The sequence below is a fragment of the Juglans regia genome, chromosome 14, assembly GCF_001411555.2.
Source record: "Juglans regia cultivar Chandler chromosome 14, Walnut 2.0, whole genome shotgun sequence".
Lineage (NCBI taxonomy): Eukaryota > Viridiplantae > Streptophyta > Magnoliopsida > Fagales > Juglandaceae > Juglans > Juglans regia.
The window spans coordinates 15,430,632-15,574,810 of record NC_049914.1 but is presented as its reverse complement, the minus strand read 5'-3'; the positions used below and the strand labels follow the sequence as shown (position 1 = coordinate 15,574,810).

The 144,179-nt window shown below is 37.8% G+C and overlaps 1 protein-coding gene and 1 pseudogene across 1 annotated transcript; one reads left to right on the top strand and one right to left on the bottom strand.

Annotated features, from left to right (window-relative positions):
- Positions 1-36,420: 36,420 nt before the first annotated feature.
- On the bottom strand, positions 36,421-117,695 carry LOC118344568 (annotated as a pseudogene).
- A 20,235-nt stretch (positions 117,696-137,930) lies between these two features.
- LOC109020583 (ETHYLENE INSENSITIVE 3-like 1 protein) lies at positions 137,931-141,205 on the top strand. The gene is given in 3 exon segments (XM_035685075.1): positions 137,931-138,043; positions 139,055-140,875; positions 140,877-141,205. Coding segments are annotated over 2 exon segments (1,866 nt in total). The 5' UTR covers positions 137,931-138,043; positions 139,055-139,061; the 3' UTR covers positions 140,929-141,205.
- The last annotated feature ends 2,974 nt before the right edge of the window (positions 141,206-144,179 follow it).

The window sequence follows — 144,179 nt, the reverse complement described above, 5'->3', positions numbered from 1 at the left end:
AATCCTTTTGAGGATAGGGGGAATGATGGAAGCCATTGTGGGTCTCTTAAAAATATGTTGCAAGTTCCAAATAGGCCAAATACAAGTTCAAAGGCTTAAATGATGAAGATTCAGCTCTGATTCATTTGATAAGCCATGGAAAGGAAAACAAGATAACTTAAAGGCTTTTTGGACTCTTGAAGGGTTTCAACTTATTTAATTCATTTAAAGAACTTATTTTAATAGTTTAGAATAATTGAGTTTATTATGGGAAGCACTTAAGGGGGCCTATGCAAGGGTATGCTGGGAAAATTATTATTTTATTGAACTAGGGTTAGGGTTACTGTAGTCGAGTTACTGTAGCGCCGCACTGTAGCCATGACACTGTTCATCCATGGGCACCTTTGGAAGATGGAGATTTATTTTGTCTAGGGTTTCATTAGATTTTGCTATACATACTCTATGTAGCCTCATTTTGATCAGTTTATGAAATTTGATAAATATATTCATGGTGAGTTGAGTTTTACTCTTGTGCTTGCTTGAACTTTTGAACTTATCAAAGGTAAATCACAACTTTTGTGGCGTTCCTCATTTGTAATCTGGGTTCCTGAGATGGGTTCTTCAACGGGTCTAGAGTTTAATCTAATCTAGGTTCTTGAAACGAGCTCTCATCGGGTCTAGGTTCTCCTTCCATTGACTTGATTTTAGCTTTCTTGGAGAGTTTTCAAATTGATTGTAGGTTCAAGGTATTCCTTTCCCACGGGTTCATATCAGTATGCCTGCCCAAACATGAGGCGAATAGAAGCTACTCTTATTTTTACCAATTTACCCTCGCTTAGTTGGAAACCAATTGAGAGCAAAGTGGCAAAAATAAGAAGTTGGAGTTTTTTCTAGGTGGCTACTTTTGGTTGTAACACAACCTTAGGGTCTGTATGCCCCAACACGGGGCGAATCGCTGCAACTTTTACTTTTAACACTTTGATAGGAACCAACGTGGGCTTACTCTTAAAGATCCTTTGCAAGTTCCAGATGAGCCAATTACAAGATCAAGGGCCAAGAACATCAAGGAAGCAATGCAAGGATTGGTGCAATCCACTTGGGATGAAGCCAGCAAGAGCCCAACACTGAAAATGGGTCTGAAAGAAGAAGAACCAGCTTTGATCCACTTTATTCAAGCTGTGGAAGACATGACTTAGAGATATGGCCTATTGTTATTGGAGGCTTCTAATTTGGTTAAATGATTTATTTTATTAGTTTAGAATAAGTGGGCTTGAAGATGCTTGGCTCACATGTCTTATTTCTTATGAACTATGTTTTTGGGAAGGCCTTGTATTTTGGCCAAGGGCTTATTTGGAAAGTTACATTTTAGGAGCTAGGGTTTCATCAATTTATTGTAGGGGTTACTGTAGCCGGTACTGTTCATCAAGGATAATTTTGGGTAAAAGGGGCTTTATTTTAGCTAGGGTTTTGATTAGGTTTGGGTTTAAAAACTCTTTGTAGCCTCATTTGAGACATCAGACAATATTGAATTTTATTTGTGAGTTGAGTTTTCTCCTCTTGTTCGTGATTGAACTCTTGAACTTATCAAAGGTAAATCACAACCTTTGTGTCGTTCCTCCTTTGTAATCTGGGTTCTTTAGACAGGTTCTTCAACGGGTCTTGATTTTAATATAATCTAGGTTCTTGAATCGAGTTCTCATCGGGTCTTGATTCTCCATCTATTTGACTTGATTTTGGCTTTCTTAGAGAGTTTTCAAATTGATTGTGGGTTCAAGGGAATTCATTCCCACGGGTTCATATCACACTTTGCCCTTGTTTGGTTGGAAACCAATTGAGGGCAAAGTGGTGAAAATAAGAGGTTGGAGTTTTTTGTTCTCGGGCTTCCTTTGGTAGTACCACGACCTTAGGGTATTGTATGCACCAACATTGGGCGAATTGGAACAACTTTTATTTTTACCACTTTGCCCAAGCATTGTAGGAAACCAATTGAGGGCAAAGTGGAAAAAATAACAGGTTGGAGTATCTTGCTTGTAGTCATCCTGTGGTACAACCATGACTGTATGGGAAGTACGCCCCAACTTGGGGCAAATCGAAGCAACTCTTATTTTACCACTTTGCCCTTGCTTATTTGGAAACCAATTGAGGGCAAAGTGGTAAAAATAAGAGGTTGGAGTTTTTCGCTCGCGGGCAACCTTTGTTACTACCACGACCTTAGGGTATGTATGCTCCAACACGGGGCGAATAGGAGCTACTCTTATTTTTACCACTTTGCCCTTGCTTAGTTGGAAACTAATTGAGAGAAAAGTGGTAAAAATAAGAGGTTGGAGTTTTTGCTCGGTGGCTACCTTTTGTTCTAACACAACCATAGGGTATGAATGCCCCAACACAGGTTGAATTGCTGTAACGTTTACTTTTACCACTTTGCTCTTGCTTGGTTAGAAACCAATTGAGGGCAAAGTAGTGAAAATAAGAGGTTGGAGTTTTTTGCTCGCGGGCTACTTTTGGTACTACCACGACCTTAGGGTATGTATGCCCATACATGGGGCGAATCGGAGCAACTGTTAATTTTATCACTTTCCCCAAGCTTTGTGGGAAACCAATTGAAGGCAAAGTGGCAAAAATAAGACATTAGAGTTTGTTGCTCGCGGTCATCCTATGGTACAACCATGACCGTATGGGAAGTTTACCCGTTGGGCGAATTCAAGCAACTCTTATTTTTACCACTTTGCCCAAACTTTGTTGGAAACCAATTGAGGGCAAAGTGGCAAAAATAAGAGGTTGATGTTTTTCCCTCGAGGGCTACGTTTCGTAATACTACGACCTTAGGGTATGTATGCCCAAACGTGAGATGAATCAGAGCAACTCTTATTTTTACCACATTTGCCAATGCTTTGTAGGAATCAAATTGGGGGCAAAGTAGAACAAATAAGAGGTTGGAGTTTCTTCCTCGCGGTCATCCTATGGTACAACCATGACCTTATGCGAAGAATGCCCCAACTTGGGGAGAATCGAAGCAACACTAATTTTTACCACTTAGCTCATGCTTAGTTGGAAAGCAATTGAGAGCAAAGTGGCAAAAATAAGAGGTTGGTGTTTTACACTCGCGGGCTACCTTTGGTAATACCAGGACCTTAGGGTAAGTATGCCCCAATACGGGGCGAATAGGAGCTACTCTTATTTCTACGAATTTGCCCTTGCTTAGTTGGAAAGCAATTGAGACCAAAGTGGCAGAAATAAGAGGCTGGAGTTTTTGCTCGGTGGCTACCTTTGGTTCTAACACAACCTTAAGGTATGTATGCCGCAACACGGGGCAAATCACTGCAACTTTTACTTTTACCACTTTGCCCTTGCTTGGTTGGAAACCAATTGAGGGGAAAGTGGTGAAAATAAGAGGATGTATTTTTTGCTCCCGGGGTTCATTAGGTATTACCACAACTTTAGGGTACGTATGCCCCAACATGGGGCGAATCGGAGCAGCTTTTATTTTACCACTCTGCCCTTGCTGAGTTGAAAACCAATTGAGGGCGAAGTAGCACAAATAAGAGGTTGGAGTTTTTGCTCGGTGGCTACCTTTGTTTCTACCACAACGTTTGGGTAAGTATGCCCCAACACAAGTCGAATCGGAGTAACTTCTATTTTTCCCACGTTGCCCTTGCTTAGTTGGAAACCAATTGAGAGCAAAGTGCAAAAATAAGAGGTTGGAGTTTTTGCTCGGTGGCTACCTTCGGTTCTAACACGACCTTAAGGTATGTATGTCCCAACATGGGGCAAATTGCTGTAACTTTTACTTTTACCACTTTGCCCTTGCTTGGTTGGAAACCAATTGAGGGCAAAGTTGATATGAACCCACGGGAACTGAATCCCTTGAACCCTCAATCAATTTGAAAACTCTCCAAGAAAGCTAAAATCAAGCCAATGGATGGAGAACCTAGACGTGATGAGAACCCGTTTCAAGAACCTAGATTATATTAAAATCTAGACCCGTTGAAGAACCCGTCTCAAGAACCCAGATTACAAAAGAGGAACGCCACAAAAGTTGTGATTTACTTTTGATAGGTTCAAAAGTTCAATTAAGAACAAGATGAGTAAAACTCAACTCACAATAAATAAATTCATCAAATTTTAGAAAACTTCATAAACTTATTAGAATGAGGCTACATAGAATATTTAAAGCAAAACCTAATGAAACCCTAGCCAAAATAAACCCCCCTCTTACAAAAGTGCCCCTGGATGAACAGTACCACAGCTATAGTGTCGCACTACAGTAACTCGACTACAGTAACCCTAACCCTAGTTCAATAAAATAATAATTTTCCCAACATGCCCTTGCATAGGCCCCCATAAGTGTTTCCCATAATAAACTCAATTATTCTAAACTAATAAAATAAGTTCTTTAAATGAATTAAATAAGTTAAAACCCTTCAAGAGCCCAAAGCCTTTAAGTCTTGTCGTTGCCCTCTTCCGTAGCTGATCAAATGAATTAAAACTGGATCTTCATCCTTCAAGCCCCATCTTGAATGTTGGGCTCTTGCTAAACTTTTCCCAAGTGGATTGCATCAATCCTTGCATTGTCTCCTTGATCTTGTAATTGGCCCATCTGGAACTTGCAAATGATCTTTAAGAGTAGGCCCACCTTGGTTCCTATCATTCCCCCTCTCCTCAAAAGGATTCGACCTCGAATCTTCACCTACATCAAAAGGAGAAAGATCAGAAACATTGAAAGTTGCAGAAACTTTATACTCACCAGGAATGCTCAATGCCTCTAATGGGTGGCAACTCCAACCTAGTTTAATTCTAGGGTTTCCTGCATCTCTAAGTTTGTCAGTTGCTTGGAGTGTCGTTCCATTGATTCTCTTCTACTTCATTGTCCATGCTTGTGTGTTTGAATTCCATTGTTTGGTTTTCACAATTAAATATTGCTGTTTGTGGTTGAATTAGAGAAAAGAAAAAGAAAGGAAGGGAAAGGAAAGGAAAAGAAAAGAAAAGAAAATTCGAAAAAAAAAATAGAAAGAAGAAGAAGAAGAAAAGAGAAGGTGGCGTATTCAAAGTTGCTACATAGCTACAACAAAGAGAAAGAAAGTGTTTGTTGATTGAGCTTTTATCATCATAGGAGCTGAATACATCTTTCTAGTTGGTATCTTGTTTTATAATTACTCTTTCTCTCGTATAAATTCCTTGAGTCTCATGTCATTTTTTTCCTTCATGGTTTCTTGAATCTATATTACTGGTTGGAATAATACAAGGTTGTATTGTCTTGATTTAGTTCAACTAGTTCTTAAAGAACTTGAGCGAGAAAACTATTGAGGTAAAAGGCAAGAGAGTGTGAAACTATTATCTGGAAAAAGCCAATTAAGAGTGAAACACGAGTGGAGTGCCATTCTTCGAGTGTAAACACGTAAGGGAGTGTGTGAGGTTTTCCACTAACATTCTTTTTGTGCAGCACATTATGATGTCTCATAGGAGTGACTCATCACCAAAGGGGATGGTACATAACTCATCCCTTCTCTTGCAAGCCATGCAACAACAGTTTAAGAAGTTGAACTTGGAGTTGGGTGAAGTGAGGGATACGATGGATCATCAAGATGCAGTAATTAGAAATCTCCATGGCAAGAGAGATAGGAGGCATCATGAGTTTAGTGTTGAAAATGGGTATGAGAATGAAGACTATGGTGATTCTCTTGTTACCAGGCATGCACTCAACACAAAAGTTAAGATGGATGATATAGAGCAGCAGAGTATGTAGTATGATCGTTGATTTGAGGAGTTGTATTAATTTGGCTAGCACTACTTTAGTTGAGAAATTAAATTTACCTATTTTGAAACACCCGAGGCCATACATGTTGCTGTGTTTGAGTGATTGTGGGGAGGCTAGGGTAAATAAGCAAGTGCTAGTTTCTTTTTCGAGTGCTAGGGTTACTGTAGCTGAGTTACTGTAACATCATACTGTAGCCGCGGCACTGTTCACTCAGGGGTATTTTTGGAAGATGGGGTTTTATTTTATCTAGGGTTTTAATTAGGTTTTAGTTTAAATACTCTTTGTAGCCTCATTTTTCAGAAGTTTATGAAGTTTATGAAATTTGATGAATTTATTCATTGTGAGTTGAGTTTCACTCCTCTTATTCTTAATTGAACTTTTGAACTTATTAAAAGTAAATCACAACCTTTGTGGCGTTCCTCCTTTGTAATCTGGGTTCTTGAGACGGGTTCTTCAACGAGTCTATATTTTAATATAATCTAAGTTTTTGAAACGAGTTCTCATCGGGTCTAGGTTCTCCATCCATTAACTTGATTTTGGCTTTCTTGGGGAGATTTCAAATTGACTATGGGTTCAAGGGATTTCATTCCCACGGGTTCATATCACTGGTATAAAAAATAAGAGCTTGGTGTTTTTCACTCGCGGGCTTCCTTTTCTTCTACCATGACATTAGCGTAAGTATGCCCCAACCAGGGGCGAATCAGAGCAACTCTTATTTTTACCACTTTGCCAAGCTTAGTTGGAAACCAATTGAGGGAAAAGTGGCAAAAATGAGAGGTTGGAGTTTTTTGCTCCCGGGCTACCTTTGGTACTACCACGACCTTAGGGTGTATGTATGCCCCAACACGTGGTGAATCGGAGCAACTCTTATTTTTACCACTTTTGCACATGCTTAATTGGAAACATATTGAGGGCTAGGTATAAAAAATAAGAGGTTGGTATTTTTTGCTCGAGGGCTACCTTTGCTACTACCACAACCTTAGGGTGTATGTATGCACTAACACGTGGTGAATCGGAACAACTCTTATTTTTACACCTTTTGCACATGCTTAATTGGAAACCAATTGGAAACCAATTGGGGCAAAAATGAGAGGTTGGAGTTTTTTGCTCCCAGCCTACCTTTGGTACTACCACGACCTTAGGGTGTATGTATGCTCCAACACGGGGCGAATCGGAGCAACTCATATTTTTACCAATTTTGCACATGTTTAATTCGAAACCTATTGAGGGCTAGGTATAAAAAATAAGAGGTTCGTGTTTTTCGCTCGCGGCTACCAATGTTTCTACCACGAGATTAGCGTAAGTATGCCCCAACCCGGGGCGAATTGGAGCAAATCTCATTTTTACCACTTTGTCCATGCTTAGTTGGAAACCAATTGAGGGCAAAAATGAGAGGTTGGAATTTTTTGCTCCCAGGCTACGTTTGGTACTAGCACGACCTTAGGGTGTATGTATGCCCCAACACCGGGCGAATCGAAGCAACTCTTACTTTTACCGGTTTTGTACATGCTTAATTGGAAACCTATTGGGGGCTAGGTGTAAAAAATAAGAGGTTGGTGTTTTTTTGTTGCGGGCTACCTTTGTTTCTACCACGACATTAGCGTAAGTATGCCCCAACTCAGGGCGAATCGGAGCAACTCTAATTTTTAATACTTTGCCCATGCTTAGTTGCGAACCAATTGAGGGAAAAGTGGTAAAAATAAGAGAATGGGGTTTTCTTTTCGCGGGCTACCTTTGGTACTACAACAATCTTAGGGTATGTCTGCCCCAACCTGGGGCGAATCGGAGCAACTGTTATTTTTACTACTTTGCCCATGCTTAGTTGGAAACTAATTTAGGGCAAAGTGGCATAACTGAAAGGTTGGAGTTTTTTGCTCCCGGGCTACCTTTGGTACTACCACGACCTTAGGGTCTATGTATGTCCCAACACGGGGCGAATCGGAGCAACTCTTACTTTTACCACTTTTGCACATGTTTAATTCGAAACCTATTTAGGGCTAGGTATAAAAAATAAGAGGTTGTTGTTTTTTCCTTGCAGGCTACCTTTGTTTCTACCACAATATTAGCGTAAGTATGCCCCAACCCGGGGCGAATGGGAGCAACTCTAATTTTTATCACTTTGCCCATGCTTAGTTGGGAACCAATTGAGGGAAAAGTGGCAAAAATAAGAGATTGGGGTTTTCTTTTCGCGGGCTACCCTTGGTACTACCATGATCTTAGGGTATGTATGCCCCAAAACGGGGCGAATTGGAACAACTCTTATTTTTAGCACTTTTGCACATACTTAGTTGGAAACCTATTGAGGCCTAGGTATAAAAAATAAGAGGACGTGTTTTTTTCTTGCGGGCAACCTTTGTTTCTACCTCGACATTAGCGTAAGTATGCCCTAACCCGGGGCGAATTGGAGGAACTTTTATCTTTTACCACTTTGCATATGCTTAGTTAAAAACCAATTGTGGGCAGAGTGGCAAAAATGAGAGGTTGGAGTTTTTTGCTCCCAGGCAACCTTTGCTACTACCACGACCTTAGGGTTTATGTATGCCCCAACACGGGGCGAATCGGAGCAACTCTTATTTTTACCATTTTGCACATGCTTAGTTGGAATCCTATTGCGGGCTAGGTATAAAAAATAAGAGGTTGGTGGTTTTCGCTCGTGGGCTACCTTTGGTTCTACCACGACATTAGCGTAAGTATGCCCCAACCCGGGGCAAATCGTAGCAACTCTTATTTTTATCATTTTGCCCATGCTTAGTTGGAAACCAATTGAGGGCAAAGTGGCAAAAATAAGAGATTGGGGTTTTCTTTTCGCGGGCTACCGTTGGTACTACCACGATCTTAGGGTATGTATGCCCCAAAACGGGGCGAATTGGAACAACCCTTATTTTTACCACTTTTGCACATACTTAGTTGGAAACATATTGAGGGCTAGGTATAAAAAAATAAGAGGTTGGTGCTTTTCGCTCGCGAGCTACCTTTGTTTCTACCTCGACATTAGCATAAGTATGCCCCAACCCGGGGCAAATTGGAGGAACACTTATTTTTACCACTTTGCCCATGCTTAGTTAAAAACCAATTGAGGGCAGAGTGGCAAAAATGAGAGGTTGGAGTTTTTTGGTCCCAGGCAACCTTTGGTACTACCACGATCTTAGGCTATGTATGCCCCAAAACGGGGCGAATCGGAGAAACTCTTATTGTGCCCTCTTTTGCACATGCTTTGGCCGTATCTCCAAGTCATGTCTTCCACAGGTTGAATAAAGTGGATAAAAGCTGGTTCTTCTTCTTTCAGACCCAACTTCAGTGTTGGGCTCTTGCTGGCTTCATCCCAAGTGGATTGCACTAATCCTAGCATTGCTTCCTTGATCTTCTTGGCCCTTGATCTTGTAATTGGCCCATCTGGAACTTGCAAAGGATCTTTAAGAGTGGGCCCAACTTGGTTCCTATCAGTTTTCAAATGGAATTTATTCCCACGGGTTCATAACATTTGGTATTCAGAGCAAAGTTTCCAATCAGGTCTGATTCTATCTTTTAGTTCTAGCATCCTTAAATTTAATTCTAGGGCATCATTGTTCTAGGCCAAACAAAAAAAAAATAGAAAAAAAAGTAGGCGGCCGAAATTCTTAGGGTTTGGCTGAAATTTGCATCACCTAGGGTTTCAAAATTCTAGGGTTTCCTGCATTTCTAAGTTTGTCAATTGCTTGGAGTGTCGTTCCATTGATTCTCTTCTACTTTAATGTCCCTGCTTGTGTGTTTGAATTCAATTGTTTGGTTTTCACAATTGAATATTGCTGTTTGTGGTTGAATTAGAGAAAAGAAAAAGAAAGGAAATGAATGGAAAGGAAAAGAAAAGAAAAAAAAAGAAAATTCGAAAAAAAAAAAACAGAAAGAAGAAGAAGAAGAAAAGAGAAGGTAGGATATTCAAAATTGCTACATAGTTACAACAAAGAGAATGAAAGTATTTGTTAATTGAGTTACTATCATCATAGGAGTTGAATACAACTGGTTTCATTCCTTGTTTCTTTGATCTATATTACTGGTTGGAATAATACAAAGTTGTATTATCTTGATTTAGTTCAATTAGTTCTGAAAGAACTTGAGTGAGAAAACTTTTGAGGTATAAGGCAAGAGAGTGTGAGACTATTATCGGGAAAAAGTCAATTAAGAGTGAAACACGAGTGGAGTGTCATTATTCGAGTGTAAATACGTAAGGAAGTGTGTAAGGTTTTCCACTAACATTCTTTTGGGCAGCATATTACAATATGTCATAGGAGTGACTCATCACCAAAAGGGAAGGCAGATAACTCATCCCTTGTGTTGGAAGTCATGCAACAATGATTTGAGCGGTTGAACTTGGTGTTGGGTTCAGTGAGAGATAGTATGGATAATCAAGAAGCAGTGATTAGAAATCTAAAAGGTGAGAAAGATATGAGGCGACGTGAGCCTAGTATTGACAATGGGTATCAAAATGGTGAGGATGGGGAAGGCCTAACATCTGAAGTTGGATTGGATAGACATAGAGGAGTTAGGCGTGGAAGATGACTTGGGGCAAACCCAGGGGGTCGAGATAGAGTAGATAAGAACCTTGGGAGCATCAAAATGAAAATACCATCATTCTAAGGTAGAACTGACCCTGAAGTTTATTTAGAGTGGGAGAAAAGAATAGAGTTGGTGTTTGATTGTCATAATTACTCTTAGGAGAAGAAGGTGAAGTTGGCTGCAATTGAGTTCACTGATTATGCTACTATTTGGTGGGATCAATTAGTGACCATTAGGAGGAGGAATCTTGAGAGGCCTGTAGAAACATGGAGAGAGTTGAAAGCTATCATGAGGCGGAGATTTGTACCTAGCGACTACTATAGAGACCTCTACCAAAAATTACAAAATCTTATACAAGGGTATAGGAGTGTAGAGGATTACCATAAGGAGATGGAGGTGGCTATGATTCAGGCTAATGTAATGGAGGATCAGGATGCCACGATGACAAGATTTTTGAGCGGGTTGAATAGGGAGATAGCCAATGTAGTTGAGTTGCAACATTATGTGGAGGTAGAAGATAAGGTGCACATGGCTATGAAGGTGGAGAGGCGGCTAAAAGGAAAGGGAACATCAAGGTATACTTTGGTTTCTAGTACTCCTTGGAAATCAAAGTGGGACAAAAATGATCAAGTTGTAGCAAAGGAGAAGACTGAACCACCAAAGGGAAAAGATTTGGGTGAGGCTGAAACAATTGTGAGGCCTAGAGTTCAAAAAAAGAGGAGAGTGAAAGGAACAAAGAATTGAGAGGAAAAAATAGAATGAGGCCGAAACATCAAAAGAAAGAGAGAGAGAAAAAGAAAATATAGAGGTGGTTAAGAGTCAAGAAAAAATAGTGGAGCCACAAGCGGAAAAAGAAAGAGAGGTTGTAGAGAGAAACAGAAAGACAAAAGTGAGTTTTTATGCTAAGACAAGCTTTTATACTAATGAATTTAACGACTCTTTGTCTAGTGTTTTTGTTTCTTTGTTGTAGGGATTTAAGGTCATGATTCCTAGCGGTGTGTTTAGTGGATTGCCACCTATTAGGGATATAGAGTACTACATTGATTTTGTGCCAGGTGCGACAATTCCTAACCAACCTTTATTTGAAGAACATGAGTCCTTGATATACTTGAAGCGACAAGGTAAGTTGTTGACTAGAATGCATGCTAAGTGGGAGGACTGTATTGAGACTTTTTCTCATGTGTTCAAATACACATAAGGTATGAAAAATTTTGTTGTTGACGCTTTAGCAAGAAGGTATGTCCTTGTCTTCATTTTAGATGCAGAATTGTTGAGACTTGAATATGATAAGGAATTGCATGCTAATGATGATGACTTTGATAGTGTGTATGGAACATGTTAGAAAGCAACATTTGGTAAGCTCTATAAACTAAATTGGTACTTGTTTAGAGAGAATAGATTTTGTGCCTACTAGTTTTATGCGTAAGTTGCTTGTGTGTGATGGACATGGTGGTTTGTTGGGTGACCTTGGTGTAAGGAAGACTTTTGTTGTGTTGCATGAACATTTTTGGGATTATCATTTGCCATTCAATGACTTGTTGCATGGACGTTTCTGGAAGTATCATTTTTCATTCATTGATGTGTTGCACGAACGTTTGTGGGAGTATCATTTGCCATACATTGACGTGTTGCATGAACGTTTGCGGGAGTATCATTTGCGTGTCATTGAGTTTGCATATAATTGGAGTGGTCATTTTGGTGAAAATACGATTTTCAGACGTGTTGCATGAACGTTTGTTGGAGTATCATTTGCCATTCATTGACTTGTTGCATGAACGTTTGCGAAAGTTTCATTTGCCATTCATTGAGATTGCATATTGGGGCGGTCATTTTGGTTCGATGAAGACTTTAGATGTGCTTCATGAACATTTGTGGGAGTATTGTTTGCCATTCATTGAGTTTACATATAATTAGAGTGTTCATGCTCTTACTAAATTTTCACCAATTGAAATTGTTATAGACTTAATCCATTTCCTGCTTTAGATTTAAAGTCTTTACCAGTTGATGATACGAGTAGCTTGGATGGACTATTACAAATTCTTGAACAAATTAATGAAAATGCATATCTAATGGATCTTCCAGGTAAGTATCATGTTTCTACTATTTTCAATGTTACTAACCAATTTCCATTTGATCCATGTGGAGATTCGAGATCGAATCCTTTTGAGGAGAAGGGTAATGATAGGAACCAAGATGGGCCTAGTCTTAAAGATCATGGAGACAATGCAATGATTGATGCAATCCACTTGGGACGAGTTTAGCAAGAGCCCAACATTCAAGATGCGGCTCGAAGGATGAAGATCCAGTTTTGATTCATTTGATCACCTATGGAAGATGGCAATGATAAGACTTAAAGGTTTTGGGCTCTTGAAGGGTTTCAACTTATTTAATTCATTTAAAGAATTTATTTTATTAGTTTAGAATAATTGGGTTTATTACGGGATACACTTAAGGGGGCCTATGCAAGGGCATGTTGGGAAAGTTATTATTTTATTGAACGAGGGTTAGGGTTACTATAGCCGAGTTACTGTAGTGCCACATTGTAGCCGCGGCACTGTTCATCCAGGGGCACTTTTGGAAGATGGGGGTTTATTTTCGCTAGGGTTTCGTTAGGTTTTGCTTTAAATACACTATGTTGCCTCATTTTAATCAGTTTTATGAAATTTGATGAATTTGTTCATTGTGAGTTGAGTTTGTCTCCACTTGTTGTTAATTGAACTTTTGAACTTATCAAAGGTAAATCATAACCTTTGTGGCGTTCCTCCTTTGTAATCTGAGTTCGTGAGACGGGTTCTTCAATTCGTCTAGATTTTAATATAATCTAGGTTCTTGAAACGAGTTCTCATCGGGTCTAGATTTTCCATCCATTGACTTGATTTTGGCTTTCTTGGGGAATTTTCAAATTGATTGAGTTTTCCAATATGCAAACTCAATGAATGGCAAATGATACTCCCGCAAACGTTCATGCAACAAGTCAATGAATGGCAAATGATACTCCCATAAACGTTCATGCAACATGTCTGAAATCTTATTTTCACCAGAATGACCACGCCAATTATATGCAAACTCAATGAAACGCAAATAATACTCCCGCAAATATTCATGCAACACGTCAATGCATGGGAAATGATACTCCGACAAATGTTCATACAATACATCAATGAATAATAAATGATACTTCCATAAACATTCGTGCAACACGTCTTTGAATGGCAAATGATATTCCCACAAACAGTCATGCAACACAACAAAAGTCTTCCTTACACCAAGGTTACCCAACAAACCAGCATGTCTATCACACACAAGCAACTTACACATAAAACTAGTAGGCACACAAAATCTACTCTTTCTAAACAAGTACCAATCTAGTTTATAGAACTTACCAAAAGATGCTTTCTCACATGTCCCATACACACTAGCAAAGTAATCATCATTAGCATGCAATTCCTTATCATATTCAAATCTCAACAATTTTGCATCTAAAATGAAGACAATGACATACCTTCTTGCCAAAGCATCAACCGCAAAATTTTTCATATCATGTGTGTATTTGAATACATGAGGAAAAGTCTCAATACAATCCTCCCGCTTAGCATGCATTCTAGTCAACAACTTACCTTGTCCTTTTAAGTGTGTCAATGACTCATGTTTTTCAAAGAAAGGTCAGTTAGGAATTGTCGCACCTGGCACAAAATCAATGCAGTGCTCTATCTTCTTAATAGGTGGCAATCTACTAAATACACCACTTGGAAACACGACCTCATATCCCTGCAACAAAGAGACAACTATACTAGGCAAACATACGTCAAGTTCGTTAGGATTAAGACTCGCCTTAGCATAAAAACTCACTTTTCTCTTTGTTTTTCCCTCACTTTCTTCACACTCTCTTTTCTTTCCACTCTCTTTTTCCCTTTCACACTCTTTTTTCTTTTCAGTCTCTTTTTTTCTGTCACTCTTTTTTTCTTCATCTTTTTTTGTACTCTCGACCTCACAATTATTTTTCAACTCATTCTCTCTTTTGCTTGAGGTCTTAGTCTCACCCTCTTCTTTTTTCTCTCTTTCTCCATTTCGGTCTCACTATTTCTTTTCTTCTCAATCTCATCTTCACTCTCGCTTTTCAGCTCAATCTCTCACTTTCACTTTCACTCTCACATTCACTCTTGCTTTTCAGCTCATTCTCACTTTCACTCTTGCTTGTTTGCTCAATCTCCTTTTCACTTTTTCTTTTTTGCACTCTCACTTTTACTCTTTCTTTTTTTATCACTCTCATTTTCACTCTTTCTGTTTTGAGCAACCTCACATTTCAGCTTCAATTGATCCCCATGGGACCTGTGTTGGAGTTAAAGGAGCAAGTTTGATTGTTTTTCCATCATTTTCAAAACTGATAGGAACTAAGGTGAGCCTACTCTTAAAGATCCTTTGCAAGTTCCAGATGGACCAATTACAAGATCAAGGGCCAAGAAGATCAAGGAAGCAATGCAAGGATTGGTGCAATCCACTTGGGATGAAGCCAGCAAGAGCCCAACACTGAAGATGGGTCTGAAAGAAGAAGAACCAGCTTTGATCCACTGTATTCAAGCTATGGAAGACATGACGTAGAGATACGGCCTATTGTTATTGGAGGCTTCCAATTTGGTTAAATGATTTATTTTATTAGTTTAGAATAAGTGGGCTTGAAGATGCTTGGCTCACATGTCTTATTTCTTTTGAATTATGTTTTTGGGAAGGCCTTGTATTTTGGCCAATGGCTTATTTGGAAAGTTACATTTTAGGAACTAGGGTTTCATCAATTTATTGAAGGGTTACTGTAGCCATGCGTACTGTAGCCAGTACTGTTCATCAAGGGTAATTTTGGGTAAAAGGGGCATTATTTTGGCTAGGGTTTTGATTGAACTCTTGAACTTATCAAAGGTAAATCACAACCTTTGTGGTGTTCCTCCCTTGTAATCTGGGTTCTTGAGACAGATTCTTCAACGGGTCTAGATTTTAATATAATCTAGGTTCTTGAAACAGGTTCTCAAATTGAATGTGAGTTCAAGGGAATTCATTCCCACGGGTTCATATCATTTGGTATTCAGAGCAAGGTTTCCAATCAGGTCTTATTCTATCTTTTATTTCTTGCATATTTAATTCTAGGGCGTCATTGTTCTAGGATTGAGTACAAAAAAAAAAAAAATGGTGGTGGTTAGTAGGGTTGCTGAAATTCATTGTTCTAGAGTTTGTGTTGGCTGAAATCTCTTGTTTTAGGGGCTGCCGTATATCACTTGCCCAAGGGTTTTTCAGTTATTGTTAGGGTTTTTCTCAACTGCTTATTCTTGATTGTGGTCAAATCAGTTGGTGAAAGGAAAAGAAAAAAAAAATCGTGAAAAAAAAAAAGAAAAAAAAAATCGAGATTTTTTTTTCTTGAGCCTTATCATCAAAGGGGGTGATTCTAGTTGGTATCTTGTCTTATTGTTACTGTTTCATTCGTATAATTTCCTTGATTCACATGCCATTTTTTTTTCATTCCTTCCGTGTTTCTCTTGTTCTTGTTTCTTGGACCTAATTACTAGTTGGGATAAAACAAGGTTGCTTTGTCTTGATTGAGTCAATTAGTTCTTAAAGAACTTGAGTGGGAAAACTCTTGAGGTAAAAGGCAAAGAGAGTGTGAGACTATTATCGGAAAAAGCCAATTAAGAGTGAAACACGAGTGGAGTGTCATTATTCGAGTGTAAACACGTGAGGGAGAGTGTGTGAGGTTTACTTTTTTTTTTTTGCCACTAACATTCTTTTGTGTAGCGCCTGATAATGTCTCATCGGAGTAGCGCATCACCAAGGGGGAGAGCAGATAACTCATCCTTTGTGTTGCAAGCCATGCAACAACAGTTTGAGCGGTTGAACTTGGTGTTGGGTGAAGTGAGGGATAGGATGGATCATCAAGGAGCAACGATTCGAAATCTACAAGGTAGGAGGGAGAGGAGGCGACGTGAGCATAGAGTTGAAAATCAGTATGAGAATGAAGAGATGGTGAGGAAGAGGAAGATTTAGCATCTGACGTTGGGTCGGGTAGAAATAGAGGAGTTAGGCATGAAAGAGGACTTGAGGGAAATCTAAGGGGTCGGGATGGTGTAGATAGAGACCTTAGTAGCATCAAAATGAAAATACCATCTTTTCAAGGTAGAACTGACTCTGAGGTTTATCTAGAGTGGGAGAAAAAAATAGAGTTGGTGTTTGATTGCCATAATTACTCTGAGGAGAATAAAGTGAAGTTGGCGGTAATTGAGTTCACTGATTATGCTATTATTTGGTGGGATCAATTTGTGACCAATAGGAGAAGGAATTATGAGAGGCCTATAGAGACATGGGGAGAGTTGAAAGCTCTCATGAGGCGGAGATTTGTTCCTAGCCATTACTATAGACATTTTCCAGAAATTACAAAATCTTACACAGGGTTCTAGGAGTGTGGAGGATTACCATAAAGAGATGGAGGTGGCGATGATTCGGGCTAATGTAGAGGAGGACCGAGAGGCCACCATGGCTAGATTTTTGAGTGGGTTGAATAGGGATATAGCCAATGTAATTGAATTGCAGCATTATGTGGAGATAGAGGACATGGTGCACATGGCTATGAAGGTGGAGAGGCAATTAAAGAGAAAATGGACAGCAAGGTACACTTCGATTTCTAGCAGAACTTGGAAATCAAAATGGGAGAGGAATGATCCAGCTGAAGCAAAGAGAAAGACCGAACCACCTAAGGGAAAAGATGAGGGAACTAGCAACAAATCCAAGGTAGAATCCCAACCTTCACTAAATAGAGATATCAAATGTTTTAAGTGTTTGGGTTCAGGGCACATTGCTTCTCAATGTCCAAATAGGAGGGTGATGATTATGCGTGACAATGGGGAGGTGATGACTGAGAGTGAGGATGATAGTGATGAGGTGCCCGAGTTGGATGATGCTAGTGATGATGATGGAGTGGTATACCCTGTGACAGGTGAGTCTCTTGTTGCCAGGCGTGCTCTTAATGCACACATTAAGGTGGATGATGCAGAGCAACAGAGAGAGAACATTTTCCATACTAGATGCCATGTCAACAATAAGGTATGTAGTATGATCATTGATGGAGGGAGTTGTACTAATGTGGCTAGCACTACTTTGGTTGAGAAATTGAATTTACCAACCTTAAAACACTCTAGACCATACAAATTGCAGTGGTTGAATGAGTGTGGAGAGGTTAGGGTGGATAAACAAGTGTTAGTTACTTTTTCTATTGGGAAGTATCATGATGAGGTGTTTTGTGATGTTGTGCCTATCCATGCGGGCCATATTTTGTTGGGGAGGCCGTGGCAGTATGATAGGAGAGTGACACATGATGGGTTCAAGAATATGTACAGCTTTGAAAAGGAGGGCAAAACAATTAAACTTGCTCCTTTAACTCCAAGCCAGGTCTATGAGGACCAACTGAAATTGAAAAGTGAGGTTGCTCAAAAAAGAAAGAGTGAAAATGAGAGTGATCAGAAGAGAAAGAGTGAAAATGAGAGTAATAAAAAAAGGAACAGTGAAAAAGAGATTGAGCAAAAAAGAAAGAGTGAGAGTGAATATGAGCATAAAAGAAAGAGTGAAAAAGAAAGTAGAGAGGTGGCTGAGAGTAAAGAAAAAAGAGTGGAGCCACGAGAGAAAAAAGAAAGAGAGTCTTCTGAGAGAAAAGGAAAGGCAAAAGTGAGTTTCTATGCAAGAGAGAGTGAGGTTAAGAGGGCTTTCTTCGCAGATCGCCCTATGATTTTTCTTGTCTATAAAGAGTCTTATCTTACTCTTGATGAAACTAACCAGTCTCTTCCTAGTTTGGCTGTTTCTTTGTTGCAGGAGTTTGAGGATGTATTCTCGGAGGAGATGCCAAATGAGTTGCCACCCATTAGAGGCATTGAGCACCAAATTGATTTTGTGCCTGGGTGATAGGAACGGGGCTGCTATTCCAAACCGACCAGCCTATAGGAGTAATCCAGAGGAGACAAAGGAGCTTCAGAGGCAAGTTGAGGATTTGATGAGCAAGGGGTACGTGAGGGAGAGCATGAGCCCTTGTGCAGTACCAGTGCTACTAGTGCCAAAGAAGGATGGGACGTGGAGGATGTGCATTGATTGCAGGGCGGTCAACAATATCACGGTAAAGTATCGCCATCCCATTCCTAGATTGGATGATATGCTTGATGAATTGCATGGCTCATGTATTTTCAGAAAAATGGATCTTAAAAGTGGGTACCATCAAATTAGAAAGAAAGAGGGTGATGAATGGAAAACTGTTTTTAAAACTAAGTATGGGCTTTATGAATGGTTGGTTATGCCATTTGGACTTACAAATGCGGCCAGTACTTTCATGAGATTAATGAACCATGTCCTACGTGCATTCATAGGCAAGTTTGTGGTTGTGTACTTTGATGATATCTTAGTGTACAGCAAGAACTTAAATGAACATATTGAGCATTTGAGATATGTGTTTGATGTGTTGAGATGTGAAAAGTTGTATGCTAATTTTAAGAAATGTGCCTTTTGCATGGAAAAAGTTATTTTTCTTGGTTACGTTGTTAGTACAAAGGGTATTGAGGTGGATGAAGAGAAAGTCAAGGCCATCAAGGAGTGGCCAACGCCAAAAAGCATCACTGAGGTAAGAAGCTTTCTTGGGTTAGCTAGCTTTTATCGGCGTTTTGTTAAAGACTTCAGCACCATTGCTGCACCACTCACTGAGGTAATTAAAAAGAATGTTGGGTTTCATTGGCGGGCTAATCAAGAGAATGCTTTTGCCACTATTAAAGAAAGGTTGTGCTCTGCACCTGTGTTAGCATTACCAGATTTTAACAAAGCTTTTGAGATTGAATGTGATGCCTCATGAATAGGGATTGGAGCCGTTTTGATGCAGGATAGGCGGCCCATAGCCTTCTTCAGTGAAAAGTTAAGTGGGGCATCCCTGAAATACCCTACTTATGACAAAGAACTTTATCCTCTTGTTCGTGCATTAGAGACTTGGCAGCACTACCTATGGCCCAGGGAATTTGTGATCCATACCGATCATGAATCATTGAAGCATCTCAAGGGTCAAGGTAAGTTGAATAAAAGGCATGCTAGATGGATGGAATACATTGAGATCTTTCCCTATGTCATCCGTTACAAGCAACGTAAGGAGAACATTGTTGCTGATGCTCTTTCCCGGAGGTATGTACTTCTTACTTCTATGAGTACCAAAATGCTTGGGTTTGAATACGTGAAAGACATGTATGCCGATGATGCTGATTTTTCAAATGTGTATGTGGCATGTGATAAGGCGGCATTTGGTAAGTTTTACAAGCATGATGGTTATTTGTTTAAAGAAAGCAAACTTTGTCTACCAAATTGTTCTATGCATGAGTTATTGGTGCGTGAGGCACATGGTGGGGGATTAATGGGACACTTTGGTGTCAAGAAAACTTTAGACATTTTGCATGAACATTTCTTTTGGCCTAAGATGAAGAGAGATGTTAACCGTATTTGTGGAAGGTGCATTACATGTAGAAAGGCCAAATCTAAGGTCTTGCCACATGGGTTGTATACACTGTTACCCGTTCCTAGTGAGCCATGGGTAGACATATCTATGGACTTTGTTTGGGGGCTGCCTAGGACCAAAAGGGGGCAGTGATTCTATTTTTGTTGTTGTGGATAGATTCAGTAAGATGGCACATTTCATTCCATGCCATAAAACAGATGATGCAACAAACATAGCTGACTTGTTTTTCCGGGAGATAGTGCGACTCCATGGTGTACCTAGGAGTATTGTTTTTGATAGGGATGTTAAGTTCCTTAGCTACTTTTGGAAGGTGTTTTGGGGGAAATTGGGTACTAAACTCCTATATTCCACTACTTGTCATCCACAGACTGATGGTCAGACTGAAGTAGTTAATAGGACTTTAACTCAGCTTTTATGCACTGTAGTTCATAAGAATTTAAAAACTTGGGAGGATTGTTTGCCATTTATAGACTTTGCATATAATAGGACGATGCATACTACTACTTCATACTCTCCTTTTGAAATTGTTTATGGATTTAATCCACTTACTCCTTTGGATTTGATGCCTTTACCTGTTGATGACAGGAGTAGTTTGGATGGACAAAGGAAGGCGGAGTTGGTGAAGTCACTTCATGAGAGGGTACGACTTCAAATTGCCCAAAAGAATGAAATGGTTGCTTCCCAAGCCAATGAAGGACGAAGGCGTGTCATCTTTAAACCAGGAGATTGGGTTTGGGTTCACATGCGCAAAGAAAGATTCCCAGCCCATAGAAGGACTAAGTTGCATCCTCGAGGAGATGGACCTTTTCAAATTCTTGAGAAAATTAATGACAATGCATATAAAAAGTGGATGTTCCAGGTGAGTATAAAGTTTCTGCAACTTTCAATGCTTCTGATCTTTCTCCTTTTGATGTAGGTGAAGATTCGAGGTCGAATCCTTTTGAGGAGAGGGGGAATGATAGGAACCAAGGTGGGCCTACTCTTAAAGATCCTTTGCAAGTTCCAGATGGGCCAATTACAAGATCAAGGGCCAAGAAGATCAAGGAAGCAATGCAAGGATTGGTGCAATCTACTTGGGATGAAGCCAGCGAGAGCCCAACACTGAAGATGGGTCTGAAAGAAGAAGAACCAGCTTTGATCCACTTTATTCAAGCTGTGGAAAACATGACTTAGAGATACGGCCTATTGTTATTGGAGGCTTCTAATTTGGTTAAATGATTTATTTTATTAGTTTAGAATAAGTGGGCTTGAAGATGCTTGGCTCACATGTCTTATTTCTTTTGAACTATGTTTTTGGAAAGGCCATGTATTTTGGCTAAAGGCTTATTTGGAAAGTTACATTTTAGGAACTAGGGTTTCATCAATTTATTCTAGGGGTTACTGTAGCCGCGCATACTGTAGCCGGTACTATTCATCAAGGGTAATTTTGGGTAAAAGGGGCATTATTTTGGCTAGGGTTTTGATTAGATTTGGTTTTAAAAACTCTTTGTGGCCTCATTTGAGAGTTAGACAATATTGAATTTTATTTGTGAGTTGAGTTTTCTCCTCTTGTTCTTGATTGAACTCTTGAACTTATCAAAGGTAAATCACAACCTTTGTGGCGTTCCTCCTTTGTAATCTGGGTTCTTGAGACGGGTTCTTCAACGGGTCTAGATTTTAATATAATCTAGGTTCTTGAAACTGGTTCTCATCGGGTCTAGATTCTCCATCCATGACTTGATTTTTGGCTTTCTTGGAGAGTTATCAAATTGATTGTGGGTTCAAGAGAATTCATTCCCACGGGTTCATATCAACACTAGTATGAATAGAAATACTCCTAATGAAAAATGTTACTCGTACCACCTGGTAACAATTCAAAGTACGAACTGAACTCTCGTGCAATACCACAATCACTAAAAATAGGGCCTCGCTTGAATCAAACTGCGTACAAGTTATAAACCTCAATGATTTAACTTACCCAAAGTATCAATAATGCAATAGTACCATCAATTGCAATCTAATCAACCTTAAATAAGCTTAACAATATAGAGGTCTTAGAAAAATACCAGTGACGGCGGCAACTCCTTCAGTTCCTGGGGCGTCAGTATCTGCGTCTCTAGAAGTACCTGCATACACTTAAGCTAGTACTGGAGGTCATGGTTTTGGTTTGGAATCTCCAATGGGAACAGTTTCATTTCTCCGGCCTCTTTTGGGACAATTTCTGATCAAGTGGTCAGGTTAGCCACATCTGAAACAAAGTCCTAAGTGATATGAACCCGCGGGAAAGGAATCCCTTGAACCCACAGTCAATTTGAAAACTTCCCAAGAAAGCCAAAATCAAGTCAAAGGCTGGAGAACCTAGACCCGATGAGAACTTGTTTCAAGAACCTAGATTATATTAAAATCTAGACCCGTTGAAGAACCCGTCTCAAGAACCCAGATTACAAAGGAGGAACGCCACAAAGGTTGTGATTTACCTTTGATAAGTTCAAAAGTTCAATTTAGAACAAGAGGAGATAAAACTCAACTCACAATGAGTAACTTCATCAAATTTCATAAACTTCATAATTTGATTAGAATGAGGCTACATAGAGTATTTAAAGCAAAATCTAATGAAACCCTAGCCAAAATAAACCCCCATCTTCCAAAAGTGCCCCTGGATGAACAGTGCCGTGCTACAGTAACCCTAACCCTAGTTCAATAAAATAATAACTTTCCCAACATGCCCTTGCATAGGCTCCCTTAAGTCCTTCTCATAATAAACTCAATTATTCTAAACTAATAAAATAAGTTCTTTAAATGAATTAAATAAGTTGAAACCCTTCAAGAGTCCAAAGCCTTTAAGTCTTGTTGTTGCTGATATGAACCCGTGGGAATGAATTCCCTTGAACCCACAATCAATTTGAAAACTCCCCAAGAAAGCCAAAATCAAGTCAAGGATGGAGAATCTAGACCCGATGAGAACTCGTTTCAAGAACCTAGATTATATTAAAATCTAGACCCGTTGAAGAACCCATCTCAAGAACCCAGATTACAAAGGAGGAACGCCACAAAGGTTGTGATTTACTTTTGATAAGTTCAAGAGTTCAATCAAGAACAAGAGGAGAAAACTCAACTCACAAATAAAATTAAATATTGTCTTCGTGATCTTTAAGACTAGGCCCATCATGGTTCCCATCAAAATATGGCCCGCATGCATAGTGAGTTGAGTTTTACTCCTCTTGTTCTTAATTGAACTTTTGAACTTATCAAAGGTAAATCACAACCTTTGTGGCGTTCCTCTTTTGTAATCTGGGTTCTTGAGACGGGTTCTTCAACGGGTCTAGATTTTAATATAATCTAGGTTCTTGAAACGAGTTCTCATCGGGTCTAGGTTCTCCATCCATTGACTTGATTTTGGCTTTCTTGGGGTATTTTCAAATTGACTGTGTGATGGGAACCAAGGTGGGCCTAGTCTTAAAGATATGTTGCAAGTTCAAGGGCTTAAACGATAAAGATTATGCTTTGATTCATTTCATAAGCTATGGAAAGGGCAACAACATGACTTATAGGCTTTGGACACTTGAAGGCTTTCAACTTATTTAATTAATTTCACTGACCTATTTTATTTGCTTAGAATAATTGGGTTTATGCCTATGTAAGGGTATGTTGGGAAAATTATTATTTTATTGAACTAGGGTTAGGGTTACTGTAGCCTGTAGTGCGGTACTGTAGCCGCGGTACTGTTCACTCAGGGGTATTTTTGGAAGATGGGGTTTTATTTTATCTAGGGTTTCATTAGGTTTTGCTTTAAATACTCTATATAGCCTCATTCTAATCAGTTATGAAGTTTATGAAATTTGATGAATTTATTCATTGTGAGTTGAGTTTTACTCCTCTTGTTCTTAATTGAACTTTTGAACTTATCAAAGGTAAATCACAACCTTTGTGGCGTTCCTCCTTTGTAATTTGGGTTCTTGAGACGGGTTCTTCAATGGGTCTAGATTTTAATATAATCTAGGTTCTTGAAACGAGTTCTCATCGGGTCTAGATTCTCCATCCATTGACTTGATTTTGGCTTTCTTGGGAGTTTTCAAATTGATTGTGGGTTCAAGGGATTTCATTCCCGCGGGTTCATATCATTTGGTATCAGAGCAGGTTTCCAATCAGGTCTGATTCTATCTTTTAATTTTAGCATCCTTAAATTTAATTCTAGGGCTTCATTGTTCTAGGGTTGCCAAAAAAAAAAATTGAAACAAAAAGTAGGCTGCCAAAATTCTTAGGGTTTTGGGTTTGGCTGAAATTTGCATCACCTAGGGTTTCAAAATTCTAGGGTTTCCTGCATCTCTAAGTTTGTCAATTGCTTGGAGTGTCATTCCATTGATTCTCTTCTATTTCATTGTCCATGTTTGTGTGTTTGAATTCAATTGGTTGGTTTTCACAATTGAATATTGTTGTTTGTGGATGAATTAGAGAAAAGAAAAGAAAAGAAAGGAAAGGAAAAGAAAAGAAAATTCCAAAAAAAAAAAAAAGAAGAAGAAGATGACGAAAAGAGAAGGTAGCATATTCAAAGTTGCTACATAGTTACATCAAAGGGAAAGAAAGAAATTTGTTGATTTAAACCTTATGATCAAAGGGGCTGCTGCATACATCACTCAAGTTGGTATCTTGTCTTATTCTTACTCTTTCATTAGTATAACTTCATTGATTCTCGTGTCATTTTTATTCCTTCATGTTTCTCTTGTTCTTGTTTCCTGGATCTAATTACTAGTTGGGATAATACAAGGTTGTATTGTCTTGATTTAGTTCAACTAGTTCTTAATGAACTTGAGTGGGAAAACTCTTGAGGTAAAAGGCAAGAGAGTGTGAGATTATTATCGAGTAAAAAGCCAATTCAGAGTTACACACGAGTGGAGTGTCATTATTTGAGTGTAAACACGTAAGGGAGTGTGTGAGGTTTTTCACTAACATTCTTTTTGTGCAGCACATTATGATGTCTCATAGGAGTGACTCATCACCAAAGGAGATGGTAGATAACACATCCTTTGTGTTGCAAGTCATGCAACAACAGTTTGAGAAGTTGAACTTAGTGTTGGGTGAAGTGAGGGATAGGATGGATCATCAAGATGTGGTAATTAGAAATCTTCATGGCAGGAGAGATAGGAGGCGTCCCGAGTTTAGTGTTGAAAATAGGTATGAGAATGAAGAGTATGGTGATTCTCTTGTTACTAGGCATGCACTCAATACAAAAATTAAGATGGATGATATAGAGCAGAAGAGTGAGAATATTTTTCATACTAGATGCCACATCAACAACAAGGTATGTAGTATGATCATTGATTTGAGGAGTTGTATTAATTTAGCTAGCACTACTTTAGTTGAGAAATTGAATTTACGTACCTTGAAACACCCTAGACCATACATGTTGCACTGGTTGAGTGATTGTGGGGAGGTTAGGGTAAATAAGCAAGTGCTAGTTTCTTTTTCAATTGGGAAATACCAAGATATGGTGCTTTGTGATGTAGTGTCTATGCATGCTAGTCATATTTTGTTAGGAAAGCCATGGCAGTATGATAGGAAGGTGATCCATGATGGGTTAAGGAACATGTACAGTTTTGAAAAAGATGGAAAAACAATCAAACTTGCTCATTTAACTCCAAAACAGGTCCATGGGGATCAATTGAAGCTGAAATGTAAGGTTGCTCAAAACAGAAAGAGTAAAAGTGAGAGTGATCAAAAAAGAAAAAGTGAAAAGGAGATTGAGCAAACAAGGAAGAGTGAAAGTGAGAATGAGCTGAAAAGCAAGAGTGAATGTGAGAGTGAAAGTGAAAGTGAGATTGAGCTGAAAAGCAAGAGTGAATGTGAGATTGAGAAGAAAAGAAATAGTGAGACCGAAATGGAGAAAGAGAGAAAAATGAGAGAGAAAAAAGAAGAGGGTGAGACTAAGACCTCAAGCAAAAGAGAGAATGAGTTGTTGAAAAGTAATAGAAAAAGAGAGTGAAAAGAAAAAAGAGTGTGAAAGGGAAAAAGAGAGTGAAAAAGAAAAAGAGAGTGGAAAGAAAAGAGAGTGAAGAAAGTGAGAGAAAAACAAAGAGAAAAGTGAGTTTTTATGCTAAGGCAAGTCTTAATCCTAACGAACTTGACGTATGTTTGCCTAGTATTGTTGTCTCTTTGTTGCAGGGATATGAGGTCGTGTTTCCAAGTGGTGTATTTAGTGGATTGCCACCCATTAGGGAGATAGAGCACTACATTGATTTTGTGCCAGGTGCAACAATTCCTAACCGACCTTTCTTGGAAGAACATGAGTCATTGACACACTTAAAGGGAGAAGGTAAGTTGTTGACCATAATGCGTGCTAAGCGGGAGGATTCTATTGAGACTTTTGCTCATGTATTCAAATACACACAAGGTATGGAAACTTTTGTGGTTGATGCTTTAGCAAGAAGGTATGTACTTATCTTCATTTTAGATGCAAAATTGTTGAAACTTGAATATGATAAGGAATTGCATGCTAATGATGATGACTTTGCTATTGTATATGGAACATGTGAGAAAGCATCGTTTGGTAAGTTCTATAAACTAGATTGGTACTTGTTTATAAAGAATAGATTTTATGTACCTACTAGTTTTATATGTAAGTTGCTTGTGTGCGATGGACATGGTGGTTTGTTGGGTAACCATGGTGTAAGGAAGACTTTTGTTGTGTTGCATGAACGTTTGTGGGAATATCATTTGCCTTTCAATGACGTGTTGCATGAACATTTGTGGAAGTATCAATTGCCATTCATTGATGTGTTGCATGAACGTTTGTGGGACTATCATTTGCCCTTCATTGAGTTTGCATATATTTGGAGTAGTCATTCTGGTGTCAAGAAAATATTAGACATTTTGTATGAACATTTATGTTGGTCTAAGATGAAGAGAGATGTCAATTGTATTTGTGGCAGGTGCATTACATGCAGAAAGGCCAAATTTATACTTTTGCCACATGGGTTGCATACGCCCTTACCTATTCCTAGTGAGTCATGTGTAGACATATCTATGGACTTTGTTTTGGGGCTGCCTAGGAAAGAAAGGAGTAGAAATTCTATTTTTATGGTTATGGATGGATTTATAGAGTTTGCATATAACAGGACCATGCATACTACCACTTTATATTCTCCTTTTGAAATTGTTTATAGACTTAATCTATTTACTCCTTTAGATTTAATGTCTTTATCTGTTGACAACAGGAGTAGTTTGGATGGATGTTCTCAAATTCTTGAACAAATTAATGACAATGCATATGAAATCAATGATAATGTTACTAACATTTTTCCCTTTGATCCAGGTGGAGATTCGAGGTCGAATCCTTTTGAGGAGAGGGGGAATGATGGGAACCAAGGTGGGCCTAGTCTTAAAGATATGTTGCAAGTTGCAAGTTCAAGGGCTTAAACGATAAAGATTATGCTTTGATTCATTTCATAAGCTATGGAAAGGGCAACAACATGACTTATAGGCTTTGGACACTTGAAGGCTTTCAACTTATTTAATTAATTTCACTGACCTATTTTATTTGCTTAGAATAATTGGGTTTATGCCTATGTAAGGGTATGTTGGGAAAATTATTATTTTATTGAACTAGGGTTAGGGTTACTGTAGCCGAGTTACTGTAGCCGCGGTACTGTTCACTCAGGGGTATTTTTGGAAGATGGGGTTTTATTTTATCTAGGGTTTTATTAAGTTTTGCTTTAAATACTCTATATAGCCTCATTCTAATCAGTTGATGAAGTTTATGAAATTTGATGAATTTATTCATTGTGAGTTGAGTTTTACTCCTCTTGTTCTTAATTGAACTTTTGAACTTATCAAAGGTAAATCACAACCTCTGTGGCGTTCCTCCTTTGTAATTTGGGTTCTTGAGACGGGTTCTTCAATGGGTCTAGATTTTAATATAATCTAGGTTCTTGAAACGAGTTCTCATCGGGTCTAGGTTCTCCATCCATTGACTTGATTTTGGCTTTCTTGGGGAGTTTTCAAATTGATTGTGCGTTCAAGGGATTTCATTCCCGCGGGTTCATATCACTGTGGGTTCAAGGGATTCATTCCCACGGGTTCATATCACGTTACGTCTTGTCGTTGCCCTCTTTCGTAGCTGATCAAATGAATTAAAACTGAATGTTCATCCTTCAAGCCCCATCTTGAATGTTGGGATCTTGCTAAACTTGTCCCATGTGGATTGCATCAATCCTTGCATTGTCTCCTTGATCTTCTTGGCCCATCTGGAAGTTGTAAATGATCTTTAAGACTAGGCCCATCTTGGTTCCCATCAGAAAATTTTGGATAACGATGGATCAATAACTTCTCACACAGACAATCCCTGACTTCAGGTCTGGGTACATGTGCTTGTTGATGTTGTTGTTGTCTAAGCATGTCAGTCAGCAAACGTACAGCTTCAGCTAATCCTCCATCCATCGGGGGATTCTATTTATCCTAATTTGTGACTCCCTCAGGGTTTTGAGGTATTCTACCTCGAGTCATGTCACTTCCTAAATCACACGAGTACACGTGTTACAACCAAATATTATCTCTTATAGTTCAACAAATTCAAGCCTAATGAAGACTAAAATTTCAAGCCTAATTTTTGGGTGCATTTTCTAAGAACTTGTGGATTTAAACCTAGAGACGGATTGCTCTGATACCACCTTGTGACGCCTCCAAATTCCACTTGGGATCGGACGGACATTTGAAGTGTCGAGACATGCAGCACAAGGTTACCTGCCCCCGTTCATGACATATAAGATGCAATATTCCTAACATGCATCTAGCATTATGCAAAATTCACAGCGGATAATTTTTTTCTTTAGCTATACTACACACCAAACCGAAATATCCCAAATACATAAAACATACTTCATACATAATGACGTACTAAACAACTGAGATCACAACCCTAGTCCAAAATGGTTGTGATCAAAAGAGTGTTGGAGATTCAACACCACAAATACAAGTAGTAATGAGGTAACTACTGTACTACCATCTACGTCACACTATTGTTTAGTCGATCATTTCCAGTTGGTTGATTCTCGATTCTCCTTCAGATCCTGTAACAAAATCTACCATTCTGGGGGAATGGTAGTTGGGACTACCACAGAGAGATTTGATTACAAATCTCAGCAAGTTAGCAGGAAACTTCCACACAGGTTAATGATGCATGCATGGCAGTAAAAGCATGAATGCATAATCAAATCAATAGAAAACATGAACCCGCGGGAATGAAATCCCTTGAAGCCACAGTCAATTTGAAAACTCCCCAAGAAAGCCAAAATCAAGTCAATGGATGGAGAACCTAGACCCGATGAGAACTCGTTTCAAGAACCTAAATTATATTAAAATCTAGACCCGTTGAAGAACCCGTCTCAAGAATCCAGATTATAAAAGAAGGAACGCCACAAAGGTTGTGACTTACTTTTGATAGGTTCAAAAGTTCAATTAAGAACAAGAGGAGATAAACTCAACTCACAATGAATAAATAGATCAAATTTCATAAACTTGTTAGCATGAGGCAACAAAGAGTATTTAAACTAAAACCTAATTAAACCCTAGCCAAAATATTGCCCTATCTTCCAAAAATACCCCTGAGTGAACAGTGCCGCGTCTACAGTATGACGCTACAGTAATTCGGCTACAGTAACCTCTTGAAACCCTAGTTCCTAAAAAGTAACTTTTCAAATATGCCATTGGCCAAAATACAAGGCCTTCCCAAAAACCCTAGTTCAAAAGAAATAATAACTTTCCCCAACTTGCCCCCTTAAGTCTTTCTCATAATAAATATAATTATTCTAAACAAATAAAATTTGTCCTTTAAATGAAGTAAACAAGTTGGGCTCTTGCTTGAGTCGTCCCAAGTGGATTGTATCGCCTCATTGATCCTCTTGGCTCTTGATCTTGTGATTGACCCATCTGGAACTTGTAAAAGATCTTTAATACTAGACTCACTTTGGATCCCATCATTCCCCTCCTCTCCTCAGAAGGATTCGACCTCGAATCTCCACCTGGATCAAAGGGAAAGGTGTTAGTAACATTTAACATAGCAGAAACATGATACATACCAGAAAAATCCATTTTATATGCATTTTCATTAATTTTCTCAAGAATTTGAAAATGTTGATTCAATTTACGCCTATCATTAACAAGCAAAAGCATCAAAGTTAAAGGAGTAAGTGGATTAAAACCATAAACAATTTCAAACGGAGAATAAGAAACAGTAGTATGGATGATTTTATATGCACACTCAAATAAGGGTAAATGATACTCCCGGAAACGTCCATGCAACAATTCAATGAATGGCAAATGATATATTCCCACAAACGTTCATGAAACAAATCTAAATCCTTCCTTACACCAAAATTACCACTCCAATTATATTCAAACTCAATCAATGGCAAGTAATACTTCAACAAATGTTCATGCAACACGTTAACGAATGACAAATGATGCTTTCACAAACGTTCATGCGATACGTCAACGAATGGCAAATGGTACTCCCACAAACGTTCATGCAACACATCAATGAATGAAAAATGATACTTTCACAAATGTTCATGCAATACGTTAATGAATGACAAATTATGCTTCCACAAACGTTCATGCGATACGTCAATGAATGGCAAGCAATAGTTCCACAAACGTTCATGCAACATGTTAATGAATGACAAATGATACTTTCACAAACGTTCATGTAACACTTCAATGAAAGGCAAATGATACTCCCACAAAACGTTCATGCAACACATTAATGAATGAAAAATGATACTTCCACAAACGTTCATGTAACCCGTCATTGAATGGCAAATGATATTTCCAAAAACGTTCATGGAATACAACAAAAGTCTTCCTTACACCAAGGTTACCCAATAAACCACCATGTCCATGACACATAAGCAACTTACGCATAAAACTTGTAGGCACACAAAATCTATTTGTTCTAAATATGTACCAATCTAGTTTATAAAACATACCAAATGACGCTTTCTCACATGTTCCATACACACTAGCAAAGTCATCATCATTAGCATACAATTCTTTATCATATTCAAGTCTTAACAATTTTGCATCTAAAATGAAGACAAGGACATACCTTCTTGCTAAAGCATCAACCACAAAATATTTCATACCTTGTGTGTACTTCAATACATGAGGAAAAGTCTCAATGCAATCCACTCGCTTAGCACGCATTCTAATCAACAACTTACCTTGTCCCTTTAAGTGTGTCAAGGACTCATGTTCTTCAAAGAAAGGTCGGGTAGGGATTGTCACACCTGACACAAAATCAATGTAGTGCTCTATCTTCCTAATAGGTGGCAATCCACTAAACACACCGCTAGAAATCACGACCTAATATCTCTATATCATCCATCTTCATTTGTGTATTGAGCGCACGTCTAGTAACTAGAGCATCACCTTACTTTTCTTTCTCATACCCATTTTTAACACTAGACTCACGTCGCCTCCTATCTCTCCCACCTTGCAGATTTCTAATCACCGCTTCTTGATTATCCATATTATCCTTCACTTCACCCAATACTAAATTCAACCGCTCAAACTGTTGTTGCATGGTTTGCAACAAAAAGGATGAGTTATCTGTCACACCCTTTGGTGATGAGTCACTTCTATGAGACATCATAATATGCTGCACAAAAACAATGTTAGTGGAAAACCTCAAACACTTCCTTACGTGTATACACTCGATAATGGCACTCCACTCGTATGTCACTCTTAATGGCTTTTTCCCGATAATAGTCTCGCACTCTCTTGCCTTTTACCTCAATAGTTTTCCCGCTCAAGTTCTTTAAAAACTAGTTGAACTAAATCAAGACAATACAACCTTGTATTATTCCAACCAGTAATATAGATCAAAGAAACAAGGAATGAATAAAATGACACGAGACTCAAGGAATTTATACAAGGGAAAGAGTAATTATAAAACAAGATACCAACTAGAAGGATGTAATCAGCTCCTATGATGATAAACGCTCAATCAACAAATACTTTCTTTCTCTTTGTTGTAACTATGTAGCAACTTTGAACAGTGCCACGTCTACAGTGTCGCGGCTACAGTAACGCTATAGTAAGAAAACCAATTCCCAACATGCCCTTGCATCGGCCCCCTTAAGTCATTCCCATAAGAAAACCAATTATTCTAAACTGATTTAAATAAGTTGAAAGCCTTCAAATGCCCAAAGCCTTTAAGTCATGTTGTTGCCCTTTCCATAGCTTATCAAATGAATCAAAGCTGAATCTTCACCATTTAAGCCCATGAACTTGTATTTGGCCCATCTGGAACTTGCAACATATCTTTGAGACCAGGCCCATCTTGGTTCCCATCATGGCTTTTTCCAGATAATAGTCTCACACTCTCTTACCTTTTACCTCAATAGTTTGCCCGCTCAAGTTCTTTAAGAACTAATTGAACTAAATCAAGACAATACAATCTTGTATTATTCCAACCAGTAATATAGATCCAAGAAACAAGGAATAAATAAAATGAAACGAGACTCAAGGAATTTATACGAGGGAAATAATAATTATAAAACAAGATACCAACTAGAAAGATGTATTCAGCTCCTATGATGATAAAAGCTCAATCAACAAATACTTTCCTTCTCTTTGTTGTTAGTGGAAAACTTTACACACTCCCATACTTTTAGCCATAAGTCCATCACAGTGACACTTGTCAACTCAGATTACAGGCTATGCCATAACTACTTCGAGACACTGTTCCACAGTTCCCGACAATATCCATCACGTTCCACACCCATCAAACACATAACCATCCTTATCTCTATGACACGCCATACGGAGTGTTGCTGCCACGTGGAGTACATTCCACGTATACTCCCCTCATACATACTACATCACCACTATGGCATACCTGCCATATGATACATCACTCCATCACATGGAGCACGTTCCACTCGTACTCCCTTTACATACGCTCCATCACCACTATGGCATACACGTCATATGGTGCATCACCCATCATATAGAGTACATTCCACATGTACTCCATCCATACACACCAGATAACCATTATGACATACCCGCCATATGGTACAATACTATATCACATGGAGTACACTCCCTTCATACACACTACGACACATCACCATTATGGCATCCCTGCCATATGGTGCATCACTCCGCCACATAGAGTACATTCCACATGTACTCCTCACATACATATCACATCTCCACTACGGCATACCTGCCATATGATGCATCACCATATCACATGGAGTACACTCCTCGTATACTCCCTTCATACACACTACGACACATCACTATTATGGCATACTCGCCATATGGTACGTCACTCCACTACATAGAATACACTCTGCATATACTCCATGCATGTTACGCCGCATCACCACTATGGCATACACGCGATATGGTGTATCTCACCATCTCATGGTGATATGAACCCGCGGGAATGAAATCCCTTGAACCCACAGTCAATTTGAAAACTTCCCAAGAAAGCCAAAATCAAGTCAATGGATGGAGAACCTAGACCCGATGAGAACTTGTTTCAAGAACCTAGATTATATTAAAATCTAGACCCGTTGAAGAACCCGTCTCAAGAACCCAGATTACAAAGGAGGAACGCCACAAAGGTTGTGATTTACCTTTGATAAGTTCAAAAGTTCAATTAAGAACAAGAGGAGTAAAACTCAACTCACAATGAATAAATTCATCAAATTTCATAAACTTCATAATCTGATTAGAATGAGGCTACATAGAGTATTTAAAGCAAAACCTAATGAAACCCTAGCCAAAATAAACCCCCATCTTCCAAAAGTGCCCCTGGATGAACAGTGCCGCGGCTACAGTGCCGTGCTACAGTACTCGGCTACAGTAACCCTAACCCTAGTTCAATAAAATAATAACTTTCCCAACATGCCCTTGCATAGAGGCTCCCTTAAGTCCTTCTCATAATAAACTCAATTATTCTAAACTAATAAAATAAGTTCTTTAAATGAATTAAATAAGTTGAAACCCTTCAAGAGTCCAAAGCCTTTAAGTCTTGTCGTTGCCCTCTTCCGTAGCTGATCAAATGAATTAAAATTAGATCTTCATCCTTCAAGCCCCATCTTGAATGTTGGGCTCTTGCTAAACTTGTCCCAAATGGATTACATCAATCCTTGCATTTTCTCATTGATCTTCTTGACCCATCTGGAAGTTGCAAATGATCTTTAAGACTAGACACATCTTGGTTCCCATCATTCCCCCTCTCCTCAAAATGATTCGACCTCGAATCTCCACCTGGATCAAAGGGAAAATTGTTAGTAACATCGAAAATAGTAGAAACATGATACTTACCTGGAAGATCTATTACATATGCATTTTCATTAATTTGTTTAAGAATTTGGAATAGTCCATCCAAGCTACTCATGTCATCAACTAGTAAAGACTTTAAATCTGAAGGAGGAAATTGATTAAGTAAACAAACAATTTCAATTGGTGAAAATTTAGTAGTAGCATGAACACTCCAATTATATGTAAACTCAATGAATGGCAAACAATACTCCCACAAATGTTCATGAAGTACATCTAAAGTTTTCCTCGAACCAAAATGACCACTCCAATATGCATGCTCAATGAATGGCAAATGATACTCCCGCAAACATTCATGCAACAAGTCAATGAATGGCAAATGATACTCCCGCAAACGTTCATGCAACAAGTCAATGAATGACAAATGATACTCCCATAAACGTTTATGCAACATGTCTGAAATCTTATTTTCACGAGAATGACCACTCCAATTATATGCAAACTCAATGAAAAGCAAATGATACTCCCGCAAACGTTCATGCAACACGTCAATGTATGGCAAATGATACTCCCACAAATGTTCATGCAATACATCAATGAATGACAAATGATACTTCCACAAACGTTCGTGCAACAAGTCTTTGAATGGCAAATGGTATTCCCACAAACAGTCATGCAACGCAACAAAAGTTTTTCTTACACCATGGTAACCCAACAAACCAGCATGTCCATCACACACAAGCAACTTACGCATAAAACTAGTAGGCACACAAAATCTATTCATTCTAAACAAGTACCAATCTAGTTTATAGAACTTACCAAAAGATGCATTCTCACATGTTCCATACACACTAGCAAAGTCATCATTATTAGCATGCAATTCCTTATCATATTCAAATCTCAACAATTTCGCATCTAAAATGAAGACAGGGACATACCTTCTTGCTAAAGCATCAACCACAAAATTTTTCATATCTTGTGTGTATTTGAATACATGAGGAAAAGTCCCAATACAATCCTCCCTCTTAGGATGCATTCTAGTCAACAACTTATCTTGTCCCTGTAAGTGTGTCAATGATTCTTGTTTTTCCAAGAAAGGTCGATTAAGAATTGCCGCACCTGGCATAAAATTAATGTAGTGCTCTATCTCCCTAATAGGTGGCAATCCACTAAACACACCACTTGGAAACACGACCTCATATCCCTGCAACAAAGAGACAACAATACTAGGCAAACATATGTCAAGTTCGTTAGGATTAAGACTTGCCTTAGCATAAAAACTCACTTTTCTCTTTGTTTTTCTCTCACTTTCTTCACACTCTCTTTTCTTTCCACTCTCTTTTTCTTTTTCACTCTCTTTTTTCCTTTCACACTCTTTTTTCTTTTTACTCTCTTGTTTTCTGTCACTCTCTTTTTCTTCATTTTTTTTTGTACTCTCGACCTCACAATTATTTTTCAACTCATTCTCTCTTGTGCTTGAGGTCTTATTCTCACCCTCTTCTTTTTTCTCTCTCATTTTTCTCTCTTTCTCCATTTCGGTCTCACTATTTCTTTTCTTCTCAATCTCATCTTCACTCTTGCTTTTCAGCTCAATCTCACTTTCACTTTCACTCTCACCTTCACTCTTGCTTTTCAGCTCATTCTCACTTTCACTCTTGCTTGTATGCTCAATCTCCTTTTCACTTTTTCTTTTTTGATCACTCTCAGTTTTACTCATTCTTTTTTTATCACTCTCATTTTCACTCTTTCTGTTTTGAGCAACCTCACATTTCAGCTTCAATTGATCCCCATGGACCTGTGTTGGAGTTAAAGGAGCAAGTTTGATTGTTTTTCCATCTTTTTCAAAACTGTACATGTTCCTTAACCCATCGTGGATCACCTTCCTATCATACTGCCATGGCTTCCCCAACAAAATATGACTAGCATGCATAGGCACTACATCACAAAGCACCATATCCTGGTATTTCCCAATTGAAAAAGATATATTCTAACAATATTTCTATTGTAAGCAAATTCAACATGTGGCAAACAATCTTCCCATGCTTTCAAGTTCTTTTTAATGATAGCACGCAACAAAGACGACAATGTTCTATTTACTACTTCAGTTTGGCCATCTGTTTGTGGATGACAAGTAGTAGAAAACAACAACTTAGTTCCCAGCTTTCCCCACAAAGTCTTCCAAAAGTAACTCAAAAACTTTGCATCCCTATCAGAAACAATGGTCTTAGGCATACCATGTAATCTAACAATTTCTTTGAAGAACAAATCAGCTATATGTGATGCATCATCAGTTTTATGACATGCAATAAAGTGTGCCATCTTGGAAAATCTATCTACCACCACAAAAACTGAATCTCTCCCCCTCTTAGTCCTAGGTAAACCTAAAACAAAATCCATAGAAATATCAGTCCAAGGTTCACTAGGTATTGGCAAAGGGGTGTACAAACCATGGGGTTTCAACTTAGACTTAGCCTGTTTACACGTGATACACTTCTCACAAATTCTTTCCACATCACGTTTCATATGAGGCCAAAAAAAATGTTCATGCAAAATTCCTAAAGTCTTAGCTACACCAAAATGACCCATCAAACCACCACCATGAGCTTCTCTCACAAGCAATTCGCGCAAAGAACATATTGGCAAACACAGTTTATTTTCCCGAAACAAAAATCCATCATACCTATAAAACTTACCAAACACCATTTTTTCACATGCATTGAACACATCACCAAAATCAGAATCTTGAGCATACAATTCCTTAATGTATTCAAAGCCAAGCATTTTTGTATCTAAAATGGAAAGTAAGGCATACCTTCGGGACAATGCATCAGCCACCACATTTTCCTTACCTTGCTTATATCTGATCACATACGGAAATGTTTCAATGAATTCCACCCACTTGGCATGGCGTTTGTTCAACCTTTGCTGTCCTTTCAAATGCTTCAAAGACTCATGATCTGTGTGAATCACAAACTCCTTTGGCCATAGATAGTGTTGCCAATTTTCCAAAGCTCTCACCAAGGCATACATCTCCTTATCATAAGTAGGGTAATTTAGGGCTGCCCCACTAAACTTTTCACTGAAATAAGCAATTGGACGGCCTTCTTGCATCAAAACAGTTCCAATACCTATGCCTGAAGCATCACACTCAATTTCAAAAGTTTTAGCAAAGTTAGGTAAAACAAGCAAAGGTGCATTAGTTAACTTTTCTTTGATCAAACTAAATGCCTTTTCTTGTTCTTTTCCCCACTTAAACGGCACATTTTTCTTGATGACTTCAGTAAGAGGGGCGGCTAAGCTACTAAAATCACGCACAAACCGTCTATAGAAGCTAGCTAAGCCGTGGAAACTCCTCACTTGGCCGACTGTTGTAGGCGTTGACCACTCTTGGATTGCCTTCACCTTTTCCTCATCCACCTCAATTCCTCTCTTACTAACAACAAAACCAAGAAACACATGCTTATCCGTGCAAAAGGTGCACTTTTTGAGGTTAGCAAACAACCTTTCTTTCCTTAGAATTTCCAAAACAGATTTCAAATGCATTACATGTTCTTCCAAATTTTTGCTATAGATCAGGATATCATCAAAATACACAACTACAAATTTGCCAATAAATGCTTGCAAAACATGGTTCATCAAACACATAAATGTGCTCGGAGCATTAGTTAAACCGAAAGGCATCACTAACCACTCATACAAACCATATTTAGTCTTAAAAGCAGTTTTCCATTCATCACCTTCTTTCATCCTAATCTGATGATATCCACTCTTAAGATCAATTTTTGTAAAGACACAAGAACCATGCAATTCATCCAGCATATCATCTAGTCTAGGAATCGGATGACGATATTTTACCGTTATGTTGTTGATGGCTCGGCAGTCAACACACATCCTCCATGTTCCATCCTTCTTGGGAACTAACTGATGGGAACCATGATGGGCCTAGTCTTAAAGATCACGGAGACAATGCAAGGATTGATGCAATCCACTTGGGACGAGTTTAGCAAGAGCCCAACATTCAAGACGAGGCTTGAAGGATGAAGATCCAATTTTGATTCATTTGATCAGCTATGGAAGATGGCAACAACAAGACTTAAAGGCTTTGGGCTCTTGAAGGGTTACAACTTATTTAATTCATTCAAAAAAACTTATTTTATTAGTTTAGAATAAATGAGTTTATTATGGGAAGCACTTAAGGGGGCCTATGCAAGGGTATGTTGGGAAAGTTATTATTTTATTGAACTAGGGTTAGGGTTACTGTAGCCGAGTTACTGTAGCACCATACTGTAGCCGCGGCACTGTTCACTCAGGGGTATTTTTGGAAGATGGGATTTTATTTTATCTAGGGTTTCATTAGGTTTTGTTTTAAATATTCTATGTAGCCTCATTCTAATCAGATTATGAAATTTATAAAATTTGATGAATTTATTCATTGTGAGTTGAGTTTTACTCTTGTTCTTAATTGAACTTTTGAACTTATCAAAGGTAAATCACAACCTTTGTGGCGTTCCTCCTTTGTAATCTGGGTTCTTGAGACGGGTTCTTCAACGGGTCTAGATTTTAATATAATCTAGGTTCTTGAAACGAGTTCTCATCGGGTCTAGGTTCTCCATCCATTGACTTGATTTTGGCTTTCTTGGGGAGTTTTCAAATTGACTGTAGGTTCAAGGGATTCATTTCCCGCGGGTTCATATCATTTGGTATTCAGAGCAAGGTTTCCAATCAGGTCTAATTCTATCTTTTAATTCTAGCATCCTCAAAGTTAATTCTAGGGCTTCATTGTTCTAGGCTTGCCAAAAAAAAAAAAAAAAATAGAAACAAAAAGTAGGCTGCCGAAATTGTTAGGATTTTGGGTTTGGCTGAAATTTGCATCACCTAGGATTTCAATATTCTAGGGTTTCCTATATCTCTAAGTCTGTCAATTGCTTGGAGTGTCGTTTCATTGATTCTCTTCTACTTCATTGTCCATGCTTGTGTGTTTGAATTCAATTGGTTGGTTTTCACAACTGACTATTGTTGTTTGTGGATGAATTAGAGAAAAGAAAAGAAAGGAAAAGAAAAGAAAAGAAAAGAAAGGAAAGGAAAAGAAAAGAAAAGAAAGGAAAGGAAAAGAAAAGAAAAGAAAATTCGAAAAAAAAAAAAACGAAAAAAAAAAGAAGGGGATGAAGAAAAGAGAAGGTAGCATATTCAAAGTTGCTACATAGTTACAACAAAGAGAAAGAAAGAAATTTGTTGATTAAACCTTATGATCAAAGGGGCTACTGCATACATCACTCAAGTTGGTATATTGTCTTATTGTTAGTCTTTCATTCGTATAACTTCATTGATTCTCGTGTCATTTTTATTCCTTCATGTTTCTCTTGTTCCTCCTAGCCATAGGCAGTCCCCTCCTAGCCACAATCCCTTTCGTTTGAATTGTTCCTCCACCTTTATGGCTTGATGCACCATATATGTCAACTCAACATAGTGCTGCATCTCGACTATATCCGCATTTGGCGGTTTGGAACTGGAGGTTGTCGAAATTCTTCGGTTGTGTCTTCTTCTTGATTATTAGACATGTTTTAAAATCTGCAAACAAAGTTAGAATCCTCACAAGCACTCCCTCACGTGTTTCACTCAAGAATTGATACATTTGCACTAGTGTTTTCACTCTAAACGGCTTTTACCCTCATATGGTCTCGCACTCTTGCCTTTTTCCACTCTTCTGTGTCTTCCTTAGTTCTTAATCGAACTTCAAGAAACTCATTCAAAATAATCCAGCAGCAATTCAGAAAATAAACAACCAAAACTCATCAAAAGTTCAAGTACTTGAATAAGGTGAGATACAAGATTGAAAGGAAGAAGTTTTCTTACTGGAATCGTGTACCTTTTTTTTTTTTTTTCTATAATATATTTTTTTTTTTTTTTTTACAGCAAAGAACAGGAAATAGAACGAAAATAAAAGATAGACAAACTTATCTTAGAACCAAAGCTCTGATACCAAAATGATATGAACTCCACCAACAATTGTGATGAAACCCGATAACAACGATGGCTTGGAACCCCAAGATCGTATTGACAAGATTTGTTGAGCCTTGACCAGTCACCGAACTAGATGAAAAACCAAGACTACGAAGGATTGAAAACGCCACACCAAGAAATCAGAATCAAGGTGATAAGTTTGGAGCTTGAACGCCACAAGATTAACTTGATAAGTTCAAAGAGTTCTTTGAAGAACCAAGAGGAACACAAGACCTCACAAAGACAAATAAGCTTCTGAAATTTCAAATCTGATATTAAAACTCGAAATAACCCCTTTATATACTTGGAACAACCCTCCAAGAATAGGAAAAGTCATAACTACAGCTTTAAAAGCAACACAAATATTAACATAATTTAGGCCTCTTGGACTTCTAGAGGCAGCCAGTAATGACAAAATGACTAATATTCAATGTGTTTCACGTACCCAGGCAAGACCAAGTTCATTCACCTATTTAATATTCTTGAAACTTAACAAATTCACGTCCTTTAATGGTCAGACCATTCATCATATTTCTATGTGCTAATTAGCCTCTTCAATTGCCTTGATGACATGGACTAAGTCTTGAATATTATTTGAGCCCATCTTGGTCTTTTTAGAATCAGCCCAATTCTCTTGGATTAGCCCATTTAGTGCTTCCTTGAATCGTTTGGCTCTAAGTCTTGTAATTGGGCCACTAGGAAGTGACAAAGGGCCTTTTGCAAATTCAGCTCCATTCCCACTTGTATGATCAGCATGTCCAGCTCCTTGGTTTCCAGACTTGGTTTCCAATAAGGTCTGATTCTATCTTTTAATTTTAGCATCATTTAATTTAATTTTAGGGTTTCATTGTTCTAGGGTTGCCAAAAAAAATAGAAACAAAATGTAGGCTGCCGAAACTCTTAGGATTTTGGGTTTGGCTGAAATTTGCATCACCTAGGATTTCAAAATTCTAGGGTTTCCCTGCATCTCTAAGTTTATCTATTTGCTTGGAGTGCCGTTCCATTGATTATCTTCTACTTCGTTGTCGTGCTTGAATTCAATTGCTTGATTTTCACAATTGAATATTGCTGTTTATGGTTGAATTAAAGAAAAGAAAGGAAAGGAAAAGAAAATAAAAGAAAATTCGAAAAAAAAAAAAAAAAAAACAAGAAGAGAAGAAGAAGAAAAGAGAAGGTAGCATATTCAAAGTTGCTACTTAGTTAGAACAAAGAGAAAGAAAATATTTGTTGATTGAGTTTTTATCATCATAGGAGCTGAATACATCTTTCTAGTTGGTATCTTGTTTTATAATTACTCTTTCCCTCGTGTAAATTCCTTGAGTCTCGTGTCATTTTATTCATTGCTTGTTTCATTGATCTATATTACTGGTTGGAATAATACAAGGTTGTATTGTCTTGATTTAGTTCAACTAGTTCTGAAAGAACTTGAGTGGAAAAACTCTTGAGGTAAAAGGCAAGAGAGTGTGACACAATTATCGGGAAAAAGCCAATTAAGAGTGAAACACGAGTGGAGTGTCATTGTTCGAGTGTAAACACGTAAGGGAGTGTGTGAGGTTTTCCACTAACATTCATTTTGTGCAGCATATTATGAAGTCTCATAGAAGTGACTCATCACCAAAAGGTGTGGCAGATAACTCATCATTTGTGTTGCAAGCCATGCAACAACAGTTTGAGCAGTTGAACTTGTGGTGTTGGGTGAAGTGAGGGATAGTATGGATAATCAAGAAGCAGTGATTAGAAATCTGCATGGTGAGAGAGATAGGAGGTGACGTGAGCCTAGTATTGAGAATGGGTATGAAAATGGAGAGTATGGTGAGGATGAGGATGGCCTAACATCTGAAGTTGGATTGGATAGACATAGAGGAGTTAGGCATGGAAGAAGACTTAGGGCAAACCCAGGGGGTCGAGATAGAGTAGATAAGAACCTTGGGAGCATCAAAATGAAAATACCATCATTCCAAGATAGAACTGACCCTGAAGTTTATTTAGAGTGGGAGAAAAGAATAGAGTTGGTGTTTGATTGTCATAATTACTCTGAGGAGAAGAAGGTGATGTTGGCTGTAATTGAGTTCACTGATTATGCGACTATTTGGTGAGATCAATTATTGACCAATAGGAGGAGGAATCTTGAAAGGCCTATAGAAACATGGAGAGAGTTGAAAGCTATCTTGAGGCGGAGATTTGTACCTAACAACTATAGAGACCTCTACCAAAAACTACAAAATCTTACACAGGGGTCTAGGGGTGTAGAAGATTACTATAAGGAGATGGAGGTGGCTATGATTCTGGCTAATGTAGTGGAGGATCAGGAGGCCACGATGACAAGATTTTTGAGGGGGTTGAATAGGGAGATATCCAATATAGTTAAGTTGCAACATTATGAGGAGGTGGAGGGTACATCATGGAATACTTTGGTTTCTAGTACTTCTTAAAAACCAAAATGGGACAAAAATGATCAAGTTGTAACAAAGGGGAAGACCGAACCACGTAAGGGAAAAGATGAGGGTGAGGTTGAAACCTCAAGAGAAAGAGGATTGAGTTGAAAAACAATTGTGAAGTCGAGAGTTCAAAAAAAGAGGAGAGTGAAAGAAAAAAAGAGGAGAGTGACAGAAAAAAAGAGAGACAAAAGGAAAAAGAATGTGAAAGGAAACAAGAGAGTGAAAAAGAAAAATAGAGTGGAAAGAAAAAAGAGAGTGAAGAAAGTGAGAGAAAAACGAAGAGAAAAGTGAGTTTTTATACTAAGCCGAGTATTAATACTAACGAACTTGACGTATGTTTGCCTACTATTATTGTCTCTTTGTTGCAGGGATATGAGGACATGATTCCTAGGGTTGTGTTTAGTGGATTGCCACCTATTAGGGAGATAGAGTACTACATTGATTTTGTGCCAGGTGCGACAATTCCTACTCGACCTTTCTTTGAAGAACATGAGTCATTGACACACATAGGGAGACAAGGTAAGTTATTGAGTAGAATGCATGCACAGTGGGAGGACTGTATTGAGACTTTTTCTCATCTATTCAAATACACACAAGGTATGAAAAATTTTGGGGTTGACGCTTTAGCAAGAAGGTATATCATTTCTTCATTTTAGATGCAAAATTGTTGAGACTTGAATATTATAAGGAATTGCCTGCTAATCATGATGACTTTGTTAGTGTGTATGGAACATGTGAGAAAGCAACTTTTGGTAAGTTCTATAAACTAGATTGGTACTTGTTTAGAAAGAATAGATTTTGTGTGACTACTAGTTTTATGCATAAGTTGCTTGTGTGTGATGAATTTCAGCAACCCTACTAACCACCACTATTTTTTTTCTTTTTTTTTTTTGTAATCAATCCTAGAACAATGACGCCCTAGAATTAAATATACAAGAAATAAAAGATAGAATAAGACCTGATTGGAAACCTTGCTCTGAATACCAAATGATATGAACCCGTGGGAATGAATTCCCTTGAACCCACAATCAATTTGAAAACTCCCCAAGAAAGCCAAAAATCAAGTCAATGATGGAGAATCTAGACCCGATGAGAACCCGTTTCAAGAACCTAGATTATATTAAAATCTAGACCCGTTGAAGAACCCATCTCAAGAACCCAGATTACAAAGGAGGACCACCACAAAGGTTGTGATTTACCTTTGATAAGTTCAAGAGTTCAATCAAGAACAAGAGGAGAAAACACAACTCACAAATAAAATTCAATATTGTCTAACTCTCAAATGAGGCCACAAAGAGTTTTTAAAGCCAAACCTAATCAAAACCCTAGCCAAAATAATGCCCCTTTTACCCAAAATTACCCTTGATGAACAGTACCAGCTACAGTACGTGCGGCTACAGTAACCCCTACAATAAATTGATGAAACCCTAGTTCCTAAAATATAAATTTCCAAATAAGCCCGTGGCCAAAATACAAGGCCTTCCCAAAAACATTGTTCAAAAGAAATAAGACATGTGAGCCAAGCATCTTCAAGCCCACTTATTCTAAACTAATAAAATAAATCATTTAACCAAATTAGAAGCCTCCAATAACAATAGGCCGTATCTCTAAGTCATGTCTTTCACAGCTTGGATAAAGTGGATCAAAGCTGGTTCTTCTTCTTTCAGACCCATCTTCAGGGTTGGGCTCTTGCTGGCTTCATCCCAAGTGGATTGCACCAATCCTTGCATTGCTTCCTTGATCTTCTTGGCCCTTGATCTTGTAATTGATCCATCTGGAACTTGCAAAGGATCTTTAAGAGTAGGCTCACCTTGGTTCCTATCAATCTTTATCGTTTAAGCCCTTGTACTTGTATTTGGCCCATCTGGAACTTGCAACATATCTTTAAGACTAGGCTCACCTTGGTTCCCATCATTCCCCCTCTCTTCAGAAGGATTCGACCTCGAATCTCCACCTGTATCAAAGGAAAACATGTTAGTAACATTATCATTGATTTCATATGCATTGTCGTTAATTTGTTCAAGAATTTGAGAACATCCATTCAAGCTACTCTTGTTGTCAACAGATAAAGACATTAAATCTAAAGGAGTAAATAGATTAAGTCTATAAACAATTTTAAAAAGAGAATATAAAGTGGTAGTATGCATGGTCCTGTTATATGCAAAATCTATAAATCCGTCCATAACCACAAAAATAGAATTTCTACTCCTTTCTTTCCTAGGCAGCTCTAAAACAAAGTCCATAGATATGTCTACACATGACTTGCTAGGAATAGGTAAGGGCGTATGCAACCCATGTGGCAAAACCTTAGATTTGGCATTTCTACATGTAATGCACCTTCCACAAATACAATTGACATCTCTCTTCATCTTAGACCAATATAAATGTTCATGCAAAATGTCTAATATTTTCTTGACACCAGGATGACTACCCCAAATATATGCAAACTCAATGAAGGGCAAATGATAGTCTCACAAACGTTCATTCAACAGGTCAATGTATGGCAAATGATACTCACACATACGTTCCTGAAACACACCTAAAGCTTTTTTTACAACACAATGACCACTCCAATTATATGAAAACTCGATGAATGGCAAGCAATATTCCCACAAACGTTCATGAAACATGTTAATGAATAACAAATGTTCATGTAACACTTCAATGAAAGGCAAATGATATTCCCACAAACATTCATGCAACACATCAATGAATGACAATTGATACTTCCACAAACGTTCATGCAACACGTCATTGAAAGGCAAATGATATTCCCACAAACGTTCATGCAACACAACAAAGGTCTTCCTTACACCATGATTACCCAACAAACCACCATGTCCATCACACACAAGCAACTTACGCATAAAACTAGTAGGTACACAAAATCTATTCTTTCTAAACAAGTACCAATCTAGTTTATAGAACTTACCAAACAATACTTTCTCACATGTTCCATACACACTAGCAAAGTCATCATCATTAGCATGCAATTCTTTATCATATTCAAGTTTCAACAATTTTGCATCTAAAATGAAGATAAGTACATACCTTCTTGCTAAAGCATCAACCACAAAAGTTTCCATACCTTGCGTGTATTTGAATACACGAGGAAAAGTCTCAATACAATCCTCCCTCTGAGCGCGCATTCTAGTCAACAACTTCCAAGAAAGGTCGGTTAGGAATTGTTGCACCCAGCACAAAATCAATGTAGTGCTCTATCTTCCTAATAGGTGGCAATCCACTAAACACACAGCAAGAAATCATGACCTTATCTCCTTGCAACAAAAAGACAACAATACTAGGCAAACATACGTCAAGTTCGTTAGTATTAAGACTCGCCTTAGCATAAAAACACACTTTTCTCTTTGTTTTTCTATCACTTTCTTCACTCTTGCTTTTCAGCTCAATCTCACTTTCTCTCTCACCATCACTCCTGCTTTTCAGCTCATTCTCACTTTGACTCTTGCTTTTTTGCTCAATCTCCTTTTCACTTTTTATTTTTTGATCACTCTCATTTTTACTTATTTTTTTTATCACTCTCATTTTCACTCTTTCTTTTTTGAGTAACCTCACTTTTCAGCTTCAATTGGTCCCCCCATGTGCTGGAGTTAAAGGAGCAAGTTTGATTATTTTTCCATCATTTTCAAAACTGTACATGTTCCTTAACCTATCATGGATCACCTTCCTATCATATTGCTACGGCTTCCTCAACAAAATATGACCAGCATGCATAGGCACCACATCACAAAGGACGATATCCTGATATTTTCCAATTGAAAAAGAAACTAGCACTTGCATATTTACCCTAATCTCCCCACAATCACTCAACCACTGCAACTTGTATGGTCTAGGGTGTTTCAAGGTAGATAAGTTCAATTTCTCCACTAAAGTAGTGCTAGCCAAATTAATACAACTCCTCAAATCAATAATCATATTACATACCTTGTTGTTGATGTGGCATCTAGTATGAAAAATGTTCTCACTTTCTATATCATCCATCCTAATTTTTGTATTCAGTGCATGCCTGGTAACAAGAGAATCACCATAGTCTTCATTCTCATACCCATTTTCAACACTAAACTCAGGATGCCTCCTATCTCTCCTGCATGGCTTGCAACACAAATGATGAGTTATCTGCCATACCCTTTGGTGATGAGTCACTTCTATGAGACATCATAATATGCTGCACAAAAACAATGTTAGTGGAAAACCTCACACACTCTCTTACGTGTTTACACTCGAATAATGGCACTCCACTCGTGTGTCACTCTTAATGGCTTTTTTCAGATAATAGTCTCGCACTCTCTTACCTTTTTTACCTCAATAGTTTTCTCGCTCAAGTTCTTTAAGAACTAGTTGAACTAAATCAGGACAATACAACCTTGTATTATTCCAACCAGTAATATAGATCCAAGAAACAATGAAGGAATAAAATGACATGAGACTCAAGGAATTTATACGCGAGAAAGAGTAATTATAAAACAAGATACCAACTAGAAAGATGTATTCAGCCCCTTTGATGATAAAGTTCAATCAACAAATGTTTTCCTTTCTCTTAGCAACTTATCTTCTTCTTCTTTTTTCTCTTTTTTTTTTCAATTTGTTTTTTCTTTTCCTTTCTTTTCTTTTCTTTTCTTTTCTTTTACTTTCCTTTCCTTTCTTTTTTCTCTAATTCAACCACAAACAGCAATATTCAATTGTGAAAACCAAACAATTGAATTCAAACACACAGGCATGGACAATGAAATAGAAGAGAATTAATGGAACGACACTCTAAGCATTTGACAAAGTTAGAGATGCAGCAAACCCTAGAATCTTGAAACCCTAGGTGATGCAAATTTCAGCCAAATCCAAAACCCTAAGAATTTCGGCAGCCTACTTTTTGTTTCTATTTTTTTTTTTTTGGTAACCCTAGAACAATGAAACCCTAGAATTAAATTTAAGGATGCTAGAATTAAAAGATAGAATCAAATTTGATTGGAAACCATGCTCTGAATACCAAATGATCTGAACCCGCGGGAATGAAATCCCTTGAACCCACAGTCAATTTGAAAACTTCCGAAGAAAGCCAAAATCAAGTCAATGGATGGAGAACCTAGACCCAATGAGAACTCGTTTCAAGAACCTAGATTATATTAAAATCTAGACCCGTTGAAGAACCCGTCTCAAGAACCCAGATTACAAAGGATGAACGCCACAAAGGTTGTGATTTACCTTTGATAAGTTCAAAAGTTCAATTAAGAACAAGAGAAGTAAAACTCAACTCACAATGAATAAATTCATTAAATTTCATAAACTTCATAAACTTCTGAAAACGAGGCTACAAAGAGTATTTAAACCAAAACCTAATTAAAACCCTAGATAAAATAAAACTCCATCTTCCAAAAATACCCCTGAGTGAACAGTACCACGGCTACAGTATGGCGCTACAGTAACTCGGCTACAATAACCCTAACCCTAGTTCAATAAAATAATAACTTTCCCAACATACCCTTACATAGGCATAAACCCAATTATTCTAAATAAATAAAATAGGTCCTTGAAATTAATTAAATAAGTTGAAAGTCTTCAAGTGTCCAAAGCCTATAAGTCATGTTGTTGCCCTTTCCATAGCTTATGAAATGAATCAAAGCATAATCTTTATTGTTTAAGCCCTTGAACTTGTATTTGGCCCATCTGGAACTTGCAACATATCTTTAAGACTAGGCCCACCTTGGTTCCCCTCATCTCCCTTTTCTTTTTTTTTTCGAATTTTCTTTTCTTTTCTTTTCTTTTCTTCCCTTTTCGTTTCTTATTTTTACCACTTTTGTCCATGCTTAGTTGCAAACCAATCGAGGGCAACGTATAAAAAATAAGAGTTGGTGTTTTTCGCTCGCGGGCGACCTTTGGTTCTACCATGACCCTAGCATAAGTATGCTCCAACCCGAGGCTAATTAGAGCAACTCTTATTTTTATCACTTTGCCCATGCTTAGTTGCGAATCAAATGAGGGCAAACTGGCAAAAATAAGAGATTGGGGTTTTTTGCTCGCAGGCTACCTTTGGTACTACCACGACCTTAACGTTTGTATGCCCCAACATGGTGCGAATCGGAGCAACTCTCATTTTTACCACTTTGCCCATGCTTAGTTGGAAACCAGTTGAGGGCAAAGTGCCAAAAATGAGAGGTTAGAGTTTTTTGCTCGCGGGCTATCTTGGGTACTACCACGACTTCAGGGCATGTATGCCCCAACTATTGGTTTTACCACTTCGCCCCTACTTTGTCGAAAACCAATTGAGGGCTATGTGGCAAATACAAGAGATTGGATTTTTTTGCTCTCGGGCTACTTTCGGTGCTACTACGACCTTAGGGTATGTATGCCCCAACCCGGGGCGAATCGAAGCAACTCTTATTTTTACCACTTTGCCCTTGCTTTGTAGGAAATCAATTGAGGGCAAAGTAGCAAAAATAAGAGGGTGAAGTTTTTAATTGGTACTACCATGAACTTAGGGTAAGTATGCCCTAACCCGGGGCGAATTGGAGCAACTCTTATTTTTACCAGTTTACGCTTGCTTAGTTGGAAACCAATTGAGGGTAAAGTGGCAAAAATAAAAGGTTGGAGTTTCTTGCCCGCAGTCTTCCTATGGTACTACCATGACCTTAGGGTCAGTGTGCCCTAACTCGGGGAAAATCGGAGCTACTGTTATTTTTACCACTTGGCCCTTACTTAGTTAGAAACCAATTGAGGGCAAAGTGGGAAGAATAGGGGAATGGGATTTTCTACTCGCAGACTACCTTTGGTACTATCAAGACCTTAGGGTATGTATGCCCAACCATTGGGTGAATCGGAGCAATTCTTATTTTTTCCACTTTGCCCATGCTTTGTAAGAAACCAATTGACGGCAAAGTAGAAAAAATAAAAGGGTGGAGTTTTTAATTGTGGGCATCCTATGGTACTACAATGAATTTAGGGTAAGTATGCCCCAACATGGGGCGAATCGGAGCAACTCTTATTTTTACCAATTTGCCCTTGCTTAGTTGGAAACCAATTGAGGGCAAAGTGGCGAAAATAAGAGATCAGAGCTTTTTGCTCGGGGGCTACCTTTGGTACTACCATGACTTTAGGGTAAGTATGCCCCAACCCGGGGTGAATCGTAGCGACTCTTATTTTTACCACTTTGCCGATACTCTGTAGGAAACCAATTGAGGGTAAAGTGGCAAAAATAAGAGGTTGGAGTTTCTTTCCCGCAGGCATTGTATTGTACTACGATGACCTTAGGGTAAGTATGCCCCAACCCTGGGCGAATCGGAGCAACTCTTATTTTTATCACTTTGTCCATACTTAGTTGGAAACCAATTGAGGGCAAACTGGCAAAAATAAGATAATGGGGTTTTCTGCTCGCGGGCTACCTTTGGTACTATGATATGAACCCGCGGGAATGAATTCCCTTGAACCCACAGACAATTTGAAAACTCCCCAAGAAAGCCAAAAATCATGTCAAGGATGGAAAATCTAGACCCGATGAGAACTCGTTTCAAGAACCTAGATTATATTAAAATCTAGACCCGTTGAAGAACTCGTTTCACAATCTGATTTGAATGAGGCTACATAGAGTATTTAAAGGAAAACCTAATGAAACTCTAGCCAAAATAAACCCCCATCTTCCAAAAGTGCCCCTGGATGAACAGTGCCGCGCTACAGTAACTCGGCTACAGTAACCCTAATCCTAGTTCAATAAAATAATAACTTTCCCAACATGCCCTTGCATAGGCCCCCCTAAGTGTTTCCCAAAATAAACCCAATTATTCGAAACTTATAAAATAAGTGTTTTAAATGAATTAAATAAGTTGAAAGCCTTCAAGTGCCCAAAGCCTTTAAGTCTTGTTGTTGCCCTTTCCATAGTTCATCAAATGAATCAAAGCTGAATCTTCATCATTTAAACTCTTGAACTTGTATTTGGCCAATCTAGAACATGCAACATATCTTTAAAACTAGGCCCACCTTGGTTCCCATCATTCCCCCTCTCCTCAAAAGGATTCGACCTCGAATCTCCACCTGGATCAAAGGGAAAAATGTTAGTAACATTATCATTAATTTCATAAGCATTATCATTAATTTGTTCAAGAATTTGGAATAGTCCATCCAAGCTACTCGTATCATCAACTGGTGAAGACTTTAAATCTAAAATAGGAAATGGATTAAGTCTATAAACAATTTCAATTGTTGAAAATTTAGAGTAGCATGAACACTCCAATTATATGTAAACTCAATGAATGACAAACAATACTCCAACAAATGTTCATGAAACACATCTAAAGTCTCCCTCACCCCAAAATGACCACTCAAATTATATGCAAACTCAATGAAAGACAAATGATGCTTACGTAAACGTTTATGCAACAAGTCAATGAATGGCAAATGATACTCCCACAAACGTTCATGCAACACATTTAAAATCTTATTTACACCAAAATGACTACTCCAATTATATGAAGACTCAATGAATGGCAAGCAATACTCCCACAAATGTTCACGCAACACATCAATGAATGAAAAATGATACTTCCACAAACGTCCATGCAACACGTCATCAAATGGCAATTGATATTCCCAAAAACGTTCATGCAACACAACAAAAGTCTTCCTTACTCCAAGGTTACCCAACAAACAACCATGTCCATCACACACAAGCAACTTAGGCATAAAACTAGTAGGCACACAAAATCTATTCTTTCTAAACAAGTACCAATCTAGTTTATAGAACTTACCAAATGATGCTTTCTCACATGTTCCATACACACTAGCAAAGTCATCATCATAAGCATGTAATTCCTTATCATATTCAAGTCTCAACAATTTTGCATCTAAAAAGAAGACAATGACATACCTGCATGCAAAAGCATCAACCACAAAATTTTCCATACCTTGTGTGTATTTGAATACATGAGGAAAAGTTTCAATACAATCTTCCCGCTTAGCACGCATTTTAGTCGACAACTTACCTTGTCCCTTTAAGTGTGTCAAGAACTCATGTTCTTCCAAGAAAGGTTGGTTAGGAATTGTCGCACTTGGCACAAAATCAATGTAGTGCTCTATCTCCCTAATAGGTGGCAATCCACTAAACACACCACTAGTAATCACGACCTCATATCCCTGCAAGAAAGAAACAACAACACTAGGCAAAGAGTCGTTAAATTCGTTTTTATAAAAGTTTGCCTTAGCATAAAAACTCACTTTTGTCTTTCTATTTCTCTCTGCAATCTTTCTTTCTTTTTCCTCTTGTGGCTCATCTCTTTTTTCTTGACTCTCAACCTCCTCTCTATTTTCTTTTTCACTCTCTCTTTCTTTTGATGTTTTGGCCTCATTCTCTTTGTTTTTTTCACTCTCTCTTTTTCTTTCACTCTTCTCTTGTTTTGAACTCTCGGCCTCACAATTGTTTTTCAACTCATTCTCTTTTTTTCTTGAGGTTTCAGCCTCACCCAAATCTTTTCTCTTAGGTGGTTCGTTCTTTCCCATTGTAACAACTTGATCATTTTTGTCCCACTTTGGTTTCCAATGAGTACTAAAAACCGAAGTATACCTTGATGTACCCTTTCCTTTTAACCGCCTCTCCACCTTCATAGCCATATGCACTATATCCTCTACCTCCACATAATGTTGCAACTTAACTCCATTGGCTATCTCCCTATTTAACCCACTCAAAAATCTTTTAATTGTGGTCTCCCGATCCTCCACTACATTAGCCCGAATCATAACCAACTCCATCTCCTTATGGTAATCCTCTACACTCCTAGACCCCTGTGAAAGATTTTGTAGTTTTTGGTTGAGGTCTCTATAGTAATGGCTAGGTACAAATCTCCGCCTCATGATAGCTTTCAACTCTCTCCATGTTTCTATAGGCCTTTCAAAATTCCTCCTCCTATTGGATACTAATTGATCCGACCAAATAATCGCATAATCAGTGAACTCAATTACAGCCAACTTCACCTTCTTTTCCTCAGAGTAATTATGACAATCAAACACCAACTCTATTCTTTTCTCCCACTCTAAATAAAATTCAGGGTCAGTTCTACCACGGAATGATGGTATTTTCATTTTGATGCTCTCAAGGTTCTTATCTACTCCATCTCGACCCCCAGAGTTTGCCTTAAGGCCTCTTCCATGCCTAACTCCTCTATGTCCACCCAATCTAACTTCAGATGTTAAGCCTTCTTCATCCTCACCAAACTCTCCATTCTTATACCCCATTCTCAATTCTAGGCTCACGTCGCCTCCTATCTCTCTCACCTTGTAAATTTCTAATCACTGCTTATTGATTATCCATACTATCCCTCACTTCACCCAACACCAAGTTCAACTGCTCAAACTGTTGTTGCATGGCTTGCAACACAATGGATGAGTTATATTCTCTCCCCCTTAGTGATGAGCTACTCCGATGAGACATTATAATGTGCTGCACAAAAAGAAAGTTAGTGGAAAACCTCACACACTCCTTTACGTGTTTGCACTCGAATACTGGCACTCCACTCGTGTTTCACTCTTAATTGGCATTTTCCCAATAATAGTCTCACACTCTCTTGCCTTTTACCTTAAGAGATTTCCCACTCAAGTTCTTTCAGAACTAAATGAACTCAATCAAGACAAGGCAACCTTGTTTTATCCCAACTAGTAATTAGATCCAGGAAACAAGAACAAGAGAAACATGAAGGAATAAAAATGACACGAGAATCAATGAAGTTATACGAATGAAAGAGTGATGTATGCAGCAGCCCCTTTGATCATAAGGTTTAAATCAACAAATTTCTTTCTTTCTTTCTCTTTGTTGTAACTATGTAGCAACTTTGAATATGCTACCTTCTCTTTTCTTCATCTTCTTCTTTTTTTTTTTTTTGGAATTTTCTTTTCTTTTCTTTTGCTTTCCTTTCTTTTCTTTTCTTTTCTTTTTCCTTTCCTTTATTTTCTTTTCTTTTCTTTTCTTTTCTTTTCCTTTCTTTTCTTTTCTCTAATTCATCCACAAACAACAATATTCAATTGTGAAAACCAACCAATTGAATTCAAACACACAAACATGGACAATGAAATAGAAGAGAATCAATGGAACGACACTCCAAGCAATTGACAAACCTAGAGATGCAGGAAACCCTAGAATTTTGAAACCCTAGGTGATGCAAATTTCAGCCAAATCCAAAACCCTAAGAATTTTGGCAGCCTACTTTTTGTTTCAATTTTTTTTTTTTTTTTTGGCAACCCTAGAACAATGACGCCCTAGAATTAAATTTAAGGATGCTAAAATTAAAAGATAGAATCAGACCTGATTGGAAACCTTGCTCTGAATACCAAATGATATGAACCCGCGGGAATGAATTCCCTTGAACCCACAGACAATTTGAAAACTCCCCAAGAAAGCCAAAAATCAAGTCAAGGATGGAAAATCTAGACCCGATGAGAACTCGTTTCAAGAACCTAGATTATATTAAAATCTAGACCCGTTGAAGAACCCGTCTCAAGAACCCAGATTACAAAGGAGGAACGCCACAAAGGTTGTGATTTACCTTTGATAAGTTCAAAAGTTCAATTAAGAACAAGAGGAGTAAAACTCAACTCACAATGAATAAATTCATCAAATTTCATAAACTTCATAATCTGATTAGAATGAGGCTACATAGAGTATTTAAAGGAAAACCTAATGAAACCCTAGCCAAAATAAACCCCCATCTTCCAAAAGAGCCCCTGGATGAACAGTGCCGCGCTACAGTAACTCGGCTACAGTAACCCTAACCCTAGTTCAATAAAATAATAACTTTCCCAACATGCCCTTGCATAGGCCCCCCTAAGTGTTTCCCATAATAAACCCAATTATTCGAAACTAATAAAATAAGTGTTTTAAATGAATTAAATAAGTTGAAAGCCTTCAAGTGCCCAAAGCCTTTAAGTCTTGTTGTTGCCCTTTCCATAGTTCATCAAATGAATCAAAGCTGAATCTTCATCATTTAAGCTCTTGAAATTGTATTTGGCCAATCTAGAATATGCAACATATCTTTAAAACTAGGCCCACCTTGGTTCCCATCATTCTATCATGACCTTAGGGTATGTACGCCCCAACATGTGACGAATCGGAGCAACGCTTATTTTTAACACTTTGTCCATGCTTTGTAGGAAACCAATTGAGGGCAAAGTGGCAAAAACAAGACATTGGAGTTTTTTGCTCGCTGGCATCCTGTCACGGGCTACCTTTGGTGCTACCACGACCTTAGTGTAATTATGCCCCAACCCAGGTCGAATCGGAGCGACTCTTATTTTTACCACTTTGCCCATTCTATGTAGGATACCAACTGAGGGCAAAGTGGCAGAATAAGAGGTTGGAGTTTCTTGCCCCCGGGCATCGTATGGTAGTACCATGACCCTTGGGTAAGTGTGCCCGAACCCGGGGCGAATCGGAGCAACACTTATTTTTATCACTTTGTGATGGGAAATAAGATGGGCCTAGTCTTAAAGATCATGGAGACAATGCAAGGATTGATGCAATGCACTTGAGACGAGTTTAGCAAGAGCCCAACATTCAAGATGGGGGGCTTGAAGGATGAAGATCCAGTTTTGATTCATTTGATCAGCTATGGAAGAGGGCAACGTCAAGACTTAAAAGCTTTGGGCTCTTGAAGGGTTTCAACTTATTTAATTCAATTAGAGAACTTATTTTATTAGTTTAAAATAATTGAGTTTATTATGGAAAGCACTAAAACGGGGCCTATGCAAGGGCATGTTGGGAAATTTATTATTTTATTGAACTAGGATTAGGGTTACTGTAGCCGAGTTACTGTAGCACGGCACTGTTCATCCAGGGGCACTTTTGAAAAATGGGGGTTTATTTTGGCTAGGGTTTCATTATGTTTTGCTTTAAATACTCTATGTAGCCTCATTTTAATGTCAAAGTGCCCCTGGATAAGGGGCAAAGTGGCAAAAATATGAGGTTTGAGTTTTTTGTTCACGGGCTTCCTATGGTACTGGCATGACCTTAGGGTAAGTATGCCCCATTGTAATACCCGAATCCTACTACATAGGTCTTTATGTTATCTATCAATATTTTTAAGTTAAATATTTTGGAACAAAGAGTTTCATTATGTTATTAAATTATTTTTAAGATGGGTTGTGTCTTAAATTTTAAAGTAGGTTATTTCCTTTGAATCTTTTACTTTTTATCAAATTAAAATATGACCCCAAACCTTCTGAACCATAGGATGGGTAGGTGGGAAAATATCCTCCTATGTTTGAATCTCCACCGTCCATTTCTTGGCTTGTAAGGCAAGCTTTGACTAATTTACTTTTCCTCTAAGTGAAACTGTCGGCTTCCTCCATAAGCAATCCAAGTTCTTCTCCTTCTTCTATACATTGAAACAAATCCTCTGTGACGCCCCCAGATTCTGCTTGGAATCGGATGAACATTTGAAGCGTCGAGACATGCAACACAAGGTTACCTGCCTCCGTTCATGACATATAAGATGCAATATTTCTAACATGCATCTAGCATTATGCAATATTCGCAGCGGATAATTTTTTTCTTTAGCAATACTATGCAGTAAACTAAAATATCCCAAATACTTAAAACATACTCCATACTTAACGACATACTAAACAACGAAGATCACAATAATAGTCCATAAGGTTGTGATCAAAAGAGTGCTGGAGATTGAACTCCACAAATACAAGTAGTAATCTGAGGTAACTACTGTACTACCATCTACGTCGCACCGTCGCTTAGTCAACCGGTTCCAGTTGGTCGATTCTCGGTTCTCCTTCAGATCCTATAACAAAATCTACCATTCGGGGGGAATGGTAGTTGGGACTACCACAGTGAGATTTGATTACAAATCTCAGCAAGTTAACAGAAAACTTCCACACAAGTTAATGATGCATGCATGGCAGTAAAAGCATGAATGCATAATCAAATCATAAGTAATCATAGCATAACTTGACATACAACGCAACATAACTGGCATAACTTAAACTGAAACTGAAGCTTAGCATAAACGTGACTTGAAACATAACATGGACTTGAAACATAGCATGAACGTGAACTTGAAATATAACATGGAGTTGAAACATAACATGAACGTGAACATGCATAATTTGAACATGAACTTGAGCATGACATAACATAAATGTGAACTTGGAACATAATGTAAACGTGAACATAACATAACATGAACTTGAAACATATTCTTCTCTCATGGGATTACCATAATTGCGTGAACGTAAACTCGAACATAACATAACGTGAAACATGACTTGAATGTGAAATGCATGAACTTGGAATCTTATTCAATAGACTTAATCATAAAGTGACCATATGGGTGTTACACAGGTCCCCTTGAGCCGTGTGTCCCTACTGATTACCGCATCACATCACAGGTTTCTATACCAACTGTGAGTGCGTTCATACGTACTCCACAGTTGTTGTGGCCCCACGTATTCTACGTGTCACAATTGCTGTGTCTCACGTAGTGTATGCTCCACAGTTGTTGTGGCCCCATGACTTATTTGTTTGTGCCACACTTGCTGTGGACACACGTAACATAATGTGTGGCACCATCGGTGTTTGTGCTTGGCGCGCTCCGGTGACCAGCTAATTAGACACTCCAGCGTGAACAAAGGAGTTCCACTAGGATATTACCCTATCCTTGACATGAATGAATTAACTAGCATACATGACAATTCGTAACGTGACGTAACATGAACGTGACATAAAAGACAAAAGTCCTGACGTAGCATAACGTGACACGAACGTAGGATGACATACTTCAAGACATAAATTTAACAGAGTACATTTCATAACATGGCATATATGTAACATGCAACATTTCGTGACATGGCATACCATATAACAGACAATATTTCTTAACATGTTGTAACATGTGACAGTGAATATTACGTGACATGAAATACATGTAACAGATGACATACTTAACTTAACATGACATACTTGCAATGTATAGGAATACGTGACAGAATATCTTGTGTAACAGATGAATAATTCATGACAAAATAAATTCTGTGTAACATATAAATATGTAATGACTTGGCATGGCACATATGATAACATGCATACATACACTTTAGTTCCCTTACTTTTCACTCATACACAATAAACTGATAGTAAGTTAAAAAGTTAACTTACCTCGATCGTCGCGTTCTACTAGAATAAAGCGCGAAAGACGACGAACTGTAAGAGGGTATTCTAAATGTTAGAAATTAATTACTAACAATTAAAAATGTGAAAAGAGACAACTTAGAGTAAAATTACCATTTTACCCTCTACATGTGGGCAAATGACCATTTTACCCCTAACTTAAGGATTTCACATCCTAACTCCAAAAATTACCAAAATTTACTTTCCTCATGTAAATCTTGTCCTAGACTCAAATAACAACTCAGAAAAATTTAAAACCAATCACAACTATGGAAACTCACAATGACCGAAACATTCATAGACCATTTCTCTTGATTTTGGTTGCAATTTCATCCATATTCAAAATCCATGATTAAACCAAAATTTTATAACAAGGATCTTCCTATCCTAAGTTTAAAAATACACTTAAAATATCCATTAAGAAAAGCTAACCATCAACACCAAACTTTTTGTAAAAAGACCTAAACATTTTAACAAAAAGTAGACCTTAAATCACAAGTTTTGACCTTAATAAAAACATCTCCAAGAATTCCAAAAAATCAAATCTTACCTCTAACATATTCATAACATCATCCTAACATCAAACATGCTTTAAATCATCAAACCAAACTCACCAAAAATCACAAAACAACACTTGGAGTTTTTGCTTTTAAACTTAGTCCAAAACAGAAACTGTTTTTCCCAACTAACTTTAGTCAATCTCTTGATTCATGGCTTAAAGACATGTGATCTTCAAACTAACACATCACATGGTTTAAAAATGTGTCCTAAAGAACATCCAACCATCAAACTTAAAATCACATGGCTAAAATTTAATAAAACGTGGATCTAACTCAAAAACATCAAAGTTTAGGCCTAACCGAAATCCTCTTGCATAGAAAATTATATCTTTAAAACTAATACTAAATATCTTCGAAATAACATCCTAACATGTATATAAGAGACTTAGGATTATCATATAAAAATATCAAAGCCTATTGGAATAAGATTAAACCACGAAATATTCAAACTTTCACAAAACAGAAACTGTTTTTCCATTTCCAGTTTTCAAGTTTCTAACTCTAAGAAAATCTATCATCAAAAGCTTTATTCAAGCAACAAAACCTCAATGAACATTCATAAACACATGTTAACAACACTCCATAAAATTTTTGGACCAAGATATGTCCATTAGCTTGGTCAAAACTTCCAAAACATAACATACTCTCCAGTTTCATGCCCAGAATGACCTTTCCATGGTAAAAAATACTTTTGACCGATCAAATGAGGATGGAATGAGACTAATAAGATATCCACGGAAACTAGACTCAAAGACGAACAACTTATGTGAAGGACTCATTGTGCAAAAATACCTACAAAGGGTCGTAAATGGCAACGCAAAATGTTCCAGAAATCTGCCTGAGGGAGCTCTTTTGGGTTTCTCTCTAAGAACGGGGGAAAGGAAGTGATAAAATGGAATAAAAAGTGCCTTGCACGACTATAGACTCCTGGAGGGGGAAGTTGTGGGCTGGAATGACCCTTGATTGGAGGTGGCTATGTGACATAAAGTGGAGAATAGTGAGGTGCAAAGACTGCCTGCAGCAGCTGTGAAAGATGGAGGTTGATGGAGTGGATTTCTCCTTCACATCGGCACTATTGGATGCAGCCAATGGCAGTGGATGGTCTGCCATGTGGGAGAGGAAACTTCTCCAAGAAGCTTTGCCAAGGTGGCCAATTTCGTGGGCCTTGGTGGGCCCCACCAAGTGGGCTTCAATTTGGGGTTTAAAGGGGGTTTGGTTATAGTTTGAGATGCAATCAAGCCCAAAACTAATTTTTTCTTGGTCCAATCAAATTTTCAAGGTTTAAAATGTTGGATAATGATGTCATAACAAGGATTTGATTAATTAATAGCATGTGGAAGTAATTTAATCAAGTGATTAAACACAATGCTATAAATCGGATTAAAAAGGGTTTGGAAGCCAACTTTAGGGTTAGAGAAAACCGTTTAGGGTTTTGGTTTCAACCAAGCTTTTGGGGTTTCAATTGGATTCCAACCATTTAGGTTTTGCTAGGGTTGGAACCCTCTTTGGCTTGGCACAATTTAGTTGATCAGATGAAATAGATCTTTGCTTAGGTGGCATGATCACACACCTTGACTTCCTTCACAAATCCATCTAATTGTTCCTCATGGTGCCAAGTGTCTAATACTATTCATTATATGTGGCTAAGATCTTGCCAAGTGTCCAAATAAACTCTTCCAACCTAATTTGGACATTTCAGACTGTGATTTTGAAAATACTGCACTGGGTGCGGTTATCGAGGTTACTATTCTAAATATTCATATTAACCTATAGTGAAAATCGTTCACCGAAATTCAACCCCGAAGTGCCCCTAAAAATAATTTCACAATTTTTAACATACGTTTCGTCCTGAATTATGAAAATAGGCTATTGTGCCATAAAATCCTAAATAATCCATTGAGTCTAACGGTGTAGACCATAACGCATTCTGATACTTCTAACTACCTCAAATAATTAAACTCATATTTCTAGCACCATAGTGAGTGATGTTGACAGACTAAAACCTGTGCGATTGGTCGATTCGTAAAAACTTATGGGGTTTTCACGAGATTCCTAAAGTCAATAGAAATTTCGCCAATAAATTTCTAGCGGGCTGTTACACCCTCTTCCTCTCCTCTACCCCAGCGACGGCTTCTAAGGAAATAGACGAGTAAACTCTTTCTTATTTCCCTTCACCGATCCTAAGGTGCCCGCGGGAACGGAATCCCTTGAACCCACAATCAATTTGAAAACTCCCCAAGAAAGCCAAAATCAATTCAATGGATGGAGAACCTAGACCCAATGAGAACTCGTTTTAAGAACCTAGATTATATTACAATCTAGACCCGTTGAATAACCCGTTACAAGAACCCAGATTACAAAGGAGGAACGCCACAAAGGTTGTGATTTACCTTTGATAAGTTCAAAAGTTCAATTAAGAACAAGAGGAGTAAAACACAACTCACAATGAATAAATTCATGAAATTTCATAAACTTCATAAACTGATTAAAATGAGGTACATAGAGTATTTAAAGCAAAACCTAATGAAGCCCTAGCCAAAATAAAACCTCATCTTCCAAAAATACCCCTGGATGAACAGTACCGCATCTACTGTATGGCGCTAGAGTACTCGGCTACAGTAACCCAAACCCTAGTTCAATAAAATAATAACTTTCCCAACATGCCCTTACATCCCCTTAAGTGCTTCCCATAATAAACTCAATTATTCTAAACTAATAAAATAAGTTCTTTAAATGAATTAAATAAGTTGAAACCCTTCAAGTGCCCAAACCTTTCCATAGTTTATCAAATGAATCAAAGCTGAATCTTCATCATTTAAGCTCTTGAACTTGTATTTGGCCAATCTGGAACATGCAACATATTTTTAAAACTAGGCCCACCTTGGTTCCCATCATTCCCCCTCTCCTCAAAAGGATTCGACCTCGAATCTCCACCTGGATCAAAGGGAAAAATGTTAGTAACATTATCATTAATTTCATAAGCATTATGATTAATTTGTTCAAGAATATGAAAAAATCTATCCAAACTACTACTGTTGTCAACAGATAATGGTATTAAATCTAAAGGAGTAAATGCATTAACTCTATAAACAATTTCAAAAGGTGAAAATATAGTAGTAGCATGAACACTCCAATTATATGTAAACTCAATAAATGTCAAACAATACTGCAACAAATGTTCATGAAATACATCTAAAGTCCACCTCACCCCAAAATGACCACTCAAATTATATGCAAACTCAATGAAAGATAAATGATGCTCCCGTAAACGTTTATGCAACAAGTCAATGAATGGCAAATGATACTCCCACAAACGTTCATGCAACACATTTAAAATCTTATTTACACCAAAATGACTACTCCAATTATATGAAAACTCAATGAATGGTAAGCAATACTCCCACAAACGTTCATGCAACACATCAATGAATGAAAAATGATACTTCCACAAACGTCCATGCAACACGTTATTGAATGGCAATTGATATTCCAAAAAACGTTCAGGCAACACAACAAAAATCTTCCTTACACCAAGGTTACCAACAAACCACCTTGTCCATCACACACAAGCAACTTACGCATAAAACTAGTTGGCATACAAAATCTATTCTTTCTAAACAAGTACCAATCTAGTTTATAGAACTTACCAAATGATGCTTTCTCACATGTTCCACACACACTAGCAATTTCATCATCATTAGCATGCAATTCCTTATTATATTCAAGTCTCAACAATTTTGCATCTAAAATGAAGACAAGGACATACCTTCTTGCTAAAGCATCAACAATAAAATTTTTCATACCTTGTGTGTATTTGAATACATGAGGAAAAGTCTCAATACAATCCTCCCGCTTAGCACACATTCTAGTCAACAACTTATCTTGTCCCTTTAAGTGTGTTAAGGACTCATGTTCTTCAAAGAAAAGTCGGGTAGGGATTGTCGCACCTGACACAAAATCAATGTAGTGCTCTATCTCCCTAATAGGTGGCAATCCACTAAACACACCGTTAGGAATTACGACCTCATTAAATTCATTAGTATAAAAGCTTGCCTTAGCATAAAAACTCACTTTTGCCTTTTCGTTTCTCTCTGTAATCTCTTTTTCTTTTTCCTCTTGTGCAACTCTTTTTTCTTGACTCTCAGCCACCACTCTCTTTTCTTTTTCACTCTTTCTTTCTCTAGATGTTTCGGCCTCCTCTTTTTTTCTCTCACTCATTTTTCTGTTTCACGCTCTCTTTTTCTTCCACTCTCATCTTTTTTTGAACTCTTGGCCTCACAATATTTTTGCAACTCATTCTCTTTTTTTCTTGAGGTTTCAGCCTCACCCCCATATTTTTTCTCCAACATTTTTCTCTCTCTCTCTTTTTCAGTCTCATTATTTCTTTTCTTCTCAATCTCATCTTCACTCTTGCTTTTCAGCTCAATCTCACTTTCACTCTCACCTTCACTCTTGCTTTTCAACTCATTCTCACTTTCACTCTTGCCTGTTTGCTCAATCTCCTTTTCACTTTTTCTTTTTTTATCACTCTCATTTTCACTCTTTCTTTTTTGATCAACCCCACTTTTCAGCTTCAATTGATCCCCATGGACCTGTGTTGGAGTTAAAGGAGCAAGTTTGATTGTTTTTCCATCATTTTCAAAACAGTACATGTTCCTTAACCTATCATAGATCACCTTCCTATCATACTGCCATGGCTTCCCCAACAAAATATGACCAGCATGGATAGGCACTACATCACAAAGGACCATATCTTGGTATTTTCCAATTGAAAAAGAAACTAGCACTTGCTTATTTACCCTAACCTCCCCACAATCACTCAACCACTGCAACATGTATGGCCTAGGGTGCTTCAAGGTACGTAAATTCAATTTCTCAACTAAAGTAGTGCTAGCCAAATTAATACAACTCCTCAAATCAATGACCATACTACATACCTTGTTGTTGATGTGGCATCTAGTATGAAAAACGTTCTCACTCTGCTGCTTTGTATCATTCATCTTAATTTGTGTATTGAGTGCATGCCTAGCAACAAGAGACTCACCATACTCTTCTTTCTCATACCCATTCTCAATACTTGGCTCATGTTGCCTCCTACCTCTCTCACCTTGCAGATTTCTAATCACTGCTTCTTGATTATCCATCCTATAACTCACTTCACCCAACAGCAAGTTCAACCGCTCAAACTGTTGTTGCATGGCTTGCAACACAAAAGATGAGTTATCTGCCACACCTTTTGGTGATGAGTCACTTCTATAAGATATCATAATATGCTGTACAAAAAGAATGTTAGTGAAAAACCCCACACTCTCTTACGTGTTTACACTCGAATAATGGCACTCCACTCGTGTTTCACTCTTAATGGCTTTTGCCCTATAATAGTCTCACACCCTCTTGCCTTTTACCTCAAGAGCTTTGCCACTCAAGTTCTTTCAGAACTAAATGAACTCAATCAAGACAAGCCAACCTTGTTTTATCCCAACTAGTAATTAGATCCAGGAAACAAGAACAAGAGAAACATGAAGGAATAAAAATGACACGAGAATCAATGAAGTTATACGAATGAAAGAGTAACAATAAGACAAGATACCAACTTGAGTAATTTATGCAGCAGCAGCCCCTTTGATCATAAGGTTTAATCAACAAATTTCTTTCTTTTTCTTTGTTGTAACTATGTAGCAACTTTGAATATGCTACCATCTCTTTTCTTCATCTTTTTTTTCTTTTTTTTTTCGAATTTACTTTTCTTTTCTTTTCTTTTCCTTTCCTTTCCTTTCTTTTGTCTAATTCAACCTCAAACAGCAATATTCAATTGTGAAAACCAAGCAATTGAATTCAAACACACAAGCATGGACAATGAAGTAGAAGAGAATCAATGGAACGACACTCCAAGCAATTGACAAACTTAGAGATGCAGGAAATCCTAGAAATTTGAAATCCTAGGTGATGCAAATTTCAGCCAAACACAAAACCCTAAGAATTTCGGCAGCCTACTTTTTGTTTCTATTTTTTTTTTTTGGCAACCCTAGAACAATGAAGCCCTAGAATTAAAATAAAGGATGCTAGAATTAAAAGATAGAATCAGACCAGATTGGAAGCTCTGAATACCAAATGATATGAACCCGCGGGAACGGAATCCCTTGAACCCACAATCAATTTGAAAACTCCCCAAAAAAGCCAAAATCAAGTCAATGGATGGAGAACCTAGACCCAATGTGATGGGAACCAAGATGAGCCTAGTCTTAAAGATCATTTACAACTTCCAGATGGGCCAAGAAGATCAAGGAGACAATGCAATGATTGATGCAATCCACTTGGGACAAGTTTAGCAAGAGCCCAACATTCAAGATGGGGCTTGAAGGATGAAGATCCAGTTTTAATTCATTTGATCAGCTATGGAAGATGGCAACCACAAGACTTAAAGGCTTGGGCTCTTGAAGGGTTTCAACTTATTTAATTCATTTAAAGAACTTATTTTATTTGTTTAGAATCATTGTGATGGGAACCATGATGGGCCTAGTCTTAAAGATCACGGAGACAATGCAAGGATTGATGCAATCCACTTGGGACGAGTTTAGCAAGAGCTCAACATTCAAGATGAGGCTTGAAGGATGAAGATCCAATTTTGATTCATTTGATCAGCTATGGAAGATGGCAACAACAAGACTTAAAGGCTTTGGGCTCTTGAAGAGTTTCAACTTATTTAATTCATTTAAAGTACTTATTTTATTTGTTTAGAATAATTGAGTTTATTATGGGAAGCACTTAAGGGAGCTTATGCAAGGGCATGTTGGGAAAGTTATTATTTTATTGAACTAGGGTTAGGGTTACTGTAGCCGAGTTACTGTAGCTCGGCACTGTAGCCGCGGCACTGTTCATCCAGGGGTACTTTTGGAAGATGGGGGTTTATTTTGGCTAGGGTTTCATTAGGTTTTCCTTTAAATACTCTATGTAGCCTCATTTTAATCAGATTATGAAGTTTATGAAATTTGATGAATTTATTCATTGTGAGTTGAGTTTTACTCCTCTTGTTCTTAATTGAACTTTTGAACTTATCAAAGGTAAATCACAACCTTTGTGGCGTTCCTCCTTTGTAATCTGGGTTCTTGAGACGGGTTCTTCAACGGGTCTAGATTTTAATATAATCTAGGTTCTTGAAACGAGTTCTCATCGGGTCTAGATTCTCCATCCTTGACTTGATTTTGGCTTTCTTGGGAAGTTTTCAAATTGACTGTGGGTTCAAGGGATTTCTTTCCCGCGGGTTCATATCATTTGGTATTCAGAGCAAGGTTTCCAATCAGGTCTGATTCTATCTTTTAATTCTAGCATCCTTGAATTTAATTCTAGGGCTTCATTGTTCTAGAGTTGCTAAAAAAAAAAAAAAATAGAAACAAAAAGTAGGCTGCCAAAATTCTTAGGGTTTTGGGTTTGGCTGAAATTTGCATCACCTAGGGTTTCAAAATTCTAGGGTTTCCTGCATCTCTAAGTTTGTCAATTGCTTGGAGTGTCGTTCCATTGATTCTCTTCTACTTCATTGTCCATGCTTGTGTGTTTGAATTCAATTGGTTGGTTTTCACAATTGAATATTGCTGTTTGTGGATGAATTAGAGAAAAGAAAAGAAAGAAAAGAAAAGAAAAGAAAAGAAAAAAGAAAAGAAAAGAAAATTCCAAAAAAAAAAAAAAGAAGTTGAAGAGAAGAGAAGGTAGCATATTCAAAGTTGCTACATAGTTACAACAATGAGAAAGAAAGAAATTTGTTGATTGAACCTTATCATCAAAGGGGCTGCTGCATACATCACTCAAGTTGGTATCTTGTCTTATTGCTACTCTTTCATTCGTATAACTTCATTGATTCTCGTGTCATTTTTATTCCTTCATGTTTCTCTTGTTCTTGTTTCCTGAATCTAATTACTAGTTGGGATAAAACAAGGTTGCCTTGTCTTGATTGAGTTCATTTAGTTCTGAAAGAACTTGAGTGGAAAAACTATTGAGGTAAAAGGCAAGAGAGTGTGAGACTATTATCGGGAAAAAGCCATTAAGAGTGAAACACGAGTAGAGTGTCATTATTCGAGTTGAAACACGTAAGGGAGTGTGTGAGGTTTTCTTTTTTACCACTAACATTCTTCTTTGCAGCACCTTGTAATGTCTCATCGGAGTAGCTCATCACCAAGGGGGCGAGTAGATAACTCATCCTTTGTGTTGCATACCATGCAACATGAGTTTGAGCGGTTGAACTTGGTGTTAGGTGAAGTGAGGAATAGCATGGATAATCAAGAAGCAATGGTTAGAAATCTGCAAGCAGAGAAAGATAGGAGGCGACATGAGCCTAATATTAAGAATGGGTATGAGAATGGAGAGTATGAGGAAGTGCTAACATCTGAAGTTGGATTGGGTAGACATAGAAGAGTTAGGCATGGAAGAGGCCTTAGGGCAAACTCAGGGGGTCGAGATAGAGTAGATAAGAACCTTGGAAGCATCAAAATGAAAATACCATCATTCCAAGGTAGAACTGACCCTGAAGTTTATTTAGAGTGGGAGAAAAGAATAGAGTTGGTGTTTGATTGTCATAATTACTCTGAGCAGAAAAAGATGAAGTTGGCTGTAATTGAGTTCACTGATTATGCGATTATTTGGTGGGATCAATTAGTATCCAATAGGAGGAGGAATTTTGAGAGGCCTGTAGAAACATGGAGAGAGTTGAAAGCTATCATGAGGCGGAGATTTGTACCTAGCCACTACTATAGAGACCTCTACAAAAAATTACAAAATCTTATACAGGGGTCTAGGAGTGTAGAGGACTACCATAAGGAGATGGAGGTGGCTATGATTCGGGCTAATATAGTGGAGGATCGGGAGGCCATAATGAAAAGATTTTTGAGGGGGTTGAATAGGGAGATAGCCAATGTAGTTGAGTTGCAACATTATGAGGAGGTAGAGGACATAGTGCACATGGCTATGAAGGTGGAGAGACGGCTAAAAGGAAAGGGTACATCAAGGTATACTTCGGTTTCTAGTACTTCTTGGAAACCAAAGTGGGACAAAAATGATCAAGTTGTAGCAAAGGAGAAGACCGAACCACCAAAGGGAAAAGATTTGGGTGAGGCTGAAACCTCAAGAAAAAGTGAGAATGAGCTTAATAGTAAGAGTGAAGGTGACAGTGAAAGTGAGATTGTGCTGAAAAGCAAGAGTGAAGATGAGAGTGAAAGTGAAAGTGAAAGTGAGATTGAGCTGAAAAGCAAGAGTGAATGTGAGATTGAGAAGAAAAGAAATAGTGAGACCGAAATGGAGAAAGAGAGAAAAATGAGAGAGAAAAAAGAAGAGGGTGAGACTAAGACCTCAAGCAAAAGAGAGAATGAGTTGAAAAATAATTATGAGGTCGAGAGTACAAAAAAAGATGAAGAAAAAGAGAGTGACAGAAAAAAAGAGAGTGAAAATAAAAAAGAGTGTGAAAGGGAAAAAGAGAGTGAAAAAGAAAAAGAGAGTGGAAAGAAAAGAGAGTGTGAAGAAAGTGAGAGAAAAACAAAGAGAAAAGCGAGTTTTTATGCTAAGGCGAGTCTTAATCCTAACGTACTTGACGTATGTTTGCCTAGTATTGTTGTCTCTTTGTTGCAGGGATATGAGGTCGTGTTTCCAAGTGGTGTATTTAGTGGATTGCCACCTAATAGGGAGATAGAGCACTACATTGATTTTGTGCCAAGTGCGACAATTCCTAACCGACCTTTCTTGGAAAAACATGAGTCATTGACACATTTAAAGGGACAAGGTAAGTTGTTGACTAGAATGCATGCTAAGCGGGAGGATTGTGTTCAGACTTTTCCTCATGTATTCAAATACACACAAGGTATGAAAAATTTTGTGGTTGATACTTTAGCAAGAAGGTATGTCCTTGTCTTCATTTTTGATGCAAAATTGTTGAGATTTGAATATGATAAGGGATTGCATGCTAATGATGATGACTTTGCTAGTGTGTATGGGACATGTGAGAAAGCATCTTTTGGTAAGTTCTATAAACTAGATTGGTACTTGTTTAGAAATATTAGATTTTGTGTACCTACTAGTTTTATGCATAAGTTGTTTGTGTGTGATAGACATGCTGGTTTGTTGGGTAACTTTGGTGTAAGGAAGACTTTTGTTGTGTTGCATGAACATTTGTGGGAATATCATTTGCCTTTCAATGACGTGTTGCATGAACATTTGTGGAATATCATTTGCCTTTCAATGGCGTGTTGCATGAACGTTTGTGGAAGTATCAATTGTCATTCATCGATGTGTTACATGAATGTTTGTGGGAGTATCATTTGCCTTTCATTGACGTGTTACATGAACGTTTGTGGAAGTATTATTTGTCATTCATTAACATGTTGCATGAACGTTTGTCGGAGTATCATTTGCCATACATTGACTTGTTGCATGAACGTTTACAGGAGTATCGTTTGCGTTTCAATGAGTTTGCATATATGGACTCTGTTTTGGGGCTGCCAAGGAAAGAAATAAGTAGAGATTCTATTTATATGGTTGTGGATAGATTTATAGAGTTTGCATATAATAGGACCATGCATACTACCACTTTATATTTTCCTTTCGCAATTGTTTATAGCCTTAATCCATTTACTCCTTTTGATTTAATACCTTTACCTGTTGACGACATGAGTAGCTTGGATGGATCTTTTCAAATTCTTGAACAAATTAATGATATTGCATATGAAATTAATGATAATATTACTAACGTTTTTCCCTTTGATCCAGGTGGAGATTCAAGGTTGAATCCTTTTGAGGAGAGGGGGATTGATGGGAACCAAGGTGGAGATTCGAGGTCAAATCCTTTTGAGGAGAGGGGGAATGATGGGAACCATGATGGGCCTAGTCTTAAAGATCACGGAGACAATGCAAGGATTGATGCAATCCACTTGGGACGAGTTTAGCAAGAGCTCAACATTCAAGATGAGGCTTGAAGGATGAAGATCCAATTTTGATTCATTTGATCAGCTATGGAAGATGGCAACAACAAGACTTAAAGGCTTTGGGCTCTTGAAGGGTTTCAACTTATTTAATTCATTTAAAGTACTTATTTTATTTGTTTAGAATAATTGAGTTTATTATGGGAAGCACTTAAGGGAGCTTATGCAAGGGCATGTTGGGAAAGTTATTATTTTATTGAACTAGGGTTAGGGTTACTGTAGCCGAGTTACTGTAGCTCGGCACTGTAGCCGCGGCACTGTTCATCCAGGGGTACTTTTGGAAGATGGGGGTTTATTTTGGCTAGGGTTTCATTAGGTTTTCCTTTAAATACTCTATGTAGCCTCATTTTAATCAGATTATGAAGTTTATGAAATTTGATGAATTTATTCATTGTGAGTTGAGTTTTACTCCTCTTGTTCTTAATTGAACTTTTGAACTTATCAAAGGTAAATCACAACCTTTGTGGCGTTCTTCCTTTGTAATCTGGGTTCTTGAGACGGGTTCTTCAACGGGTCTAGATTTTAATATAATCTAGGTTCTTGAAACGAGTTCTCATCGGGTCTAGATTCTCCATCCTTGACTTGATTTTGGCTTTCTTGGGAAGTTTTCAAATTGACTGTGGGTTCAAGGGATTTCTTTCCCGCGGGTTCATATCACATTGAGTTTATTATGGGAAGCACTTAAGGGGGCTTATGCAAGGGCATGTTGGGAAAGTTATTATTTTATTGAACTAAGGTTAGGGTTACTATAGCCGAGTTACTGTAGCTCGGCACTGTAGCCGCGGCACTGTTCATCCAGGGGTACTTTTGGAAGATGGGGGTTTATTTTGGCTAGGGTTTCATTAGGTTTTCCTTTAAATACTCTATGTAGCCTCATTTTAATCAGATTATGAAGTTTATGAAATTTGATGAATTTATTCATTGTGAGTTGAGTTTTACTCCTCTTGTTCTTAATTGAACTTTTAAACTTATCAAAGGTAAATCACAACCTTTGTGGCGTTCCTCCTTTGTAACGCCACAAAGTTCAATTTATCACATATTTATCAAATATGATAAATATTGGGAGAATATGATAAATATTCTCCCAATATTTATCATATTTGATCTTCATCCTCTAGCCATAGCAGATAACAATCCAGTAGAGTCAGTACAACTATTTTCCAACTGGAAGTGAAGCTCCGAGAGCTCACTGAAAAATGAGTTCGCAGTCGTATATTTGGATCCAGATAGTCGCATGGTTATCTCATAAAAAGTTCTTAAAAATTCAACAAAATAACTCACACTGGTCCAATCATGTGTGTCTGGCGCACCGAGCCCCTGTCCTGCTGGCTCCAACAAAGCATACCTCAGGCCCCCATCCTCGACCTCCATCCGCTCGAATGCTTTTTGGTACTTCTGTGCCACATCCAACATCATGTATGTAGAATTCCATCGAGTCGGAACGTCCAAGCACAGCATACTAGAACATTCAATCCTCAAATCTTCTGCTATTGCCTTAAACTTGAGGGGAACCCCTCACATATCGTACAATGTTGCGGACTCGGGTTATGGAATCATGAACCTCTTTTTATCCCTCAACAACTATGAGGTTAATGATATGAGCATAGCATCGAACGTGAATAAACTCATGGGCCCGAATGACATCATCTCTCACCGTCGTGTTCCGCTTAAACCAATCAATTGCTGTTTCATTCGCACTGGCATTGTCAACTGTAATACATAGCATTTTTCGAATTCCCCAGTCCTTTAAACAATCATCCATCTTCGCCCCAATGGATGCACCTTTATGATCCACAATTTCTTTAAAACCAATAATTTTTTTATGCAAAATCCACTCACTGTCAATGTAGTGTGCTGTGATACACATGTAGCAGACGTTCTGTATGGAAGTCCATGTATCAGCCGTAAAAGACACTCTCTGGCCAGTGGTAATAAATATCTTCCTCATCTCCTCCTTGTCCTTCGCATGCCTCTTCATACAATCTCGCATCACTGTATACCGTGATGGAATGGGAAATCGTGGCTCAACAAAATTTAGAAACTTTCGAAAGCCTCTTTTCTTGACTGTGGTAAATGGCATCTCATCAGTAATTATCATCTCTGCAAGCATGTCCCTCAACATCTTCTCACTGTATTGAGGGATGACCAATTTCTTAGTCTTTGTACCATCAGTGGCTTGCAATCCCTTCGCTATCTTATATCGTTGGCAACCATTTAGATGTGCTATTAAAACACTGGTACCTTGCTTCTTCGAATGGCATCCACAAAGTGATCCACAGTAATGGTATCTTGCCACTGGGTTCGCAATTTCACCAGGAATTTTGGTGAAATGCTCCCATGTCCACGACCTCTTTTTAGAAGGTCGTGGTGGTTGATCTTACTCAATGGGCATCTCCTCCTCCTCGTTGAACATATCTTCATCCTCTATATCAACTGGGAGTGGGAGTCGACTACTCGCACAAGATGTAGCTGCTTTAGATCTAGCTGCCCTAGATGTGGCTCTAGGGTGGAAGTACCCACCGGTCTAGGAGATGTGGCTCTAGGGTGGAAGTCCCCTTGTGGACGATCATCTCCACTATGTCTAGGATCCATATCACAATCAATGAAGCTGAAAAAATTAAATTAGAAGCAAAACATTAGTTTAAAAATAAACTAGGCTATTGTATTATACAATAGGACATGTATTATTGTATCATAATATATTATTGTATCGATGTATTATTACATTGAGGTTCGGTTGACCGTTGATGTGCGCTTGACTCAGACGAACCCATCCAGATGGGTTCGCTCGACGTGCGCTTGAGCATAAGCCATACAGAGAGGTTCGCTCGATGTGCGCTCGAAGTGGCGCTCGAGCAGAACCCATACAGAGAGGTTCGCTCGATGTGCGCTCGACGTGGAGCTCGAGCAGAATCCATCCAGAGAAGTTCACTCGACGTGCGCTCGACGTGGCGCTAGAGCAGAATCCATACAGAGAGGTTCGCTCGACTTGCGCTCGACGTCGCGCTCGAGCAGAATCCATACAGAGAGTTTCGCTACGTGCGCTCGACATATCGCTCGAGCAGAACTCTTCTAGAGAGGTTCGCTTGACTTCCGCTCGACATATCGCTCGAGCCAATGTTCAATACAACGTGCGCTCGACTTGCGCTCGACACCTCGGTCGAGCGCAAGTCTTCAAAACAATGTAAAATTCATGTTTTGAGCGCCGTGTTGGGGACTATATTGAATATTCAATACACAAGAATCAAAACTGCTGGCTCCAATTCATAAGAGACGTGCTTGAATTAAATTTAGGGCTCATAAATTTAGGGCTCACCGTAGGTGGAAGCTGAACAGAGGAGCAACGAGGGACGGCGGCAGGGAGGAGCAACGACAAACGGCGGCACGCAAGCAAGAAAGACACAAGACGTGAGGACGGCTTCACAGTTCACTGGTTCAGTCACTGGGACGGGAGACGCGAAAGAGAAGTGAAGGAGGAAGACGAAGTGAAGAAGGAAGAAGAAGAAGTGAAGAAGGAACGACCGTATGAAGAAGCTCCTTCAAGAAGGAACTTCCGAAACGACGCCGTTCCATATTAAGTGGAACGGTGTCGTTCAATAATTTTTTTTTAAACCCAGCTCCAAAACGACGTCGTTTTACAGCTGGGTTTAAAAAAAATTCGGAGTCGGAGTCGGAGCTCCGACTCCGAATAATTATTCGGAGCTACTCCGAATTCTGACAACTCCGACTCCGTCGGAGTCGGCATCGGAGCGGAGGTCGGACGGAGTCGGAATTCTTGAAATTTTGCACACCCCTAATCGGGAGGCCACGATGACGAGATTTTTGAGGGGGTTGAATAGGGAGATGGCCAATGTAGTTTAGTTGCAACATTATGAGGAGGTAGAGGACATGGTGCACATGGCTATGAAGGTGGAGAGAAGGCTAAAAGGAAAGGGTACATCAAGGTATACTTCGGTTTCTAATACTCCTTGGAAACCAAAGTGGGACAAAAATGATCAAGTTGTAGCAAAGGGGGAAGACCGAAACCTCAAGAAAAAGAGAGAATGAGTTGAAAAACAATTGTGAGGCCGAGAGTTCAAAAAAGAGGAGACTGAAAGAAAAACAGAGAGTGAAAAGAACAGTGAGAGGAAAAAAGAGAATGAGGCCGAAACATCAAAAGAAAGAAAGAGAAAAAGAAAATAGAGAGGTGGTTGAGAGTCAAGAAAAAAAATAGTGGAGCCACAAGAGGAAAAAGAAAGAGAGATTGTAGAGAGAAATAAAAAGACAAAAGTGAGTTTTTATGCTAAGGCCAGCTTTTATGCTAACGAATTTAACGACTCTTTGCCTAGTGCTGTTGTTTCTTTATTGCAGGAATATGAGGTCGTGATTCCTAGAGGTGTGTTTAGGGCATTGTCACCTATTAGGGAGATAGAGCACTACGTTGATCTTGTGCCAGGTGTGACAACTCCTAACCGACTTTTATTTGAAGAACATGAGTCATTGACACACTTAAAGGGACAAGATAAGTTGTTGAATAGAATGCATGCTAAGTGGGAGGACTGTATTGAGACTTTTCCTCATGTATTCAAATACACACAAGGTATGGAAAATTTTGTGATTGATGCTTTAGCAGGAAAGTATGTTCTTGTTTTCATTTTAGATGTAAGATTGTTGGGACTCGAATATGATAAGGAATTGCATACTGATGATGATGACTTTGCTAGTGTGTATGGAACAAGTGACAAAGCATCGTTCGGTAAGTTCTATAAACTAGATTGGTACTTGTTTAGAGGGAATAGATTTTGTGTGCCTACTAGTTTTTTGCGTAAGTTGCTTGGGTGTGATAGACATGCTGGTTTGTTGGATAACCTTGGATGTGAACATTTGTGGGAATATCATTTGCCTTTCAATGACGTGTTGCATGAACGTTTGTGGAAGTATCAATTGACGTTGATATGCAAGAAATATGCAAGAAATAAAAGATAAAATAAGACCTGATTGGAAACCTTACTCTAAATACCAAAAGATATGAACCCGCGGGAAATGGATCCCTTGAACCCACAGTCAATTTGAAAACTTCCCAAGAAAGCCAAAATCAAGTCTATGGATGGAGAATCTAGACCCGATGAGAACTCGTTTGAAGAACCTAGATTATATTAAAATCTAGACCCATTGAAGAACCCGTCTCAAGAACCCAAATTACAAAAGAGGAACGCCACAAAGGTTGTGATTTACCTTTGATAAGTTCAAAAGTTCAATTAAGAACAAGAGGAGTAAAACTCAACTCACAATGAATAAATTCATCAAATTTCATAAACTGATTAGAATGAGGCTACATAGAGTATTTAAAGCAAAACTTAATGAAACCCTAGCCAAAATAAACCCCCATCTTCCGAAAGTGCGCCTGGATGAACAGTGCCGCGGCTACAGTACCGTGCTACAGTAACTCGGCTACAGTAACCCTAACCCTAGTTCAATAAAATAATAACTTTCCCAACATGTCCTTGCATAGGCCCCCTTAAGTACTTCCCATAATAAACTCAATTATTGTAAACTAATAAAATAAGTTCTTTAAATGAATTAAATAAGTTGAAACCCTTCAAGAGCCCAAAGCCTTTAAGTCTTGTCGTTGCACTCTTCCGTAGGTGATCAAATGAATTAAAACTGGATCTTCATCCTTTAAGCCCCATCTTGAATGTTGGGCTCTTGCTGAACTCTTTCCAAGTGGATTGCATCAATCTTTGTATTGTCATATTGATCTTCTTGGCCCATCTGGAAGTTGCAAATGATCTTTAAGACTAGGCCCGTCTTGGTTCCCATCACCCCAAGAAAGCCAAATTCAAGTCAACGGATGGAGAACCTAGACCCGATGAGAACTTGTTTCAAGAACCTAGATTATATAAAAATCTAGACCCGATGAAGAACCCGTCTCAAGAACCTAGATTACGAAGGAGGAACGCCACAAAGGTTGTGATTTACCTTTGATAATTTCAAGAGTTCAATCAAGAACATGAGGAGAAAACTCAACTCACAAATAAAATTTAATATTGTCTAATCTGTCAAATGAGGCTACAAAGAGTTTTTAAACCCAAACCTAATCAAAACCCTAGCCAAAATAAAGCGCCTTTTGCCCAAAATTACCCTTGATGAACAGTACCAGCTACAGTACGCGCGGCTACAGTAACCCCTACAATAAATTGATGAAACCCTAGTTCCTAAAAAGTAACTTTCCAAATAAGCCCTTGGCCAAAATACAAGGCCTTCCCAAAAACATAGTTCATAAGAAATAAGACATGTGAGCCAAGCATCTTCAAACCCACTTATTCTAAACTAATAAAATAAATCATTTAACCAAATTGGAAGCCTCCAATAACAATAGGCCGTATCTCTAAGTCATGTCTTCCACAGCTTGAATCAAGTGGATCAAAACTGGTTTTTCTTCTTTCAAACCCATCTTGAGTGTTGGGCTCTTGCTGGCTTCATCCCAAATGGATTGTACCAATCCTTGCATTGCTTTCTTGATCCTCTTAGCCCATGATCTTGTAATTGGTCCATCTGGAACTTGCAAAGGATCTTTAAGTGTAGGCCCACCTTGGTTCCTATCAGTGGAGGATTACCATAAGGAGATGAAGGTGGCGATGATTGGGCTAATGTAGAGGAGGACCGAGAGGCCACCATGGCTAGATTTTTGAGCTGTTTGAAGAAGGACATAGCCAATGTAATTGAATTGCAGCATTATGTGGAGATAGAGGACATGGTGCACATGGCTATGAAGGTGGAGAGGCAATTAAAGAGAAAAGGGACAGCAAGGTACACTTCGGTTTCTAGCACTACTTGGAAATCAAAATGGGATAGGAATGATCCAGCTGAAGCAAAGAGAAAAACCGAACCACCTAAGGGAAAAGATGAGGGAACTAGCAACAAACCCATGGTAGAATCCCAACCTTCACGGAATAGAGATATTAAATGTTTTAAGTGTTTGGGTTCAGGGCACATTGCTTCTCAATGTCCAAATAGGAGGGTGATGATTATGCGTGATCATGGGGAGGTGATGACTGAGAGTGAGGATGATAGTGATGAGGTGCCCGAGTTGGTTGATGTTAGTGATGATGATGGAGTGGTATACCCAGTGACAGGTGAGTCTCTTGTTGCTAGGCGTGCTCTCAATGCACACATTAAGGTGAATGATGCAGAGCAATAGCGAGAGAACATTTTCTATACTAGATGCCAAGTCAACAATAAGGTATGTAGTATGATCACTGATGGGGGGAGTTGTACTAATGTGGCTAGCACTACTTTGGTTGAGAAATTGAATTTACCAACCTTAAAACACTCTAGACCATACAAATTGCAGTGGTTGAATGATTGTTGAGAGGTTAGGGTGGATAAACAAGTGTTAGTTACTTTTTCTATTGGGAAGTATCAGGATGGGTTCAACATGTACAGCTTTGAAGAGGAGTGCAAAACAATTAAGCATGCTTCTTTAACTCTAAGCCAGGTCTATGAGGACCAACTGAAATTGAAAAGTGAGGTTGCTCAAAAGAGAAATAGTGAAAATGAGAGTGATCAAAAAAGAAAGAGTGAAAAAGAGATTGAGCATAAAAAGAAAGAGTGAAAAAGAAAGTAGAGAGGTGGCTGAGAGTAAAGAAAAAAGAGTGGAGCCACGAGAGAAAAAAGAAAGAGAGTTTGCCGAGAGAAAAGGCAAAAGTGAGTTTCTATGCAAGAGAGAGTGAGGTTAAGTGGGCTTTCTTCGCAGATCTCCCGATGATTTTTCTTGTCTTTAAAGAGTCTTATCTTATTCTTGATGAAACTAACTAGTCTCTTCCTAGTTTGGCTATTTCTTTGTTGCAGGAGTTTGAGGATGTATTCCCGGAGGAGATGCCGAATGAGTTGCCACCCATTAGAGGCATTGAGCACCAGATTGATTTTGTGCCCGGGGCTGCTATTCCAAACCGACTAGCCTATAGGAGTAATCCAGAGGAGACAAAGGAGCTTCAAAGGCAAGTTGAGGATTTGATGAGCAAGGGGTACGTGAGGGAGAGCATGAGCCCTTGTGCAGTACTAGTGCTACTAGTGCCAAAGAAGGATGGGACGTGGAGGATGTGCATTGATTGCACGGCGGTCAACAATATCACGGTAAAGTATCGCCATCCCATTCCTAGATTGGATGATATGCTTGATGAATTGCATGGCTCATGTATTTTTAGTAAAATTAATCTTAAAAGTGGGTACCATCAAATTAGAATGAAAGAGGTGATGAATAGAAAACTGCTTTTAAGACTAAGTATGGACTTTATGAATGGTTGGCAAAGTATAAAATATAAGAGGTTGGTGTTTTTCGCTCGCGGGCTCCCTTTGGTTCTACCACAACCTAAGCGTAAGTATGCCCCGACCCGGGGCGAATCGGTCGAGTTGAATCGGAGCAACTCTTATTTTTGCCACTTTGCCGATACTTTGTAGAAAACCAATTGAGGGCAAAGTGGCAAAAATAAGTGGTTGGAGTTTCTTGCCTGCAAGCATTGTATGGTACTACGATGACCTTAGGATAAGTATGCCCCATGGGCGAATCGGAGCAACTCTTAGTTTTATCACTTTGTCCATATTTAGTTGGAAACTAATTGAGGACAAAGTGGCAAAAATAAGAGATTGGGGTTTCCTGCTCGCGGGCTACCTTTGGTACTATCACAACTTTAGGGGTATGTATGCCCCAACATGTGGCGAATCGGAGCAACGCTTATTTTTACCACTTTTGATCATGCTTAGTTGCAAACTAATCGAGGGCAGAGTATAAAAAATAAGAGGTTGCTTTTTTCGCTCGCGGGGCGACCTTTGGTTCTACCACAACCTTAGCATAAGTATGCCCTTACCCAGGGCGAATTGGAGCAAATCTTATTTTTACCACTTTGCCCATTCTTTGTAGGAAATCAATTGAGGGCAAAGTTGCCAAAATAAGAGGTTGGAGTTTCTTGCCCACAGCCAATGTATGGTACTACGATGACCTTAGGGTAAGTATACCCCAAACCGGGGCGAATCGCGGCAACTCTTATTTTTATCACTTGGCCCTTGCTTAGTTGGAAACCGAGTGAGGGCAAAGTGGCAAAAATAAGAGATTGGGGTTTTCTGCTCGCGGGCTACCGTTGGTACTACCACGACCTTAGGGTTTGTATGCCCCAACACGGTGCGAATCGGATCAACTCTCATTTTTACCACTTTGCCCATGCTTAGTTGGAAACCAGTTGAGTGCAAAGTGCCATAAATGAGAGGTTAGAGTTTTTTTGCTCGCGGACTATCTTGGGTACTACCACGACTTTAGGGCATGTATGCCCCAACAGGGACCGAATCGGAGCAACTTTTATTTTTACCACTTCGCCTTAGCTTTGTCGGAAACCAATTGAGGGCAAAGTGGCAAATACAGGAGATCGGAGTTTTTTCCTCGCAGATTACTTTGGGTACTTAGATTCAGGAAACAAGAACAAGAGAAACATGAAGGAATAAAAATGACACGAGAATCAATGAAGTTATACGAATGAAAGACTAACAATAAGACAATATACCAACTTGAGTGATGTATGCAGCAGCCCCTTTGATCATAAGGTTTAATCAACAAATTTCTTTCTTTCTCTTTGTTGTAACTATGTAGCAACTTTGAATATGCTACCTTCTCTTTTCTTCATCCCCTTCGTTTTTTTTTTTTCGAATTTTCTTTTTTTTTTTTTCGAATTTTCTTTTCTTTTCTTTTCCTTTCTTTTCTTTTCTCTAATTCATCCACAAACAGCAATAGTCAGTTGTGAAAACCAACCAATTGAATTCAAACACACAAGCATGGACAATGAAGTAGAAGAGAATCAATGGAACGACACTCCAAGCAATTGACAGACTTAGAGATATAGGAAACCCTAGAATATTGAAACCCTAGGTGATGCAAATTTCAGCCAAACCCAAAATCCTAAGAATTTCGGCAGCCTACTTTTTGTTTCTATTTTTTTTTTTTTTTGGCAAGCCTAGAACAATGAAGCCCTAGAATTAAATTTGAGGATGCTAGAATTAAAAGATAGAATCAGAATTGACTGGAAACCTGGCTCTGAATACCAAATGATATGAACCCGCGGGAAAGGAATCCCTTGAACCCACAATCAATTTGAAAAACTTCCCAAGAAAGCCAAAATCAAGTCAAGGATGGAGAACCTAGACCCGATAAGAACTCGTTTCAAGAACCTAGATTATATGAAAATCTAGACCCGTTGAAGAACCCGTCTCAAGAACCCAGATTACAAAGGAGGAACGCCACAAAGGTTGTGATTTACCTTTGATAAGTTCAAAAGTTCAATTAAGAACAAGAGGAGAAAAACTCAACTCACAATGAATAAATTCATCAAATTTCATAAACTTCATAATCTGATTAGAATGAGGCTACATAGAATATTTAAAGGAAAGCCTAATGAAACCCTAGCCAAAATAAACCCCCCATCTTCCAAAAGTGCCCCTGGATGAACAGTGCCGTGCTACAGTACTCGGCTACAGTAACCCTAACCCTAGTTCAATAAAATAATACTTTCCTAACATGCCCTTGCATAGGCCCCCTTAAGTGCTTCCCATAATAAACTCAATTATTCTAAACTAATAAAATAAGTTCTTTAAATGAATTAAATAAGTTGAAACCCTTCAAGAGCCGAAAGCCTTTAAGTCTTGTCGTTGCCTTCTTCCGTAGCTGATCAAATGAATTAAAACAGGATCCTCATCCTTCAAGCCCATCTTGAATGTTGGCCTCTTGCTAAACTTATCTCAGGTGGATTGTATCAATCCTTGCATTATCTCTTTGATCTTCTTGGCCCATCTGGAAGTTGCAAATGATCTTTAAGACTAGGCTCATCTTGGTTCCCATCACAAAATGTCTAATATTTTCTTGACATCAGAATGACTACTCCAAATATATGCAAACTCAATGAAGGGAAAATGATAATCCCACAAACGTTCATGCAACAAGTCAATGTATGGCAAATGATACTCCCACAAACGTTCATGAAACATACCTAAAGCTTTTTTTACAGCACAATTACCACTCTAATTATATGAAAACTAGATGAATGGCGAGCAATACTCCCTCAAACTTTCATGCAACATGTTAATGAATGACAAATGATACTCCACAAACATTCATGCAACACATCAATGATTGACAATTGATACTTCCACAAACGTTCGTGTAACAAGTCTTTGAATGGCAAATGGTATTCCCACAAACAGTCATGTAACACAACAAAAGTTTTCCTTACACCAAGGTTACCCAACAAACCAGCATGTCCATCACACACAAGCAACTTACGCATAAAACTTGTAGACACACAAAATCTAATCTTTCTAAACAAGTACCAATCTAGTTTATAGAACTTACCAAAAGATGCTTTCTCACATGTCCCATACACACTAGCAAAGTCATCATCATTAGCATGCAATTCCTTATCATATTCAAGTCTCAACAATTTTGCATTTAAAATGAAGACAAGGACATACCTTCTTGCTAAAGTATCAACCACAAAATTTTTCATACCTTGTGTGTATTTGAATACATGAGGAAAAATCTCAATACAATCATCCCGCTTAGCATGCATTCTAGTCAACAACTTACCTTGTCCCTTTAAATGTGTCAATGACTCATGTTTTTCCAAGAAAGGTCGGTTAGGAATTGTCGCACCAGGCACAAAGTCAATGTAGTGCTCTATCTCCCTAATAGGTGGCAATCCACAAAATGCACCACTTGGAAACACGACCTCATATCCCTGCAACAAAGAGACAACAATACTAGGCAAACATACGTCAAGTTCGTTAGGATTAAGACTCGCCTTAGCATAAAAACTCACTTTTGTCTTTCTATTTCTCTCTACAATCTCCCTTTCTTTTTCCTCTTCTGCCTCCACTCTTTTTTCTTGATTCTCAACCACCTCTCTATTTTCTTTTTCTCTCTCTCTTTCTTTTGATGTTTCGGCCTCATTCTCTTTTTTCCTCTCACTCTCTTTGTTGTTTTCACTCTCTGTTTTTCTTTCAGTCTCCTCTTTTTTTGAACTCTCTTTTTCTTGAGGTTTCAGCCTCACCCAAATCTTTTCCCTTTGGTGGTTCGGTCTTCCCCTTTGCTACAACTTGTTCATTTTTGTCCCACTTAGATTTCCATGGAGTACTAGAAACCGAAGTATACCTTGGTGTACCCTTTCCTTTTAGCCGCCTCTCCACCTTCATAGCCATGTGCACCATGTCCTCAACCTCCTCATAATGTTGCAACTCAACTACATTGGCTATCTCCCTATTCAACCCCCTCAAAAATCTTGTTATCGTGGCCTCCCGATCCTCCACTACATTAGCCCGAATCATAGTCACCTCCATCTCCTTATGGTAGTCCTCTACACTCCTAGACCCCTGTATAAGATTTTGTAATTTTTTGTAGAGGTCTCTATAGTAGTGGCTAGGTACAAATCTCCGCCTCATGATAGCATTCAACTCTCTCCATGTTTCTACAGGCCTCTCAAGATTCCTCCTCCTATTGGTCACTAATTGATCCCACCAAACAATCGCATAATCTGTGAACTCAATTACAACCAACTTCACCTGCTTCTCCTCAGAGTAATTATGACAATCAAACACCAACTCTATTCTTTTCTCCCACTCTAAATAAATTTTAGGGTCAATTCTACCTTGGAATGATAGTATTTTCATTTTGATGCTCCAAAGATTCTTATCTACTCCATCTCGACCCCCAGAGTTTGCCCTAAGGCCTCTTCCATGCCTAACTCTTCTATGTCCACCCAATCCAACTTCAGATGTTAAGCCTTCCTCATCCTCACCAAACTCTCCATTCTTATACCCATTCTCAATTCTAGGCTCACGTCGCCTCCTATATCTCTCACCTTGCAAATTTCTAATCACTGCTTCTTGATTTTATCCATACTATTCCTCACTTCACCCAACACAAAGTTCAACTGCTCAAACTGTTGTTGCATGGCTTGCAACACAATGAAAGTGTAATTATAAAACAATATACCAACTAGAAAGATGTGAACAGCTCCTATGATGATAAAAGCTCAATCAACAAATACTTTCTTTCTCTTTATTGTAACTATGTAGCAACTTTGAATATGCTACCTTCTCTTTTCTTCTTCTTCTTCTTCTTGTTTTTTTTTTCTTTTCTTTTCCTTTCGTTTCCTTTCTTTTCTTTTCTCTAATTCATCCACAAACAGCAATATTCAATTGTGAAAACCAACCAATTGAATTCAAACACACAAGTATAGAAAATGAAGTAGAATAGAATCAATAGAACGACACTCCAAGCAATTGACAAACCTTGCTCTGAATACCAAATGATATGAACCCGCGGGAAAGGAATTCCCTTGAACCCACAGTCAATTTGAAAACTCGCCAAGAAAGCCAAAATCAAGTCAATGGATGGAGAACCTAGACCCGATGAGAACTCGTTTCAAGAACCTAGATTATATTAAAATCTAGACCCGTTGAAGAACCCGTCCCAAGAACGCAGATTACAAAAGAGGAACACCACAAATGTTGTGATTTACCTTTGATAAGTTCAAAAGTTCAATTAAGAACAAGAGGAGTAAAACTCAACTCACAATGAATAAATTAATCAAATTTCATAAACTTCATAATCATCTGAAAATGAGGCTACAAAGAGTATTTAAACCAAAACCTAATTAAAACCCTAGATAAAATAAAACCCCATCTTCCAAAAATACCCCTGAGTGAACAGTGCCGCGGCTACAGTATGGCTCTACAGTAACTCGGCTACAGTAACCCTAACCCTAGTTCAATAAAATAATAACTTTCCCAACATGCCCTTACATAGGCATAAACCCAATTATTCTAAGCAAATAAAATAGGTCCTTGAAATTAATTAAATAAGTGGAAAGCCTTCAAGTGTCCAAAGCCTATAAGTCATGTTGTTTCTATTTCCATAGCTTTTGAAATGAATCAAAGCATAATCTTCATCGTTTAAGCCCTTGAACTTGTATTTGGCCCATCTGATTCTATCTTTTAATTCTAGCATCCTTAAATTTAATTCTAGGGCTTCATTGTTCTAGGGTTGCCGAAAAAAAAAATAGAAACAAAAAGTAGGCTGCCGAAATTCTTAGGATTTTGGGTTTGGCTTAAATTTGCATCACCTAGGGTTTCAAAATTCTAGGGTTTCCTGCATCTCTAAGTTTATCTGTTGCTTGGAGTGTCGTTCTATTGATTCTCTTCTACTTCATTGTCCATGCTTGTGTGTTTGAATTCAATTGCTTGGTTTTCACAATTGAATATTGTTGTTTGTGGTTGAATTAGAGAAGAGAAAAGAAGGAAAGGAAAAGAAAAAGAAAAGAAAAGAAAAGAAAAGTCAAAAAAAAAAAAAAAAGGAGAAGGTAGCATATTCAAAGTTGCTACATAGTTACAACAAAGAGAAATAAAGTATTTGTTGATTGAGCTTTTATCATCATAGGAGCTGATTACATCTTTCTATTTGTATCTTGTTTTATAATTACCCTTTCCCTCGTTTAAATATTCCTTGAGTCTCGTGTCATTTTTATTCATTCCGTGTTTCTCTTGTTCTTGTATCTTAGATCTAATTACTAGTTGGGAATAAAACATGGTTACCTTATCTTGATTGAGTTCATTTAGTTCTGAAAGAACTTGAGTGGGAAAGCTCTTGAGGTAAAAGGCAAGAGAGTGTGAGACTATTATTGGAAAAAAAGTCAATTAAGAGTTAAACACGAGTGTAGTGCCATTATTTGGGTGTAAACACGTAAGAGAGTGTGTGAGGTTTTCTTTTTTCCCACTAACATTCTTTTGTGCAGCACCTTATAATGTCTCATCGGAGTAGCTCATTACCAAGGGGGTGAGCATATAACTCATCATTTGTGTTGCAAGCCATGCAACAACAGTTTGAGCGGTTGAACTTAGTGTTGGGTGAACCGAGGAATAGTATGGATAATCAAGAAGTAACGGTTAGAAATCTATAAGGAGAGAAAGAGTTTGGAGAGTATTGAGAATGTGTATGAGAATGGAGAATATGGTGAGGATGAGGAAGTGCTAACATCTGAAGTTGGATTGGGTAGACATAAAAGAGTTTGGCGTGGAAGAGGACTTAGGGCTAACTCCGAGGGTCAAGATGGAGTAGATAAGAATCTTGGGAGCTTCAAAATGAAAATATCGTCATTCCAAGGTAGAACTGACCCTGAAGTTTATTTAGAGTGGGAGAAAAGAATAAAGTTGGTATTTGATTGCCATAATTACTCTGAGGAGAAGAATGTGAAGTTGGTTGTAATTGAGTTCACTGATTATGCGATTATTTTGTGGGATCAAATAGTATCCAATAGGAGAAGGAATCTTGATAGGCCTGTAGAAACATGGAGAGATTTGAAAGCTATCATGAGGCGGAGATTTGTACCTAGCTACTACTATAGAGACCTCTACCAAAAACTATAAAATCTTACACAGGGGTCTAGGAGTGTAGAGGATTATCTTAAGGAGATGGAGGTGGCTATGATTCGGGCTAATGTAATGGAGGATCGGGAGGCCATGATGACAAGATTTTTGTGGGGCAATAGGGAGATAGACAATGTAGTTGAGTTGCAATATTATGAGGAGGTAGAGGACATGGTGCACATGGCTATGAAGGTGGAGAGGCGGCTAAAAAGAAAGGGCACATCAAGGATACTTCGCTTTCTAGTACTTCTAGGAAACCAAAATAGGACAAAAATGATTAAGCTGCAACAAAGGAGAAGACCGAACTACCTAAGAGAAAAGATGAGGGTGAGGCTGAAACCTCAAGAAAAAGAGGGAATGAGTTGAAAAACGATTGTGAGGTCGAGAGTTCACAAAAAGAGGAGAGTGAAAGTAAAAGAGAGAGTGAAAAAGAAAAAGAGAGTGGAAAGAAAAGAGAGTGTGAAGAAAGTGAGAGAAAAAAAAAAAAAAAAAAAAAAAAGAGAAAAGTGAGTTTTTATGCTAAGGCGAGTCTTAATACTAACGAACTTGACGTATGTTTGCCTATTATTGTTGTCTCTTTGTTGTAGGGATATGAGGTCGTGTTTCCTAGTGGTGTATTTAGTGGATTGCCACCTAATAGGGATATAGAGCACTACATTGATTTTCTGCCAGGTGCGACAATTCCTAACCGACCTTTCTTAGAAGAACATGAGTCCTTCACACACTTGAAGGGACAAGGTAAGTTATTGACTAGAATGCATTCTAAGTGGAAGGATTGTATTCATACTTTTCCTCATGTATTCAAATACACACAAGGTATGGAAAATTTTGTGTTTGACGCTTTAGCAAGAAGGTATGTACTTGTCTTCATTTTAGATGCAAAATTGTTGAGACTTGAATATGATAAGGAATTGCATGCTAATGATGATGACTTTGATAGTGTCTATGGAACATGTGAGAAAGCATCATTTGCCATTCATTGAATTGTTACATGGACATTTCCGGGAGTATCATTTGCCCTTATTAGAGTGTGCATATAAAACCTTCCATACTACTATTTCTTATTCTCCGTTTGAAATTGTTTATGGTTTTAATCCACTTACTCCTTTAACTTTGATGCTTTTGCTTGTTAATGATAGGAGTAGCTTGAATCAATATTTTCAAATTCTTGAGAAAATTAATGAAAATGCATATAAAATGGATCTTTCAGGTATGTATTATGTTTCTGTTATTTTCAATGTTACTAACATTTTTCCCTTTGATACAGGTGGAGATACGAGGTCGAATCCTTTTGAGGAGAGGGGGAATGATGGGAACCAAGGTGGGTCTAGTCTTAAAGTTATGTTGCAAATACCAGATGGGACAAATACAAGTGCAAGGGCTTAAAGGATGAAGATTCAACTTTGGTTCATTTAATAAGCTATGGAAAGAGCAACAACATGACTTAAAGACTTTGAGCACTTGAAGGCTTTCAATTAATTTAATTAATTTAAATGAATTATTTATTAGTTTAGAATAATTTGGTTTATTACGGGAATGACTTAAGGGGGCCTATGCAAGGGCATATTGGGGTTTATTGAACTAAGGTTTCAAGATGTTACTGTAGCATTACTGTAGCCGCGTTTTAATTAGGTTTTGATTTAAATACTCTTTATAGCCTCATTTTTCGAGATTTATGAAATTTGATGAATTTGTTCATTGTGAGTTGAGTTTTTTACTCCTCTTGTTCTTAATTGAACTTTTGAACTTATCAAAGGTAAATCACAACCTTTGTAGCATTCCTCCTTTGTAATCTGGGTTCTTGAAACGTGTTCTTCAACGGGTCTAGATTTTAATATAATCTAGGTTCTTGAAACGAGTTCTGATTAGGTCTAGGTTTTCCATTCATTGACTTGATTTTGGCTTTCTTGGGAGTTTTCAAATTGACTGTGGGTTCAAGGGAATTTATTTCCGCGGGTTCATATCAGTTAGGACTAGTTATTCTTGATTGTGATCAAATCAATTAGTGAAAAGAAAAGAAAAAAATAGAAAGGAAAAGAAAAAAAAATCGCCCAGAAAAAAAAATCGTCAAAAAAAAAAAAAATCCGAGATTTTTTCTTGGGCCTTGCATCAAAGGGGGTGCATACATTATTCTAGTTGGTATCTTGTCTTATAGTTACTGCTTCATTCATATAATTTCGTTGATTCTCGTGCATTTTTTTTTTCGAAGGGGATGAGGAAGACTTTGCATCTGACGTTGGGTCGAGTAGAAATAGAAGAGTTAGGCATAAAAGAGGACTTGAGGGGAATCTAAGGGGTCAAGATGGTGTAGATAGAGATTTTGGTGGCATCAAAATGAAAATACCATCTTTCCAAGGTAGAACTGACGGGAACCATGGTGGGCCTAGTCTTAAAGATATGTTGCAAGTTCTTGATGGGCCAAATACAAGTTCAAGGGCTTAAACAATGAAGATTATGCTTTGATTCATTTCATAAGCTATGGAAAGGGCAACAACATGAATTATAGGTTTTGGACACTTGAAGGCTTTCAACTTATTTAATTAATTTCAAGGACCTATTTTATTTGCTTAGAATAATTGGGTTTATGCCTATGTAAGGGCATGTTGGGAAATTTATTATTTTATTGAACTAGGGTTAGGGTTACTGTAGCCGAGTTACCGTAATGCCGTACTGTAGCTGCGGCACTGTTCGCTCAGGGGTATTTTTGGAAGATGGGGTTTTATTTTATCTAGGATTTTAATTAGGTTTTGGTTTAAATACTCTTTATAGCCTCATTTTTAGAAGTTTATGAAATTTATGATATTTGATGAATTTATTCATTGTGAGTTGAGTTTTACTCCTCTTGTTCAAAATTGAACTCTTGAACTTATCAAAGGTAAATCACAACCTTTGTGGCGTTCCTCTGTAATCTGGGTTCTTGAGACGGGTTCTTCAACGGATCTAGATTTTAATATAATCTAGGTTCTTGAAACGAGTTCTCATCGTGATGGGAACCAAGATGAGCCTAGTCTTAAAGATCATTTACAACTTCCAGATGGGCCAAGAAGATCAAGGAGACAATGCAATGATTGATGCAATCCACTTGGGACAAGTTTAGCAAGAGCCCAACATTCAATATGGGGCTTGAAGGATGAAGATCCAGTTTTAATTCATTTGATCAGCTATGGAAGATGGCAACGACAAGACTTAAAGGCTTGGGCTCTTGAAGGGTTTCAACTTATTTAATTCATTTAAAGAACTTATTTTATTTGTTTAGAATAATTGAGTTTATTATGGGAAGCACTTAAAGGGGCTTATGCAAGGGCATGTTGGGAAAGTTATTATTTTATTGAACTAGGGTTAGGGTTACTGTAGCCGAGATACTGTAGGCGCGGCACTGTTCATCCAGGGGTACTTTTGGAAGATGGGGGTTTATTTTGGCTAGGGTTTCATTAGGTTTTCCTTCAAATACTCTATGTAGCCTCATTTTAACCAGATTATGAAGTTTATGAAATTTGATGAATTTATTCATTGTGAGTTGAGTTTTACTCCTCTTGTTCTTAATTGAACTTTTGAACTTATCAAAGGTAAATCACAACCTTTGTGGCGTTCTTCCTTTGTAATCTGGGTTCTTGAGACGGGTTCTTCAACGGGTCTAGATTTTAATATAATCTAGGTTCTTGAAACGAGTTCTCATCGAGTCTAGGTTCTCCATCCATTGACTTGATTTTGGCTTTCTTGGGGAGTTTTCAAATTGATTGTGGGTTCAAGGGATTTCATTCCCGCGGGTTCATATCATTTGGTATTCAGAGCAAGGTTTCCAATCAGGTTTGATTCTATCTTTTAATTCTAGCATCCTTAAATTTAATTCTAGGGCTTCATTGTTCTAGGGTTGCCCAAAAAAAAAAAAAAATAGAAACAAAAAGTAGGCTGCCGAAATTCTTAGGGTTTTGGGTTTGGCTGAAATTTGCATCACCTAGGGTTTCAAAATTCTAGGATTTCCTGCATCTCTAAGTTTGTCAATTGCTTGGAGTGTCGTTCCATTGATTCTCTTCTACTTCATTGTCCATGCTTGTGTGTTTGAATTCAATTGGTTGGTTTTCACAAATGACTATTGCTGTTTGTGGATGAATTAGAGAAAAGAAAAGAAAGGAAAAGAGAAGAAAGGAAAGGAAAAGAAAAGAAAAGAATAGAAAAGAAAGGAAAGGAAAAGAAAAGAAAAGAAAATTCGAAAAAAAAAAAGAAAAAAAAAAGAGAAGAGGATGAAGAAAATAGAAGGTAGCATATTCAAAGTTGCTACATAGTTACAACAAAGAGAAAGAAAGAAATTTGTTGATTAAACCTTATGATTAAAGGGGCTGCTGCATACATCACTCAAGTTGGTATCTTGTCTTATTGTTACTCTTTTATTCGTATAACTTCATTGATTCTCGTGTCATTCTTATTCCTTCATGTTTCTCTTGTTCTTGTTTCCTGGATCTAATTACTAGTTGGGATAATACAAGGTTGTATTGTCTTGATTTAGTTCAACTAGTTCTTAAAGAACTTGAGTGGGAAAACTCTTGAGGTAAAAGGCAAGAGAGTGTGAGATTATTATCGAGTAAAAAGCCAATTCAGAGTTACACACGAGTGGAGTGTCATTATTTGAGTGTAAACACGTAAGGGAGTGTGTGAGGTTTTTTTCACTAACATTCTTTTTGTGCAGCACATTATGATGTCTCATAGGAGTGACTCATCACCAAAGGAGATGGTAGATAACACATCCTTTGTGTTGCAAGTCATGCAACAACAGTTTGAGAAGTTGAACTTAGTGTTGGGTGAAGTGAGGGATAGGATGGATCATCAAGATGTGGTAATTAGAAATTTTCATGGCAAGAGAGATAGGAGGCGTCCCGAGTTTAGTGTTCAAAATGGGTATGAGAATGAAGAGTATGATGATTCTCTTATTACCAGGCATGCACTCAATACAAAAATTAAGATGGATGATATAAGGCAGAAGAGTGAGAATATTTTTCATACTAGATGCCACATCAACAACAAGGTATGTAGTATGATCATTGATTTGAGGAGTTGTATTAATTTGGCTAGCACTACTTTAGTTGAGAAATTGAATTTACGTACCTTGAAACACCCTAGACCATACATGTTGCACTGGTTGAGTGATTGTGGGGAGGTTAGGGTAAATAAGCAAGTGCTAGTTTCTTTTTCAATTGGGAAATACCAGGATATGGTGCTTTGTGATGTAGTGCCTATGCATGCTAGTCATATTTTGTTGGGGAAGCCATGGCAGTATGATAGGAAGGTGATCCATGATGGGTTAAGGAACATGTACAGTTTTGAAAAAGATGGAAAAACAATCAAACTTGCTCCTTTAACTCCAACACAGGTCCATGGGATCAATTGAAGCTGAAATGTGAGGTTGCTCAAAACAGAAAGAGTGAAAATGAGAGTGATAAAAAAAGAAAGAGTAAAAGTGAGAGTGATCAAAAAAGAAAAAGTGAAAAGGAGATTGAGCAAACAAGGAAGAGTGAAAGTGAGAATGAGCTGAAAAGCAAGAGTGAAGGTGAGAGTGAAAGTGAAAGTGAGATTGAGCTGAAAAGCAAGAGTGAATGTGAGATTGAGAAGAAAAGAAATAGTGAGACCGAAATGGAGAAAGAGAGAAAAATGAGAGAGAAAAAAGAAGAGGGTGAGACTAAGACCTCAAGTAAAAGAGAGAATGAGTTGAAAAATAATTATGAGGTCGAGAGTACAAAAAAAGATGAAGAAAAAGAGAGTGACAGAAAAAAAGAGAGTGAAAAGAAAAAAGAGTGTGAAAGGGAAAAAGAGAGTGAAAAAGAAAAAGAGAGTGGAAAGAAAAGAGAGTGTGAAGAAAGTGAGAGAAAAACAAAGATAAAAGTGAGTTTTTATGCTAAGGCGAGTCTTAATCCTAACGAACTTGACGTATGTTTGCCTAGTATTGTTGTCTCTTTGTTGCAGGGATATGAGGTCGTGTTTTCAAGTGGTGTATTTAGTGGATTGCCATCTATTAGGGAGATAGGGCACTACATTGATTTTGTGCCAGATGCGACAATTCCTAACCGACCTTTCTTGGAAAAACATGAGTCATTGACACACTTAAAGGGACAAGATAAGTTGTTGACTAGAATGCTTGCTAAGCGGGAGGATTGTATTGAGACTTTTCCTCATGTATTCAAATACACACAAGGTATGAAAAATTTTGTGGTTGATGCTTTAGCAAGAAGGTATGTCCTTGTCTTCATTTTGGATGCAAAATTATTGAGACTTGAATATGATAAGGAATTGCATGCTAATGATGATGACTTGGCTAGTGTGTATGGAACATGTGAGAAAGCATCTTTTAGTAAGTTCTATAAACTTGATTGGTACTTGTTTAGAATGAATAGATTTTGTGTGCCTACTAGTTTTATGCGTATGTTGCTTGTCTGTGATGGACATGCTGGTTTGTTGGGTAACCTTGGTGTAAGGAAAACGTTTGTTGTGTTGTATGAATGTTTGTGGGAATATCATTTGCCATTCAAAGACGTGTTGCACGAACGTTTGTGGAAGTATCATTTGTCATTCATTAATGTATTGCATGAACATTTGTGGGAGTATCATTTGTCATACATTGACGTGTTGCATGAACGTTTGAGGGAGTATCATTTGCGTTTCATTGAGTTTGCATATAATTGTAGTGGTCATTCTGGTGAAAATAAGATTTCAGACTTGTTGCATGAACGTTTGCGGGAGTATCATTTGCCATTCATTGAGTGTGCATATTGGAGTGGTCATTTTGGTTCGGGGAAGACTTTAGATGTGCTTCATGAACATTTGTGGGAGTATTGTTTGCCAATCATTGAGTTTACATATAATTGGAGTGTTCATGCTACTACTAAATTTTCACCAATTGAAATTGTTTGTATACTTAATCCATTTCCTCCTTCAGATTTAAAGTCTTTACCAATTGATGATAGGAGTAGCTTGGATGGACTATTCCAAATTCTTGAACAAATTATTGAAAATGCATGTCTAATGGATCTTCCAGGTAAGTATCATGTTTCTACTATTTTCAATGTTACTAACCATTTTCCCTTTGATCTAGGTGGAGATTCGAGGTCGAATCCTCATGAGGAGAGGGGGAATGATGGGAACCAAGATGAGCCTAGTCTTAAAGATCATTTACAACTTCCAGATGGGCCAAGAAGATCAAGGAGACAATGCAATGATTGATGCAATCCACTTGGGACAAGTTTAGCAAGAGCCCAACATTCAATATGGGGCTTGAAGGATGAAGATCCAGTTTTAATTCATTTGATCAGCTATGGAAGATGGCAACGACAAGACTTAAAGGCTTGGGCTCTTGAAGGGTTTCAACTTATTTAATTCATTTAAAGAACTTATTTTATTTGTTTAGAATAATTGAGTTTATTATGGGAAGCACTTAAGGGGGCTTATGCAAGGGCATGTTGGGAAAGTTATTATTTTATTGAACTAGGGTTAGGGTTACTGTAGCCGAGTTACTGTAGCTCGGCACTGTAGCCGCGGCACTGTTCATCCAGGGGTACTTTTGGAAGATGGGGGTTTATTTTGGCTAGGGTTTCATTAGGTTTTCCTTCAAATACTCTATGTAGCCTCATTTTAATCAGATTATGAAGTTTATGAAATTTGATGAATTTATTCATTGTGAGTTGAGTTTTACTCCTCTTGTTCTTAATTGAACTTTTGAACTTATCAAAGGTAAATCACAACCTTTGTGGCGTTCTTCGTTTGTAATCTGGGTTCTTGAGACGGGTTCTTCAACGGGTCTAGATTTTAATATAATCTAGGTTCTTGAAACGAGTTCTCATCGAGTCTAGGTTCTCCATCTATTGACTTGATTTTGGCTTTCTTGGGGAGTTTTCAAATTGATTGTGGGTTCAAGGGATTCCTTTCCCGCGGGTTCATATCCCATCGGGTCTAGGTTCTCCATCCGTTGACTTGATTTTGGTTTTCTTGGGTAGTTTTCAAATTGACTGTGGTTTCAAGGGATTCCTTTCCCACGGGTTCATATCATTTGGTATCAGAGCAAGGTTTCCAATCAAGTCTGATTCTATCTTTTAATTCTAGCATCCTTAAATTTAATTCTAGGGTTTCATCTGTTAAAAATTGTGAAATTATTTTTAGGGGCAGTTCGGGGTTGAATTTCGTTAAACGATTTTCACTATAGGTTAATATGAATATTTAGAATTTTTTAGTACTATGTTTATTATGAATTTTTTTGAGTGAATAGTAACCTCGATAAGTGCATCCAGTGCAGTGTTTTCAAAATCACAGTGTGAAATGTCCAAATTAGGTTAGAGGAATTTTATTTGGACACTTGGCAAGATCTTAGCCACACATTGAAGAATATTAGAGACTTGGTACAAAGAGGAACCATTAGATGGATTTGTGAAGGAAGTCAAGGTGTGACATCATGTCACCTAAGTAAAACTTTGTTTTATCTGATCAACCAAATTGTGTCAAACCAAAGAGGGTTTCAACCCTAGCAAAACCCTAAATGGTTGGAATCCTATTGAAACCCCAAAAGTTTGGTTGAAACCGAAATCCTAAACGGCTTCCCCAAACCCTAAAGTTGGTCTCCAAACCCTTTTTAACCCAATTTCTAGCATTGTGTTTAATCACTTGATTAAATCACTTCCACATGCTATTAATTAATAAAATCCTTATTGTGACATCATTATCCAACCTTTTAAACCTTGGAAATTTGATTGGACCAAGAAAAATTGGTTTTGGGCTTGATAGCATCTCAAACCCTAACCAAACCCCCTTTAAACCCCAAATTGAAGCCCACTTGGCGGGGCCCACCAAGGCCCACTAAATTGGCCACCTTGGCAAAGCTTCTTGGAGAAGTTTCCTCCCCCACATGGCAGACCATCCACTGCCATTGGCTACACCTAATAGTGAATTGATGTGAAGGAGAAATCCACTCCATCAACCTCTATCTTTCACAGCTGCTGCAGGCAGTCTTTGCCGCTCACTATTCTCCACTTTTTGTCACATTGCCACCTCCAATCAAGGGCCATTCCAGCCCACAACTTCCCCCCTCCAGAAGTCTAAAGTCGTGCAAGACACACTTCTCTCCATTTTATCATTTTTTTCTCCCGTTCTTAGAGAGTGACCCAAAAGAGCTCTCTTAGGCAGATTTCTGAGACTTTTTGCATGGCCATTTACGAACATTTGTAAGTATTTTAGCACGATTATTCCTTCACATAAGTTGTTTGTATTTGAGTTTAGTTTCCGTGGATATCTTATAGTCTCATTCCATTCTCATTTGATTGGTCAAAAGTATTTTTAACCATGGAAAGGTCATTCTGGGAGTGAAACTGGAGAGTATGATATGTTTTGGAATTTTTGACCAAGCTAATGGACTTATCTTGGTCCGAAAATTTCATGGAGTGTTGTTAGCATATGTTTATGAATGTGCATTGAGGTTTTGTAGCATGGATAAAGCTTTTGATGATAGATTTCCTTAGAGTTAGAAACTTGAAAACTGGAAGTTGAAAAACTGTTTTTGTTTTGTGAAAGTTGGAATATTTTAGGGTTTGATCATATTCCAAAGGCTTTGATATTTTTATATGATGATCCTAAGCCTCTTATATACATGTTAGGATGTTATTTTGAAGATATTTAGTATTATTTTTAAAGGTATGAGTTTTCTATACAAGAGGATTTCGGTTAGGCCTAAGATTGGATGTTTTTGGGTTAGATCCATGTTTTTCTGAGTTTTGGCCATGTGAGTTTACGTTTGATGGTTGTATCTTCTTTAGGACACATTTTTAAACCATGAGATGTTTTAGTTTGAAGATCACGCGTGTTTAAGCCATGGATCAAGAGATTGACCAAAGTTAGTGGAGGGAAAAGTTTCTGTTTTTGACTAAGTTTAAAACCAAAAATTCCAAGTGTTGTTTTGTGATTTTTGGTGACTTTTGTTTGATGTTTTAAAGCATGGTTGATCTTAGGATTATGTTATGAATATGTTAGAAGTAAGATTTGATTTTTTGGAATTCTTTGAGATGTTTTTATTAAGGTAAAAACTTGTGATCTAAGGGTTTACTTTTGTTAAAAAGTTTGGTCTTTTTACAAAAAGTTTGGTGTTGATGATTAGCATTTCTTAATGGATATTTTAAGTGTATTATTTTAAACTTAGGATAGGAAGATCCTTGTTACAACCAAAATGTTTCGGCCATTGTGAGTTTTCCATAATTGTGATTGATTTTAAATTGTTCTGAGTTGTTATGTGAATCTAGGACAAAATTTACATGAGAAATGTAAATTTTGGTAATTTTTGTAGTTAGGATGTGAAATCCTTAAGTTAGGGATAAAATAGTCATTTTCCCACACCTAGAGGGTAAAATGATAATTTTAATCTAAGTTGTCTCTTTTCACATTTATAATTGTTAGTAATTAAAGTTCTAACATTTAGAATGTCCTCTTACAATTTCTCGTGTTTTGCGCTTATTCTCGTAGAACGCGACGATCGAGGTAAGTTAGTTTTTAACTTACTATCAGTTTAATGTGTATGAGTGATAAGTAAGGGAACTAAATTGTATGTATGCATGTTATCTTATGTGCCATGCCAAGCCATTACGTATTTATCTGTTACACAAGATATTCTGTCACGTATTCCTATACATTGCAAGTATGTCATGTTAAGTTAAGTATGCTATCTGTTACATGTATTTCATGTCACGTAATATTCACTGTCATATATTACACCATGTTAAGAAATGTTATCTATTATATGGTATGCCATGTTACGAAATGTTGCATGTATGCCATGTTATGAAATGTACTCTGTTACATTTATGTCTTGAAGTATGTCATGTCTGTCATCTTACGTTCATGTCACGTTATGCTACGTTAGAACTTTTATCTTTTATGTCACGTTCATGTTACGTCACGTTACGAAATGTCATGTATGCCAGTTAAGTTATTCATGTGAATCACGACCCTAAGTGCTAAGATGTGGTAATATCCTAGTGGAACTCCTTTGCTCACCCTGGAGTATCTAAATATGTGTGAAATTCCCTGGTTTGACGAAGTACAGTCAACAGGTTGCAAATGGGGCCTAATTAGCTGGTCACCAGAACGCGCCGGGCACTAACGCCGATGGTGCTACACATTATGTTACGTGTGTCCATAGTAAGTGTGGCACAAACAAAGAAGTCATGGGGCCACAACAACTGTGGAGCATACACTAAGTGAGACACAACAATTGTGACACGTAGAATACGTGGGGCCACAACAACTGTGGAGTACGTATTAAGGCACTCACAGCTGGTATAGAAACCTGTGATGTGATGCGGTAGTTGGCAGGGACACACGGCTCAAGGGGACCTGTGTAGCACCCATATGGTCACTTTAATGATTAAGTCTAATGAATAAGATTTTAAGTTCATGTATTTCACGTTCAAGTCATGTTTCAAGTTCACGTTATATTATGTTCGAGTTTACGTTCACGCAATCATGGTAATCCCATGAGACAAGAATATGTTTTAAGTTCATGTTATGTTATGTTCACGTTTACATTATGTTCCAAGTTCACATTTATGTTATGTCATGCTCAAGTTCATGTTCAAATTATGCATATTCACGTTCATGTTATATTTCAAGTCCATGTTATATTTCAACTTCACGTTCATGCTATGTTTCAAGTCCACGTTATGATTCAAGTCACGTTCATGTTAAGCTTCAGTTTCAGTTTAAGTTATGCCAGTTATGTTATGTTGTATGTCAAGTTTTGCTATGATTACTTATGATTTGATTATACATTCATACTTTTCCTGCCATGCATGCATCATTAACCTGTGTGGAAATTTTCTGTTAACTTTTCCTGCCATGCATGCATCAAATCTCACTGTGGTAGTCCCAACTACCATTCCCCCTGAATGGTAGATTTTGTTATAGGATCTGAAGAAGAACCAGGAATCGACCAACTGGAAACGGTCGATTAAACGACGGTGCGACGAAGATGGTATTACAATAGTTACCTCAGATTACTACTTGTATTTGTGGAGTTTAATCTCCAGCACTCTTTTGATCACAACCTTATGGACAATTATTGTGATCTTAGTTATTTAGTATGTCGTTAAGTAAGGAGTATGTTTTAAGTATTTTGGATATTTTAGTTTGATGCATAGTATTGTTAAAGAAAAAAATTATCCGCTGCGAATATTGCATAATGCTAGGTACATGTTAGAAATATTGCATCTTATATGTCATGAATGGGGGCAGGTAACATTGTGTTGCATGTCTCGACGCTTCAAATGTCCGTCCGATAAGTAGAATCTGGGGGCGTCACACGTAGTCTTCCTATGGTACTACCATGACATTAGGATAAGTATGCCCCAACCCGGGGCGAATCGGGGTAACTCTTATTTTTTTCACTTTGCCCTTCTTTAGTTGGAAACCAATTAAGGGCAATGGGAACCAAGGTGGGCCTAGTCTTAAAGATATGTTACAAGTTCCAGATGAGCCAATTACATGTTCAAGAGCTTAAAGGATGAAGATTCAGTTTTGATTCATTTGATAAGCTATGGAAAGGGCTACAATATGACTTAAACGCTTTGGGCACTTGAAAGCTTTCAACTTGCTTAATTCATTTAAAGAACTTATTTTATTAGTTTAGAATAATTGGGTTTATTATGGGAAGCACTTAAGGGGGCCTACGCAAGGGCATGTTAGGAAATTTATTATTTTATTAGAGTAGGGTTTCAAGAGGTTACTGTAGTATTAATGTAGCCACGACACTGTAGCCGTGTCACTTTTCATCCAGTGGCGTTTTGGGTAAAAGCAGCTTTGTTTTAGTTAGGGTTTTAATTAGGTTTTGATTTAAATACTCTTTGTAGCCTCATTTTCAGAATTTTACGAAATTTGATGAATTTATTCCTTGTGAGTTGAGTTTTACTCCTCTTGTTCTTAATTGAACTTTTAAACTTATCAAAGGTAAATCACAACCTTTGTGGCGTTCCTCCTTTGTAATCTGGGTTCTTGAGACGGGTTCTTCAACGGGTTTAGATTTTAATATAATCTAGGTTTGAAATGAGTTCTCATCGGGTCTAGGTTCTCCAACCATTCACTTGATTTTGGCTTTCTTGGAAAATTTTCAAATTGATTGTGGGTTCAAGTGATTTCATTGCCTCGTCTTCAATCATTTGGTATTCAGAGCAAGGTTTCCAATCACGTCTGATTCTATCTTTTAATTTTTGCATTTTTAAATTTAATTCAAGGGTTTCATTGTTCTAGGGTTGCCAAAAAAAAAAAAATAGAAACAAAAAGTAGGTTGCCGAAATTCTTAGGGTTTTGGGTTCGGCTGAAATTAGCATCGCCTAGGGTTTCAAAATTCTAGGGTTTCCTGCATCTCTAAGTTTATCAGCTGTTTGGAGTGCCGTTCCATTGATTCTCTTATACTTCATTGTCAATTCTTATGTACTTGAATTGAATTGCTTGATTTTCACAATTGAATATTGCTATTTGTGATTAAATTAGAGAAAATAAGAGAAAATAAAAGAAAAGAAAAGAAAAGAAAAAAAAAAGAGAAGAAGAAGAAGAAAAGAAAATGTAGCATATTCAGAAGTTACTACATAGTTACAACAAAGAGAAAGAAAGAAATTTGTTGATTGAACCTTATCAATCAAAGGGGCTGCATACGTGATGGGAACCAAGGTGAGCCTAGTCTTAAAGATATGTTGCAAGTTCCAGATGGGCCAAATACAAGTTCAACGTCTTAAATGATGAAAATTCAGTTTTGATTGATTTGATAAGCTATGGAAAGAGCAACAACATGACTTAAAGGCTTTGGGCACTTGAAGGCTTTCAATTTATTTAATTCATTTAAATGACTTATTTTATTAGTTTAAAATAATTGAGTTTATTATGGGAAGCACTTAAGGGGGCCTATGCAGGAGCATGTTGGGAAAGTTATTATTTTATTGAACTAGGGTTAGGGTTACTGTAGCCGAGTTACTGTAGTGCCATCCTGTAGCCGCGGCACTGTTCATCCAGGGGCACTTTTGGAAGATGGGGGTTTATTTTGGCTAGGGTTTCATTAGGTTTTGCTTTAAATACTCTATGTAGCCTCATTTTTAATAAGTTTATGAAGTTTATGAAATTTGATGAATTTATTCATTGTGAGTTGAGTTTTACTCCTCTTGTTCTTAATTGAACTTTTGAACTTATCAAAAGTAAATCACAACCTTTGTGGCGTTCCTCCTTGTAATCTGGGTTCTTGAGACGGGTTCTTCGACTGGTCTAGATTTTCACATAATCTAGGTTCTTGAAACGAGTTCTCATCGGGTCTAGATTCTCCATCCTTGACCTGATTTTGGCTTTCTTGGGGAGTTTTCAAATTGATTGTGGGTTCAAAGGATTTCATTCCCGCGGGTTCATATCATAATTACTAGTTCGGTTGAAACAAGCTTGCTTTCTCTTGATTGTGTTCAATTAGTTCTTAAAGAACTTGAGTGGGAAAACTCTTGAGGTAAAATGCAAGAGAGTGTGAGATTATTATCGGGAAAAAGTCAATTAAGAGTGAAACACGAGTGGAGTGTATTATTCGAGTGTAAACACGTAAGGGTGTGTGTGAGGTTTTCTTTTTTACCACTAATATTCTTTTGTGCAGCACCATATAATGTCTCATCAGAGTAGCTCATCACCAAGGGGGAGAGCAGATAACTCTTCCTTTGTGTTGCAAGCCATGCAACAACAGTTTGAGCGGTTGAATTTTGTGTTGGGTTAAGTGAGGGATAGGATGGATCATCAAGAAGCAGCCATTAGAAATCTACAAGGCGGGAGAGATAGGAGGCGATGTGAGTCTAGTGTTCAAAAGGGTTATGAGAAAGAAGAGTATGGTGATTCTTTTGTTACTAGGCGAGCACTCAATACACAAATTAAGATGGATGATACAGAATAATAGAGTGAGAAAATTTTTCAAGCTAGATGCCACATCAACAACATGATATGTAGTATGATAATTGATTTGAGAAGTTGTATTAATTTGGCTAGCACTACTTTATTTGAGAAATTGAATTTACGTACCTTGAAACATCCTAAACCATACATGTTGCGGTGGTTGAGTGATTGTGATGAGGTTAGGGTAAATAAGTAAGTGCTAGTTTCTTTTTCAATTAGGAAATACCAGAATATGGTCCTTTGTGATGTAGTGCCAATGCAAGCTGGTCATATTTTGTTGGGGAAGCCATGGCTGTATGATAGGAAGGTGTTCCATGATCGGTTAAGGAACATGTACTGTTTTGAAAATGATGGAAAAACAATCAAACTTGCTCCTTTAACTCCAACACAGGTCCATGGGGACCAATTGAATCTGAAAAGTGAGGTTGCTCAAAAACGAAAGAGAGAAAATGAGAGTGATAAATAAAGAAAGAGAAAAAGTGAGAGTGATAAATAAAAAAAAAGTGAAAAGGAGATTGAGCAAAAAAGTAAGAGTGAAAGTGAGATTGAGCTGAAAAACAAGAGTAAAGGTGTGAGTGAAAGTGAGATTGAGTTGAAAAACAAAAGTGAAGGTGAGATTAAGACAAAAAGAAATAAAAAAGATGAGGGTGAGACAAAGACCTTAAAAAAAAGAGAGAATCAGTTGAAAAATAATTGTGAGGTCGAGAGTGCAAAAAAAGATGAAGAAAAAGAGAGTAACAGTAAAAATGAGATTGAAAAGAAAAAAGCAAAACCTAATGAAACCCGCGGCACTGGTCATCCAGGGGCACTTTTGGAAGATGGGGGTTTATTTTGGCTAGGGTTTCATTAGGTTTTGCTTTAAATACTCTATGTAGCCTCATTTTTAATAAGTTTATGAAGTTTATGAAATTTGATGAATTTATTCATTGTGAGTTGAGTTTTACTCCTCTTGTTCTTAATTGAACTTTTGAACTTATCAAAAGTAAATCACAACCTTTGTAGCGCTCCTCCTTTGTAATCTGGGTTCTTGAGACGGGTTCTTCAAAGGGTCTAGATTTTAATATAATCTAGGTTCTTGAAACGAGTTCTCATCGGGTCTAGATTCTCCATCCATAGACTTGATTTTGGCTTTCTTGGGGTATTTTCAAATTGACTGTGGGTTCAAGGGATTCCTTTCCCGCGGGTTCATATCAGCTCTTATTTTCCACTACTTGTCATCCACAGCTACTTTTTTTTTTTTGCCACTAACATTCTCTTGTGCAGCGCCTGATAATGTCTCATTGGAGTAGCGCATCACCAAGGGGGAGAGCAGATAACTCATCCTTTGTGCTGCAAGCCATGCAACAACAGTTTGAGCGGTTGAACTTGGTGTTGGGTGAAGTGAGGGATAGGATGAATCATCAAGAAGCAGCGATTAGAAATCTACAAGGTAGGAGGGATAGGAGATGACGTGAGCATAGAGTTGAAAATCAGTATGAGAATGAAGGAGATGGTGAGGAAGAGGAAGATTTAGCATCTGACGTTGGGTCGGGTAGAAATAGAGGAGTTAGGCATGAAAGAGGACTTGAGGGGAATCTAAGGGGTTGGGATGGTGTAGATAGAGACCTTGTGATATGAACCCGTGGGAATGAATTCCCTTGAACCCACAATCAATTTGAAAACTCCCCAAGAAAGCCAAAATCAAGTCAAGGATGGAGAATCTAGACCCGATGAGAACTCGTTTCAAGAACCTAGATTATATTAAAATCTAGACCCGTTGAAGAACCCGTCTCAAGAACCCAGATTACAAAGGAGGAACGCCACAAAGGTTGTGATTTACTTTTGATAAGTTCAAAAGTTCAATTAAGAGTTTTTAAAGCCAAACCTAATCAAAACCCTAGCCAAAATAATGCCCCTTTTACCCAAAATTACCATTGATGAACAGTAGCAGCTACAGTACGCGCGGCTACAGTAACCCCAACAGTAAATTGATGAAACCCTAGTTCCTAAAATGTAATTTTCCAAATAAGCCCTTGGCCAAAATACAAGGCCTTCCCAAAAACATATTTCAAAAGAAATAAGACATGTGAGTCAAGCATCTTCAAGCCCACTTATTCTAAACTAATAAAATAAATCATTTAACCAAATTGGAAGCCTCCAATAACAATAGGCCGTATCTTTAAGTCATGCCTTCCACAGCTTGAATAAAGTGGATCAAAACTAGTTCTTCTTCTTTCAGACCCATCTTCAATGTTGGGCTCTTGCTGGCTTCATCCTAAGTGGATTGCACCAATCCTTGCATTGCTTCCTTGATCTTCTTGGCCCTTGATCTTGTAATTGGCCTATCTGGAACTTGCAAAGGATCTTTAAGAGTAGGCCCACCTTGGTTCCTATCACCTTGGTAGCATCAAAATGAAAATATCATCTTTCCAAGGTAGAACTGACCCTGAGGTTTATCTAGAGTGGGAGAAAAAAATAGAGTTGGTGTTTGATTGCCATAATTACTCTGAGGAGAAGAAAGTGAAGTTGGCGGTAATTGAGTTCACTGATTATGCTATTATTTGGTGGGATCAATTAGTGACCAATAGGAGAAGGAATTATGAGAGGCCTATAGAGACATGGGGAGAGTTGAAAGCTCTCATGAGGCGGAGATTTGTTCCTAGCCATTACTATAGAGACCTTTTCCAGAAATTACAAAATCTTACACAGGGGTCTAGGAGTGTGGAGGATTACCATAAGGAGATGGAGGTGGCGATGATTCGGGCTAATGTAGATGAGGACCGAGAGGCCACCATGGCTAGATTTTTGAGTGGGTTGAATAGGGACATAGCCAATGTAATTGAATTGCAGCATTATGTGGAGATAGAGGACATGGTGCACATGGCTATGAAGGTGGAGAGGCAATTAAAGAGAAAAGGGACAGCAAGGTACACTATGGTTTCTAGCACTACTTGGAAATCAAAATGGGATAGGAATGATGCAGCTGAAGCAAAGAGAAAAACCGAACCACCTAAGGGAAAAAATGAGGGAACTAGCAACAAACCCAAGGTAGAATCCCAACCTTCACGGAATAGAGATATCAAATGTTTTAAGTGTTTGGGTTCAAGGCACATTGCTTCTCAATGTCCAAATAGGAGGGTGGTGATTGTGCGTGACAATGGGGAGGTGATGACTGAGAGTGAGGATGATAGTGATGAGGTGCCCGAGTTGGATGATGCTAGTGATGATGATGGAGCGCTATACCCTGTGACAGGTGAGTCTCTTGTTGCCAGGCGTGCTCTTAATGCACACATTAAGGTGGATGATGCAGAGCAACAGCGAGAGAACATTTTCCAAACTAGATGCCATGTCAACAATAAGGTATGTAGTATGATCATTGATGGAGGGAGTTGTACTAATGTGGCTAGCACTACTTTGGTTGAGAAATTGAATTTACCAACCTTAAAACACTCTAGACCATACAAATTGCAGTGGTTGAATGATTGTGGAGAGGTTAGGGTGGATAAACAAGTGTTGGTTACTTTTTCTATTGGGAAGTATCAAGATGAGGTGCTTTGTGATGTTGTGCCTATGCATGCGGGCCATATTTTGATGGGAACCATGATGGGCCTAGTCTTAAAGATCACGAAGACAATATTGAATTTTATTTGTGAGTTGAGTTTTCTCCTCTTGTTCTTGATTGAACTCTTGAACTTATCAAAGGTAAATCACAACCTTTGTGGCATTCCTCCCTTGTAATCTGGGTTCTTGAGACGGGTTTTTCAACGGGTCTAGATTTTAATATAATCTAGGTTCTTGAAACGGGTTCTCATCGGGTCTAGATTCTCCATCCTTGACTTGATTTTTGGCTTTCCTGGGGAGTTTTCAAATTGATTGTGGGTTCAAGGAAATTCATTCCCACGGGTTCATATCATTTGGTATCAGAGCCAGATTTCCAATCAGGTCTGATTCTATCTTTTATTTCTAGCATATTTAATTCTAGGGCTTCATTGTTCTAGGATTGATTACAAAAAAAACAGTGGTGGCTAGCAGATTTCTTTACTATGTTGGGGTTGCTGAAATTCATTGTTCTAGGGTTTGTGTTGGCTGAAATCTCTTATTCTAGGGGTTGTCGTATATCACTTGCCCTAGGGTTTTTGAGTTATTGTTAGGGTTTTTCTCTACTGCTTATTCTTGGTTGTGATCAAATCAGTTGGTGAAAAGAAAAGAAAAGAAAGGAAAGGAAAAGAAAAGAAAGGAAAAGAAAAGAAAATTCGAAAAAAAAAAAAACCAGAAAGAAGAAGAAGAAGAAAAGAGAAGGTGGCGTATTCAACGTTGCTACATAGTTACAACAAAGAGAAAGAAAGTATTTGTCGATTGAGTTTTTAACATCATAAGAGCTGAATACATCTTTCTAGTTTGTATATTGTTTTATAATTACTCTTTCCCTCGTATAAATTCCTTGAGTCTCGTGTCATTTGCTTCATTCCTTGTTTCTTTGATCTATATTACTGGTTGGAATAATACAAGGTTGTATTGTCTTGATTTAATTCAACTAGTTCTTAAAGAACTTGAGCAGGAAAACTATTGAGGTAAAAGGCAAGAGGGTGTGAGACTATTATCGGGAAAAAGCCATTAAGAGTGAAACACGAGTGGAGTGCCATTATTCGAGTGTAAACACGTAAGGGAGTGTGTAAGGTTTTCTTTTTTACAACTAACATTCTTTTGTGCTGAACTTTATAATGTCTCATCGGAGTAGCTCATCACCAAGGGGGAGAGCAGATAACTCATCCTTTATGTTGCAAGCCATGCAACAACAGTTTGAGCGGTTGAACTTGGTCTTAGGTGAAGTGAGGGATAGTATGGATAATCAAAAAGCAATGATTAGAAATCTGCAAAGTGAGCGAGATAGGAGGCGACATGAGCCTAAAATTGAGAATGGGTATAAGAATGGACAGTTTGGTGAGGATGAGGAAGGCTTAACATCTGAAGTTGGATTGAGTGGACATAGAGGAGTTAGGCATGGAAGAGGCCTTACGGCAAACTCAAGGGGTCGAGATGGAGTAGATAAGAACCTTGGGAGTATCAAAGTGAAAATACCATCATTCCAAGGTAGAACTGACCCTGAAATTTATTTAGAGTGGGAGAAAAGAATAGAGCTGGTGTTTGATTGTCATAATTACTCTGAGGAGAAGAAGGTGAAGTTGGTTGTAATTGAGTTCACTGATTATGCGATTGTTTGGTGGGATCAATTAGTGACTAATAGGAGGAGGAATCTTGAGAGGCCTGTAGAAACATGGAGAGAGTTGAAAGCTATCATGAGGCGGAGATTTGTACCTAGCCACTACTATAGAGACTTCTACCAAAAATTACAAAATCTTATACAGGGGTCTAGGAGTGTAGAGGACTACCATAAGGAGATGGAGGTGGCTATGATTCGGGCTAACGTAGTGGAGGATCGGGAGGCCACGATGACAAGATTTTTGAGGGGGTTGAATAGGGAGATAGCTAATGTAGTTGAGTTGCAACATTATGAGGAGGTGGAGGACATAGTGCACATGGCTATGAAGGTGGAGAGACGGCTAAAAGGAAAGGGTACATCAAGGTATACTTCGGTTTCTAGTACTCCTTGAAAATCTAAGTGGGACAAAAATGATCAAGTTGTAGCAAAGGGGACGACCGAACCACCAAAGGGAAAAGATTTGGGTGAGGCTGAAATCTCAAGAAAAAGAGGAGACTGAAAGAAAAACAGAGAGTGAGAGGAAAAAAGAGAATGAGGCCGAAACATCAAAAGAAAGAGTGAGAGAAAAAGAAAATAGAGAGGTGGTTGACAGTCAAGAAAAAAGAGTGGAGCCACAAGAGGGAAAAGAAAGAGAGATTGTGAAGAGAAATAAAAAGACAAAAGTGAGTTTTTATGCTAAGGCAAGCTTTTATGCTAACGAATTTAACGACTCTTTGCCTAGTGTTGTTGTTTCTTTCTTGCAGGGATACGAGGTCGTGATTCCTAGCAGTGTGTTTAGTGGATTATCACCTATTTGGGAGATAGAGCACTACATTGATCTTGTGCCAGGTGCGACAATTCTTAATCGACCTTTATTTGAAGAACATGAGTCCTTGACACACTTAAGGGGACAAGGTAAGTTGTTGAGTAGAATGCATGCTAAGCGGGATGATTGTATTGAGACTTTTCTTCATGTATTCAAATACACACATGGTATGAAAAATTTTCTGGTTGATGCTTTAGCAAGAAGGTATGTCATTGTCTTCATTTTAGATGCAAAATTGTTGAGACTTGAATATGATAAGGAATTGCATGCTAATGATGATGACTTTGCTAATGTGTATAGAACATGTGAGAAAGCATCTTTTGGTAAGTTTTATAAACCAGATTGGTACTTGTTTAGAAAGAATAGATTTTGTGTGCCTACTAGTTTTATGCGTAAGTTGCTTGTGTGTGATGGACATGGTGGTTTGTTGGGTAATCTTGGTGTAAGGAAGACTTTTGTTGTGTTACATGAATGTTTGTGGGAATATCATTTGCCATTCAAAGACTTGTTGCACGAACGTTTGTGGAACTATCATTTGTCATTCATTGATGTATTGCATGAACATTTGTGGGAGTATCATTTGCCATACATTGACGTGTTGCATGAACAATTGCCGGAGTATCATTTGCCTTTCATTGAAGTGTTACATGAACGTTTGTGGAAGTATCATTTGTCATTCATTAACATGATGCATGAAGTGTTACTTGAACAAATTAATGATATTGCATACGAAATTAATGATAATGTTCCTAACCTTTTTCCCTTTGATCCAGGTGGAGATTCGAGGTTGAATCCTTTTGAAGAGAGTGGGAATGATGGGAACCAAGGTGGAGATTCGAGGTCGAATCCTTTTGAGGAGAGGGGGAATGATGGGAACCATGATGGGCCTAGTCTTAAAGATCATGAAGACAATATTGAATTTTATTTGTGAGTTGAGTTTTCTCCTCTTGTTCTTGATTAAACTCTTGAACTTATCAAAGGTAAATCACAACCTTTGTGGCGTTCTTCCAGTGTAATCTGGGTTCTTGAGACGGGTTTTTCAACGGGTCTAGATTTTAATATAATCTAGGTTCTTGAAACGGGTTCTAATCGGGTCTAGATTCTCCATCCTTGACTTGATTTTTGGTTTTCCTGGGGAGTTTTCAAATTGATTGTGGGTTCAAGGGAATTCATTTCCACGGGTTCATATCATATTTTGTTGGGGAGGCCGTGGCAGTATGATAGGAGAGTGACACATGATTGGGTTCAAGAACATGTACAGCTTTGAAAAGGAGGGCAAAACAATTAAACTTGCTCCTTTAACTCCAAGCCAGGTCTATGAGGACCAACTGAAATTGAAAAGTGAGGTTGCTCAAAAAAGAAAGAGTGATCGGAAGAGAAAGAGTGAAAATGAGAGTGATCAAAAAAGGAAGAGTGAAAAAGAGATTGAGCAAAAAATAAAGAGTAAGAGTGAATATGAGCATGAAAGAAAGAGTGAGAAAGAAAGTAGAGAGGTGACTGAGAGTAAAGAAAAAAGAGTGGAGCCACGAGAGAAAAAAGAAAGCGAGTCTTCTGAGAGAAAAGGAAAGGCAAAAGTGAGTTTCTATGCAAGAGAGAGTGAGGTTAAGAGGGCTTTCTTCGCAGATCGCCCTATGATTTTTCTTGTCTATAAAGAGTCTTATCTTACTCTTGATGAAACTAATCAGTCTCTTCCTAGTTTGGTTGTTTCTTTGTTGCAGGAGTTTGAGGATGTATTCCTGGAGGAGATGCCAAATGAGTTGCCACCCATTCGAGGCAATGAGCACCAGATTGATTTTATGCCCGGGGCTGCTATTCCAAACCGACCAGCCTACTGGAGTAATCCAGAGGAGACAAAGGAGGTTCAGATGCAAGTTGAGGATTTGATGAGCAATGGGTACGTGAGGGAGAGCATGAGCCCTTGTGCAGTACCAGTGCTACTAGTGCCAAAGAAGGATGGGACGTGGAGGATGTGCATTGATTGCAGGGCGGTCAACAATATCACGGTAAAGTATCGCCATCCCATTCCTAGATTGGATGATATGCTTGATGAATTGCATGGCTCATGTATTTTCAGTAAAATTGATCTTAAAAGTGGGTACCATCAAATTAGAATGAAAGAGGGTGATGAATGGAAAACTGCTTTTAAGACTAAGTATGGGCTTTATGAATGGTTGGTTATGCCATTTGGACTTACAAATGCGCCCAGTACTTTCATGAGATTAATGAACCATGTCCTACGTGCATTCATAGGCAAGTTTGTGGTTGTGTACTTTGATGATATCTTAGTGTACAGCAAGAACTTAAATGAACATATTGAGCATTTGAGATATGTGTTTGATGTGTTGAGATGTGAAAAGTTGTATGCTAATTTCAAGAAATGTGCCTTTTGCATGGAAAAAGTTGTTTTTCTTGGTTACATTGTTAGTACAAAGGGTATTGAGGTGGATGAAGAGAAAGTCAAGGCCATCAAGGAGTGGCCAATGCTAAAAAGCCTCACTGAGGTAAGAAGCTTTCATGGGTTAGCTAGCTTTTATCGGCGTTTTGTTAAAGACTTCAGCACCATTGCTGCACCACTCACTGAGGTAATTAAAAAGAATGTTGGGTTTCATTGGGGGACTAATCAAGAGAATGCTTTTGCCACTATTAAAGAAAGGTTGTGCTTTGCACCTGTGTTAGGATTACCTGATTTTAACAAAGTTTTTGAGATTGAATGTGATGCCTCAGGAATAGGGATTGGAGCCGTTTTGATGCAGGATAGGCGGCACATAGCCTTCTTCAGTGAAAAGTTAAGTGGGGCATCCCTGAAGTACCCTACTTATGATAAAGAGCTTTATGCTCTTGTTCGTGCATTAGAAACTTGGCAGCACTACCTATGGCCAAGAGAATTGTGATCCATACCGATCATGAATCATTGAAGCATCTCAAGGGTCAAGGTAAGTTGAATAAAAGGCATGCTAGATGGATGGAATACATTGAGACCTTTCCCTATGTCATCCGTTACAAGCAAGGTAAGGAGAACATTGTTGCTGATGATCTATCCCGGAGGTATGTACTTCTTACTTCTATGAGTGCCAAAATGCTTGGGTTTGAATACGTGAAAGACATGTATGCCGATGATGCTGATTTTTCAAATGTGTATGTGGCATGTGATAAGGCGGCATTTGTTAAGTTTTACAAGCATGATGGTTATTTGTTTAAAGAAAGCAAACTTTGTCTGCCAAATTGATATGAACCCGCGGGAAAGGAATCCCTTGAACCCACAGTCAATTTGAAAATACCACAAGAAAGCCAAAATCAAGTCAATGGATGGAGAACCTAGACCCGATGAGAACTCGTTTCAAGAACCTAGATTATATTAAAATCTAGACCCGTTGAAGAACCCGTCTCAAGAACCCAGATTACAAAGGAGGAACGCCACAAAGGTTGTGATTTACCTTTGATAAGTTCAAAAGTTCAATTAAGAACAAGAGGAGTAAAACTCAACTCACAATGAATAAATTCATCAAATTTCATAAACTTCATAATCTGATTAAAATGTGGCCACATAGAGTATTTAAAGCAAAACATAATGAAACCCTAGCCAAAATAAACCCCCCCATCTTCCAAAAGTGCCCCTGGATGAACAGTGCCGCGGCTACAGTACCCTCGCTACAGTAACTCGCTACAGTAACCCTAACCCTAGTTCAATAAAATAATAACTTTCCCAATATGCCCTTGCATAGGCTCCCTTAAGTGCTTCCCATAGTAAACTCAATTATTCTAAACTAATAAAATAAGTCATTTACAAGAATTAAATAAGTTGAAAGTGTTCAAGTGCCCAAGGCCTTTAAATCGTGTTGTTGCCCTTTCCATAACTTATCAAATGAATCAAAACTGAATCTTCATCATTTAAGCCCTTTAACTTGTATTTGGCCCATCTGGAACTTGCAACGTATCTTTAAGACTAGGCCCACCTTGGTTTCCATCAGTTTGGGTTTAAAAACTCTTTGTAGCCTCATTTGAGAGACTGGACAATATTGAATTTTATTTGTGAGTTGAGTTTTCTCCTCTTGTTCTTGATTGAACTCTTGAATTTATCAAAGGTAAATCACAACCTTTGTGGCGTTCCTCCTTTGTAATCTGGCTGAAATTCATTGTTCGAGGGTTTCTTCACTATTGTTAGGGTTGAGCAGATTTCTTCACTATTGTTTGGGTTGCTGTACTTCATTGTTCTAGGCTTTGTGTTGGCTGAAATCTCTTGTTCTAGGGGCTGCCGTATATCACTTGCCCTAGGGTTTTTGAGTTATTGTTAGGGTTTGCTCAACTGCTTATTCTTGATTGTGATCAAATCAGTTGGTGAAAGGAAAAGAAAAGAATAGAAAAGAAGGAAAAGAAAAGAAAAAAAAATCGTGCAAAAAAAAAAAAATCCCGAGATTTTTTATTCAGCCTTATCATCAAAAGGGGTGATTCTAGTTGGTATCTTGTCTTATAGTTACTGTTTCATTCATATAATTTTCTTGATTCACTTGCCATTTTTTTTTCATTCCTTCCGTGTTTCTCTTGTTCTTATTTCTTGGACCTAATTACTAGATGGGATAAAACAAGGTTGCTTTGTCTTGATTGAGTCAATTAGTTCTTAAAGAACTTGAGTGGGAAAACTCTTGAGGTAAAAGGCAAGAGAGTGTGAGACTATTATCGAAAAAAAAAGTCAATTAAGAGTGAAACACTAGTGGAGTGTCATTATTCGAGTGTAAACACATAAAGGAGTGAGTGTGTGAGGTTTACTTTTTTTTTGCCACTAACATTCTTTTGTGTAGCACCTGATAGTGTCTCATCGGAGTAGCGCATCACCAAGGGGGAGAGCAGATAACTCATCATTTGTGTTGCAAGCCATGCAACAACAGTTTGAGCAGTTGAACTTGGTGTTGGGTGAAGTGAGGGATAGGATGGATCATCAAGAAGCAGCGATTAGAAATCTACAAGGTAGGAGGGATAGGAGGCGACGCGAGCATAGAGTTGAAAATCAGTATGAGAATGAAGGAGATGGTGAGGAAGAGGAAAATTTAGCATCTGACGTTGGGTCGGGTAGAAATAGAGGAGTTAGGCATGAAAGAGGACGTGAGGGGAATCTAAGGGGTCGGGATGGTGTAGATGGAGACCTTGGTAGCATCAAAATGAAAATACTATCTTTCCAAGGTAGAACTGACCCTGAGGTTTATCTAGAGTGGGTGAAAAAAATAGAGTTGGTGCTTGATTGCTATAATTATTCTGAGGAGAAGAAAGTGAAGTTGGCGGTAATTGAGTTAACTGATTATGCTATTATTTGGTGGGATCAATCAGTGACCAATAGGAGGAGGAATTATGAGAGGCCTATAGAGAAATGGGGAGAGTTGAAAGCTCTCATGAGGCGGAGATTTGTTCCTAGCCATTACTGTAGAGACCTTTACCAGAAATTACAAAATCTTACACAGGGGTCTAGGAGTGTGGAGGATTACCATAAGGAGATCGAGGTGGCGATGATTCGGGCTAATGTAGAGGAGGACCGAGAGGCCACCATGGCTAGATTTTGAGTGGGTTGAATAGGGACATAGCCAATGTAATTGAATTGCAGCATTATGTGGAGATAGAGGACATGGTGCACATGACTATGAAGGTGGAGAGGCAATTAAAGAGAAAAGGGACAGCTAGGTACACTTCGGTTTCTAGCACTACTTGAAAATCAAAATGGGATAGGAATGATCCAGCTGTAGCAAAGAGAAAGACCGAACCACCTAAGGGAAAAGATGAGGGAACTAGCAACAAACCCATGGTAAAATCCCAACCTTCACGGAATAGAGATATCAAATGTTTTAAGTGTTTGGGTTCAGGACACATTGCTTCTCAATGTCCAAATAGGAGGGTGATGATTATGCGTGACAATGGGGAGGTGATGATTGAGAGTGAGGATGATAGTGATGAGGTGGCTGAGTTGGATGATACTAGTGATAATGATGGAGTGGTATATCCTGTGACAGGTGAGTCTCTTGTTGCCAGGCGTGCTCTTAATGCACACATTAAGGTGGATGATGCAGAGTAACAGAGAGAGAACATTTTTCATACTAGATGCCATGTCAATAATAAGATATGTAGTATGATCATTGATGGAGGGAGTTGTACTAATTAGGCTAGCACTACTTTGGTTGAAAAATTGAATTTACCAACCTTAAAACACTTTAGACCATACAAATTGCAGTGGTTGAATGATTGTGGAGAGGTTAGGGTGGATAAACAAGTGTTAGTTACTTTTTCTATTGGGAAGTATCAGGATGAGGTGCTTTGTGATGTGTACCTATGCATGCGGGCCATATTTTATTGGGGAGGCCGTGGTAGTATGATAGGAGAGTGACACATGATGGGTTCAAGAACATGTACAGGTTTGAAAAGGAGGGCAAAACAATTAAGCTTGCTCCTTTAACTCCAAGCCAGGTCTATGAGGACCAACTGAAATTGAAAAGTGAGGTTGCTCAAAAAAGAAAGAGTGAAAATGAGAGTCATCTGATATGAACTCCACCAACAATTGTGATGAAACCCGATAACAATGATGGCTTGGAACCCCAAGATCGTATTGACAAGATTTGTTGAGCCTTGACCAGTCACCGAACTAGATGAAAAACCAAGACTACGAAAGATTGAAAACGCCACACCAAGAAATCAGAATCAAGGTGATAAGTTTGGAGCTTGAACGCCACAAGATTAACTTGATAAGTTCAAAGAGTTCTTTGAAGAACCAAGAGGAACACAAGACCTCACAAAGACAAATAAACTTCTGAAATTTCAAATCTGATATTAAAACTCGAAATAACCCCTTTATATACTTGGAACAACCCTCCAAGAATAGGAAAAGTCATAACTACAGCTTTAAAAGCAACACAAATATTAACATAACAAGTCCCACGAATTTTAGGCCTCTTGGACTTCTAGAGGCAGCCAGTAATGACTAAATTCAAGGTATTTCACGTACCCAGGCAAGACCAAGTTCATTCACCTATTTAATATTCTTGAAACTTAACAAATTCACGTCCTTTAATGGTCAGACCATTCATCATATTTCTATGTGCTAATTAGCCTCTTCAATTGTGATATGAACCCGCGAGAAATGAATCCCTTGAACCCACAGTCAATTTGAAAACTCTCCAAGAAAGCCAAAATCAAGTCAAGGATGGAGAACCTAGACCCGATGAGAACTCGTTTTAAGAACCTAGATTATATGAAAATCTAGACCCGTTGAAGAACCCGTCTTGAATGTTGGGCTCTTGCTAAACTCGTCCCAAGTGGATTGCATCAATCCTTGCATTGTCTCCGTGATCTTTAAGACTAGGCCCATCATGGTTCCCATCAAATTGCCTTGATGACATGGACTAAGTCTTGAATATTATTTGAGCCCATCTTGGTCTTTTTAGAATCAGCCCAATTCTCTTGGATTAGCCCATTTAGTGCTTCCTTGAATTGTTTGGCTCTAAGTCTTGTAATTGGGCCACTAGGAAGTGACAAAGGGTCTTTTGCAAATTCAGCTCCATTCCCACTTGTATGATCAGCATGTCCAGCTCCTTGGTTTGCATCATTCTCCCCCTCTTGAGAAGGATTTGTCCTCAAATCATCACCTACATCAAAAGGAGACAAATCAGCAACATTAAAGCTTGCACTGACACCATACTCACCTGGTAAGTCAAGCTTGTAGGCATTATCATTGATGCGTTCTACTACTTGAAATGGCCCGTCACCCCAAGGTAGGAGTTTTGAACGCCGCTTCTCTGGAAAACGGTCCTTCCTTAAGTGCAACCAAACCCAATCTCCTGGTTGAAACACTACCTTCTTACGTCCCTTGTTGGCTTGATGGACATATTGTTTAGTCCTCCTTTCAATGTTCAGCCGTGCCTTTTCATGAATCATCTTTACAAATTCTGCCTTCTTTTTGCCATCTAAGTTCACACGTTCACTCAAAGGTAAAGAAGTTAAATCCAAAGGTGACAATGGGTTAAAGCCATAAACAATTTCAAATGGTGAAAACTTAGTTGCAGAATGTATACTTCTATTGTAAGCAAATTCAACATGTGGCAAACAATCTTCCCATGCTTTCAAGTTCTTTTTAATGATAGCACGCAACAAAGACAACAATGTTCTATTTACTACTTCAGTTTGGCCATCTGTTTGTGGATGACAAGTAGTAGAAAACAACAACTTAGTTCCCAGCTTTCCCCACAAAGTCTTCCAAAAGTAACTCAAAAACTTTGCATCCCTATCAGAAACAATGGTCTTAGGCATACCATGTAATCTAAGAATTTCTTTGAAGAACAAATCAGCTATATGTGATGCATCATCAGTTTTATGACATGCAATAAAGTGTGCCATCTTGGAAAATCTATCTACCACCACAAAAACTGAATCTCTCCCCCTCTTAGTCCTAGGTAAACCTAAAACAAAATCCATAGAAATATTAGTCCAAGGTTCACTAGGTATTGGCAAAGGGGTGTACAAACCATGGGGTTTCAACTTAGACTTAGCCTGTTTACACGTAATACACTTCTCACAAATTCTTTCCACATCACGTTTCATATGAGGCCAAAAAAAATGTTCATGCAAAATTCCTAAAGTCTTAGCTACACCAAAATGACCCATCAAACCACCACCATGAGCTTCTCTCACAAGCAATTCGCGCAAAGAACATATTGGCAAACACAGTTTATTTTCCCGAAACAAAAATCCATCATACCTATAAAACTTACCAAACACCATTTTTTCACATGCATTGAACACATCACCAAAATCAGAATCTTGAGCATACAATTCCTTAATGTATTCAAAGCCAAGCATTTTTGTATCTAAAATGGAAAGTAAGGCATACCTTCGGGACAATGCATCAGCCACCACATTTTCCTTACCTTGCTTATATCTGATCACATACGGAAATGTTTCAATGAATTCCACCCACTTGGCATGGCGTTTGTTCAACCTTTGCTGTCCTTTCAAATGCTTCAAAGACTCATGATCTGTGTGAATCACAAACTCCTTTGGCCATAGATAGTGTTGCCAATTTTCCAAAGCCCTCACCAAGGCATACATCTCCTTATCATAAGTAGGGTAATTTAGGGCTGCCCCACTCAACTTTTCACTGAAATAAGCAATTGGACGGCCTTCTTGCATCAAAACAGCTCCAATACCTATGCCTGAAGCATCACACTCAATTTCAAAAGTTTTAGCAAAGTTAGGTAAAACAAGCAAAGGTGCATTAGTTAACTTTTCTTTGATCAGACTAAATGCCTTTTCTTGTTCTTTTCCCCACTTAAACGGCACATTTTTCTTGATGACTTCAGTAAGAGGGGCGGCTAAGCTACTAAAATCACGCACAAACCGTCTCTAGAAGCTAGCTAAGCCGTGGAAACTCCTCACTTGGCCGACTGTTGTAGGCGTTGACCACTCTTTGATTGCCTTCACCTTTTCCTCATCCACCTCAATTCCTCTCTTACTAACAACAAAACCAAGAAACACAAGCTTATCTGTGCAAAAGGTGCACTTTTTGAGGTTAGCAAACAACCTTTCTTTCCTTAGAATTTCCAAAACATATTTCAAATGCATTACATGTTCTTCCAAATTTTTGCTATAGATCAGGATATCATCAAAATACACAACTACAAATCTGCCAATAAATGCTCGCAAAACATGGTTCATCAAACTCATAAATGTGCTCGGAGCATTAGTTAAACCGAAAGGCATCACTAACCACTCATACAAACCATATTTAGTCTTAAAAGCAGTTTTCCATTCATCACCTTCTTTCATCCTAATCTGATGATATCCATTCTTAAGATCAATTTTTGTAAACACACAAGAACCATGCAATTCATCCAGCATATCATCTAGTCTAAGAATGGGATGACGATACTTTACCGTTATGTTGTTGATGGCTCGGCAGTCAACACACATCCTCCATGTTCCATCCTTCTTGGGAACTAACAGCACCGGAACCGCACAAGGACTCATACTTTCACGCACAAACCCCTTCTCCAATAATTCACTTACTTGCCTCTGAAGTTCCTTGGTCTCCTCGGGATTACTCCTATAAGCAGGTCGGTTTGGAATTGATGCACCAGGTATGAAATCAATTTGATGTTCAATCCCTCGGATTGGAGGTAAACCATAAGGTACCTCTTCAGGAAGGACATCTTCAAACTCCTGCAAAAGAGAAACAATATTGCTCGGCAAAGCACCGACGAGATCATTAGTACATAAAAGAGCCTCCTTGTACATGAGTACAATAAGGGGCTGGTGTGAAAATAATGCTCTCTTGATCTCACTTTTTTTTGCAATGTAATTGAATTTCTCCTCTCTTGCTCTCACTATAGCCGAAATCCTCTCTCTTTCTTTTTCACTCTGATCAATGTTTTTCTCTCCTTTTTTTTTAAGTCTTTTTTTTCAGTTTCGGCTTTCCTTTCCTTTTCCTTTTTTTTTTTCATTCGAACTTTGTAACTTTAATTGGTCCTCCCTAACCTGTTTTGGAGTTAATGGCACAAGAGTAATAGGTTGCCTATTAAGAGTGAAGGAATACTTATTTGTGAATCCATCATGCGTAACCCTCAGATCATACTACCATGGTCTTCCCAACAGTAAATGGCATGCGTGCATAGGAACCACATCACAAAGCACCTCATCCTCATATTTGCCAATGGATAATGCCACCAACACTTGTCTTGTCACCTTGATTTCCCCACATTCATTCAACCACTGAAGCCGGTAAGGTTGAGGATGTTTCAAGGTAGTTAAAGCCAATTTCTCCACTAAATAAGTGCTGGCTACATTTGTGCAACTCCCACCATCGATAATGACACTGCAAACTTTGTTATTTACAAAGCACCGAGTATGAAACAAGTTCTCCCTTTGGTTACTTTCTTCCTCCTTAACCTGCACATTGAGAACTCGCCTTGCAACCAATAAATCTCCAACCACAGCATTTTGCTCATCGTCAGCATCCTCCATAGATGGCATATCATCATTATCTACTTCTTCCTCATTTTCTGACTCAAGCTCTCCTTGGGCATTTATCACCATCACCCTCTTGTTTACACACTGGCTGGCTATATGTCCGCGCCCCTGACATTTAAAACATTTAATATCACGTGTTTTATAACTTGAAGTCTCGATTGTACCTGAAGTAGTGGCGGTCTTTAAGTTGGCATTCTTAGAGGATTCAAATTTTGGCTTATTTTGTTGCTGCTCATCCCTTTTTGGAGTTGTCTTCCACGAGCTGGTTGTAGCCATAGGCAGTCCCCTCCTAGCCAATCCCTTTCGTTTGAATTGTTCCTCCACCTTTATGGCTTGATGCACCATATCTGTCAACTCAACATAGTGCTGCATCTCGACTATATCCGCAATCTCACGATTTAAACCATGCAAAAACCTAGCCATGGTGGCTTCCCGGTCCTCTTCTACATTAGCCCGGATCATAGCTACCTCCATCTCTTTGTAATACTCATCCACACTTTCAGATCCTTGAATTAACCTCTGTAATTTTTGATACAATCGCCTATAATAGTGGCTGGGTACAAAACGCTTCCTCATAAGCATTTTCATTTCCTCCCAAGTGTCCACTGGTGGCTCTCTATTCCTCCTCCTATTAATCAGTAATTGATCCCACCACACAATGGCATAATCGGTAAATTCAATTGCAGCCAACTTAACCTTCTTTATCTCTAAGTAGTTGTGACAATCAAAAACCATCTCCATTTTAGTTTCCCACTCCAAATAAACTTCAGGATCATTTTTACCTTGAAAAGATGGGATTTTAATCTTTATATTTCCTAAATCGTTATCCCTCCTAGGCCTACCCATCCTAGCTTCTCTATTTCTATACCCACGCTCAATCCTGCCTCGGTTCAAATATTGCTCATCAAACTCCTCCGACTCCGCCTCTCCATCAACATTCCGCCACGGACCACGCCCACCATGCTGCCTATTGTGGATGTCATGTTGCTGGCCCCTAGGAGTTTCTGCTTCTACCCTGTCCAACCTTTCGTGAATAGGTTCTAATTCAGCCCTCAACATACGCCTCATCTCCCCTAACATCGCTTGCATTTGGAGGTTTGGAACTGGAGGTTGTCGAAATTCTTCGGTTGTGTCTTCTTCTTGATTATTAGACATGTTTTAAAATCTGCAAACAAAGTTAGAATCCTCACAAGCACTCCCTCACGTGTTTCACTCAAGAATTGATACACTTGCACTCGTGTTTTCACTCTAAACGGCTTTTACCCTCATATGGTCTCGCACTCTTGCCTTTTTCCACTCTTCTGTGTCTTCTTTAGTTCTTAATCGAACTTCAAGAAACTCATTCAAAATAATCCAGCAGCAATTCAGAAAATAAACAACCAAAACTCATCAAAAGTTCAAGTACTTGAATAAGGTGAGATACAAGATTGAAAGGAAGAAGTTTTCTTACTGGAATCGTGTACCTTTTTTTTTTTTTTTTTATAATATTTTTTTTTTTTTTTTTACAGCAAAGAACAGGAAATAGAACGAAAATAAAAGATAGACAAACTTATCTTAGAACCAAAGCTCTGATACCAAAATGATATGAACTCCACCAACAATTGTGATGAAACCCGATAACAATGATGGCTTGGAACCCCAAGATCGTATTGACAAGATTTGTTGAGCCTTGACCAGTCACCGAACTAGATGAAAAACCAAGACTACGAAGGATTGAAAACGCCACACCAAGAAATCAGAATCAAGGTGATAAGTTTGGAGCTTGAACGCCACAAGATTAACTTGATAAGTTCAAAGAGTTCTTTGAAGAACCAAGAGGAACACAAGACCTCACAAAGACAAATAAGTTTCTGAAATTTCAAATCTGATATTAAAATTTAAATAAGTAGTTAATAGGACTTTAACTTAGCTTTTACGCACTGTTGTTCATAAGAATTTAAATATTTGGGAGGATTGTTTGCCATTTATAGAGTTTGCATATAATAGGACGATGCAAACTACTACTTTATACTCTCATTTTGAAATTGTTTATGGATTTAATCCACTTACTCCTTTGGATTTGATGCCTTTACCTGTTGATGATAGGAGTAGTTTGGATGGACAAAAGAAGGCGGAGTTGGTGAAGTCACTTCATGAGAGTGTACGACTTCAAATTGCCCAAAAGAATGAAAGGGTTGTGATGGGAACCAAGGTGGGCCTAATCTTAAAGATATGTTGCAAGTACCAGATGGGCCAAATACAAGTTCAAGGGCTTAAACGATGAAGATTATGCTTTGATTCATTTCATAAGCTATGGAAAGGGCAACAACATGACTTATAGGCTTTGGACACTTGAAGACTTTCAACTTATTTAATTAATTTCATGGACCTATTTTATTTGCTTAGAATAATTGGGTTTATGCCTATGCAAAGGCATATTGGGAAAGTTATTATTTTATTGAACTAGGGTTAGGGTTACTGTAGCGAGTTACTGTAGCTCCGTACTGTAGCCGCGGCACTGTTCATCCAGGGGCACTTTTGGAAGATGGGGGGTTTATTTTGGCTAGGGTTTCATTATGTTTTGCTTTAAATACTCTATGTGGCCACATTTTAATCAGATTATGAAGTTTATGAAATTTGATGAATTTATTCATTGTGAGTTGAGTTTATCTCCTCTTGTTCTTAATTGAACTTTTGAACTTATCAAAGGTAAATCACAACCTTTGTGGCGTTCCTCCTTTGTAATCTGGGTTCTTGAGATGGGTTCTTCAATGGGTCTAGATTTTAATATAATCTAGGTTCTTGAAACGAGTTCTCATCGGGTCTAGGTTCTCCATCCATTGACTTGATTTTGGCTTTCTTGGGGAGTTTTCAAATTGATTGTGGGTTCAAGGGAATTCCTTTCCCGCGGGTTCATATCATTTGGTATTCAGAGCAAGGTTTCCAATCAGGTCTGATTCTATCTTTTAATTTTAGCATTCTTAAATTTAATTCTAGGGCTTCATTGTTCTAGGGTTGCCAAAAAAAAAAATAGAAACAAAAAGTAGGCTGCCGAAATTGTTAGGGTTTTGGGTTTGGCTGAAATTTGCATCACCTAGGGTTTCAAAATTCTAGGATTTTCTGCATCTCTAAGTTTGTCAATTGCTTGGAGTGTCGTTCCATTGATTCTCTTCTACTTCATTGTCCATGCTTGTGTGTTTGAATTCAATTGGTTGGTTTTCACAACTGACTATTGCTGTTTGTGGATGAATTAGAGAAAAGAAAAGAAAGAAAGGAAAAGAAAAGAAAAGAAAGGAAAGGAAAGGAAAGGAAAAGAAAAGAAAAGAAAATTCAAAAAAAAAAAAAAAAGAAGAGGATGAAGAAAAGAGAAGGTAGCATATTCAAAGTTGCTACATAGTTACAACAAAGAGAAAGAAAGAAATTTGTTGATTAAACCTTATGATCAAAGGGGCTGCTGCATACATCACTCAAGTTGGTATCTTGTCTTATTGTTACTCTTTCATTCGTATAACTTCATTGATTCTCATGTCATTTTTATTCCTTCATGTTTCTCTTGTTCTTGTTTCCTGGATCTAATTACTAGTTGGGATAATACAAGGTTGTATTGTCTTGATTTAGTTCAACTAGTTCTTAAAGAACTTGAGTGGGAAAACTCTTGAGGTAAAAGGCAAGAGAGTGTGAGATTATTATCGGTAAAAAGCCAATTCAGAGTTACACACGAGTGGAGTGTCATTATTTGAGTGTAAACACGTAAGGGAGTGTGTGAGGTTTTTCACTAACATTCTTTTCTGTGCAGCACATTATGATGTCTCATAGGAGTGACTCATCACCAAAGGAGATGGTAGATAACACATCCTTTGTGTTGCAAGTCATGCAACAACAGTTTGAGAAGTTGAACTTAGTGTTGGGTGAAGTGAGGGATAGGATGGATCATCAAGATGTGGTAATTAGAAATCTTCATGGCAGGAGAGATAGGAGGCGTCCCGAGTTTAGTGTTGAAAATCGGTATGAGAATGAAGAGTATGGTGATTCTCTTGTTACCAGGCATGCACTCAATACAGAAATTAAGATGGATGATATAGAGCAGAAGAGTGAGAATATTTTTCATACTAGATGCCACATCAACAACAAGGTATGTAGTATGATCATGGATTTGAGGAGTTGTATTAATTTGGCTAGCACTACTTTAGTTGAGAAATTGAATTTACGTACCTTGAAACACCCTAGACCATACATGTTGCACTGGTTGAGTGATTGTGGGGAGGTAAGGGTAAATAAGCAAGTGCTAGTTTCTTTTTCAATTGGAAAATACCAGGATATGGTGCTTTGTGATGTAGTGCCTATGCATGCTAGTCATATTTTGTTGGGAAAGCCATGGCAGTATGATAGGAAGGTGATCCATGATGGGTTAAGGAACATGTACAGTTTTGAAAAAGATGGAAAAACAATCAAACTTGCTCCTTTAACTCCAAAACAGGTCCATGGGGATCAATTGAAGCTGAAATGTAAGGTTGCTCAAAACAGAAAGAGTGAAAATGAGAGTGATAAAAAAAGAAAGAGTAAAAGTGAGAGTGATCAAAAAAGAAAAAGTGAAAAGGAGATTGAGCAAACAAGGAAGAGTGAAAGTGAGAATGAGCTGAAAAGCAAGAGTGAAGGTGAGAGTGAAAGTGAAAGTGAGATTGAGCTGAAAAGCAAGAGTGAATGTGAGATTGAGAAGAAAAGAAATAGTGAGACCGAAATGGAGAAAGAGAGAAAAATGAGAGAGAAAAAAGAAGAGGGTGAGACTAAGACCTCAAGCAAAAGAGAGAATGAGTTGAAAAATAATTATGAGGTCGAGAGTACAAAAAAAGATGAAGAAAAAGAGAGTGACAGAAAAAAAGAGAGTGAAAAGAAAAAAGAGTGTGAAAGGGAAAAAGAGAGTGAAAAAGAAAAAGAGAGTGGAAAGAAAAGAGAGTGTGAAGAAAGTGAGAGAAAAACAAAGAGAAAAATGAGTTTTTATGCTAAGGCAAGTCTTAATCCTAACGAACTTGACGTATGTTTGCCTAATATTGTTGTCTCTTTGTTGCAGGGATATGAGGTCATGTTTCCAAGTGGTGTATTTAGTGGATTGCCACCCATTAGGGAGATAGAGCACTACATTGATTTTGTGCCAGGTGCAACAATTCCTAACCGACCTTTCTTGGAAGAACATGAGTCATTGACACACTTAAAGGGAGAAGGTAAGTTGTTGACTATAATGCGTGCTAAGCGGGAGGATTCTATTGAGAGACTTTTGCTCATGTATTCAAATACACACAAGGTATGGAAACTTTTGTGGTTGATTCTTTAGCAAGAAGGTATGTACTTATCTTCATTTTAGATGCAAAATTATTGAAACTTGAATATGATAAGGAATTGCATGCTAATGATGATGACTTTGCTATTGTATATGGAACATGTGAGAAAGCATCGTTTGGTAAGTTCTATAAACTAGATTGGTACTTGTTTATAAAGAATAGATTTTATGTACCTACTAGTTTTATATGTAAGTTGCTTGTGTGCGATGGACATGGTGGTTTGTTGGGTAACCATGGTGTAAGGAAGACTTTTGTTGTGTTGCATGAACGTTTGTGGGAATATCATTTGCCTTTCAATGACGTGTTGCATGAACATTTGTGGAAGTATCAATTGCCATTCATTGATGTGTTGCATGAACGTTTGTGGGACTATCATTTGCCCTTCATTGAGTTTGCATATATTTGGAGTAGTCATTCTGGTGTCAAGAAAATATTAGACATTTTGTATGAACATTTATGTTGGTCTAAGATGAAGAAAGATGTCAATTGTATTTGTGGCAGGTGCATTACATGCAGAAAGGCCAAATTTATACTTTTGCCACATGGGTTGCATACGCCCTTACCTATTCCTAGTGAGTCATGTGTAGACATATCTATGGACTTTGTTTTGGGGCTGCCTAGGAAAGAAAGGAGTAGAAATTCTATTTTTGTGGTTATGGATGGATTTATAGAGTTTGCATATAACAGGACCATGCATACTACCACTTTATATTCTCCTTTTGAAATTGTTTATAGACTTAATCTATTTACTCCTTTAGATTTAATATCTTTATCTGTTGACAACAGGAGTAGCTTAGATGGATGTTCCCAAATTCTTGAACAAATTAATGACAATGCATATGAAATCGATGATAATGTTACTAACATTTTTCCCTTTGATCCAGGTGGAGATTCGAGGTCGAATCCTTTTGAGGAGAGGGAGAATCATGGGAACCAAGGTGGGCCTAATCTTAAAGATATGTTGCAAGTACCAGATGGGCCAAATACAAGTTCAAGGGCTTAAACGATGAAGATTATGCTTTGATTCATTTCATAAGCTATGGAAAGGGCAACAACATGACTTATAGGCTTTGGACACTTGAAGACTTTCAACTTATTTAATTAATTTCATGGACCTATTTTATTTGCTTAGAATAATTGGGTTTATGCCTATGCAAAGGCATATTGGGAAAGTTATTATTTTATTGAACTAGGGTTAGGGTTACTGTAGCGAGTTACTGTAGCTCCGTACTGTAGCCGCGGCACTGTTCATCCAGGGGCACTTTTGGAAGATGGGGGGTTTATTTTGGCTAGGGTTTCATCATGTTTTGCTTTAAATACTCTATGTGACCACATTTTAATCAGATTATGAAGTTTATGAAATTTGATGAATTTATTCATTGTGAGTTGAGTTTATTTCCTCTTGTTCTTAATTGAACTTTTGAACTTATCAAAGGTAAATCACAACCTTTGTGGCGTTCCTCCTTTGTAATCTGGGTTCTTGAGACGGGTTCTTCAATGGGTCTAGATTTTAATATAATCTAGGTTCTTGAAACGAGTTCTCATCGGGTCTAGGTTCTCCATCCATTGACTTGATTTTGGCTTTCTTGGGGAGTTTTCAAATTGATTGTGGGTTCAAGGGAATTCATTTCCCGCGGGTTCATATCAGGTTGCTTCCCAAGCCAATAAAGGACGAAGGCGTGTCATCTTTGAACCAGGAGATTGGGTTTGGGTTCACATGCGCAAAGAAAGATTCCCAGCCCATAGAAGGACTAAGTTGCATCCTCGAGGAGATGGACCTTTCCAAATTCTTGAGAAAATTAATGACAATGCATATAAGGTGGATCTTCCAGGTGAGTATAAAGTTTCTGCAACTTTCAATGTTTCTGATCTTTCTCCTTTTGATGTAGGTGAAGATTCGAGGTCGAATCCTTTTGAGGAGAGGGGGAATGATAGGAACCAAGGTGAGCCTACTCTTAAAGATCCTTTGCAAGTTCCAGATGGGCCAATTACAAGATCAAGGACCAAGAAGATCAAGGAAGCAATGCAAAGATTGGTGCAATCCACTTGGGATGAAGCCAACAAGAGCCCAACACTGAAAATGGGTCTGAAAGAAGAAGAACCAGCTTTGATCCACTTTATTCAAGCTGTGGAAGACATGACTTAGAGATACGGCCTATTGTTATTGGAGGCTTCTAATTTGGTTAAATGATTTATTTTATTAGTTTAGAATAAGTGGGCTTGAAGATGCTTGGCTCACATGTCTTATTTCTTATGAACTATGTTTTTGGGAAGGCCTTGTATTTTGGCCAAAGGCTTATTTGGAAAGTTACATTTTAGGAACTAGGGTTTCATCAATTTATTGTAGGGGTTACAGTAGCCGCGCGTACTGTAGCCGGTACTGTTCATCAAGGGTAATTTTGGGTAAAATGGGCTTTATTTTGGCTAGGGTTTTGATTAGATTTGGGTTTAAAAACTTTTTGTAGCCTCATTTGAGAGACTGGACAATATTGAATTTTATTTGTGAGTTGAGTTTTCTCCTCTTGTTCTTGATTGAACTCTTGAACTTATCAAAAGTAAATCACAACCTTTGTGGCGTTCCTCCTTTGTAATCTGGGTTCTTGAGACGGGTTCTTCAACGGGTCTAGATTTTTCATATAATCTAGGTTCTTGAAACGAGTTCTCATCGGGTCTAGGTTCTCCATCCATTGACTTGATTTTGGCTTTCTTGGGGAGTTTTCAAATTGATTGTGGGTTCAAGGGATTTCATTCCTGCGGGTTCATATCACCTCATGTATTCAAATACACACAAGGTGGAGATTCAAGTTTGAATCATTTTGTGGAGAAGGGGAATGATGGGAACCAAGGTGGGTCTAGTCTTAAAGATATGTTGCAAGTGATGAGTCAATTACAAGTTCAAGAGCTTAAACCATGAAGATTCAGTTTTGATTCATTTGATAAACTATGGAAAGGGTAACAACATGACTTAAAGGCTTTGGGCACTTTAAGGCTTTCAATTTATTTAATTCATTTAAATGACTTATTTATTAGTTTAGAATAATTGAGTTTATTACGGGAAGGATTTAAGGTGGCCTATGCAAGGACATATTGGAAAAGTTATTATTTTATTGAACTAGGGTTTCAAGAGGTTACTGTAGCATTACTGTAGCAGCGACACTGTAGCCACGGCACTGTTCATCCAGGGGCGTTTTGGGTAAAAGGAACTTTATTTTAGCTAGGGTTTTAATTAGGTTTTGGTTTAAATACTCTTTGTAGTCTCATTTTCAGAAGTTTATGAAATTTGATGAATTTATTCATTGTGAGTTGAGTTTATCTCCTCTTATTCTTAATTGAACTTTTGAACTTATCAAAGGTAAATCACAACCTTTGTGGCGTTCATCCTTTGTAATCTGGGTTCTTGAGACGGGTTCTTCAACCGGTCTAGATTTCAATATAATCTAGGTTCTTGAAAAGAGTTCTGATCGGGTCTAGGTTCTCTATCCATTGACTTGATTTTGGCTTTCTTGGATAGTTTTCAAATTGACTGTGGGTTCAAGGGATTTCATTCCCGCAGGTTCATATCAAGCACTTACCAAGCGACAACTTCTCACACGCTCCATACACACTAGCAAAGTCATCCTCTTTAGCAAGCAATTCCTCATCATATTTAAATCTTAATAATTTTGCATATAAAATGAAGACAAGGACATGCCTTCTTGGTAAAGTATTAACCACAAAATTTTCCTTACCGTGTGTGTATTTGACTACATGAGGAAAAATCTCAATACAGTCCTCCCACTTAACATGCATTCTAGTCAACAATTTACCTTGTCCCTTCAAGTGTGTCAAGAACTCATGTTCTTCAAAGAAAGGTTGGGTAGGAATTGTTACACATGGCACAAAATCATTGTAGTGCTCTATCTCCCTAATAAGTGGCAATCCACTAAACACACCGTTAGGAAACACGACCTCATATCCCTGCAACAAAGAGACAACAATACTAGGCAAAGACACGTCAATTTCGTTAGTATTAAGACTCGCCTTAGAGGTAGAGGACATGGTACACATGGCTATGAAGGCGGAGAGGCAGTTGAAAAGAAATGGTACATCAAGGTATATTTTGGTTTCTAGTACTCCTTGGAAACCAAAGTAGGACAAAAGTGATCAAGCTGTAAGAAATGAGAAGACCGAATCACCTAAGGGAAATGATGAGGGTGAGGCTGAAACCTCAAGAAAAAGAGAGAATGAGTTGAAAAATAATTGTGAGAACGAGTTCAAAAAAAGAGAAGAGTGAAAGAAAAAAAGAGAGTGAAAAGGTAAAAGAGAGAGAGGAAAAAAAATAATGTGGCTGAAACATCAAGGAAAAGAGAGAGTGAAAAAGAAAATAGAGAGGTGGCTGAGAGTCAAGAAAAAAGAGTGGAGCCACGAGAAGAAAAAGAAAGAGAGATTGTAGAGAGAAACAGAAAGACAAAAGTAAATTTTTATGCTAATGCAAACTTTTATTCTAACGAATTTAACGACTCCTAACAGTTTGTTTAGTGGATTGCCACCTATTAGGGAGATAGAGCACTACATTGATTTTGTGCCAGGTGCGACAATTCCTAACCGACCTTTCTTTGAAAAACATGAGTTCTTGAAGCACTTGAAGGGACAAGGTAAGTTGAATAGATTGCATGCCAAGTGGGTGCAATTCATTGAGACCTTTCCTCATGTATTCAAACGCACACAAGGTATGGAAAATTTTATGGTTGATGCTTTAGCAAGAAGATATGCCTTTGTCTTCATTTTAAATGTAAAATTGTTGAGACTTGAATATGATAAGGAATTGCATGCTAATGATGTTGACATTGCTAGTGTGTGTGGAACTTGTGAGAAAGTATCGTTTGGTAAGTTCTATAAACTAGATTGGTACTTGGTTAGAGAGAAAAGATTTTTTCAGCCTACTAGTTTTATGCGTAAGTTGCTTATGTGTGATAGACATGGTGGTTTGTTGGGTAGCCTTGGTATAAGGATGACTTTTGTTGTATTGCATAAACATTTGTGGGAATATCATTTGCCATTCAATAACGTGTTGCATGAACGTTTGTTGAAGTATCATTTGTCATTCATTGATGCATTGTATGAATGTTTGTGGGAGTATCATTTGCTTATATGAACTGGCGGGAATGAAATCCCTTGAACCCACAATCAATTTGAAAACTCCCCAAGAAAGCCAAAATCAAGTCAACGGATGGAGAACCTAGACCCGATGAGAACTCGTTTCAAGAACCTAGATTATATTAAAATCTAGACCCGTTGAAGAACACGTCTCAAGAACCCAGATTACAAAGGAGGAAAGCCACAAAGGTTGTGATTTACCTTTGATAAGTTCAAAAGTTCAATTAAGAACAAGAGGAGATAAACTCAACTCACAATTAACAAATTCATCAAATTTCATAAACTGATTAAAATGAGGCTACAAAGAGTATTTAAACCAAAACCTAATTAAAACCATAGCCAAAATATTGCCCCATCTTCCAAAAGTACCCCTGAGTGAACAGTGCCGCGGCTACAGTACGGCGCTACAATAACTCAGCTATAGTAACCCTAACCCTAGTTTAATAAAATAATAACTTTCCCAACATGCCTTTGCATAGGCCCCCTTAAGTCCTTCCCATAATAAACTCAATTATTCTAAACTAATAAAATAGGTCCTTTAAATGAATAAAATAAGACGAAAGCCTTCAAGTGCCCAAAGCCTTTAAGTCATGTTGTTGCCCTTTTCATAGCTTATCAAATGAATCAAAACTGAATCTACATTCTTTAAGCCCTTGAACTTGTAATTGACTCATCTGGAACTTGCAACATATCTTTATGACTAGGCCCCACCTTGGTTCCCATGATTCCCCCTCTCCTCAAAAGGATTCGACCTCAAATCTCCACCCGGATCAAAGGGAAAAAGGTTGGTAACATTGAAAATAACAGAAACATGATACATACCTGGAAGATCCATTTTATATGCATTTTCATTAATTTTCTCAAGAATTTGAAAATGTTCATTCAAGCTACTCTTATCATTAACAAGCAAAAGCATCAAAGTTAAATCAGTAAGTGGATTAAAACATAAACAATTTCAAATGGAGAATAAGAAATAGTAGTATGAAAGGTTTTATATGCACACTCTAATAAGGGCAAATGATACTCTCGGAAACGTCCATATAACAATTCAATGAATGACAAATGATACTCCAACAAACGTTCATGAAACAAACCTAAATCTTTCCTTACACCAAAATGACCACTCTAATTATATGCAACTCAATGAATGGCAAGCAATTCTCCCACAAACGTTCATGCAACATGTTAAGGAATGACAAATGATGCTTCCACAAACGTTCATGTAACACCTCAATGAATGGCAAATGATACTCCCACAAATGTTCATGCAATACATCAATGAATGCCAAATGATACTTCCACAAACGTTCATGCAACACGTCTTTGAATGGCAAATGATGTTCCCACAAGCAGTAATGCAACACAACAAAAGTCTTCCTTACACCAAGGTTACCCAACAAACCACCATGTCCATCACACACAAGCAACTTATGCATAAAACTAGTAGGGATACAAAATCTATTCTTTCTAAACAAGTACCAATCTAGTTTACAGAACTTACCAAATGATGTGTTCTCACATGTTCATACACCCTAGTAAAGTCATCATCATTAGCATGCAATTCCTTATCATATTCAAGTCTCAACAATTTTGCATCTAAAATGAAGATAAGGACATACCTTCTTGCTAAAGCATCAACCACAAAATTTTCCATACCTTGTGTGTATTTTAATACACGAGGAAAAGTCTCAATACAATCCCCTCGCTTAGCACACATTCTAGTCAACAACTTACCTTGTCCCTTTAAGTGTGTCAAGGACTCAAGTTCTTCCAAGAAAGGTCGGTTAGGAATTGTCGCACCTGGCACAAAATCAATGTAGTGCTCTATCTCCCTAATAGGTGGCAATCTACTAAATACACCACTAGAAAACACGACCTCATATCCCTGCAACAAAGAAACAACAACACTTGGCAAAGAGTCGTTAAATTCGTTAGCATAAAAGCTTGCCTTAGCATAAAAACTCAATTTTCTCTTTGTTTTTCTCTCACTTTCTTCGCACTCTCTTTTCTTTCCACTCTCTTTTTCTTTTTCACTCTCTTTTTCCCTTTCACATTCTTTTTTCTTTTCACTCTTTTTTTTTCTGTCACTCTCTTTTTCTTCATATTTTTTTGTACTCTCGACCTCACAATTATTTTTCAACTCATTCTCTCTTTTGCTTGAAGTCTTAGTCTCACCCTCTTCTTTTTTCTCTCTCATTTTTCTCTCTTTCTCCATTTCAGTCTCACTATTTCTTTTCCTCTCAATCTCATCTTCACTATTTGCTTTTCAGCTCAATCTCACTTTCACTTTCACTCTCACCTTCACTCTTGGTTTTAAGCTCATTCTCACTTTCACTCTTGCTTGTTTGCTCAATCTCCTTTTCACTTTTTCTTTTTTGATCACTCTCATTTTCACTCTTTCTGTTTTGAGCAACCTCACTTTTCAGCTTCAATTGATCCCCATGGACCTGTGTTGGAGTTAAAGGAGCAAGTTTGATTATTTCTCTATCTTTTTCAAAACTGTACATGTTCCTTAACCCATCATGGATCACCTTCCTATCATACTGCCATGACTTCCCCAACAAAATATGACTAGCATGCATAGGCACTACATCACAAAGCACCATATCCTGGTATTTCCCAATTGAAAAAGAAACTAGCACTTGCTTATTTACCCTAACCTCCCCACAATCACTCAACCAGTGCAACATGTATGGTCTAGGGTGTTTCAAGGTACGTAAATTCAATTTCTCAACTAAAGTAGTGCTAGCAAATTAATACAACTCCTCAAATCAATGATCATACTACATACCTTGTTGTTGATGTGGCATCTAGTATGAAAAATATTCTCACTCTTCTGCTCTATATCATCCATCTTAATTTTTGTATTGAGTGCATGCCTGGTAACAAGAGAATCACCATACTCTTCATTCTCATACCCATTTTCAACACTAAACTCGGGACGTCTCCTATCTCTCCTGCCATGAAGATTTCTAATTACCACATCTTGATGATCCATCCTATCCCTCACTTCACCCAACACCAAGTTCAACTTCTCAAACTGTTGTTGCATGACTTGCAACACAAAAGAATGTTAGTGGAAAACCTCACAAACTCCCTTACGTGTTTACACTCAAATAATGACATTCCACTCGTGTGTAACTCTGAATTGGCTTTTTACTCGATAATAATCTCACACTCTGCCTTTTACCTCAAGAGTTTTCCCACTCAAGTTCTTTAAGAACTAGTTGAACTAAATCAAGGCAACACAACCTTGTATTATTGCAACCAGTAATATAGATCAAAGAAACAAGGAATGAATAAAATGACACGAGACTCAAGGAATTTATACGAGGGAAAGAATAATTTATACCAGAAAGATGTAATCAGCTCCTATGATGATAAAAGCTTAATCAACAAAAACTTTCTTTCTCTTTGTTGAAACTATGTAGCAACTTTAAATATGCTACCTTCTCTTTTATTCATCTTCTTCTTTTCTTTCTTTTTTCTTTTTTTTTTTGAATTTTCTTTTCTTTTCTTTTCTTTTCTTTTCATTTCTTTTCTTTTCTCTAATTCATCCACAAACAGCAATATTCAATTGTGAAAACCAACCAATTGAATTCAAACACACAAGCATGGACAATGAAGTAGAAGATAATCAATGGAACGACACTCCAAGCAATTGAAAAACTTAGAGATGCAGGAAACCCTAGAATTTTGAAACCCTAGGTGATGCAAATTTCAACCAAACCCAAAATCCTAAGAATTTCGGCAGCCTACTTTTTGTTTCTATTTTTTTTTTTTGGCAACCCTAGAACAATGAAGCCCTAGAATTAAATTTAATGATGCTAAAATTAAAAGATAGAATCGACCTGATTGGAAACCTTGCTCTGAATATCAAATGATATGAACCCGCGGGAAAGGAATCCCTTGAACCCATAATCAATTTGAAAACTTCCCAAGAAAGCCAAAATCAAGTCTATGGATGGAGAATCTAGACCCGATGAGAACTCGTTTCAAGAACCTAGATTATATTAAAATCTAGACCCATTGAATAACCCGTCTCAAGAACCCAAATTACAAAGGAGGAACGCCACAAAGGTTGTGATTTACCTTTGATAAGTTCAAAAGTTCAATTAAGAACAAGAGGAGTAAAACTCAACTCACAATGAATAAATTCATCAAATTTCATAAACTTCATAAACTGATTAGAATGAGGCTACATAGAGTATTTAAAGCAAAACCTAATGAAACCCTAGCCAAAATAAACCCCCATCTTCCAAAAGTGCCCCTGGATGAACAGTGCCTCGGCTACAGTGCCGCGCTACAGTAACTCGGCTACAGTAACCCTAACCCTAGTTCAGTAAAATAATAACTTTTCCAACATGCCCTTGCATAGGCCCCCTTAAGTGCTTCTCATAATAAACTCAATTATTCTAAACTAATAAAATAAGTTTTTTAAATGAATTAAATAAGTTGAAATCCTTCAATAGCTCAAAGCCTTTAAGTCTTGTCGTTGCCCTCTTTCGTAGCTGATCAAATGAATTAAAACTGGATCTTCATCCTTCAAGCCCCCATCTTGAATGTTGGGCTCTTGCTAAACTTGTCCCAAGTGGATTGCATCAATCATTGCATTGTCTCCTTGATCTTCTTGACCCATCTAGAAGTTGCAAATGATCTTTAAGACTAGACCTATCTTGGATCCCATCAGATCCAGGAAACAAGAACAAGGGAAAACATGGAAGGAATAAAAATGACATGAGAATCAAGGAAGTTATACGAATGAAAGAGTAACAATAAGACAAGCAGCATCCCCTTTGATGATAACGTTCAATCAACAAATTTATTTCTTTCTCTTTTTTGTAACTATGTAGCAACCTTTGAATATGCTACCTTTTCTTTTCCTCTTTTTTTTTTTTTGAATTTTCTTTTCTTTTCCTTTCTTTTCTTTTCTTTTCTTTTCTTTTCCTTTCCTGTCTTTTCTTTTCTTTTCTCTTCTCTTCTTCTCTCAAAAGAAGAGAAAAGAATCAATTGTGAAATACTCAATTGTGAAAATCAAACAATTGAATTTAAGCACACAGGAAATTGACAATGAAATAGATGAGAATTAAAGGAACGACACTCCAAGCAATGGACAAACTTAGAGATGTAAAAAACCCTAGAATTTTGAAACCCTAGGTGATGCAAATTTCAACCAAACTCAAAATCCTAAGAATTTTGTTAGCCTACTTTTAGTTTCTATTTTTTTTTTTTTTTTTTTTTGCAACCATAGAACAATGAAGCCCTAGAATTAAATTTAAGGATTCTAGAATTAAAAGATAGAATCAGTCCTGATTGGAAATCTTGCTCTGAATACCAAATGATATGAACCCGCGGGAATGGAATCCCTTGAACCCACGATCAATTTGAAAACTCCCTAAGAAAGCCAAAATCAAGTCAATGGATGGAGAACCTAGACCCGATGAGAACTCGTTTCAAGAACATAGATTATATTAAAATCTAAACCCGTTGAAGAACACGTCTCAAGAACCCATATTACAAAGGGGGAACACCACAAAAGTTGTAATTTACCTTTGATAAGTTCAAAAGTTCAATTAAGAACAATAGGAGATAAACTCAACTCACAATGAACAAATTCATCAAATTTCATAAACTGATTAAAATGAGGCTACAAAGAGTATTTAAACCAAAACCTAATTAAAACCCTAACCAAAATAATGCCCCATCTTCCAAAAGTACCCCTGAGTGAACAGTGCCGCGGCTAGAGTACGATGCTACAGTAACTCAGCTACAGTAACCCTAACCCTAGTTCAATAAAATAATAACTTTCCCAACATGCCCTTGCATAGGCCCCCTTAAGTGCTTCCTATAATAAACTCAATTATTCTAAACTAATAAAATATGTCCTTTAAATGAATAAAATAAGACAAAAGTCTTCAAGTGCCCAAAGCCTTTAAGTCATGTTGTTGCCCTTTCCATAGCTTATCAAATGAATCAAAACTAAATCTTCATTCTTTAAGCTCTTGAACTTGCAATTGACTCATCTGGAACTTGCAACATATCTTTAAGACTAGACCCCACCTTGGCTCCCATCATTTGTCATTCAATGAAGTGTTGCATGAACGTTTGTGGAAGTATCATTTGTCATTCATTAACTTTTGCATGAATGGTTGCGTGAGTATCATTTGCCTTTCATTGAATTTGCATATAATTGGAGTGGTCATTTTGGGGAGAGGAAGACTTTAGATGTGTTTCATGAACATTTGTGGGAGTATTATTTGCCATTCATTGAATTTACATATAATTGGAGTGTTCATGCTACTACTATATTTTCGCCTTTTGAAATTGTTTATAGGCTTAATCCATTTACTCTTTTAGATTCAATACCTTTACTTGTTGACGACAGGAGTAGTTTGGATGGATTTTTTCAAATTCTTGAGCAAATTAATAATAATGCATATGAAATGGATCTTCCTGGTATATATCATGTTTCTGCTATTTTCAATGTTTACTAACATTTTTTCCTTTGATCCAGGTGGAGATTTGAGGTCAAATCCTTTTGAGGAGAGGGAGAATGATGGGAACCAAAGTGGGCCTAGTCTTAAAAATATTTTGCAAGTTTCAGATGGGTTAATCACAAGATCAAAAGCCAAGAAGTTCAATGAGGCGATACAATCCACTTGGGACGAGACTAGCAAGAGTCCAACTTGTTTAATTCATTTAAAGGACTTATTTTATTAGTATAGAATAATTAGATTTATTATGAGAATGACTTAAGGGGGGGCACCAATTCAAGAGCAAGTTGGGAAAGTTATTATTTCTTATGAACTAGGATTTTTGGGAATGCCTTGTTTTTTGGCCAAAGGCTTATTTGGAAAGTTACTTTTTAGGAACTAGGGTTTCAAGATGTTACTGTAGCGTTACTGTAGCCGCGGCATTTTGGCATTTTGGGTTTCAAGATGTTACTGTAGCGTTACTGTTCATCCTGGGGCATTTTGGGTAAAAGGGACTTTATTTTAGCTAGGATTTTAATTAGGTTTTAGTTTAAATACTCTTTGTAGCATCATTTTAAGAAGTGTATGAAATTTGATAAATTTATTCATTGTGAGTTGAGTTTATCTCCTCTTATTCTTGATTGAACTTTTGAACTTATCAAAGGTAAATCACAACCTTTGTGGCGTTCCTCCTTGTAATCTGGGTTCTTGAGATGGGTTCTTCAACGTGTCTAGATTTTAATATAATCTAGGTTCTTGAAACGAGTTCTCATTGGGGAGTTTTCAAATTGATTTTGGATTCAAGGGATTCCATCCCGCGGGTTCATATCATTTGGTATTCAGAGCAAGGTTTCCAATTAGATCTGATTCTATCTTTTATTTCTTGCATATTTAATTCTAGGGCTTCATTGTTCTAGGGTTGCAAAAAAAAAAACAAAATAGAAACAAAAAGTAGATTGCTGAAATTCATGGGGTTTTGGGTTTGAATGAAATTTGCATCACCTAGAGTTTTGAAACTCTAGGGTTTCTTGCATCTCTAAGTTTATCAATTGCTTAGAGTGCCATTCCATTGATTCTTTTCTACTCCATTGTCAATTCTTGTGTGCTTGAATTCAATTGTTTTTAAATCGAACGATTGAGTCCAATACAAACCATTAATCCATCATAATAAATTATGGGCACGTGGCCTACCCAAAATTACCTAATAAATGTTAATTATGTTTCTATAAATATTGGCCCTTTAATATCATCTACAATCACTTTACTAGCCTTAAAATAAATTTTTGGCCCTACGGGTCTAATTAAAATCTCCTCTCAACCTCAATAAATAATAGCTCGTGGCTTATATAACATGACCCATTAAACTTAACTTAGGCCTAACAAAATTATCCATATTTCATCTCTAATAATTTCTAATTGGGGTGTTATAGTTTTGGCTTTCAGCCCTACGAAACGTGTTGTAACAATTAGAAATATTATTAAGCATTTTCTAAGAAAAAAATATTTCGAATTTTTACTCGAATTTGAGAACCATAAAAGAATATATAAAAAAAAGTTATATGATATCTATTTAATATTGAGTATCGCCTAAAAAACATCTTAAAGAACTACCACTTCACTTCCTATATACCCAAATTCAAATTTGGATATAATCTCGAGACGATCTTGATCCGATCACATCACAAACTTTAGAAAATGATTCTTTTACAATTCTCTTACAATGATTTTACTCTATGTAAAAATTGAGGATAGTTATATAAAATGGAGAATTTTTTTAATGAAGAGGCATGATTGTTTTGGTTGATTGTAAAATGTATTGTAAATTAATTGCAAAACTGTTGAAGAAGGTATGTCGTAGTTTTGAATTCCGTTATATTCTGGTAGGAATTTTTCGTACCAGTGTAGTACCTAATACACTATATATCCTCATTCTGCTTCAACTTTTTAATGAAAATATTGTAATTTTTTGAGTTCAGATGAAATTTTTGTAAATTTCAAATCTAGATGGTAATTTTAAATATGTCCACTCATTCTCTCAATCTCTCTTTAAATCTAGTTTTTAAGGGAGCTGCTATAGGTATACAGGGATCCCACAAAGGGATCCACACACTGGTATGGCATTATGCCACGTCAACATTTTTTTTTCAGCCCCTGTGCCATCCCATCCCATACCGTTTGCAGCTCTCTCACGTCCCACATGTCTCCTTCTTCTCAAGCTTGGCAGCAAAGTCTTAATCCTTCAACGTCTCGCACATCCCTTCAATGTCCTGCATGATCCTTACCTGGTATCTCTCTCTCTCTCTCTCTCTCTCTCTCACAATCCTTCTCTAGTTTCCTGTTTCTTCATTCTTCTATTTTTTTTTCTTTTAGGTATTTATCGCCGATGTCCTCACTTTGAGTTCTAGGTGTTCCCATTTCTTCATTCCTTTTCTTTGAGTTTCAATTTTTTTAGGTATTCCTTTCATTTCTACACATTCAAAGTGAGTTCTAAAAGATAAAAATGGCACTGGGTAGAGAATCCGTGCGTTGTCGTAGCTTGACTCTATTCCAGTTGAAAATTTCTGCAAGCATAAGAAGCCTGTCTATTGGTATACACCCAAGCAAATAAATATTGAGAGCAAAAGAGAGTGAATCGAGAAATTAATAGAACGTATAAAGGCTTGGAGAAGGAAGAAATTGATAGGACACCCGGACAAACAAATATTGAACGCAAAAGGTAGTTTTGTGGTATGGGGGGAGAAGGAAGAAATGCAAAAGGAGAAAAAGAGAAAATAAAAATGTCGAGGAGAAGGTGAAAAGGGAGGGAAAAAAAAAGATACGTAGCATATTATTAATGTACCACGTTTATGCGTGAGATTTCTTTGTGGGATCCCTTTATAGCTTTAGTGTCTTCCTTTGGGTAAGCGTTGTGTAATTTTTTTGAAAATGTGAGTGAATATGATATTTAAATTAAAAAATAATTTTTTAATAGTGAATAGCATTCTTTATTGAAAAAATTAAGCGACACTTGCTCCGCACTCCACAACTATATCAACATTACTTAGATAATATATCTAGTAAGATATTAACATTGCATAACTTAATTTGAAAGAAATATTTTTAAATTTAAATCTTACAATTCAAATTTTACCATTTAAATTATACAGAGAGTATACTCTACGTGTCAGATTGAAAATAAAGTAACTTATTGTAATTTTATTAGAATTGTTTCTTTGATATATTTCAATCAAAGTAATTATTAGGTAATTCTTAAATTCAGATGAATTGGGTCTGCATCTTCTTATAAAAATATGATGTATTGAAAGTTGAGTGACGATCAATGTTGTAAATTTTGTTCGAGTGATCATACTGATTTAATCATTGAAACAGAATATTTCGCTATGGATGCATTTTGATTCATGGTTTTGAAATAAACTATATATATAGAGAAGAATTTGAGATTTATAAAACATTGAAAACATAAAAAACTAGTGACAATGGTAGATAGTACTAAAAAAATTCACAAATTTGAGTTGAGATACACAAAAAAAAAAAAAATAAAGAAAAAAATAAGGGAGAAATTATTAAAAATAAGGCACTGCTCCCTACACTTACCATAAAAATACTCCCGAAACAGTTATCGCTTATCCCAATGTCGGGATGGGATTAACCTGACCCGGTGCATTGATATATTTATCCTTGTCCTCCACTGGTTCAGGTTTTATCCCTCGCTAAATACCAACACTTTCACGTTCACCAAGTAGAAATTATCGCCTTCCTTTTCCATTCCATTATATTAAGAGAAAAGCTCCCAATAGGATGGGTGAAAACCCTATTTTTACACAGTCAATAGGATTTTGCCACATAGGATATATAATAAATATTCATCTATACTCACATACACCAAATTTTTTCTTTATTTTCATCTCTTTTCCTCTTCTCTCTCTCGATGGTTACCTGTTACGATTCCACATCGATTAAAATAAACAACCAACAAGCTGGCAATCTTACGTTCCTGTCTTAAAATAGTTCAATGTAAGCATCCCCTATCGAGTTTCCACAATATAATTTATAAGCATACCGATATAGCTAGTAGTGAAAAAGGAATTGTAACATTTATGGTACAATATAAGAACTCGCCTGGGATTCAAGAAATATAGGTGTCATTAAACAGAACAATTCAACAGTAAAAAATTACATAATGTAGGGAGAGTAATTTAGAGAGAGAGAGAGAGAGAGAAGGGGAGTTGCAGCAGGGTGGGGGAGGGAGAAAGAGAGAGAAGTGGGAAAGAGATGGAAAATAAAATAGAAATCTAGTTCATGTAAGTATAGATGAATATATATTGCATGTCCTATGTGGCAAAATCCTATTGACTGGTGTGAAAACTGGATTTTCACCCATCCGATTTGGAGCTTTTCCCTTATATTAATATGGAGAGTCGGAGACACCTTTATATTGTACACAAGTCCACGGGTAATATCTATCTCACCCTCGCTCGCTCGCCCCGGGTATGAAAGCTGAAAACCTTCGAAGATTGACTTCTGGAGCTGCTAGACTTAAAAAGAAAAAGATCCAGATCTCCTGTCTGTAATTTTCCTGGTAAATATTATTGAATACTTTCATGGTGTGCTTTGTTCTTTTTTTTTTCCTTATTTCCCACCGATCTGCGAAATTTGGAAGCTGTTTCATACAATTCTTCATCTGTTTATTTCATAAATCTGTTTTGTAGTTTTGTTTTCTTCCTGTATCTTCTGGCTATGCTTCTTTTGGACTGTTTGAGATAACATGTGTTTATTAAGCAAAAAAAAAGAAGTTTAGAGTTACATGCGTTTTTCTTAGATCTCCACTGCTAGAGGCTAGTCCTTTTTTTTTTTTTTTAATATTCTTTTCTCTTGTTTTTTTTTGATTCATTTCTCTCTAGGACAATTTAAACTTTTTTCACCAATTTTCCTGGAAAATTGCTGGGATTTTTTTTTCTCGGTAACCCAGTTTGTCTGTGTGGCACTTTACTGCAGTCATATGCTGAGATCTGACTTTCCACTGGACGATGGGCCTGAATATAAAATACCCAGTGCTTCTGTAACACCCCCTTTTTTTAATAAGCGTTGAATTATCCTTTCATATATTTTTAAAGGACTCAATTTGTTCAGAACCGTATTGAAAACACGAGTCATCTGTTGCTTGCGATTCTTAGGGATCTTTTAATTCTTTTCTTAAATATCGATTTGTATTGGCCGAAGATAGTTCATAGAAGATGGTGCTTCTATCTTTATGGATCTTGTATTAAAAGTGCTGGGCAAAAAATATATAGTTTTGTACAGTTTTCGCTTTGCTGTTCAATGTTACAGAGTTCAAGTGAGTTATATTTTTCTGATTAAATATGTTCGTTGAAACCGGAACTTGGCCAGACTCTTACTTTGTTTCGATCTTCTATTTCACCAGACTTAACAGGTGTGAAGGTTACCCAAATTGAGTCACTTCTGAGTAACATCAGTTTCCAGTACTAAAAAACTAACAGGAGTTGAGGGTTGTTTGACAAGTACAATCTTTTTGATAAAGTTCCATCTTAGATCCCTGTGCATTGAGGATTTATTTTGGTGTTTTCTTTAGGGAGAGGATGATGATGTTCGAGGATATGGGGCTTTGTTCTGATATGGATTTCATATTTGCCCCTGTTGGGGGAGGAGAGGCAGCTGCCCTGCCACCTGAACCAGAAGCAATGATGGATGATGATTATACTGATGAAGAGGTAGATGTAGATGAGCTTGAGAGGAGGATGTGGAGGGACAAAATGCGCCTCAAACGGCTCAAAGAACAGAATAAATGTAAGGAAGGAATAGATATGGCAAAGCAGCGGCAGTCCCAAGAACAGGCAAGGAGGAAGAAAATGTCGAGGGCACAAGATGGAATCTTGAAATACATGCTGAAAATGATGGAAGTTTGTAAAGCTCAAGGCTTTGTTTATGGGATTATTCCTGAGAAGGGAAAGCCTGTGACTGGGGCATCTGACAATCTTCGCGAGTGGTGGAAGGATAAAGTCAGGTTTGATCGTAATGGTCCAGCTGCCATAACAAAGTACCAAGCAGATAATGCAATCCCAGGCAAGAATGATGGCTGTAATTCAATTGGTCCAACCCCTCACACCTTGCAAGAGCTTCAAGACACCACCCTTGGTTCTCTCTTATCAGCACTCATGCAGCATTGTGACCCCCCTCAGAGGCGGTTTCCCTTAGAGAAAGCTGTCCCCCCACCATGGTGGCCCACTGGTAATGAGGATTGGTGGCCTCAACTTGGTTTGCCAAAGGACCAAGGCCCTCCTCCTTACAAGAAGCCTCATGACTTGAAGAAAGCATGGAAGGTGGGAGTTCTCACAGCAGTTATCAAGCATATATCTCCCGATATTGCCAAGATACGCAAGCTTGTGAGGCAGTCTAAGTGCTTGCAGGACAAGATGACAGCCAAGGAAAGTGCCACCTGGCTTGCCATCATCAACCAGGAGGAGACCTTGGCCCGAGAGCTTTACCCTGATTCCTGTCCCCCATTATCTTCTGGTGGTGGGAGTGGATCTCTGGTCATCAATGATTGCAGCGAGTATGATGTTGAAGGGGCTGAGGATGAGCCAAACTTTGATGTTCCGGAGCAAAAGCCTGAGAATCTTCATTTGTCGAGTATGGGGATGGAGAGAATGAGGGAAAGGCTGTCAGTTCAACAACCACCTTATCCATTTAAGGGGGAAAGCATCACAAATTTAGATTTCATTCAGAAGAGGAAGGCGTCCAGTGATTTGAACGTGATAGTGGAGCAGAAAATATATACATGCGAGTTCCTTCAGTGTCCTTACAGCGAAGTCCGCCTAGGTTTTCATGACAGGACTTCTAGGGACAATCATCAATTGACCTGTCCATATAGAAGTCCTTCAGAGTTTGGAGGATCAAATATTCATGTTAATGAGGTTAAGCCGATTATCTTCCCTCAATCCTTTGTTCAACCCAAGCCAGCCCCTCCATCGGTTAACTCTACCCAACCTTCCTTCGAGTTATCAGGGCTTGGAGTTCCTGAAGATGGGCAAAAAATGATTAGCGAGCTCATGTCAATCTACGACACCAACATCCAAGGCAACAGGAATTTAATTTCCAGTAACAAAGCGGTCATAGAGAATCAAAATCTTCATCAGCTGAAAAATCAACCTCAACAGGACATATACTTCCATGGTGAAGGGGTTGTGATGGAAGGAAAATTCTTTGAAGAATCCAACACGCACAGTTGTCATCAAATGTTCACGCATGAGGAAAGTCAATTTGACCGTTTTAAGGTTCCGAATTCTCCCTTTGAGACCAACCATGGTAACAATAATTTGCAGATGATGTTCGGGTCTCCATTTGATTTGGCCTCCTTCGACTATAAAGAGGATCTACAAGGAGTAGCACTGGATACACTGCCAAAACAGCCAGATATTTCTATCTGGTACCAGTGATAGCCTCTGAGTCTGTTTCGGGAGGAAAAACTGTCAGTTGAAGAAGGCTTCCTTATCTAAACTGTTGTTGCTGTTGTTATATTTGTCTTCAAATGTAACCCTAGAATTTGTAAGATTAGCTGTCCTTTAGGGGCCTAATAAAGTAGATAGGGTCCCATAAACTATCCTGTTGTTAATTATTTGTATGACTGTCATATAAATAAGTTAGGTGCATGTTTTTTCGTTTTCCTACTTGGTTTGAATCCAATCCCAATCATGATATGAAACCTAATTGTCTTTTACTGTAATTGGTATATCTATTGAATAGATATTTGTTGAATGCAATGAATCATTTGTTGCTTATATCCTCCGTTTATATGTAAGAATAAGGCTATTTCAAAAAAAAAAAAAAAAAATGTAAGAATAAAATTTTTGGCAGATGCCCAATTGCATAAACATCTTTATCATAAAGTTGTGTGGTGGGGTCTGTTCAAGGATGGCGCCAAATGCTGTTTAAGAGTCTGCAGTCAATATAGGCGGCCAGTTGTCAACACTATTCTCTTAGCTTGTTCAGAATATAAGACTTTCCACTTTCATGACCCAGAAAAAATGAAAAAAAGTAAATATAAAAAAACCTTTCCCTCCGTCAACCTGCTCACCTTTGAAAGATGACAAAGGAAAAGACTATTCGTCTGCGTGGAAAGCATTTCATTTCCTCACGTTTCTCTCGCTCTTTTATTTATTTTTTATGTTTTGGGTTTTTTTTGGCTGTGTTAAGCTTTGAACTGGTCAAATGTCTCTTGCTTTACCTCCAAGAGTATTAATATTGGCTTCATAAAAAACCTAATCAAATATAAAATTTAATGAATTTTAATAAAATTCAACTATATTGGATTCATCAAAAAGATAGATGGGAAGCCATGAGCTACAGTAAATATATAGAATTCTTCAAATTTCAAATGTATCTGTTCATTCAGCAGATGTGTTTTTTATTTTATTTTAATTCCAACGGCTTTTTTTTTCTCTTTTTTTTTTTTTCCTCCCCGCGTCTTTTTCCTTTCCCTTTCTCTCTCTTCGTTTCCTCCCTACGTCTTTTCCCTTTCCTTTTCTCTCATTTTCCCATAATCCTTTTCGTTTTCGCAGTGCCATTTCGTTTTCGCAATGAACCCTTTCTCTCTTTCTCTCATTTTCTCTCCCTCGTTTTCGCAGTGATCCATTTCTGTCTTTCTCTAGTTTTCACAGTGCCCTCATTCTCTCTGTCTCTCGTTCTCACCGTGCCCATTTTTCTCTCTTTCTCTTGTTTTCGCAATGCCCCCTTTCTCCATTTTTCTCGTTTTCGCAGTGCCTCTCTTCGATTCTTCACGCATAAACAAAGCAGAGTACACTGGTTTCTCTCCTTTCAGGTTTGCGCGAGCTTCTTCTCCTTTCATGTACTGTTTGTCATCTTTCTTTTTACTTGCAACCCTAGTTTCAAGAAGAAATGAAACTGGTCAGTCTCGATTTTACTAGATTTTCTTAGTGGGAATCATCTAGGAATTTCATCTATTACATTTTACTGACCCTGGTTTTTTTTTTTTTGCTGATTTTCTCAGGAGCACTCAGTGTTGCGGATTGTCAACCACTCGAAAAAGGTTATTGTGTTTTTTTCTTTCTGTTGGTATATTACTAGATTTGTATCCTGTGGGATATTTTTTTGGCTGTTTTTTCTTTTTGGTATTGTTGGTATATTTCACGATTACAAATCCCCTGTGTGTTGGTTTGTTGGTATGTTCTATGTTTCATCAAACGCTACTTAAATAAAGCCTGGATATGACAATTTCTTATTAAGCAATTTTCCATTGACTGTTGGTACAAGACAAGAGGGCGGATAAGCCTTCTTCTGTACCTCACAGGGATTTCTAATCCCTAAAAAAACCTTCCCATCTGGCTTGCAAACTCAATAACACTTCATTCACTTTTTCTTTACTTTCCTTGCTCTGTCTTCGTAGAGAAACAAGCTAAAGATTCAACTTTACCACCAAGTGCACCGAAACAACCAAACTTCAATGAAATTGTAAAAAACTCTTCATGAAACAAGCTTTAATTTGTAGTTCCTCCAAAATGGAATTTTCAAAAACACTTTAAGAAATAAGACTTCGACAAGATCAGTAAAAATTTTATGTAAACCCACTTGGCAAAAGGATAAACCCACTTGGAGCAGTTTTTATCATGTGGAGCGGTTTTTAACTGATTGTATTCTGTTTTATCATGTGGAGCAATTTTTACTATTGATTTTATTTTGTGGGCTGATTGTAATCTGAATTGTGAGTTGATTTTGGAAGTGGAAATAAATTGTGACTTGATGTGAACTGAATTGGAAGTGGACTGGAAGTGGAACTTCACACTTGATCTAAATGTCACTTGATGTAAACTGAATTGTGACTCGAAGAGGAACTTTTTGTGGGCTGATTGTAAATGCTTGTTATTTATTTTGTGTAATAGCGATCAGTTGAGTTAGATTAATATGAATGTTATGTGGCAGCAAGTTCAAAGAGTTACAGTTTTTAGTCTGATTGTTGGAATTAAATTTGATTGTAGATGCTTGTTAAATATTTTGTGTGATGGCAGCAAGTTGAAAGAATTAGATTAATATGAATGTTATGTGGTAGCAAGTTCAAAGAATTACAGTTTTTAATCTGATTGTTGGAATTAATCTGAATGTTGGAATTAAATTTGATTGTAGATGCTTGTTAAATATTTTGTGTGATGGCAGCAAGTTGAAAGAGTTAGATTTATGTAAATGTTATGCGGCAGCAAGTTAGATTAAATGCCGTGTGGTTTAATTCCAAATTATGATTTAATTATTTTTTTTAGACTAAAAATTTGAATTAAATTATTACTTAACATATTGTTAGTGTAATTGCAAGATATGAAAGAAAAAATTAAAAATATTTTTTTTAAAAAAATAATATTATAATATTATTTTGATGAATAATAATATAATATTATTATATTATATTATAACGAAGTCTAGAATTCTTAAATTTGTTTTTAAATAAAATGAAATAAATTGAAATAAAATTTAAAAATTAAATAAAATATTATTAGAATAGATTTTTTTAATATTATTTTTATTTTAAGATTTAAAAAAATTGAATTGTTTATTTTATTTTTTATAAAAATTTAAAATATTTGTAATAATTAAATAAAATGAGGTGAGATGAAAATGAATGTAAAAACAAATAGGCCTAATGAGATACTTTTTTATGGTCGGATTTAATTGCATTAAATGTCCCCCGACTG